Source organism: Salmo salar, chromosome ssa19, assembly GCF_905237065.1.
Source record: "Salmo salar chromosome ssa19, Ssal_v3.1, whole genome shotgun sequence".
Lineage (NCBI taxonomy): Eukaryota > Metazoa > Chordata > Actinopteri > Salmoniformes > Salmonidae > Salmo > Salmo salar.
In genome coordinates this window covers 37698087-37842265 of record NC_059460.1, presented here as the reverse complement: position 1 = coordinate 37842265, position 144179 = coordinate 37698087, and the positions used below count along the sequence as shown (strand labels likewise).

At 42.9% G+C, this 144179-nt stretch overlaps 1 protein-coding gene across 1 annotated transcript; it reads right to left on the bottom strand.

Moving 5' to 3' along the window:
* Positions 1 to 46514: 46514 nt before the first annotated feature.
* LOC106591840 (uncharacterized) lies at positions 46515 to 87621 on the bottom strand. Its single transcript, XM_045702283.1, has 13 exons — positions 87123 to 87621; positions 85142 to 85191; positions 78368 to 78473; positions 75953 to 76111; positions 74417 to 74537; positions 73095 to 73156; positions 72814 to 72939; positions 71575 to 71663; positions 66458 to 66634; positions 66063 to 66259; positions 63311 to 63440; positions 54375 to 54583; positions 46515 to 50343 (listed from the first exon to the last, which is right to left on the bottom strand). The coding sequence occupies exons 1-13, from the start codon at positions 87223 to 87225 to the stop codon at positions 50163 to 50165; spliced, it is 1710 nt and encodes a 569-aa protein (XP_045558239.1). The 5' UTR covers positions 87226 to 87621; the 3' UTR covers positions 46515 to 50162.
* Positions 87622 to 144179: the final 56558 nt, after the last annotated feature.

Sequence of the window (144179 nt, the reverse complement as noted above, 5' to 3'; positions counted from 1 at the left end):
CTCTGTCACATATGCTCAGTGTGAACCTGCTTTCATCTGTGAAGAGCACAGGGCGCCAGTGGCAAATTTGCCAATCTTGGTGTTCTCTGGCAAATGCCAAACGTCCTGCACGGTGTTGGGCTGTAAGCACAACCCCCACCTGTGGACGTCGGGCCCTCATACCACCCTCATGGAGACTGTTTCTGACCATTTGAGCAGACACATACACATTTGTGGCCTGCTGGAAGTCATTTTGCAGGGCTCTGGCAGTGCTCCTCCTGCTACTCCTTGCACAAAGGCGGAGGTAGCGGTCCTCTTGCTCTCACAATCACTCCTGCTTCCCGACTCACTCCCAGCATGCACTCTGACGAGAGAGAGAGAGAGAGAGAGGGAGTGAAAATGAGAGAGAGAGAAGGAATGAAAGAGAGTGAATGAGAGAGAGAGAGCGAGAGAGAAGGAGAGAGAGAAAGAGAAACCTGTCCAACCAAAAACATAGAGACCCTGAATACCTAAAACAATAGAGAAATACACTACGGAAAAAAAGAACGAACAGCATGTCAGAAATCAGCTCAATGTAATTGAAGAATCCATAGACTCTAACCACTTCTGTTAGAGTAGAATTAGAGTAGTAGAGTGTTAGAATTTTCCACTTCTGGGAAAATTGGAAAACACTAAACAAACAACAACACAAAGAATTATCTATCGAAAATGGAGATGTATGGGTAAACCACTTCTTCAACCTTTTTGGCTCTGTAACAAAGAACAAACAACAAAAACGTATACATGATCAAATACAAACCTTGGAATCAACTATTAGAGACTACCAGAACCCATTCAATGATTCAATTGCCTTGAATGAACTACAGGACAAAATACAAACCCTCCAACCCAGAAAGGCCTGTGGTGTTGATGGTATCCTCAAAGAAATGATAAAATATACAGACAACAAAATTCCAATTGACTATACTAAAACTCTTTAACATCATCCTCAGCTCTGGCATCTTCCCCAATATTTGGAACCAAGGACTGATTATCCATATCCACAAAAATGGAGACAAATTTGACCACAATAACTACCGTGGGATATGCGTCAACAGCAACAAATCCTCTGCATTATCATTAACAGCAGACTAGTACATTTGCTCTGTGAAAACAATGTACTGAGCAAATGTCAAATTGGCTTTTTACCAAATTATAGTAAGACAGACCACGTGTTCGTCTTGCACACCCCAATTGACAAACAAACAAAATGAAACAAAGGCAAAGGCAAAGTCTTCTCATGCTTTGTTGATTTAAAAAAAGCCTTCGACTCAATTTGGCATGAGGGTTTGCTATACAAATTGATGGAAAGTGGTGTTGGGGGAAAAACATATGACATTATAAAATCCATGTACACAAACAACAAGTGTACGGTTAAAATAGGCAAAAAACTGGTGAGGGCACTAGAACAGTCTGCAGCACCTGGCGTCACCATACTAGAATCTGAAGTCTAATGTCTACTGTTTGCTGATGATCTGATGCTTCTGTCACCAACCAAGGAGGGCCTACAGCAGCACCTACAGTAGATCTGTACAGATTCTGCCAGACCTGGGCCCTGACAGTAAATCTCAGTAAGACAAAAATAATGGTATTCCAAAATATATCCATTTGCCAGGACCACAAATACAAATTCCATCTAGACACCCTTGCCCTGGAGCACACAAAAAAAACTATACATACCTTGGCCTAAACATCAGTGCCACAGGTAACTTCCACAAAGCTGTGAACGATCTGAGAGACAAGGAAAGAAGGGCATTCTATGCCATCAAAAGGAACATACAATTCGACATACCAATTAGGATCTGGCTAAAAATACTTGAATCAGTTATAGAACCCATTGCCCTTTATGGTTGTGAGGTCTGGGGTCCGTTCACCAACCAAGAATTCACAAAATGGGACAAACACCAAATTGAGACTCTGCATGCAGAATTTTGCAAAAAATATCCTCAGTGTACAACGTAAAAAAACACCAAATAATGCATGCAGAGCAGAATTAGGCCGATACCTGCTAATTATCAAAATCCAGAAAAGAGTCGTTAAATTCAACAAACACCTGAAAGGAAGTGATTCCCAAAACATCCATAACAAAGCCATCACCTACAGAGAGATGAACCTGGAGAAGAGTCCCCTAAGCAAGCTGGTCCTGGGGCTCTGTTCACAAACACCAACAGACCCCACAGAGCCCCAGGACAGCAAAAAGATAATTACTTGACACATTGGAAAGAATTGACAAAAAACAGAGCAAACTAGAATGCTATTTGGCCCTAAACAGAGAGTACACAGTGGCAGAATACCTGACCACTGTGACTGACCCAAACTTAAGGAAAGCTTTGACTATCTACAGACTCAGTGAGCATAGCCTTGCTACCGGGAAAGGCAGGCTATGTGCACACTACCCACAAAATGAGGTGGAAACTGAGCTGCACTTCATAACCTCCTGCCAAATGTATGACCATATTAGAGACACATATTTCCCTCAGATTACAAAGATCCAAGAATTCGAAAACAAACCTGATTTTGATAAACTCCCATGTCCATAGGGTGAAATACCACAGTGTGCCATCACAGCAGCAAGGATTTGTGACCTGTTGCCACAAGAAAAGGGCAACCAGTGAAGAACAAACACCATTGTAAATACAGTCCATATTTATTTTCCCTTTTGTACTTTAACCATTTTCACATTGTTACAACACTGTATATATACATAATACGACATTTGTAATATCTTTATTCTTTTGGATCTTATGTGAGTGTAATGTTTACTGTTTATTTTAATTTTGTATATTATCTACTTCACTAGCTTTGGCAATGTTAACATATGTTTCCCATGCCAATAAAGCCCCTTGAATTGAATTGAGAGACAGAGAGAGAGTGTTGCCTCCTGCCTTTTATCCTTTCATGTTAGATCACTATCCCCCACAGCAAATTTGCGGGTGTTAAAATCTCAATGTTGACATAAAAAATGTATGTTACAGTTCATTCAGATAGTATTCATACCCCTTGACTTATTCCATATTTGGATGTGTTACAGCCTGAATTTAAAACTGATAACATTTATATTTTTTTGTCACTGGCCTACCCAAAATACCCCATAATATCAAAGTTAAATAATTTTTTGCAACATTAGGAGTTAATATTTGCTTAATAAGTTGCGTAATAAGTTGCATGGAAAAACAGTGTGAATGACTAGCTCATCTCTGTACCCCAAACATACAATTATCTGTAAGGTCCCTCAGTCGAGCAGTGAATTTCAAAACACAGATTCAACCACAAAGAACAGGGAGGTTTTCCAATGCCTCGGTTAGACAAAGACCAAGGTTTTCCAATGCCTCGGTTTGACAAAGACCATGGCGGTTTTCCAATGCCTTGGTTAGACAAAGAGAGGGAGATTTTCCAAATCCTCACATAGGCAAAGACCAGGGAGGTTTTCCAATGCCTTGCTTAGAAGGGTGTCTATTGGTAATGGTGTAAAGTACTTTAAGTAAAAATACTTTAAAGTACTACTTAAATAAATGTACTTTAAAATTCTACTTAAGTAATTTTGTAATTTGTTTTTTAGGGTATCTGTACTTTGCTTTTTACTTTTACTTCATTACATTACTAAAGAAAATAATAAACTTTCCACTCCATACATTTTCGCTGACACCCAAAAGTGCTCGTTTCATTTTGAATGCTTAGCAGGACAGGAAAATGGTCCATTTCACACACTGGTCATCCCTACTGCCTCTGGTCTGGCGGACTCCCTACACACAAATGCTTAGGTTGTAAATTATGTATGAGTGTTGGAGAGTGCCCCTGGCTATCCTCAAAGTGTTTTTTGTGCCAGCTGGTTTGTCTAATATAAGAAATGTGAATTGTTTTAATACTTTAACTTTTACTTTTGATACTGAAGTGTATTTTGGAAAACACATTTACTTTTGATACTTAAGTATATTTAAAAACCAAATACTTTTAGACTTTTACTGAAGTAGAATTTTACTGGGTGACTCACTTTTACTTGCGTCATTTTCTATTAAGGTATCTTTACTTTTACTCAAGTATGATAATTGGGACTTTTTTCACCAATGCCAACACGTACAATTCTATGAAGTTCTGGAGTGACCCAAGTCTGAGCCGCTCCCTGAGAGGGAGAGAAGGTTGTTCTCAGCTGTAACTGTAATCTTATTAAGTCTGACTCACACCTTGATCTGTTTCACCTGTCCTCGTTATTGTCTCCACCCCCTCCAGGTGTCGCTTGTTTTTCCCAGTGTATATATCCCTGCGTTTCCTGTCTCTCTGTGCCAGTTTGTCTTGTATGTTCAAGCCTAAAAGTGTTTTTTCCCCATTTTCCTGCTTTGCCTTTTCTCCTTTTTCTAGTCCTCCCGGTTTTGACACCTTGCCTGTTCTGGACTCTGTACCCGCCTACTTGACCATTCTGCCTGCCTTGATCTCGAGCCTGCCTGCCAATCTATACCTCCTGGACTCTGATCTGGTTATGACCTTTTGCCTGTCCACGACCATTCTCTTGCCTGTTCTCTTTGGATTTATTAAACATCTTTAAACTCCAACCATCTGCCTCCTGTGTCTGCAGTTGGGTCTCGTGTAGTGTCATGATTCTGACAACGTGGTGTGGTACAGACAGACTGCTCAGGTGGACAATGTCATTCTAGACAATAAGAAAAACCTATCAATACCCCAAATCTTGTATTGCCAAATTGATGCATCTTTCCCTCACTCCTTTATGGCCCTGTCTAACCTCTAACTGTTGAGCAGTGGGGTGTACTGATGTGCTGTGTTCTGTGACAAAGTGTGTGTTTCAGTAACTAAGAGAGAGAGAAGAGGAAAGGGGGGAATGAAGGGAGGAGAGAGGGAGATGGTGGTTACCAGCATTGTTAGCAATAGCTAACAATATCACATTTTTACAATAATTTTACTGTATATTTTACAGTAACACAATACTGTATTACTCTTTTGCTATATATTTACTGTCAATGGTAATGCACTTGGGTACTTTTTGGTCCGTCCCATGAATTAACTTGGCATGCCTCACTTGCAATTACACTTAAACGTATAGAATACTTTAGATGTGCTTATGACACAAACTGCAAAAAAATAAATACCTGTAGTTTACAGTAAATTACCAGATCCTGAGTTGTAGTGAAAATACAGTAACAGCTTATATTGTATTTTTACAGCTGAACTGTATTTTTTTCAGTAAATATACAACAAACTATATTTTGAGTGTCACAAGTATCTTCGTCTTCTGACGATAATGCGAAATCGTCATCGGAAAAGGTAGACCAATACGCAGCAGGTGTGCAGTTGTTCATTTTGAACATTTAATGAAATCAACACGAATACAAAAACAACAAACAAGAAAACGAACGATAAACTGACAGTCTGCAAAGCATAGGCTCAACACAGAACAATCACCCACAAATCACACACACAAACACACCCTAATATATGGGACTCTCAATCAAAGGCAGATAGACAACACCTGCCTTCAACTGAGAGTCCCAACCCCAATTAACCAAACATAGAAACACACACACTAGACTAACCATAGAATACAAACACATAGACCATCAACCAAAAACCCGGAAATACTAAATCAAACACCCTTTACACAAACACACCACCCCGAACCACATAAAACAAATACCCTCTGCCACGTCCTGACCAAACTACAAAAACAATTAACCTTATACTGGCCAGGACGTGACAGACAGCCAAAATGAAAGCATGCTGCTGTATTCTAATTACTGTCTACACTCTGTTGTCTGCTATTTATTTAAATGTTTTCATTAAATAGTTTTTTAATCATGCACCACTGCCTATTGGTAGATTTTTAAAGCAGACAGAATATCCCTTTGAGCATGGTGAAGTTATTAATTACTCTTTGGATGGTGTATAAATACACTCAGTCACTACAAAGATACACATGTCCTTCCTAACTCAATTGCCGGAGAGGAAGGAAACTGCTCAGGGATTTCACAATGAGGCTAAAGGTGACTTTAAAACAGTTAAAGAGTTCAATGTCTGTGATAGGAAAAAAATGAGGAGGGATCAACAACAGTGTAGTTACTCCACAATACTAATGTAATTGACAGAGTGAAAAGAAAGACGCCAGTATGGAATAAAATATAATTACATTTACATTTACGTCATTTAGCAGACGCTGTTATCCAGAGCGACTTACAAATTATCCAAAACATGCATCCTGTTTGCAACAAGGCACTAAAGTAATACTGCAAAAAATTTGGCAAAGCAATTCCCTTTTTTGTCCTGAATACAAAGTGTTATGTTTGTGGCGAATTCAATAAAACATATTACTGAATACCACTCTCCATATTTTCAATCATAGTGGTGGCTGCATCATGTTATGGGTATGCTTGTAATCATTAAGGACTGAGGAGTTTTTCAGGATAAAAAGTAAATGTAAAGGAGCTAAACACAGGCCAAATCCAAGCGAAAAACCTGGTTCAGTCTGCTTTCCACCAGACACTGGGAGATGAAGGCCAAATATACACAGTTTTGACTTAAATATATTTGAAAATCTATGGAAAGACCAGAAAATGTTTGTCTAGCAATGATCAACAAACAATTTGGATTTTGAAAAAAATTATGGGCAAATGGTGCATAATCCAGGTGTGGAAACCTCAGAGAGACTTACCCAGAAAACCTGTTATCGCTGCCAAAGGTGCTTCTACAAAAGTTTTGACTCAGGGGTGTGAATACTTATGTAAATTAGATATGTCTGTTTTTCATTGTTAATACATTTTCTGATATTTCTAAAAACAAGCTTTCACTTTTTTCATTATGAGGTATTGTGTGTAGATGGGTGACAGAAATATCAATGTAATCCATTTTGAATTCAGGCTGTAACACAACAAAATGTGGAATATTATTCTACACTTTTATAAGCCATAAAATGCCATCTCCTTATCTACTCGCGCTACAAAGTTTATCGATAGACTTGCCTTGTTATTAACGGCTTGTGTCTTTTTTTATATCGAAAAGTATTCTGGTCATACGAATAAGGGTAACAACATGAATTGGTGCATGAATTAGGAATAATGAAGTGCGACTCGAGTTTGGCCATCAGCTGGAAGAATTTGTCATATTTTTGGTCAGTAAGCTGAGAGAAGGTGAGAGGCAACCTCTCTGCTGCTCTCTCTCCACCTTTTGCCCTCCCTCCCTCCCTTTGCTGAGACTGACCATCAGATGCAGGCACCATCATCAGTCCCGTAAAATAAAAATATTTAAATGTATGCCTCACAAGTAATACAACAAATTATCCATTACCAGTATGATCATGTACCTCACATTTTTAAATCAAACTTTTTGAATGGTCTGAGAAGAACAACATTGGACAGGCAATTCAAGAATAGCAGTGATAATGTATTGGGCATATAGCCAACTGCACAAACCCCAGAACCATACACTGAAAACAAATGGTTTTATATAGTGCAAAATAAGGATTATTTCACTTGTAACCATAACATATCCCTTTATGGTGCTATAAAGAACCCTTTCCTAAGGTTCTATAAAGAACAATTTCCTAAGGTTCTAATAAGGACCCTTTCCTAAGATTCTATGAAGAACCACTTCCTATGGTTCTATAAAGAACCATTTCCTAAGGTTCTATAAAGCACCATTTCCTGAGGTTCTATAGAGAACCATGCTCAGAATCACAAGGTTCGAAATATAACATTTATGCTATAAAGAAACCTGTTAAGAAAAGGTTATGTATACATGTGGCAATGACGTCACACACACCATTGGAACAGGAAGGAGATAAGGGCTAATAACAAAAAAGGGTTTAGCTCTCCTATTCTGGCCCTCTTCTCACAGTGTGAATGGTAATGGAAGCTAATCCTATTCTGGTCCTCTTCTCACAGTGTGAACGGTAATGGAAGCTAATCCTATTCTTGTCCCATTCTCACACTGTGAACGGTAATGGAAGCTAATACTATTCTGTTCCTCTTCTCACACTGTCTAATGTCCATTGCTTGTGTTTCTTGGCCCATGCAAGTCTCTTCTTATTATTGGTGTCCTTTAGAAGTGGTTTCTTTGCAGCAATTCAGCCATAAAGGCCTGATTCATGCCGTCTCCTCTGAGCAGTTGATGTTGAGATGTGTCTGTTACTCTAACTCTGTGAAGCATTTATTTGAGCTGCAATCTGAAGTGCAGTTAACTCAAATAAACGTATCCTCTGCAGCAGAGGTAACTCTGGGTCTTCCTTTGCTGTGGCGGTCCTCATGAGAACCAGTTTCATCACAGCATTGATTGTTTTTGCGACTGCACTTCAAGAAACGTTCAACATTCTTGACATTTTCCGTATGGACTGACCTTCATGTCTTAAATAATGATGGACTGTCATTTCTCTTTGCTTATTTGAGCTGTTCTTGCCATAATATGGACTTGGTATTTTACCAAATAGAGATATCTTCTGTATACCACCCCTACCTTGTCACAACACAACTGATTGTGTCACAACACAACAAGACACACCTGTTAATTAAAATGCATTTCATGTGACTACCTCATGATGCTGGTTGAGAGCATGCCAAGAGTGTGCAAAGCTGTCATCGAGGCAAAGGGTGGCTACTTTGAAGAATATCAAATATACAATATATTTTGATTTGTTTAACACTTTTTTGGTTACTACGTGATTCCATGTGTGTTATTTCATAGTTTTGATGTCTTCGCTATTATTCTACAATGTAGAAAATAGTAAAAATGAAGAAAAGCCCTGGAATGAGTAGGTATGTCCAAACTTTTGACTGGTACTGTAAATATACTTGTTGTTTTGTTCGTTTTTTCTGTGTAATACTACTAGCCACTTAGCAATTTTATGAAGTTGTCTTTAGCTAGCCCAGATAGGTTCTAAATCTCCCAACCTCATAACTAGGTACCAAGAAGCTATTTCAGCTTTATCAATCAAGTTAGAGTAGCTATCTTGTCTAAATATCTCAGTTGGCATGCCTTTCTGGCAAGGTTGGTAGACCTTAGAGAAAAGCAAGCAATAATCCAATGTACTGAAAAAGACTCACATTCCTTTTCATTTTTTTTACCCAGATTTTGGCAGAGATGTAGAGAAGCATATTTCGTTTTTTTTTTAAATAAATAGCCACCAGCTAGGAGGATACAGACATCAAGAGTTATGTTTAGATATGCATAAAAAGGGGGGCTGAGTGTGTCTGGGTGAATGTGTCTGGACTGATGACTGTCTGTGTAAAGCAGAAAGGCGAGTGTATCCATGCTGAAACGGCAAATTGTGAAACACTCTACCGTTGCATTAAGTAGAGGTTTCCCTCTGCATAGGTCTACGCTATACACCCTGAAAAGCTATTTGTTCATTGTATTCATTCTGCCAGCTAGGTTGGTTTAAGCTCTTAACACTGACTAGAATCATCTTGGGTACAAATCAAGTGAGTAGCCTCATCTCCTCCTCATCTCATCCCACCCCACACTGATGATGTGAAATATTGATTAACGTGTCGACCCGGATCACGATGCCCGTGCTTCCCTGTCAGGTTCATTTAAACCCCACTGTCTATAATCATCTCCCTGATGCCTGCAGACTGCAGAGAATGAAGGGAAGAGAGGAGAACAGAGGGAGGTGGTGGAGGAGAGGGGTGGAGGGGATGGGGGGCCCCCTTAGGGTTAGGGGAGAATAGGAAGAGAGGACATCATGGTCAAATACCATAAAGGATCCTAACAATTCAGTTCCAATTGGTTGGAGGAATCGCATAGTAATCAGGATGTTATTTCTCAACTTTCCTAATATGTTGTTCTCCTCTGGAGTAAGGCTGTGTTTGTCCACAAGGCTGTGTTAGTCCAATAGGCTGCGTTAGTCCACAAGGCTGCTTTAGTCCACAGGGCTGCGTTAGTCCACAAGGCTGCATTAGTCCACAAGGCTGCATTAGTCCACAAGGCTGCGTTAGTCCACAGGGCTGCGTTAGTCCACAGGGCTGCATTAGTCCACAGTGCTGCGTTAGTCAACAAGGCTGCGTTAGGTCACAAGGCTGCGTTAGGTCACAAGGCTGCGTTAGTCCACAGGGCATGCGATAGTCCACAAGCCTGCGTTAGTCCACAAGCCTGCGTTAGTCCACAAGCCTGCGTTAGTCCACAAGGCTGCGTCAGTCCACAAGGCTGTGTTAGTCCACAGGGCTGCATTAGTCCACATACATAGCTGTACATATCTGTACATAGCCCATCTCTAATTTAGCCCAAACAACTCTCTTCCCCTACTGTATTTATTTATTTTATTTTGCTCCTTTGCACCCCATTAACTCTATATCTACTTTGCACTTTTTTCTACTACAAATCTACCATTCCAGTGTTTTACTTGATATATTGTATTTACTTTGCCACCATGGACTTTGCCACCCAGTAACATTTCCTTGTCCGCGTGATCAAAACAATCTTGAAGCAATAGAATCCAACTAATGTCAGACTAATGTTGAGCAGTTCTTACAACGGGCACTTCCTGTTTAAGTTTCTGCCTATAGGATTGGAGGAGCAGAATGTAGGTGAGATCTGATTTGCCGTTTTCATGCTCCCTGCATTAAAGGGGTCGTTTTCATGCTCCTTACAGTATAGGGGTCGTTTTCATGCTCCTTACAGTATAGGGGTCGTTTTCATGCTCCTTACAGTATTGGGGTCGTTTTCATGCTCCTTACAGTGTAGGGGCCGTTTTCATGCTCCTTACAGTGTAGGGGCTGTTTTCATGCTCCATGAACAATTTGTCATCTGTTTACTGTCCTGTCCTTCTTCATCACAGAGAGAAAGCCTGAGTGACAGCAACATAAAGCCACAGTCTGTCCAGACAAACAGAAAAAAAGCTGTCACCTGAAGGAGGACTCTGGGATGATTACATGAAGGTTTCCTGAACTTTTATAGAAAGACTCACGCCACGTGGAAATGGTACGTTGAATGGAATCTTATAATGATAGAGGTGGTAGAGGATGTGTTAGTGCACAGGCTGGATGATTCGATCCTACCGTTTAAACCTCAGTGAGCTATGGACACAGATATGGGCCATGGTCAAAAGTAATATACCATTGCAGGGAATAGGGTACCATTTGGGAAGCAGACTTATATCTGTCCCATCAGATTACAAAGACACATCACTAGCTAAGATAATACTCTTAAAACTTGATATGGATAGGGGGCAGTATTTTCACGGCCGGATAAAAAACGTACCCGATTTAATCTGATTATTACTCCTGCCCAGAAACTAGAATATGCATATAATTATTAGCTTTGGATAGAAAACACTCCAAAGTTTCTAAAACTGTTTGAATGGTGTCTGTGAGTATAACAGAACTCATTTGGCAGGCCAAAACCTGAGAAGATTCCAAACAGGAAGCGCCCACTCTGACCATTTCTTGGCCTTCTTGATCATCTCTATCCAAAACAGGGGATCTCTGGTGTAACGTGACATTTTCTAACGCTCCCATAGGCTCTCAGAAGGCGCCAGAACGTTGAATGATGACTTTGCAGACCATGGCTGAAAAACAGTAGCGCATTTGGTAAGTGGTCGATCTGAGAACAATGAGACTGGCGCGAGCGTGCACGAGACGACTACATGTTTTCTTTTTCAGTCTTTGAATGAAAACAACGACTCCCGGTCGGAAAATTATTGCTTTTTTACGAGAAACATCGCATAAAAAATGATTTTAAACAGCGTTTGACATGCTTCGAAGTACGGTAATGGAATATTTTGACATTTCTGTCACGAAACGCGCAGGGCGCCTCACCCTTCGTTACCCTTCGGATAGTATCTTGAACGCACAACAAAACGCCGCTATTTGGATATAACTATGGATTATTTGGAACCAAACCAACATTTGTTATTGAAGTAGAAGTCCTGGGACTGCATTCTGACGAAGAACAGCAAAGGTAATCCAATTTTTCTTATTGTAAATCTGAGTTTGGTGAGTACCAAACTTGGTGGGTGTCAAAATAGCTAGCCCGTGATGGCGAGCTATCTACTCAGAATATTGCAAAATGTGCTTTTGCCGAAAAGCTATTTTAAAATCGGACACCGCGATTGCATAAAGGAGTTCTGTATCTATAATTCTTAAAATAATTGTTATGTTTTTTGTGAACGTTTATCGTGAGTAATTTAGTAAATTCACCGGAAGTGTTCGGTGGGAATGCTAGTTCTGAACGTCGCATGCTAATGTAAAAAGCTGTTTTTTGATATAAATATGAACTTGATTGAACAAAACATGCATGTATTGTATAACATAATGTCCTAGGAGTGTCATCTGATGAAGATCATCAAAGGTTAGTGCTGCATTTAGCTGTGGTTTTGTTTTTTGTGACATTATACGCTAGCTTGAAAAATGTGTGTCTGATTATTTCTGGCTGGGTACTCTGCTGACATAATCTAATGTTTTGCTTTAGCTGTAAAGCCTTTTTGAAATTGGACAGTGTGGTTAGATAAAGGAGAGTCTTGTCTTTAAAATGGTGTAAAATAGTCATATGTTTGAAAAATGGAAGTTTTCGGATTTTCGAGGAGTTTGTATTTCGCGCCACGCCTACCATTGGATATTAGAGCAGGTGTTCCGCTAGCGGAACGTCTAGATGTAAGGGGTTAATGCCTTATAGAGAAACTGAAATATCCAATGTAGTCATAAACTGTGCAGTTATTGAACTGTGATGTGTCTGTATGCGTCTGAAGTGGAGATGAGAGCAATTTAGAACAACATGGCACATTTTCAAAGGAAGATAGGACACTACTTGTAATACACGAAGACATCAGTATACTTAAACTGGGACTTAGAGTTCTCTGTTAGAGTACTACGCAGTACTGTGTAATATAATCTAACATACAGTGAGGGAAAAAAGTATTTGATCCTCTGCTGATTTTCTACGTTTTCCCACTGACAAAGAAATTGTGAGTCTATAATTTTAATGGTAGGTTTATTTGAACAGTGAGAAAAACGCATGTCAAAAATGTTATAAAATGATTTGCATTTTAATGAGGGAAATAAGTATTTGACCCCTCTGCAAAACATGACTTAGTACTTGGTGGCAAAACCCTTGTTGGCAATCACAGAGGTCAGACGTTTCTTGTTGTTGGCCACCAGGTTTGCACACATCTCAGGAGGGATTTTGTCCCACTCCTCTTTGCAGATCTTCTCCAAGTCATTAACCTCTCTGGGCTAGGTGGGACGAATTCGTCCCACCTACGTAACAGCCAGTTGAATCCTGTGGCGCGATTTTCAAAACCTTTGAAATGCTATTACTTCAATTTCTCAAACATATGACTATTTTACACCATTTTAAAGACAAGACTCTCGTTAATCTAACCACACTGTCCGATTTCAAAAAGGCTTTACAACGAAAGCAAAACATTAGATTATGTCAGCAGACTACCCAGCCAGAAATAATCAGACACCCATTTTTCAAGCGAGCATATAATGTCACAAAAACCCAGAAGACAGTTAAATGCAGCACTAACCTTTGATGATCTTCATCAGATGACAACCCTAGGACATTATGTTATACAATACATGCATGTTTTGTTCAATCAAGTTCATATTTATATCAAAAACCAGCTTTTTTACATTAGCATGTGACGTTCAGAACTAGCATACCTCCCGCAAACCTCCGGTGAATTTACTAAATTACTCACGATAAACGTTCACAAAAAGCATAACAATTATTTTAAGAATTATAGATACAGAACTCCTCTATGCACTCGATATGTCCGATTTTAAAATAGCTTTTCGGATGAAGCACATTTTGCAATATTCTAAGTACATAGCCCGGCATCACAGGGCTAGCTATTTAGACACCCAGCAAGTTTAGCATTCACCATAATCAGATTTACTATAAGAAAAATGGACTTACCTTTCCTGTTCTTCGTCAGAATGCACTCCCAGGACTTCTACTTCAATAACAAATGTTGGTTTGGTCCCAAATAATCCATCGTTATATCCGAATAGCGTCGTTTTGTCCGTGCGTTCCAGAAACTATCCGAAATGGTAAATAACGGTCGTGCGCATGGCGCATTTCGTGACAAAAAAATTCTAAATATTCCTTTACCGTACTTCGAAGCATGTCAACCGCTGTTTAAAATCAATTTTTATGCAATTTTTCTCATAGAAAAGCGATAATATTCCGACCGGGAATCTCCTTTTCGGCAAACAGAGGAAAACAATCACAAAGACGGGGGCGGCCTGGTCACGCGCCTAAGCCCACAGTCCCTTGATTGGCCACTTGAGAAAGGCGATAATGTGTTTCAGCCTGGGGCTGGGATGACGACATTCAGGTTTTTCCCGGGCTCTGAGCGCCCATGGACGACGTAGGAAGTGTCACGTTAGAGCAGAGACCCTTTGTAAAAGATAGAGATTGCAAAGAAGTTCCAGAAATGGTCAGACAGGCCACTTCCTGTAAAGGAATCTCTCAGGTTTTGACCTGCCATTTGAGTTCTGTTATACTCACAGACACCATTCAAACAGTTTTAGAAAATTTAGGGTGTTTTCTATCCATATATAATAAGTATATGCATATTCTAGTTACTGGCTAGGATTAGTAACCAGATTAAATCGGGTACGTTTTTTATCCAGCTATGAAAATACTGCCCCCTAGCCCCAACAGGTTAAGGTTTCGAACCTGACGTTTGGCAACTCGAACGTTCAGCTCCCTCCACAGATGTTCTATGGGATTAAGGTCTGGAGACTGGCTAGGCCACTCCAGAACCTTAATTTGCTTCTTCTTGAGCCACTCCTTTGTTGCCGTGGCCGTGTGTTTTGGGTCATTGTCATGCTGGAATACCCACCCACGACCCATTTTCAATGCCCTGGCTGAGGGAAGGAGGTTCTCACCCAAGATGGTACATGGCCCCGTCCATCGTCCCTTTGATGCGGTGAAGTTGTCCTGTCCCCTTAGCAGAAAAACACCCCCAAAGCATAATGTTTCCAACTCCATGTTTGACGGTGGGGATGGTGGTTCTTGGGGTCATAGGCAGCATTCCTCCTCCTCCAAACACGGTGAGTTGAGTTGATGCCAAAGAGCTCCATTTTGGTCTCATCTGACCACAACACCTTCACCCAGTTGTCCTCTGAATCATTCAGATGTTCATTGGCAAACTTCAGACGGGCATGTATATGTGCTTTCTTGAGCAGGGGGACCTTGCGGGCGCTGCAGGATTTCAGTCCTTCACGGCGTAGTGTGTTACCAATTGTTTTCTTGGTGACTATGGTCCCAGCTGCCTTGAGATCATTGACAAGATCCTCCCGTGTAGTTCTGGGCTGATTCCTCACCGTTCTCATGATCATTGCAACTCCACGAGGTGAGCTCTTGCATGGAGCCCCAGGCCGAGGGAGATTGACAGTTCTTTTGCGTTTCTTCCATTTGCGAATAATCGCACCAACTGTTGTCACCTTCTCACCAAGCTGCTTGGCGATGGTCTTGTAGCCCATTCCAGCCTTGTGTAGGTCTACAATCTTGTCCCTGACATCCTTGGAGAGCTCTTTGGTCTTGGCCATGGTGGAGAGTTTGGAATCTGATTGATTGATTGCTTCTGTGGACAGGTGTCTTTTATACAGGTAACAAACTGAGATTAGGAGCACTTCCTTTAAGAGTGTGCTCCTAATCTCAGCTCGTTACATGTATAAAAGACAGCTGGGAGCCAGAAATCTTTCTGATTGAGAGGGGGTCAAATACTTATTTCCCTCATTAAAATGCAAATCAATTTATAAAATTTTTGACATGCATTTTTCAGGATTTTTCTGTTGTTATTCTGTCTCTCCCTGTTCCAATAAACCTACCATTAAAATTATAGACTGATAATTTCTTTGTCAGTGGGAAAACATACAAAATCAGCAGGGGATCAAATACTTTTTTCCCTCACTGTATATAAAGGCCCCGTGCACACACACATGCACACACACACACCCTTCCCAGTTCACGTTCACTACGGAGCACTACAGAGCACTACAGAGCACTACAGAGCATGACAGAGCTCTAAATTGCACGGCCGAGCACTACAGAGCACGACAGAGCACGACAGAGCTCTACAGATCACTACAGAGCTCTGCAGATCACTTCCTTCTCCTTCTCCAACTACAGAGCTCCAGTGGTGTTTGTAAAACTAGGGTATCACTCACACCTATACTAGAGATAGAGGAACACACACACACACACACACACACACACACACACACACACACACACACACACACACACACACACACACACACACACACACACACACACACACACTCTCTAAATGCCAGTCACACCTGTAGTAAATAGGAACCGAATGACCTGATTTTTTCAGTCCCAGGAGTGATGTTCCCAGGAGAGGAAGCATGGTGAATCAGACCTTCATTTCCATCCCTCCCTCCCGTCCTTCATTTCCATTCTTTCTTCCCTCCCTAAACCCCTCCCTCCCTCTCTCCATTTCCCTCTCTGCTGTAACCTGTCATGGAATCACTCCTGCCTTCTGATGTTGTTCTCCATAGGGAATAATGCAGTGAAGGTGGTGCATGGTTCAGCCCACACTCTCTCCCTCCATCTTTCTTTCCCTCTCTCTTTCCATCTCTCCTCCCACTCCCTATTTCTGTATTTCCTACTTCTCGTTCGCTTTTCTCTTTCCCCTCTCTGTTGGAACTGGCGGACTATGATTAGGACAGAAGAGAAATGATAGTGAGAAAGAGTGATAGGAAGAGAAATAGAGGGACAGATATAAAGAAAGAGATAAAGAGAGAGAGCAAGGTAAGAGATAGAGAGAGGGGGAGAGAGAAAGAGTGATAGGGAGAGAAGTAGAGGGACAGAGAGAGAGAGAGAGAGAGAGAGAGAGAGAGATGAGGGTGAGAAAGTGACAGAGAAAAAGAGAGATGAGAGTGACAGAGAGAGAGAGAGATGAGAGGATGAGAGAGCGACAGAGAGAGAGCGACAGAGAGAGATGAGAGGATGAGAGAGCGACAGAGAGAGAGAGAGAGAGAGAGAGAGAGAGAGAGAGAGAGAGAGAGAGAGAGAGAGAGAGAGAGAGAGAGAGAGAGAGAGAGAGAGATGAGGGTGAGAAAGTGACAGAGAAAAAGAGAGATGAGAGTGACAGAGAGAGAGATGAGAGGATGAGAGAGCGACAGAGAGAGAGAGAGAGAGAGAGAGAGAGAGAGAGAGAGAGAGAGAGAGAGAGAGAGAGAGAGAGAGAGAGAGAACTAGGTCATGATGCCGTATGAGGAGGTCCCTGGCTGCTTGATGAAAAGAAAGAAGAGAAGAGGCTAAAAAGAGATTGATGCTGGAGTTAGAGAAAAATATTTATGTGCTGCTGGAGAAAATGTAGGAGGAGGTAGCTAGAGAGAGACAGAGAGGGGGAGAGAGAGAGAGACAGAGAGAGAGAGAGAGATGAGAGAGATGAGGGAGAAAAAGTGACAGAGAAAGAGAGAGAGAGAACGACAGAGAGAGCGAGAGAGAGGGTGGTAGAGATATTAAGAGGTAGAGAGAAAGAGAGAGAGAGAGATCGTAACAACAAAGACAAATCAGGATACACAAACTATGAATGTTTTTTGTTAATTCCTTCAAATGTTTCAAGTAATTGTCTTTTTGTTTTCTCATTATTTGGTTGGGTCTAATTGTGTTGCTGTCCTGGGGCTCTGTTTGTATTTGTGAACAGAGCCCCAGGACCAGCTTGCCTAGGGAACTCCTCTCCAGGTTCATCTCTCTGTAGGTTATTGAATCGCTTCCTTCTAGGTGGTTATAGATTTTAACGGCTCTTTTCGGGATTTTGATGAATAGCAAATAGCAGGTATCGGCCTAATTCTGTTTTGCATGCATTATTTTGTGTTTTATGTTGTTCACTGAGGATATTTTTGTAGAATTCTGCATGCAGCATCTCAATTTGGTGTTTGTCCCATTTTGTAAATTCTTGGTTGGTGAGTGGACCCCAGACCTCACAACCAAGAGTGACAATGGTTACCGTAACTGATTCAAGTTTTTTGGGGATGTCAAATTTATTTTGCATTGTCCTTCTTGCCTTGTCTCTCAGATCGTTCACAGCTTTGTGGAAGTTACCTGTGGCACTGATGTTTAGGCTGAGGTATGTAGAGTTTTTTTGTGTGCTCTAGGTCAATGGTGTCTAGATGGAATTTGGATTTGTGGTCCTGGCAACTGGACCTTTTTTGGAACACCATTATTTTTGTCTTACTGAGATGTAGTGTCAGAGCCCAGGTCTGACAAAATCTGTGCAGAAGATCAAGGTGCTGCTGTAGGCCCTCCTTGGTTGGAGACAGAAGCACCAGATCATCAGTAGACAGTAGACATGTGACTTCAGATTCTAATAGGGTGAGGCCTGGTGCTGCAGACTGTTCGAATGCCCTTGCAAAGTCATTGATAAACATGTTGAAGAAGGTGGGGCTTAAGCTGCATCCTTGTCTCACCCCACAGCCCTGTGGGAAGAAATATGTGTTTTTTGCTGCACACTTGTTGTTTGTGTACATGGATTTTGTAATAGTGTATGTTTTTCCCCCAACACCACTTTACATCAATTTGTACAGCTGACCCTCATGCTACATTTTGTCAAAAGATTTTTTGAAATCAACAAAGCATGAGAATACTGCCTTTGTTTTGGTTTGTTTGTCAACAAGGCCGTGCAGGGTGAATATTGGGTCTGTCGTACAGCAATTTGGTAAATAACCAATTTGACATTTGCTCATTACATTGTTTTCACTGAGGAAATCTACGAGTCTGCGTTTAATGATAATGTAGAGGATTTTCCCAAGGTTGCTGTTGACGCATATCCCACGGTAGTTATTGGGGTCAAATTTGTCTCCACCTTTGTGGATTTGGATGATCAATGATGATGATGATGATGATGATCAATCAATCAATCAATGATCAATCAGTTCCAAATATTGGAGAAGACGCAAGAGCTAAGGATGATTTTAAAGAGTTTAAGTTTAGCCAATTAGAATTTGTGTTCTGTATATTTTATAATTTAGTTTAGGATACAGTCAACACAACAGGCCTTTTTGGGTTGGAGGGTTTGTATATTGTCCTGTATTTCATTCAATGTAATTGGAGAATCCAGTGGGTTCTGGGAGTCTTTAATAGTTGATTCTAAGATATGTTTTTGATCATGTTCTTGGTATTTGTTCTTTGTTATAGGGCCAACATTATTGTAGAAGGGGTTTATCTATACATCTCCATTTTGGATAGAAACCTCTTTGTGTTGTGGTTTGTTCAGTGTTTTCCAATTTTCCCAGAAGTGGTTAGATTCTATGGATTCTTCAGTTACATTGAGCTGATTTCTGACGTGCTGTTCCTTTTTTTCTGTAGTGTATTTCTGTATTGTTTTAGTGATTCACCATGGTGAAGCCGTAGACTCAGGTTTTCTGGGTCTCTATGTTTTTGGTTGGATAGGTTTCTCAATTTCTTTCTTAGGTTTTTGCATTTTTCATCAAACCATTTGTCATTGTTATGAATTTTCTTCAGGTTTCTGTTTGAAATGTTTAGATTAGATAGGGAAGCAGAAAAGTGAAATATACTGTTTTCTACTGTCAAGTTTACACCTTCACTATTACAGTGAAATGTTGTCTAAAAGGAATTGAATTTGATGTTTCCTAATTGTTTTTTTGGTAGGTTTCCACACTACTTTCCTTCTGTCTATAGCATTTCTTAATATTATTCAGTTACTTTGGCTTTGACGTCTCATTATTGAGTTTTGCTCTTTTCAAGTAGTCTGTGATTTTGCTGTGATCTGATAGGGGTGTCAGTGGGCTGACTGTGAATGCTCTGAGAGACTCTGGGTTGTGGTCAGTAATAAAGTAATCTACAGTACTACTGCCAAGAGATGAGCTATAGGTGTACCTACCGTAGAAGTCCCTTCAAAGCCTACCATTAACTATGAACATACCCAGCGTGCGACAGAGCCGCAGGAGTTGTGACCCGTTTAGGTTGGTTATGTTGTCATAGTTGTGTCTAGGGGGGCATACGGGAGAGTGAATGCTGTCACCTCCAGGTAGGTGTTTGTCCCCCTGTTTGCCGATGGTGTCAGGTTCTTGTCCAGTTCTGGCATTAAGGTCGCCACAGACTAGTACATGTCCCTGGGCCTGGAAATGATTGATCTCCCCCTCCAGGATGGAGAAGTGAGCAGATAGCACACAGGGCGACTGTGTTTGGACACCAGAGTTTAGACACTCTATGTTTAAGAAAACACTTTTTTTTTCTTGTATATATTTCCCGTTTGAGTCCATAAGGAGTACAATCTGTGTCTTTTGTATGTCCTCAGTGGGTGTGGGGGGGTTGTCAGGAGGGCTATCATGGTGGCAGACAGAGGGGGTGCTCAGAGGGGGTGGGATCCCCTGGGCTTGGGGTTCTTAATTTATCTGTCCCGCTGTGATGTCGACGCTATGGTCAGGGTCTGGGGTGAACTGTTCTGCTGTGGTGTTGAGACTTTTGTCGGGAGCTGAGGTGGGCTGTTCTGCTGGCTTCTCTGCAGGGGTGGCCACCTCTCTAATGCATTGTTCTCTGTCACACGTCATCCCCTCACTGATCCTCTCCTCTAGTGCTCTGTTCTCCGGCTCCTGCTCTTTCTCTTGTAGATGTTGTCTCACTACAGTCCAGAGTGCAGATATGTCTCTCTCCACCTCCAGCTCTCCGGGTCTGGTTAAGGGGGTGTTGTTGTGCTGGACTGTTGTCTGGGTCTGTGCTGACTGGAGTGTAATCTCCTGCTGTTCCAGCTCCACCTGCCTTACCTCCAGCTGGGTAAATGTATCCTTCATTTCAATGAGGGGATAGTACTCTGTGCTGGGAGGTTGACTTTCTGCTTGGGGGTGCTCGTCTGTGAGGTTGTATAATGAAGATGTCTGGTCTGACCCGCTCGGAGTGGCGGTATCTTTCTCAAGGGAAAGCTTCTCCTGCTGAGCTATTTATTTGATTAGGTGAAAGTCCAGCTGAAACTGCTTGGAGTTGCCCTGTACCAATACTGTTCCGGACTTACAGAGATTTATATTAGCTGACTCAGAGTCCTCGTTGTCTAGTATCCTGAGTTTCCACCCATCAGTAACACCCCTCCTGTTAACAAAGGGGTAGTGTTTTAATATAGCACTGCGCCATGCCAGGGGATGGTCTGTGTGGAAGATAAGGTTGCTTATGTTCCCATTTTTATAATAGTCAGCAAAAAGTGTCTCTTGATTTTCCATATGGAGCTTCATTTTGTTCTCTTTTCGTGTCTTATCATTCTTTACATACTGAGGATACTGTATTTGAATTACCTCTGAACAGTGGGAGGCAGCTTCTAAGGCCTCTTCATTTGGTTGGGGCTCTCCTGCCATTGTTGGGCTCAACGGCTTTGACACCTCTCACTTGACACATCAGTGCTAATTGAAGTTGTATCTCTTTGTCCTGTCAAGCTTTGTAGCCTCAGCATTCAGTCCTTATAAAGTAAAATGTATCATTGTAATGTATTTTTCTTCTTGGCTTTTGAAAGTAAAAAATAGTTTCAATAGCTCACTCAGTTCCAGAATGGATGTTGTTTTCAGGTTTCTGTTTGTTTGCCAGAGCATTTGCTGTATAGCTTGGGAATAGTAATCCTTGGGTGTAAGGAAGCATTCCAGGTAATTCCATCAAAAATCAGGTTGTAGGTTTGGAGTTGGAGCGAAGGTTATGCTGTGGAGGGAGGCATCCTCTATATGTCGACCTAGTGGAGTTCTCTCTCTAACAGTCAGTCGACAAAGCAGTCTGTCCCAGTGGCTAGCTGTTCAGCACTTATCATGAGCATCCTTTCACCTGCATGCTCCCTTCCTCCCTCCCTCCCTGCCTGCCTAAATCCATCCACATTTCCCTCCCTCCCTCAATCCATCCACCTTTCCCTCCATCCATCCATCCCTTCATCACTCCTTCAATCCATCCACCTTTCCCTCCCTCCCTCAATCCATCCACCTTTCCCTCCATCCATCCCTCCCTCCCTCCCTCCATCACTCCCTCAATCCATCCACCTTTCCCTCCCTCCCTCCCTCCCTCCCTCCCTCCCTCCCTCCCTCCCTCCCTCCCTCCCTCCCTCCCTCCCTCCCTCCCTCCCTCCCTCCCTCCCTCCCTCCCTCCCTCCCTCCCTCCCTCCCTCAATCATTCACCTTTCCCTCCTTCCATCCCTGTTCATTGCTTATGTCATGTTTATATGCTATCTGGGATGTTAATTGCTAAATTAACTCAGGAACCGCACCTGTGTGGAAGCACCTGCTTTCAATTTACTTTGTATCCCTCACTTACTCAAGTGTTTCCTTTATTCTGGCAGTTACCTGTACATGGGTCGCATCCCAAATGGCATCCTATTCCCTGTGGGCCTGTAGTGCTCCATATAGGGAATAGGGGCCCATAGGACTCTGGTCAAAAGTTGTGCTCCATATAGGGAATAGGGGCCCGTAGGACTCTGGTCAAAAGTAGTGCACTATGTAGGGAATAGGGGTCCGTTTGTGATGCCTCCGATGTATCCATCAGATGTGTGTCGTCCTCGTGGATTTCTACTTGGCCTAATTTAAAACACCGTAGAATAAATAGAAAGGAAACCGTAAATCGCTCTGGATAAACACTTACCTAAGATTAAAACCTGCAGCTTCAGAGCTGCTGAATACATGTTATGACTGTGTTATTTTATTGGTATGCATGTCTGTCAAGATTTTTCATCTCATATCTCGATGTAGCTGCCCGCTTTAGGAAATTCTATTTTCTTCAAGATTAGATTTTGACTATGCCTATGGGCCCTGGTCAAAAGTAGTGCCCCACATAGGGAATAGGATTACATTTGGGATATAGCCTTGATGTCCCAGTGCTTAATAGCACAGGGCTGCTGTCTCACTCATGATCTGTGGAGCTGAATATACTGAGTCCTCTACTGCCCCCTGGTGGATGGTTATAACCACAATCATTAAGCCTTTCTCTTTCTCCACTGCCAGCGTACTGCCAGCGTACTGCCAGCATACTGCCAGCGTACTGCCAGCGTATTCTAACAACTGGTTTAGAGGTTGGGCTTGATAGACTGTCATCCCATCTCCTTTTCCTCAACTTGACTAAACACCATTCTCTCAGCAGGTTTCAGGGTTGGGGTCAGTTTCTCTCTTTCAGGTTTTTACTCTATCTATCTATCATCTCAATTCAATTCAATGGGACTTATTGGCATGGGAAACATATGTTTACATTGCCAAAGCAAGTGAAGTAGATAATAAACAAAAGTATCTCTCTCTCGATCTATCTATCTAGCTTTCGCTCCGTCTCTCTATCTCAATTCAATCTAAGGACTTTATTGGCATGGGAAACATATGTTAACATTGCCAAAGCAAGTGAAGTAGATAATAAACAAAAGTCTCTCTCATACACAAACACATATATATATATATATATATATATACATATACACACACACACACACACACACACACACACACACACACACACACACACATACATACATACATACATACATACATACATACATACATACATACATACATACATACATACATACATACATATAGCGCTCTCCCTCCCTGTCCCTCCCTCTTCTCTTAATTGAATTCAATTTAATATAAAGGGGATTGGAAATAAATATTTACGTTGCCAAATCAAGTAAAAAACACTATAAACAAAAGTGAAATAAACAATAAAAAATTAACAGTAAACATTGCACTCACAATAGTTCTGAAATATTGGAGACATTCCAAATGTTATATTATGGCTATGTACCGTTTTGTAACAATGTGCAAGTAGTTGAAGTATGAAAGGGAAAATAAATAAATGGATAAATATAGGTTGTATTTACATTGGTGTTTGTTCTTTGCCGATTGCCTCAATTTGTGAGCAGTGGGAACATAAGGGTTAGGGTTGAGAGCCAGGTCTTCTTATGGCGGCCTCTCTCAATAGCAAGGCTATGGTCACTGAGTCTGTCACTCTCTCCAGGCCAGGTCCACAGTCAGTGCCAGTAATTGCTTTTCTCTTTATAACTAGGTGCTAATTGTTGAGAGTGTGGAAAGAGAAGGGTTTATTATACAAAGTAAACCCAACACCAAAAGCCAACGATCTTCAAAGTTAAAACTCCTGTTGATGTTTTTTTTCTTATTTTTCTCGTTATTAGTTTAGTTTCTCTTTGTACTTTTTGTTTCATTGCATTTTAATTTGGACATATTACTCATTTAGCAGACGCTCTTATCCAGAGTGACTTAATTTTTTATTTTTGTATTTTTTTAATTGAATATCCGAAACATACAATATACCTGCAGTGAAGCCGCTCAACAACAACACCATACCAGTCATCCAACAGACTCCCATTCAGAGCGACACACAGAAGCATCCAGGGTCAATGCCCGATCTACCACCAGTTGACCGATCTACCACCAGGCCAAAAAACGTGAACCCGAACCCTCCAACATCCCCCCCACAGTTCCCCAATAGCTGTCCCTCAACCATTCGAGACCCCTCCCACAGCCCTCCCCAACAAGAAAAATTAAAATTAAAAATACAATTACTTCCATTTCCCTCCAAGAACCCCCAAATGCACCAACAACCAGGAGAATGAACTAAAGAGAAAAAACAAAAAGACAGAAGAAAACAGCCAACAGCAATGAAAAAAAAAACTAAAAACAAAATGAAATGAAAAAAAACAAAGGACATCAAGGACAACTAAAATCATAATAGCAATGCCAACTGTATATGTTTGTGTGCATGTCTGGCACTATTACATGTATGTGTGTGTTCTTGTATGTGTTTATTTGAGTGAGAGTGTGTGTATAGGCATGTGTACCAACACCTGCACGGCATCAGCCTCAGGCAAACCGGCATTAGCTGTAAAAACACTGCCCCTCAGTGTCATTCAAACATACTTTTTACTATGTTTTATTTTGACTTTACTTTTTACTTTTATCTTTGACCATCATTCTATCTCCTGCACAGCAGACACACTTATCCAGAGAGACTTACAGTAGTGAGTGCATACATTTTCATACTTTCTTTTCATATTGGTCCCCCGTGAGAATCGAACCCACAACCCTGGCTTTGCAAGCGACATGCTGGACCAAGTGAGACACTAATACAGAGTAATAATCTGTTTACTTGGAGGTCTGAGAAATTCAACATTTAAGAGGATTTCCTTCTCCTGATTTTTGCCACCAGCGTCAGTCATAATTAATGAACTCATTCACAGGAAAACAATGAACTGCTTCTACAGAAGAGACAGGTCATTGAGTCCTTCAATAATGAACTACTTCTACATAAGAGACAAGTCATTGAGTTGTTTAATAATGAACTACTTCTACAGAAGATACAGGTCATTGAGTCCTCCTCTTAAGGATTGGACCCTTTTTTTTCCTTTTTTTTTCGCCTAAAATGGCATACCCAAATCTAACGGCCTGTAGCTCAGGACCTGAAGCAAGGATATGCATATTCTTGATACCATTTGAAAGGAAACACTTTGAAGTTCGTGGAAATGTGAAATTAATGTAGGAGAATATAACACATTAGATCTGGTTAAAGATCATACAAAGAAAAAAACACATTGAAATACAAGAGAAATGCCATAATGTATTATTCCAGCCCAGGGGCAATTTAGATTCTGGCCACTAGATGGCAGCAGTGTAATGTGCAAAGTTTTAGACTGATCCAATGAACCATAAAGAAAGAAAGGTAATTTCAATTTTTATTTAAACTTTATTTAACTAGGCAAGTCAGTTACAAACAAATTCTTATTTAAAATGACAGCCTACAACAACCAAACCTGGACGATGCTGGTCCAGTTGTGCACCGCCCTATGGGACTCCCAATCACAGCCGGATGTGATACAGCCTGGAATTAAAACAGGGACTGTAGTGACGCCTCTTGCACTGAGATGCAGTGCCTTAGACTGCTGCGCCACTCGGGAGGCCAAGTCAATGAGTTCTTTATAATTCAAACAGAATGTCTTTAGTCGTGACTCAGACCTTATGATGACCTTCTTATCTCTCCGAGGGAAAGAGTCACGACCATAGCTGCCATGTAAAAATAACGACTCTTTATCTACGGCAGTCCAAAGCACACCATCCCTCAGTTTGATCCTAATGGCATTTTCATTAGGCTTTTAAATGTGACAGTGAGGAGAGTGTTAAAATGTCTCCACTATGCAGTTTGTTATAATGTAGCCCTTTGTGAAGTCTAAATCAGAGCTCATACATATCAATCAATAATTTATTATCTTTCTACTCTGTGGTTTCATTCATGAAATTATTCCTTGTGTAAACAGCCTTAGAAAAGAAAGTTTCCTGCTGAGACTTGCCTCTAATTCAAAATCTCAATCCCAATGTTACCTGTGGTCTGTAGGGGGTTTTCCAATGTGCAGAAGGATGTTATATGAAATAACCAGATGATTAAAAACATATTGATTTTCCTCATCATTATCAGCAGTCGTCCACCATGAACTCATGTATGAAATTCTAATGTATTATGCAAAAGGGTGCACTATGTTATAAATGTATCACGAAAGGGTTATGAATGTGCTATAAAATCCTTATGTAACGTTAGGTATGGCCTACATTCAAATGAAAGTGTCAACAAGTTTTCTCTGGCTGACCACTAGGTAGCAGTAGTGGAGTAGCTTGGTATTTAGACAGTCCTGTCAGAAGGTGAAGAACGTTGACGGGACGGGGGGACGGGGGACGGGGGGGAGAAGAGGAGAAGGAAGAGGTCAGGTTAGTTTGGGGGTCAGGACATCAGGATATCTCCAGGGACTTTCTAAAGTGTCTGCTGCTGTGAGGGACATTCTCTCTCACACACACACACACACACACTGCTTAGAGGGAGGTTTACCCAGGGAAGACTAGCATAAACACAAAGTCTTCCTTAACTAACCTTGTGGACACACAATTGATTCCCATTCAAAATCCTATTTTCCCTAACCATAAAACTAACCTTTAACAACAAACCCTAATCCCAATTCTAAACCTAACACTAATTCTAACACTAATTTTAATTATAATTCTAAACCTAACAGTAATTATACTCCTAATTCTAAACCTAACACTAAATCTAATCATAATTCTAAACCTAACACTAATTCTAATCCTAATTCTAAACCTAATACTAATTCTAATCCTAACACTAATTCTAACACTAAACCCCATAGAAATATCATTACACCTTGTTGGGATTAACAAAACCTGCAAAATGTCCCCAGTTGGTCAAATGTTTGGTTGTTTACTAGTCTTGTTGGGAATTCGGACACACAGACACACAAACACACACACACAGACACACACAGACACAAACACAGACAGACCCATAAACACACAAACACACAAACACAGACACACAGACATACAAACACAGACATACACACACCCACCCACACACACACAGACACACACACACAGACACACACGCAAACACACAGACACACACACAAATATACACACACACACACACACACACACACACACACAAATACACACACACATACAAAAACACACATACACACAAACAGGCACACTTACAGAAACACAGACACACAGAAACACACACACACACACACACACACACAAACACACACCCAGACACAGACACACCCACAGACACACCCACAGACACACCCACACAGACAGACACAGAAACACCCACAGACAGACACAACCACACATAGACACACCCATAAACACACACACAGATGCAGACACACACACATACACAGAGACGCACACACACACACACACACACACAGAGACGCACACACACACACACACACACACACACACACACACACACACACACACACACACACACACACACACACACACACACACACACACACACACACACACACACACGACACCCACAGACACCCACACCCACAGACACCCACACCCACACACAGCCACACACACAGCCACACACACAGCCACACACACAGCCACACACACACCACACACACACACAGAGAGACAAACCCATAAACACACACACACAGACACACACACACACACACAGAGACAAACCCATAAACACACACACACAGACACACACACAGACACACCCATCAACACACACACACACACACACACACACACACTCTCTACCATACTATAACCCTGTATCCCCCTCTACCATACTATAACCCCCTATACCATACTATAATCCCCTCCACCCCCTCTACCATACTTTAACCCCCTCTACCATAATGTAACCCTCTCAACCATACTATAACCCTGTAACCCCCTCTACCATACTGTAACCCCCTCCACCATACTTCTGAATACAGCAGCTGCAGACCTTAGAGTGAAATACTGACTTAAAAGCCCTGAAACAACAAAACAGTTTTCAGAAAAATAAGTGTTAGGTAAAACATTGTACCAAATCTGGAAATCTACCCCTCAACACCCAACATTCCCCTGTAAATCCATCTAATATACTATAACCCATCTACCTTGCTATAACACCGTCTACCACACCATAACCCCGCTGCCATACTGCAACCCCCGCTGCCATACTGCAACCCCCGCTGCCATACTGCAACCCCCGCTGCCATACTGCAACCCCCGCTGCCATACTGCAACCCCCGCTGCCATACTGCAACCCCCTCTGCCATAACATCCTCTACCATACTATAACACCCTCGAGCATACTATAACCCTCTCTACCATACTATATCCCCCCTCTACCATACTATAAGCCTGTAACCCCCTCTACCATACTATAACCCCCTCTACCATACTGTAATCCTCTCTACCATACTATAACCCTGAAACCCCCTCTACCATACTGTAACCCTCTCTACCATACTGTAACCTCCTTCTACCATACTATAACCCCCTCTGCCATACTGTAACCCCATCATCCATACTTTAATCCCCTCTACCCCCTCTACCATACTACAACCCCCTCCACCATACTACAACCCCCTCCACCATACTACAACCCCCTCCACCACACTACAACCCCCTCTACCATATTATAACCACCTCTACCATATTATAACCCCCTCTACCATATTGTAACCCTCTCCACCATACTATAACCCCTTCTACCATATTGTAACCCTCTCCACCATACTATAACCCCTTCTACCATACTGTAACCATCTCTACCATACTGTAACCCCCGTCTACCATACCCTAACCCCCTCTGCCATACTGTAACCCCCTCTGCCATACTGTAACCCCCTCCACCATACTATAATCCCCACTACCCCCTCTACCATACTATAACCCTCTCTTCCATACTATAACCCCCTAGACCATACTATAACCCCCTCTAACATACCTTTACCACATCCACCATACTATAACCCTCTCTACCATACTATAACCACCTCTAACATACTATAACCCTGCAACCCCTTCTACCATACTGTAACCCTCTCTACCATACTGTAACCCCCTTCTACCATACTGTAACACCCTTCTACCATACTATAACTCCCTCTACCATACTATAACTCCCTCTACCATACTATAACTCCCTCTACCACACTATAACTCCCTCTACCATACTATAACTCCCTCTACCATACTATAACTCCCTCTACCACACTATAACTCCCTCTACCATACTATAACTCCCTCTACCCCCTCTTCCATACTATAACCTCCTCTACCGTACTATAACCCCCTCTACCGTACTATAACCCTCTCTACCGTACTATAACCCCCTCTACCGCACTATAACCCCCTCTACCGCACTATAACCTCCTTCACCATACTATAACCCCCTCTACCATACTTTAACCCCCTCCACCATACTGTAATACCCTCTACCACACTATAACTCCCCCTACTTTACTGCAACCCCCTCTACCTTACTATAACATCCTTTACCATACTATAACATCCTTTACCATACTATAACCCCCTCTACCATACTATAACCCTCTCTACCATACTATAACCCTCTCTACCATACTATAACCCCCTCTACCATACTATAGCCCCCTCTACCATACTATAACCCCCTCTACCATACTATAACCCCCTCTACCATACTATAACCTTGTAACCCCATCTACCATACTATAACCCCCTACTACCATACTATAACCCCCTTCTACCATACCATAACTCCCTCTACCTTACTGTAACCCCCTCTACCATACTGTAACCCTCTCTACCATACTGTAACCGCTTTCTACTATACTATAACCCCCTCTACCATACTATAACTCCCTCTACCATACTATAACTCCCTCTACCATACTGTAACCCCCTCCACTATACTTTAATCCCATCTACCCCATCTACCATACTATAACCCCCTCTACCATACTATAACCTCCACCATACTATAACCCCCTCTACCATACTATAACCTCCACCATACTATAACCCCCTCCACCATACTGTAATCCCCTCCACCATACTGTAATCCCCTCTAATCCCTCTACCATACTACAACCCCCTCTACCATACTATAACTCCCTCTACTGCAACCCCCTCTACCTTACTATAACATCCTTTACCATACTATAACCCCCTCTACCATACTATAACCCTGTAACCCCCTCTACCATACTATAACCCCCTCTACCATACTATAACCCTCTCTAACATTCTATAACATCCTTTACCATACTATAACCCCCTCTACCATACTATAACCCTCTACCATACTATAACCCCCTCTACCATACTATAACCCTATAACCCCCTCTACCATACTGTAACCCTCTAACATTCTATAACCCCCAACCCCCTCTACCTTACTGTAACCCTCTCTACCATACTTAAACCCCCTTCTACCATACTGTAACCCCCTCTCCCATACTGTAACCCCCTTCTACCATACTGTAACCCCTTCTACCATACTATAACCCCCTTCTACCATACTATAACCCCCTTCTACCATACTGTAACCCCCTCCACCATACTGTAACCCCCTCCACCATAATGTAACCCCCTCCACCATAATGTAACCCCCTCCACCATAATGTAACCCCCTCCACCTTACTGTTACCCCCTCAAATTCAGATCTAGACTTTGAAGGTTGTTTCATTGATTTGTTTCATTCTTCTCCGCTAAACAGGAACTGATTTAGACTTGGGAGACCAGGTGGTGCATTTAACGATTAGGTAGAACAGAAAACCACCACTAGTCCAGACATCGTAGGGTCAGAGTTGAATATCTCTAGTCTATTACATTCTACTGGGAGGAAGAATCAGGGTTTTTAACAGCACCAGGACATTTAACAGCACGAGGATATTTAACAGCAGCAGGATATTTAACAGCACCATGATGTTTACCAGCACCAGGATATTTACCAGCACCAGGATATTTAACAGCACCAGGATATTTAACAGTACCAGGATATTTAACAGCAGCAGGATATTTAAATTAACAGCATTAGGATAGGTGTAGAAACTCAAAGAAAGCCAAATATCACATGGGACAGGAACAAACATTCAATCCCAGAGCAGATAGGTGAGTATTTAAGAATGGAGATTAGCCAGGGGCTAGAGAGGGTGTTTCAAAATCTGCCAGTTTCCACAGTGTATTCCTTTTTAATATCAGGATAAAGGCCAAGCGTGTTTTTTTTTAGCATGTATTCTGCGGACAGAAAGGAATCCCTTTGGTGGTTAAGAGACCTGTGCTGGATTTTATTGGGCTGTGGTGGATCAGGCCAGGAAACCAGAGTTAATACCTCTCTACCACTTCAAACACATGCCAGGACCTCTTTAATGTCATGGAGTGGAGGGGAGGTGGAGGGGGTGAGGGTGAGACAGAAGAGAGATCAACCTGGAAGGCGGGAGATCTAGGCTTAAACCTTGCTTATGTCAGGGGGAGGGATGGATGGTATGAGGAGGGTGGGAGGTGGGGAGGTGGAAGATGGGAAGAGGGGAGGTGGGGAGGGGCCTCTGTATGCCTATGTAGCTATTCCATAAAAAAATCTGCCGTTTCCAGCTACAATAGTCAATAACAACATTAACAATGTCTACACTGTATTTCTGATCAATTTAATGTCATTTTAAGACTTTTTTTTCTTCATCAAGGACATTTCTAAGTGACCCCAAACTTTTGAACGATAGTGTATATCTTTTTAAGATATATTTTTAGAAATATTACAATGTTTCTTCCACATCACAGATTATTTTGTGTAAATTGCTGACAAAAAAATGACAGTTAAATCAAATGTAATCCCTTTTTGTAACACAACATTTTGAAAAAGTTAACTTCTGCTACTCAGTTTTATACTCTGACCCAATGGTTGACCCTTTCTTATGGTAGCAGGTCACACATCTTGCTGCTGTGATTGCACACTGCGATTTTTCACCTAACAGATATAGGAGTTAGAGCTCTCACTCACTCACACACACACTCACTCACTCCCCTGGTTTCACTGCTACTCTTTCATGTATGACTACAGTCATTGCTGTTCTATGTGGATGAGAATAAAGGCTTGAGGGTTGTGGGGTGGAGTGGGCTTGTTGCAGGGTTGTTATGTGGCAATCCTAGGATGTCTTTCTAGTCCTGCCAGCAGTAGCGGCAGCGTTTATGGGTGAGAGTTAGACTCAGTTTCTCCGACGTTAATGTCTTTCTGTAAAGACAGCTATGACACATTCCCTCCTCAAGGTTATTGTTGGAAAACCTAGATGGTCTAGGGATGTCTCTCTCTGTGTCTCTCTCTGTGTCTGTGTCTCTCTCTGTGTCTGTGTCTCTCTCTGTGTCTGTGTCTGTCTCTGTGTCTGTCTGTCTGTCTGTCTCTGTGTCTGTCTGTCTGTCTCTGTGTCTGTCTGTCTGTCTCTGTGTCTGTCTGTCTGTCTCTGTGTCTGTCTGTCTGTCTCTGTGTCTGTCTGTCTCTGTGTCTGTCTGTCTGTCTGTCTGTCTGTCTGTCTGTCTGTCTGTCTGTCTGTCTGTCTGTCTGTCTGTCTGTCTGTCTGTCTGTCTGTCTGTCTGTCTGTCTGTCTGTCTGTCTGTCTGTCTGTCTGTCTCTGTGTCTGTCTGTCTCTGTGTCTGTCTGTTTCTGTCTCTGTGTCTGTCTCTGTGTCTGTCTCTGTGTCTGTCTGTCTGTCTCTGTCTCTGGAAATTGAGGTCAAAGTGCAGGGGGTAATGAGATGCAGACAGCAGAGGCTGGGCCTAGTCATGCCAGGGATGGTGGGGTAGCTGAGGCTGGGTCTAGTCAGACTAGAGATGGTGGGGTAGCGGAGGCTGGGTCTAGTCAGACTAGAGATGGTGGGGTAGCGGAGGCTGGGTTTAGTCAGACTAGAGATGGTGGTATAGCGGAGGCTGAGTCTAGTCAGGCTAGAGATGGTGGTATAGCGAAGGCTGAGTCTAGTCAGGCTAGAGATGGTGGGGTAGCTGAGGCTGGGCCTAGTTATGCTATGGAGGGTGGTGTAAATGATGCTGGGCCTAGTCATGCTATGGAGGGTGGTGTAGAGGATGCTAGGTCTAGTCAGGTTATGCTAGTGGATGAGGAGAGTATAGTGGGGAAGTGTAAGAGACCAGAGGGGGAGGAGGAGGGTGTCAAGCGGAAAAGGAAAAAGGGTGTGGTTAAAGGCACAATGGAAACTTTGCCTTTTGCTGTGGGGGATGCCCTGACCAGAGAGGAAGAGCAGGTGTTCAGGGTGGGAGATAGAGATGAGGAGGAAAGTGAGTCTGAGGAAGGGGGCTCTGGTGGAAAGGGGCAAGTGTGTTGAGCCATGGGACAAATCTTAGTGCAGGAGTGGCAGTCCTTTTTGCACCAGGTCTGTCTAAAAATTTGCTCCTCAAAGGAGGTGTGTAGGGGTAGGCTCCTTGTTGTTAAAGCAGAAATCAACAACATGGGTTTTGTCTTTATAAATGTGTATGCGCCTAATACAGGGAGAGAAAGAGGGGTTCTATTTGGGATTCTTACACAGGAACTCACAGGTAGCGCCTGAGGAGGCGCTGGTGGTCGGAGGGGACTGGAACTGTACAATGGATTTTTACAAAAGACAGAAATGGGGAAGAGCCTCATTCAGTGGGAGTGTTAAGGGACATCATTAATCAGTTCGACCTAGTGGATGTTTGAAGAACTAAACATCCAAACACAAGACAGTATACATGGGTGAAAAGTTTTTGGGGCTAGGGTGAGTGCAGCCCGACTTGATCGGTTTTACATGTCTAGAAATCGGAGCAATAGGCTGTTGGGCGCTACCATTCTCCCGGTGGGGTTTTCGGATCATCACATAACTTTGGCTCGGCTGTCTATTTCACCAGGGCCTCGGCAGGCATCTTATTGGAAGTTCAATGTAAAGCTCTTACAAGATGCCACTTTTTGCTCAGGTTTCCAGACCTTTTGGGAAAAGTGGGGGCAGCGAAGAGAGGAGTATGAGTCTCTGAGCCAATGGTGGGATGTGGGGAAAGTCCAAATTCGGCTTTTCTGTCAACAGCATACATCTCTCTCATCCTCAGAGGCTAGGAGAATATTGGGGGACTAGAGCGGTGTATTAGCGAGATGGAGGTAGAGATGGTGGGGCAAGGCAATGTAGGCCTTCAGGCTAATTTAGCTGAATTACGTAGGGACCTGGGCAGTTTTTTCCAGGTTAAAGCAAAGGGAGCACTTGTAAGAACTAGGTTCTCCATGCTCAAGGAGATGGATGTTCCCAGCTCCTTCTTCTTTGGTTTGGAAAGACAGAGCAGTGAAGCCAAGGGAATGCATTGTCTACGGCTGTCTGATGGGCCGGTGACCTCTGTGATGGGTGAGATGCGGGAGCGGACTGTGGAGTTTTATACTGAATTGTATAGGGCAGAAGTGTGTGGTCTATTGTGTGCTCAGGTCTTGTTCGCAGGACTACCTATGCTCTCTCTGGCACAGAGGGATGAAATGGACATTCCTCTGTTGTCCCATGAGCTGGCAGAGGCCATAACCCAGATGTTCCCCGGTCGTGCACCGGGGGTCAATGGACTCCCAGTGGAGTTTATAAAAAATTCTGGGGAATAATTGGACAGGACTTCTTTTGCGTGTTGCGTGAAGGCGTCGGGGTAGGAGAGTTGCCGATGAGCTGCCGTCGGACGGCTCTGACTCTCCTGCCCAAAAAAGGGACTTGTGTGAACTTAAGAACTGGAGGCCTGTGGCATTACTCTGTGCGGACTCCAAGATATTTGCCAAGGTCCTCTCTAACAGACTGAAGTCCCATTTGGACTCGATAGTACATAAGGACCAAACATATTGTGTACCGGGACGCTCAATCACAAACAACTTGTTCTTAATTAGGGACATGTTGGACTTGTCGAGAGGTTCTAATGTGAACTTTGGACTGGTCTCTAGATCAAGAGAAGGCTTTTGATAGAGTGGACCATGAGTATCTGTTTAATGTGATGTTTGGGTTTGGGAAGAGTTTTTTGACATGTGTGAAGCTGTTGTATGCTGGGGTGTCATGTATGGTTATGGTGGGAGGGGGGTCAGTAGGCCAGTCTGGGTGAGACGGGGCATTAGGCAAGGATGCCCTCTATCTGGGCAGTTATACACACTAGCCATTGAGCCTTTTTTAGGACTGCTACGCAGGAGACTGCAGGGAGTGTCCTGGACAGGCATGGATGTGGTGACAGGCATAGCATATGCAGTGTCAGCATATGCAGATGACATTTCTGTGATGGTCAGGGATGGTCACTATATGCAGGCACTAGAGACTAGTCTGAAGGTGTATGAGGAAGCTTCATCAGCTAAGGTAAACTGGGGCAAAAGCAAAGCTCTGTTATGTGGGGCATGGGGGGGATAGGGCTCCTCCTCTGCTTCCAGGGGGTTTGCAGTAGGGTTGTGAAGGGCTTAAAGTGTTGGGGGTGTACCTGGGCTCGGAGAAGTGGGTCAGGAAGAACTGGGAGGGGCTGTCACAGGCAGTGGTGTCAAGACTGGCCAGGTGGAGGTGGCTCCTGTCCCAAGTGTCATATAGAGGGAGGGTGCTGATAATTAACAACCTGGTGGCATCTTCCCTGTGGCATAAACTGGCTGTCCTCAAACCCCACCACCACCGGTCTGCTTGCAGACCTGCAACGCAAGCTGGTGGACTTCTTCTGGTCGGGCCATCACTGGCTGAGGGCGGCAGTGTTGTACATGACCATCCACGAAAGAGGACAGGGCCTGGTGGAACTGGAGAGCAGGATGGCTGCTTTCTGGACAAAGGCGGTGCAGAGACTGCTGTACCATACTGATGTTGGCTGGAGGGAACCAGCATGCGAGCTGCTGAGGAGAGCTGGCGGATTAGGTTTGGACCGGCAGCTGTTCCTCATGAAGCTGGAGAGGCTGAGTACAGCAGGTCTCTCAGATTTTTACTCTGCAATGCTGAGGGCCTGGCAGCTGCTAAGGCACACACGAGAAGGGGGTGTGGAGCCTGGTCTGTGGGTGTGGGAGGAGCCTATCTTCCACAATCCAGCCATTCCTTTGAGATCGGTCCAGTCGGCCACCCTGCAGAGGCAACTGATGGCAGGGGGTGTCCAAAGGCTGGGTGACCTGAGACTGCTGGGAGAGGAGGGATGGAAAAGCCCGGAAGTCTTGGCACAACAAACAGGAATAAAGTCTCTTAGGCTGCTGGAGAGATTCCTGGAGGAGTTCCAGGAGGCACTGTCTGAGCCGGTAAGGGGGATGTTTGAGCGGCCAAAGGGAGAGGGGCCACCAAGTTTTCCGCCACTGCAGGTGACGGCAGAGACTGGAGACTTGCAAGGGGGTGTGGAGGACTTGTTAGATTTTAACACTCCGAGCCTGGGGGAGTTTGAAGGGGTGGGAGGTAAAGCCCTCTACAACCTCTGCCATAAGTTCAGGAATATTAAGAGCCTAACAGGAGTGAGGGCACATCAGTGGCAGGGGGTATGTGGGGCAGAGAGTATGGTGGGTTTTAGATGTAGGGGGCTCTACAAACCCCCAGTACAAAGAGGTCAGGGGACCTCCAGTGGAGGGTTCTTCATGGAGCCCTGGCCACTAACAGCTGGTTGGCACGGGTTGAACCAGGAATCGGGCAGGGGTGTCCTTTTTGTAAAATGAAAGAAACTGTGATTCATGTGTTTTCTGTGTGCACCAGGTTAATGCCACAAATGTCTCTGTTGGAATGTCTGTGTGAGAGGTTGGGGGTGGGTTTTACTGTTGGGGTGTTCATAATGGGATACAGGTATTCAAATAAGGAGAAGGCCAAATGTGTTTTGTTGAATTTTCTGTTTGCTCAGGCAAAGTTATCTATTTGGCTAACAAGGAGGAACAGGGTCAAAGGTGGGGCGATAACACACCCTTTATTATTGTTTAATGGGATGGTCTCTGCGCGCCTTAGGGTTGAGTTTGAGTTCTATAAAATGATAAAAAGTGTGGAGATGTTTCAGGAGATACGGTGGGTGGGGGGGCTGTCTGTATAGCTGGGGAAGATGTTTTGGATATAGGGTTGTAGGAGTGGGTATTGTTTTGAGTATTGTGATGTTGGTTTGTATCATGTGGTAGCTGGAAGGGTTAGTATGGTACATGTATGCAGTACAGGATATATTTTTGGTTTTATTTTTAAGGGGGGTGGGTGAGTTTTAAATGAAATGAGAATGTTTCAGTAAAGACAAAAAGTCAAAAAAGGTCTCTCTCTCTACACACCTATTTTTGTCTCTCCCTCCACCTCTCTCTCTCAATTTCAATTTCATTTTAAGGGCTTTATTGGCATGGAAAATATATTTTAATATTGCCAAAGCAAGATAACCTGTTGGGGATAGGGGGCAGTATTTGCACGGCCGGATAAAAAACGTACCCGATTTAATCTGGTTACTACTCCTGCCCAGTAACTAGAATATGCATATAATTGTTTGATTTGGATAGAAAACACCCTAAAGTTTCTAAAACTGTTTGAATGGTGTCTGAGTATAACAGAACTCATATGGCAGGCCAAAACCTGAGAAGATTCCAAACAGGAAGCGCCCTCTCTGACCATTTCTTGGCCTTCTACACCATCTCTATCCAAAACAAAGGATCTCTGCTGTAACGTGACATTTTCTAAGGCTCCCATAGGCTCCCAGAAGGCGCCAGAACATTGAATGATGACTTTGCAGCCCATGGCTGAAAAACAGTAGCGCATTTGGTAAGTGGTCGATCTGAGAACAATGAGACGGGGGCGCGCGCATGCACGAGACGACTCCATGTTTACATTTTTTGTCTTTGAACGAAAACAGGGTTTCCCGGTCGGAATATTATCGCTATTTTACGAGAAAAAAAGCATAAAAATTGATTTTAAACAGCGTTTGACATGCTTCGAAGTACGATAATGGAATATTTTGAATTTTTTGGTCACGAAACGCGCGTCACCCTTCATTACCCTTCGGATAGTGTCTTGAACGCACGAACAAAACGCTGCTATTTGGATATAACTATGGATTATTTGGAACCAAACCAACATTTGTTATTGAAGTAGAAGTCCTAGGAGTGCATTCTGACGAAGAACAGCAAAGGTAATCCAATTTTTCTTATAGTAAATCTGACTTTGGTGAGTACCAAACTTGGTGGGTGTCAAAATAGCTAGCCTGTGATGGCCAGGCTATCTACTGAGAATATTGCAAAATGTGCTTTCACCGAAAAGCTATTTTAAAATCGGACATAGCGATTGCATAAAGGAGTTCTGTATCTATAATTCTTAAAATAATTGTTATGTTTTTTGTGAACGTTTATCGTGAGTAATTTAGTAAATTCACCGGAAGTGTTCGGTGGGAATGCTAGTCACATGCTAGTCACATGCTAATGTAAAAAGCTGTTTTTTGATATAAATATGAACTTGATTGAACAAAACATGCATGTATTGTATAACATAATGTCCTAGGAGTGTCATCTGATGAAGATCAAAGGTTAGTGCTGCATTTAGCTGTGGTTTTGGTTTTTGTGACATTATATGCTAGCTTGAAAAATGGGTGTCTGATTATTTCTGGCTGGGTACTCTCCTGACATAATCTAATGTTTTGCTTTCGTTGTAAAGCCTTTTTGAAATCGGACAATGTGGTTAGATAAAGGAGAGTTGTCTTTAAAATGTTGTAAAATAGTCATATGTTTGAAAAATTGAAGTTTTGGGATTTTTGAGGAGTTTGTAATTCGCTCCACGCCCTATCGTTGGATTTTGGAGCGGCGTTCCGCTAGCGGAACATCTAGATGTAAGAGGTTAAATCCCCTTTGATGAGGAAATGAAACATTTTATGGAAAAGAGGGATGAGGGATGAGGCAAAAGGTATGTCAATTAAGTATGTTAGCCCAACTGATTGGCCAATGTCCTGCAAATTAAGAAATCATGTGACTAAACTAAATATTAATAAAAATAAACTACACTATGAAACAAAGATACATTTTAAAGAGTGATAGTAAAAAGCTTTGAGGCATCTTAAATGACCTTTAATAAAAAAAAAAAAAGCCAACTCGACTTCTTCAGATGGCTCATTCATCACAAAGCCCACTAATATTGCAAACTACTTTAATGACTTTTTCATTGGCAAGATAAGCAAACGTAGGGATAACATGCCAGCAACAAACGCTGACACAACACATCCAAGTATATCGGATCAAGTTATGAAAGACAAGAATTGTTCTTTTGAATTCCGTAAAGTCAGTGTGGAAGAGGCGAAAAAATTATTGTTGTCTATCAACAATGACAAGCCACCAGGGTCTGACAATCTAGATGGAAAATTACTGAGGATAATAGCAGACAATATTACATATGCCACATCTTCAATTTAATCCTACAAGAGAGTGTGTGCCCTCAGGCCTGCAGGGAAGCTAAAGTCATTCCGTTACCCAAGAATAGTAAAGCCCCCTTTACTGGCTCAACCTTGAAGGCAGAACTCAATGTGTCAGAGTGAGCAATGAGCTGTCGCCCACTCTTAGCTATGATGTGGGCGTGCCCCAAGGGTCAATACTGGGGCCCCTCCTGTTCAGCCTGTACATTAATGATCTGCCTTCTGTCTGCACTGGGTCTGAAGTTAAAATGTATGCAGATGATACAGTGATATATGTGCATCCAAAGAGCAAACAACAAGCTGCACAAGAACTCACTACTGTAATGGTCCAGGTTACAAAGTGGCTCAGTGACTCGTGTTTGCATCTCATTGTGAAAAAAACTGTTTGCATGTTCTTCACAAAGAGGGCAACAGATGCTACTGAGCCAGATGTCTATGTGTCAGGGGAGAAGCTCCAGGTGGTATCTGATTTTAAGTACCTTGGCATCATACTTGATTCCAACCTCTCTTTTAAAAAGCATGTGAAAAAGGTAATTCAAATAACCAAATTCAACCTAGCTAATTTCCGATTTATACGAAATTGTTGACCACAGAGGTAGCAAGACAGTACTTCAAATCGATGATACTCCCCCACTTAACATACTGCTTGACTAGTTGGGCCCAAGCTTGCTATACAACATTAAAACCTATTCAGTCTGTCTACAAACAGGCTCTCAAAGTGCTCGATAGGAAGCCCAATAGCCATCATCACTGTTACATCCTCAGAAAGCATGAGCTCCTGAGTTGGGAAAATCTTGTGCAATACACCGACGCATGTCTTGTATTCAAGATCCTAAATGGCCTAGCTCCCCCTCCACTCAGTATTTTTGTTAAACAGAAAACCCAAACATATGGCAGCAGATCCACAAGGTCTGCCATGAGAGGTGACTGTATAGTTCCCTTAAGGAAAAGCACCTTTAGTAAATCCGCTTTCTCTGTGAGAGCGTCCCATGTCTGGAATACACTGCCATCAGACACACATAACTGCACCACATATCACACTTTCACAAAATGCATGAAGACATGGCTAAAGGTCAATCAGATTTGTGAACATAATCCCTAGCTGTGTATTGCCGCTTTCCATGTTGTCTGTTGTCTGTAGCTTGTGAGGTGTGGAAACACTGTTGTTTTTATGGATTTTGTCTTGTTGCTTTTTGTTCTATGTTGCTCTGTCTGTATGCTATATCTTGCTTGTCCTATGTTACTCTGCGTGTGCTCACTGTTCAATGATTGTCTATATTGTAATTGTTTTTAATAACCTGCCCAGGGACTGCGGTTGAAAATTAGCCGGCTGGCTAAAACAGGCACTTTTACTGAAACGTTGATTAATGTGCACTGTCCCTGTAAAAATAAAATAAACTCAAATAGCAAACCAATCAGCCTGTTACCAAGCCTTAGTAAACTTCTGGAAAAAATTGTGTTTGACCAGATACAATGTTATTTTACAGTAAACAAGTAGACAACAGAATTTCAGCATGCTTATAGGGACGGACACTCAACAAGCACAGCACTTACACAAATGACTGATGATTGGCTGAGGAAAATTGCTGATAAAATGCATGTGGGGGCTGTCTTCTTAGACTTTAGTGCAGCTTTTGACATTATTGATCATAGTCTGCTGCTGGAAAAACGTACGTCTTATGGCTTTACACCCCCTGCTATAATGTGGATAAACCGTTACTTGTCTAACAGAACACAGAGGGTGTTCTTTAATTGAAGCCTCTCAAATATAATCCAGTTAGAATCAGGAATTCCCCGAGGTAGCTGTTTAGGCCCCTTGCTTTTTTCAAATTTGACTAACGACATGCCACTGACTTTGAGTGAAACCAGAGTGTCTATGTATGCGAATGACTCAACACTATACCCGTCAGCTACTACAGTGACTGAAATGACTGCAACACTCAACAAAGAGCTGCAGTTAGTTTCAGAGTGGGTGGCAAGGAATAAGTTAGCCCTAAATATTTCCAGTGGGTTTTGGCAGTCCTTAACTTCTTATGGGCAGGTGGGAAGGTAGCGTCCCACCTGGCCAACATCCGTTGAAATTGCAGAGGGCGAAATTCAAACTACAGTATTATAAATATTTAACTTTCATAAAATCACAAGTGTAATACATCAAAATAAAGCTTAACTTCTTGTTAATCCAGCCACTGTCTCAGATTTCAAAAAGGCTTTACGGCGAAAGCAAACCATGCGATTATCTGAGGCCAGCTCCCCGCATAAAAACACATGAAAAACATATTTCAACCAGGCAGGTGCGACACGAAAGTCAGAAATAGCGATATAAATAATGCCTTACCTTTGATGATCTTCTTCTGTTGGCCCCCTTGTTCGATAATGTCCTTCTTTATATCCATAAAAACTCAGTTTAGCTGGTGCGCTTCAGTCAATAATCCACCCAGTTTCCCTCCATCAAAATGCATACAAAATGAATCCCAAACATTACTAATAAACTTTTCCAAACAAGTAAAACAACGTTTATAATCAAACCTTAGGTACCCTAATACGTAAATAAACAATACAATTTAAGACGGAGAATCGTTATTGTCTTTACTGGAGAAAAATACCAAAGAGCACACTCTCTTCACACGCTTGGAAACACTACAGCTAAAATGGGAGCCACCTAGAAAAAGTACAATTTCTGGCTCATTTTTCCAAAAAACAGCCTGAAACTCTTTCTAAAGACTGTTGACATTTAGTGGAATCCCTAGGAACTGCAATCTGGGAGGACTTGGCCTTATAATAAAAGTGATAGCCATTGAAAATAGTGGTAGGCCATATCAGTTCTGTTATACTCACAGACATAATTTTAACAGTTATAGAAACTTTAGAGTGTTTTCTATCCAAATCGACCAATTATATGCATATCCTAGCTTCTGGGCCTGAGTAACAGGCAGTTTACTTTGGGCACGCTTTTCATCCGGATGTCAAAATACTGCCCCCTACCCAAGAGAGGTTAATAGTTGATTCTAAGATTTGTGTTTGATCATGTATATGTTTTTGCTGTTTGTTGTTTGTTATAGAGCCAAAAGGATTATCTATACATCTCCATCTTGGATAGAAACCTCTTTGTGTTGTTGTTTGTTTTCCAATTTTCCCAGAAGTGGTTCGAGTCCATGGATTCTTCAATTTCATTGAGCTGTTTCTGACGCGCTGTTCCTTCTTTTTCCGTTTTTCTGTATTGTTTTATTGATTAACAATAGTGAAGGCGTAGACTCAGGTTTTCTGGATCTCTATGTTTTTGTTTGGACAGGTTTTTCAATTTCTTTCTTAGGTTTTTGCATTCCTCATCAAACCATTTGTCATTGTTGTTCATTTTCTTCGGTTTTCTGTTTGAAATTTTTAGATTTGGAAAGAAGCTGAGAGGTCAAATATACATTTAAGATTTTCTACTGCCAAGTTTATACCTTCAGTATTACAGTGGAACGTTTTGTCCAGGAAGTTGTCTAAAAGGGATTGAATTTGTTGTTGCCTAATTGTTTTTTGATAGGTTTCCACACTACATTCCTTCCATCTGTAGCATTTCTTACTTAGTTCCTTTGGCTTTGATGTCTCATGATTGAGTATTGCTCTGTTCAATAAGACTGTGATTTTGCTGTGATCTGATAGGGGTGTCAGTGGGCTGACTGTGAATGCTCTGAGACTCTGGGTTGAGGTCAGTGATAAAGTAGTCTACATACAACTGCCAAGAGATGAGCTATAGGTGCACCTACCAAAGGAGTCCCCTCAAAGCCTACCATTGGCTATGTACATACCCACCGTGCGACAGAGCTTCTGGGTCTGGAAAGGATTAATTTACACCTGTCTTCATTAACCTCCCTGGGCAAGGTGGGACGTTTGCGTCCCACCTAGTCAACAGCCAGTGGAATCGTGTGGCGCAAAATACAAATACCTCATAAATGCTATAACTTCAATTTCTCAAACATATGACTATTTTACACCATTTTAAAGACAAGACTCTCGTTAATGTAACCACACTGTCCGATTTTAAAAAGGCTTTACAGCGAAAGCAAAACATTAGATTATGTCAGGAGAGTACCCAGCCAAAAATAATCACACAGCCATTTTCAAAGCATGCATATATGTCACAAAAACCAAACCACAGCTAAATGCAGCACTAACCTTTGATGATCTTCATCAGATGACACTCCTAGGACATTGTTATACAATACATGCATGTTTTGTTCAATCAAGTTCATATTTATATCAAAAACCAGCTTTTTACATTAGCATGTGATGTTCAGAACTAGCATACCCACCGCAAACTTCCGGTGAATTTACTTAATTACTCACGATTAACGTTCACAAAATACATAACAATTATTTTATGATTTATAGATACAGAACTCCTTTATGCAATCACGGTGTCAGATTTTAAAATAGCTTTTCGGCAAAAGCACATTTTGCAATATTCTGAGTAGATAGCCCGGCCATCACGGCTAGCTAATTTGACACCCACCATGTTTGGCCCTCACCAAACTCAGATTTACTATTAGAAAAATTGGATTACCTTTGCTGTTCTTCGTCAGAATGCACTCCCAGGACTTCTACTTCAACAACAAATGTTGTTTTGGTTCGAAATAATCCATAGTTATATTGAAATAGCTCTGTTTTGTTCGTGCGTTGAGGTCAGAATCCGAAGGGTGACGCGCGGGCGCATTTCGTGACAAAAAAATTCTAAATATTCCATTACCGTACTTCGAAGCATGTCAAACCCTGTTTAAAATACATTTTTATGCGATTTTTCTCGTAAAATAGCGATAATATTCCAACCGAGCGACGTTGTATTCGTTCAAAGAGAGAAAGAAAAAAATGGAGTCCTCTCGTGCACGCGCGCTCTAGTGTCAGTGTTCCCTGCCTGACCACTCAATAACACTCCTGCTGTTTTTCGCCCAGACTGCAAAGCTCTCATTCCACTTTCCGACGCCTTCTTAGAGCCAATGGAAGCCCTAGAAAAAGTCACGTTACAGCAGAGATGCTGTATTTTTGATAGATATGCCCTAGAAGGACAACAAATTGTCAGACAGGGTACTTCCTGCATGGAATCTTCTCAGGTTTTGGCCTGCCATATGAGTTCTGTTATACTCACAGACACGATTCAAACAGTTTTAGAAACTTTCGAGTGTTTTCTATCCAAATCTACTAATTATATGCATATTCTCGTTTCTGGGCAAGAGTAGTAACCAGAATAATTCGGGTACGTTTTTTATCCGGCCGTGCAAATACTGCCCCCTAGCCCCAACAGGTTAAAGTATGGGGATTCATTTTTCTCTGTTAAGATAATTTCCTTTTGAGTTTCTAGCCAAATGTAAATGTAAAATGTTCCTGTTTTGATTAATTTAATGGGGTGAGTTAGGTCTGCTCTATGTCTCGCTGGTCTGGGCGGGGTGCCTATTGATCTGTTGCTCCTGTGTGAAGTGTTGGGGCTGCGTTTGAGGCTGCATTTGAGGCTGCGTTCTCTCTCTTTCGCTCTCTCTCTCTCCACATCTCTCTATTACCATTCTCTCTCTCTCTCCAGCTCTCCCTGTCTCTCTATCACCTCTCTCTCTCTCTCTCTCCACTTCTCTTTGTCTCTCTATCACCTCTCTCTCGTCACCTCTCTGTCGCTCTATTACCTCTCTCTCTCCACCTCTCTCTGTCTCTATCTCCATCTTTCTCTTTCTCCACCGCACTTTGTCTCTCTATCACCTCTCTCTTTCTCTCTCTCCACCTCTGTCGCTCTATCACCTCTCTCTCTCTCCACCTCTCTCTGTCTCTTTCTCCATCTTTCTCTTTATCTTGATATATTTTTCTCTCCCATAGGAAGCCTCTTTGTTGTGAATGGGGCCCATCCAATAAACAGAGAGACTCTAAAGAGGAAACGTACAACACTGAATGAGGTAATTTTTTTTTTTAAACACTCAAATGACAAGCTTATCTTCAACATAACTCTTTAAGACAAAACAAAATGTAACTGGACGAGGTTCACTCAGTTTCTGACTCCTTTCTTCTGTTTCGTGTCTACTTTGAACACGATCCTGCTGACCCTAATGTTAACTGTTATAAGGAAAATCCATCAATTTACTGTATCTTCATATTAAAAGACACTTGTAAAATATATCATTCTATAAGCCTGTAACAAATATCCACTTCAGAGAAACAAATGTTTTTTTTTAAGGCAAATACACTGCAGATATTGTTTGTGTCCCAAATCCCACTCTATTTCCTATCAAGTGTACCACTTTTGTAAATGTAACCATATTCCAATAGGACTCTGGTCACAAGTAGTGCACTATATAGGGAATAGAGTGGCATTTGGGACAAGGATATGATGTCAAACCAGGACAAACGGCTTATAGTTTAAACTTTGATTTGTGAATGTTAAACTGACAGACATGGTTGAGCAAACTTCTTTCTCTCTCTCGTTTTGTTTTCCCATGAAATGCAATTTTTATAGGTTTGTTTCTACGTGATCCACCCATCTGATGGAACTATATGGATAAGACATTAAAAGGGAAATCTGCAATTTACCTCAAAAGGTGGCAGAGTTACTGCTTTATTGTTCTTTAAACTGCGGATTGCCCCTTTATGCCAATGCTGAGTCATATCCATGTGGTTTTCAATGGGAAAAGATGACATGAAACACAAATGCATAATATATATAAATATTTTGTTTAATATCAAGTTGATCATGTCAATGTACAGTATACGTGTTCACAGTGACAAGACAGAGAGACTGAGAAGCCCTCACGACTAAAACAACAAAAATGAAAATTAATAACTGAAGTATAATGATCATAACAACTTCTACCTAGTGAGTCTTGCAAACGTTCATGTGCACAATAACATCGCACCCCACTCAATGGTCAATGAAAATGTATCAGAAAACAGAAATGGCTTAAATGTTTTATTTATTTAAACTTTATTTAGACAGGGAGTCAATGCTGAGACCAAGGTGTCTTTATTTAGACAGGAAGTCAATGCTGAGACAAGGTTTATTTTACAGATGAGTCTTGTATAGCACCACAATACACATCAAAATACAGTAAACACATTAAACTACACATTCATATACACATTAAAATATGCGTTATTATACACAAAAAAACACGTTATTATACACAACAATACAAGAAAAGCAAAACCCAATCATAAAAAACTGACCGTCTGAAATGCCACAGAGGGTTCCCTAACAACCGTCTGAAATGCCACAGAGGGTTCCCTAACAACCGTCTGAAATGCCATAGAGGGTTCCCTAACAACTGTCTGAAATGCCACAGAGGGTTCCCTAACAACCGTCTGAAATGCCATAGAGGGTTCCCTAACAACCGTCTGAAATGCCATAGAGGGTTCCCTAACAACCGTCTGAAATGCCATAGATGTTCCCCTAACAACCGTCTGAAATGCCATAGATGTTCCCCTAACAACCATCTGAAATGCCATAGAGGGTTCCCTAACAACCGTCTGAAATGCCATAGAGGGTTCCCTAACAACCGTCTGAAATGCCATAGATGTTCCCCTAACAACCATCTGAAATGCCATAGAGGGTTCCCTAACAACCGTCTGAAATGCCATAGAGGGTCCCCTAACAACTGTCTAAAATGCCATAGAGGGTCCCCTAACAACCGTCTGAAATGCCATAGAGGGTCCCCTAACAACCGTCTGAAATGCCATAGAGGGTCCCCTAACAACCGTCTGAAATGCCATAGAGGGTTCCCTAACAACCATCTGAAATGCCATAGAGGGTCCCCTAACAACCGTCTGAAATGCCATAGAGTATTGCACCCCTTAAGCAAATTAGGGTTAAGTGCCTTGCTCATGGGCACATCAACAGATTTTTCAATGTTGCATTAAACGGTAAGGGAATGGTGATATGCTAGCAACTTTTGTAGTATAATATGGATTTTTGAAATATTGTTTGAATGCAAAAGCAAACATTCTCATTGTGGAAACATAGAGCTCTCTACTGGAGTGAGTTAGGAGAGAAGCCCCAGTGGAGAGACGCCCCAGTGGAGAGACGCCCCAGGGGAGAGACGCCCCAGCGGAGAGACGCCCCAGCGGAGAGACGGCCCAGGGGAGAGACGGCCCAGGGGAGAGACGGCCCAGGGGAGAGATGCACAAGTGCAGAAAGACATGCAATACTGTAAATGACATTAACACTGATACAAAACAGAGATGTACATCAAATCACAACATTGACACATATAACGCTGTTGCAATCCACAAAGTTGAACAAAGTTTTTTTTTTCAATGAAATACAAAACCCTTCATGTGCTCACATATCATATAGGTACACACTGCTATGAAGGTTACAGTAAGCACTACCATGAAGATACACAGGGTTACAGGTTACAGTACAAACTACTATAAAGCTATACAGGGTTACAGGTTACAGTACACACTACTATGAAGCTATACAGGGTTACAGGTTACAGTACACAATACAATGAAGCTGTACAGGGTTACAGGTTACAGTACACACTACTATGAAGCTATACAGGGTTACAGGTTACAGTACACACTACTATGAAGCTATACAGGGTTACAGGTTACAGTACACAATACAATGAAGCTGTACAGGGTTACAGGTTACAGTACACACTACTATGAAGCTGTACACGGTTACAGGTTACAGTACACACTACTATGAAGCTGTACAGGGTTACAGGTTACAGTACACAATACTATGAAGCTGTACAGGGTTACAGGTTACAGTACACACTACTATGAAGCTGTGCAAGGTTACAGGTTACAATACACACTATGAAGCTTTACATGGTTACAGGTTACAGGTTACAGTACACAATACTATGAAGCTGTGCAGGGTTACAGGTTACAGTACACAATACTATGAATCTGTACAGGGTTACAGGTTACAGGTTACAGTACACAATACTATGAGGTTACAGTACAGAATACTATGAAGCTGTACAGGGTTACAGGTTACAGTACACACTACTATGAAAACATATACAGGGTTACAGTGTACAGTACTGTACACACGTTGTCACTTCCATCAGTTCCCTGAGTGGGGTGTGGAGGGATGGGTTCAGTCTCCTAGTTAGAGTGGATGGGTTCAGTCTCCTAGGTAGAGTGGACGGGTTCATTCTCCTAGGTAGAGTGGATGATGGGTTCAGTCTCCTAGGTAGAGTGGATGATGGGTTCAGTCTCCTAGGTAGAGTGGATGATGGGTTCAGTCTCCTAGGTAGAGTGGATGATGGGTTCAGTCTCCTAGGTAGAGTGGATGATGGGTTCAGTCTCCTAGTTAGAGGATGGGTTCAGTCTCCTAGTTAGTGGATGGGTTCAGTCTCCTAGTTAGAGTGGATGATGGGTTCAGTCTCCTAGTTAGAGTGGATGATGGGTTCAGTCTCCTAGTTAGTGGATGATGGGTTCAGTCTCCTAGTTAGAGTGGATGATTGGTTCAGTCTCCTAGGTAGAGTGGATGGGTTCAGTTTCCGAGTTAGAGTGGATGGGTTCAGTCTCCTAGTTAGAGTGGATGGGTTCAGTCTCCTAGTTAGAGGATGGGTTCAGTCTCCTAGTTAGTGGATGGGTTCAGTCTCCTAGTTAGTGGATGGGTTCAGTCTCCTAGTTAGAGTGGATGATGGGTTCAGTCTCCTAGTTAGAGTGGATGATGGGTTCAGTCTCCTAGTTAGAGTGGATGATGGGTTCAGTCTCCTAGTTAGAGTGGATGATAGGTTCAGTCTCCTAGTTAGAGTGGATGATAGGTTCAGTCTCCTAGTTAGAGTGGATGGGCTCAGTCTCCTAATGTCCAGCATTATGGTCGTAATGGTGTTGGTGGCTGCATTTTCCTCAGCCAATGTAGAGTGGATGGGCTCAATTTCCTGGTAGATGGGATCCGCCTGTTGTTGTATAGGATTTCCAAGTGTGGGATGTTTCCCTTGCTGCTCCACTGTGGGGGGACTGGGAGGAGGAGAGCTGGGGGGTGGTCGACTGGGATGGGGACCTGGAGGAGGAGAGCCTGGAGGGGTCTCCTGGGATGGGGACTGGGAGGAGGAGAGCTAGGAGGGGGTCTACTGGGACTGGGACTGAGATGAGAGCTAGGAGGGGGTCTACTGGGACTGGGACTGAGATGAGAGCTAGGAGGGGGTCTACTGGTACTGGGACTGAGATGAGAGCTAGAAGGGGGTCTGCTAGGACTGGGAGGAGGAGAGCTAGGAGGGGATCTGCTAGGACTGGGAGGAGGAGAGCTGGGGGGGTCTGCTAGGACTGGTAGGAGGAGAGCTGGGGGGGTCTGCTAGGACTGGTAGGAGGAAAGCTAGGAGGGGGTTCTACTGGGATGGGGACCATCAGAGGTGGTGTGGATGGAGTCAGCCTGGTGGTCAATGGGGTGGTCCAGTGGTGGATGCTGCTCCAGGGAGTAGGAGCTTGGGGTTTGACTAACAGGAGGGTGTCTTTTGGGAGGATGAGGAGCTGGGGGTGGGACTAACAGGAGGGGGTCTTCTGGTTCTGGAAGGAGGACCTGTGGTTGGGACTAACAGGAGGGGGGTCTTCTGGGTCTGAGGCTGGAAGGAGGAGGTCTCCTCAGAACCATTATCTGAGCACTGGGTCCCAGGAGGAGGAGGTCTCCTCAGAACCACTATCTGAGCACTGGGTCCCAGGAGGAGGAGGTCTCCTCAGAACCACTATCTGAGCACTTGGTCCGAGGAGGAGTAGGGTGCTCAACTCATGTTCACTGTGGTCCACCACTGGTACCCCGTTTACCTCCACCAATCTAAAGGAGATGCACACATGCAGGTTAGGCCTTATACACAGATGGTACACAAACACTCCTTCTGCATCCAGTTTATTTCAGTATTGCAATTTACTTTCTGATATGACAACATGTAACCACGAGCACCTGGCTCACCTTCACTGTTGGCAGCAGTGCCTAAACATTGTAATTTTAGTCATGGTCGAGAAAGTTTTTTAGTTATGGTTGGGACATGTTTTTTAGTTATGGTCGAGACATGTTTTTAGTCATGGTTGGGACAGGTTTTTAGTCATGGTTGGGACAGGTTTTTAGTCATGACAGGTTTTTAGTCATGGTTGGGATAGGTTTTTAGTCATGACAGGTTTTTAGTCATGGTCGGGACGGGTTTTTAGTAATGGTATGGACAGGTTTTTAGTCATTGTCTTGACATGTTATTAGTCATGGTCAGGACTGGTTTTTAGTCATGGCAGGGACAGGTTTTTAGTCGGGACATGTTTTTAGTCATAGTCAGGACAGGTTTCTAGTCATGATTAGGACAGGTTTGTAGTCATGACAGGTCTTTAGTCATTGTCAGAACAGGTTTCTAGTCAGAAGATACAGTTGAAGTCGGAAGTTTACATACACTTAGGTTGAAGTCATTAAAACTTGTTTTTCAACCACTCCACCATTTTTTGGTTCACAAACTGTAGTTTTGGCAAGTCGGTTAGGACATCTACTTTGTGCATGACACAAGTAATTTTTCCAACAATTGTTTATACAGATTATTTCACTTATAATTCACTGTAACACAATTCCAGTGGGTCAGAAGTTTACATACACTAAGTTGACTGTGCCATTAAACAGCTTGGAAAATTCCAGAAAATGATGTCATAGCTTTAGAAGCTTCTGATAGGCTATTTGACATCATTTGAGTACCTGTTGATGTATTTCAAGGCCTACTTTCAAACTCAGTGCCTCTTTGCTTGACATCATTGGAAAATCAACAGAAATCAGCCAAAACCTCAGAAGAAAAATTGGAGACCTCCACAAGTCTGGTTCATCCTTGGGAGCAATTTCCAAACGTCTGAAGGTACCACGTTCATCTGTACAAAAAATAGTACACAAGTATAAACACCATGGGACCACCCACCCATCATACCGCTCAGGAAGGACACGCGTTATGTCTCCTAGAGATGAACGTACTTTGTTGCGAAAAGTGCAAATCAATCCCAGAACAACAGCAAAGGACCTTGTGAAGATGCTGGAGGAAACTGGTACAAAAGTACCTATATCCACAATAAAACAAGTCCTATATTGACAGCAAGGAAGAAGCCACTGCTCCAAAACCCCCATAAAAAAGCCAGACCACGGTTTGCAACTGCACATGGGGACAAAGATCGTACTTAATGCCGATCGTCATGTTTGGAGGAAAAAGAGGGAGGCTTGCAAACCAAAGAACACCATCCCAACCGTGAAGCACGGGGGTGGCAGCATCATGTTGTGGGGGTGCTTTGCTGCAGGAGGGACTGGTGCATTTCACAAAATAGATGGAATCATGAGGGAGGGAAATGTGGATATATTGAAGCAAAATCTCAGACAAGTCAGGAGGTTAAAGCTTGATTGCAAATGGGTCTTCCAAATGGGCAATGACCCTAAGTATACTTCCAAAGTTGTGGCAAAATGGCTTAAGGACAACAAAGTCAAGGTATTGGAGTGGCTATCACAAAGCCCTGACCTCAATCCTATAGAAAATGTGTGGGCAGAACTGAAAAAGCGTGTGCGAGCAAGGAGGCCTACAAACCTGACTCAGTTACACCATGTCAGGAGGAATGGGACAAAATTCACCCAACTTATTGTGGGAAGCTTGTGGAAGGCTACCCGAAACGTTTTAGACCCAAATTAAACAAGTTAAAGGCAATGCTACCAAATACTAACTGAGTGTATGTAAACTTCTGACCCACTGGGAATGTGATGAAAGAAATAAAAGCTGAAATAAATAATTCTCTCTACTAAATAAAGTGGTGATCCTAACTGACCTAAGACAGGGAATTTTTACAAGGATTAAATGTCAGGAGTTGTGAAAAACTGAGTTTAAATGTATTTGGCTAAGGTGTATGTAAACTTCCGACTTCATCTGTAAAACAACAGGTAAGAGAGACTGGTTAGATTACTCTCACTTTCTAGCATGAAGTTACGTTGATAGCCAAATCAATCCAAATCCCTCACCTCTGTAACTGGCACTGTTCTCTCATTCTCACTGCAGGTAACTGGCAAAACTCTAAATACAAGTATAGGCAGAACCTGCACCTACCCATCAATAGTAATTAGACATGGCACAAGAAATATCAAAAGACTTTGGTATTAAAACTAATTAAAGAGTCATGAAACATTAAAAACATCAGTTTAAACGCATAAATCCCAGGTCATTAAATATTCCCTTCGTTAACTTATATTTATAGACTGTTTAAAAAAATTTAAAAAAAATGAAAAGGAGGGGGGGGGGAAACAAGTGAGGCTTTATATTTTTACACTGACTGTGAAAAGATAATTGGCAGAAAATGCTGTGCTCAGCGGGCCAAACATGCAGTAATGTTCAAAGACTTCTCTCAGCGTCTCTCTTTGGGCCTCTGTGGTTGTCTCTGTACTGTCTTGCAGGCTCCTGTCTCATAGTTACTCAGGGCAATCAGTTCAAAGTGAGAGAGCCGCTTCTCATGACGTGTGTGTGTGTGTGTGTGTGTGTGTGTGTGTGTGTGTGTGTGTGTGTGTGTGTGTGTGTGTGTGTGTGTGTGTGTGTGTGTGTGTGTGTGTCACCCTAGTAATAAAACAATAGCCTAACTAATTGCATGACCGCGTGTTATTCTTGTTTTATCTTGTCCTTCACTCTGCTTAAACATTCCATAGTTCAGCTCTACGTTACATTGGTTTCCTGTTATGGGCCCTGTCTGTCAGGGGTTTCCATAGTTACAGGAAGGAGGAAGGGGAAAGTAAGGCAGTGGAGGAAGATGAGATGTGAGATGCCAAACACTTCCCAACACTGCTCCCAAACTGGAAACTCTGATGTGGATTGTTAAATACAGAGCAAAACAGTGTGCTTGTCTTTACAATAAGGGCGGTGCTCAGTTGCAACATTAGAAAAGTGTTTCATGATTTGGGATACAGCAGGGTTGGTTGGGGGTCAATTTCATTTGGAATTGAAATTTCACTTCACTTCTTGTATTGACAGAATTGAAATAGAATTGACCCCATTGACTCTAACCCTGGCGTATCGAATACTGTATACCGGTGCTCTTCAGCTCCGGTCCTAGAGACCAAAACACTTCCAGGACCAGAGCTGAAGAGTACTGATCTATACAGTCCATCCCTATATTGGCATCTACAGTGTCCTGCTCTGTACAATCCATCCCTATGTTGGCTTCTACGGTGTCCTGCTCTGTACAATCCATCCCTATGTTGGCATCTATGGTGTCCTGCTCTGTACAATCCATCCCTATGTTGGCATCTACGGTGTCCTGCTCTGTACAATCCATCCCTATGTTGGCATCTACGGTGTCCTGCTCTGTACAATCCATCCCCATGTTGGCATCTACGGTGTCCTGCTCTGTACAATCCCATCCCTATGTTGGCATCTAAGGTGTCCTGCTCTGTACAACCCCATCCCTATGTTGGCATCTAAGGTGTCCTGCTCTGTACAATCCATCCCTATGTTGGCATCTACGGTGTCCTGCTCTGTACAGTCCATCCCTATGTTGGCTTCTACGGTGTCCTGCTCTGTACAATCCATCCCTATGTTGGCATCTACGGTGTCCTGCTCTGTACAATCCATCCCTATGTTGGCATCTAAGGTGTCCTGCTCTGTACAATCCCATCCCTATGTTGGCTTCTACGGTGTCCTGTTTAGTATATTTACCTGTTAGTGTACGGTACAGGATAATACAGGGTATTTACAATTGGCTCATTCATCCCCCCCCCCCCTCCTCTCCCCTGTAACTATTCCCCAGGTCGTTGCTGTAAACGAGAATGTGTTTTCAGTCAACTTACCTGGTAAAATAACGGTAAATTAAATAAAAATGTACCTGTCCTCCAGACAGAGGGGTGAATGTGAGTTGTCCACCTGTATCACCACCAGTCCTCTGTCCTTTGAGAGTTTGAAGGTGAATCCATACCGCCCATCTTCCCCACGGCTCTCCTGGACAACCAGTAGCATGGCTGGACACTGGGGAGTGACCAGTTGGCCCAGGGTAGAACACTTCCTCTGGTGAGACTGGGACTGGAGGGATCTCTCCTGGAAATACAGAACACGGGCGGACAGACAGGCGGAAAGATGGGCGGACAGGCAGATGGATCGGAAAGACAGACAGACGGACAGATGCACTTAAACTCAGGTGTCTGTATTCTGTCTCTAAATGTTGTCTATCACTAGCAGCACCATATCACCAGGTAACATTCTGGGTATGTTGTCCATCACTAGCAGCACCATATCACCAGGTAACATTCTGGGTATGTTGTCTATCAGCACCATATCACCAGGTAACATTCTGGGTGTGTTGTCTATCAGCACCATATCACCAGGTAACATTCTGGGTGTGTTGTCTATCAGCACCATATCACCAGGTAACATTCTGGGTATGTTGTCTATCAGCACCATATCACGAGGTAACATTCTGGGTGTGTTGTCTATCAATAGCAGCACCAATTCACCAGGTAACATTCTGAGTATGTTGTCTATCACTAGCAGCACGATATCACCAGGTAACATTCTAGGTGTGTTGTCCATCACTAGCAGCATCATATCACCAGGTAACATTCTGGGTGTGTTGTCCATCACTAGCAGCACCATATCACCAAGTAACATTCTGGGTATGTTGTCTATCAGCACCATATCACCAGGTAACATTCTGGGTATGTTGTCTATCAGCACCATATCACCAGGTAACACTCTGACTGTGTTGTCTATCAGCACCATATCACCAGGTAACATTCGGAGTATGTTGTCAATCAGCACCATATCACCAGGTAACATTCTGGGTGTGTTGTCTATCAGCACCATATCACCAGGTAACATTCTGAGTATGTTGTTTATCACTAGCAGCACCATATCATCAGGTAACATTCTGAGTATGTTGTCTATCACTATCAGCACCATATCACCAGGTAACATTCTGAGTATGTTGTCTATCACTAGCAGCACCATATCACCAGGTAACATTCTGGGTGTGTTGTCCATCACTAGCAGCACCATATCATCAGGTAACATTCTGGGTATGTTGTCTAGCAGCACCATATCACCAGGTAACATTCTGGGTGTGTTGGCAATCAGCACCATATCACCAGGTAACATTCTGGGTGTGTTGTCTATCAGCACCATATCACCAGGTAACATTCTGGGTATGTTGTCTATCAGCACCATATCACGAGGTAACATTCTGGGTGTGTTGTCTATCACTAGCAGCACCAATTCACCAGGTAACATTCTGAGTATGTTGTCTATCACTAGCAGCACCATATCACCAGGTAACATTCTAGGTGTGTTGTCCATCACTAGCAGCATCATATCACCAGGTAACATTCTGGGTGTGTTGTCCATCACTAGCAGCACCATATCACCAGGTAACATTCTGGGTGTGTTGTCCATCACTAGCAGCACCATATCACCAAGTAACATTCTGGGTATGTTGTCTATCAGCACCATATCACCAGGTAACATTCTGGGTATGTTGTCTATCAGCACCATATCACCAGGTAACACTCTGGCTGTGTTGTCTATCAGCACCATATCACCAGGTAACATTCGGAGTATGTTGTCAATCAGCACCATATCACCAGGTAACATTCTGGGTGTGTTGTCTATCAGCACCATATCACCAGGTAACATTCTGAGTATGTTGTTTATCACTAGCAGCACCATATCATCAGGTAACATTCTGAGTATGTTGTCTATCACTATCAGCACCATATCACCAGGTAACATTCTGAGTATGTTGTCTATCACTAGCAGCACCATATCACCAGGTAACATTCTGGGTGTGTTGTCCATCACTAGCAGCACCATATCATCAGGTAACATTCTGGGTATGTTGTCTAGCAGCACCATATCACCAGGTAACATTCTGGGTGTGTTGGCAATCAGCACCATATCACCAGGTAACATTCTGGGTGTGTTGTCTATCAGCACCATATCACCAGGTAACATTCTGGGTGTGTTGTCTATCAGCACCATATCACCAGGTAACATTCTGGGTATGTTGTCTATCAGCACCATATCACCAGGTAACATTCTGGGTGTGTTGTCTATCAGCACCATATCACCAGGTAACATTCTGAGTATGTTGTTTATCACTAGCAGCACCATATCATCAGGTAACATTCTGAGTATGTTGTCTATCACTATCAGCACCATATCACCAGGTAACATTCTGAGTATGTTGTCTATCACTAGCAGCACCATATCACTAGGTAACATTCTGAGTATATTGTCTATCACTAGCAGCACCATATCACCAGGTAACATTCTGAGTATGTTGTCTAGCAGCACCATATCACCAGGTAACATTCTGGGTGTGTTGGCAATCAGCACCATATCACCAGGTAACATTCTGAGTATATTGTCTATCACTAGCAGCACCATATCACCAGGTAACATTCTGAGTATGTTGTCTAGCAGCACCATATCACCAGGTAACAATCTGAGTATGTAATCTATCACTATCAGTATGTGTAAATGTACTTGGTGAATAAAGGTGATTCTGAATGAAGAGCAGCAGCCCATTTCTGGAAGACTATTTTATTGTCCTGACAGACAACCTCCGATCTTTATCCACAGCTTTTTATCTCTGGTGATACATCAAACGTGTACAACCAGACAATGCTAACAGGTAACACAATCCTCTCATTATCAGTGTAAATAACCTGTGTTGCCAGGGAAATACTCTGAGAGATACTGTATGTCATTCATTCATTCATTCACATCCCTTTGTTTCCACTAAATAAATACTGTAGTTTCACTTTCATCGTGACTAAATACAAGGCTCTTTCATCGTGACTAAATACAAGGCTCTTTCATCGTGACTAAATACAAGGCTCTTTCATCACGACTAAATACAAGGCTCTTTCATCACGACTAAATACAAGGCTCTTTCATCACGACTAAATACAAGGCTCTTTCATCATGACTAAATACAAAGCTCTTTCATCGTGACTAAATACAAGGCTCTTTCATCGTGACTAAATACAAGGCTCTTTCATCATGACTAAATACAAGGCTCGTTCATCACACTAAATACAAGGCTCTTTCATCATGACTAAACACAAGGCTCTTTCATCATGACTAAACAAACATCAGATGTGGGCATCAAAATGTTGAATGAATGAACAACCTCATTTCATGGTCTGCTCTCTTGAATGACAAACACATTCTTCAATCCCTTCTGTCCTCTCTATCTCATTGTCCCTTCAGTCCTCTCTTTTTCATTGTCCCTTCTGTCCTCTCTCACACACACACACCACATTTTCCCCCCTTCCCCAACACACTTGTAGATATTAGACTATAACTGCGCCTTCCTGTTTTATACTGATTCTAAACTGTTTATTCTATTCTACTGAGTCATTTACTTTATGTTTGTATTCTATTCTTATCTTTGATCATTTCTTATTGTTGTTGCATTGTAGAGAAGCTTCAAGTAAGCACACACACACACACCACACACACACACACACACACACACACACACACACACACACACACACACACACACAGATATATGTGTAGAGCTGTGACACCCGAGAGCCTGTGACCGTAGCAACAATGGGATGCTGGTGACAAAAGCCACTGGAGGGACAGGAAGGAGAGAGGGAGAGAGAGAGAGAGGGAGAGAGGAGAAAGAAAAGAGAGGGACACTGGAGGGAGAGATCGAGATGGAGAGGTAGGGAGTGGTAGGGAATTAGAGGGAGAGAGAGGGAGAGAGGGAGAGAGAGGAGGGAGAGAGAGGAGAGAGAAGGAGAGGTGAGAGGAGAGAGGGGAGAGAGAAGAGGGAGAGATGAGGGAGAGAGGAGCGAGAGGAGAGAGAAAGAGAGGGTCAGGAGAGACAGGAGAGAGTGAGAGGGGAGGGGGAGAGAGAGAGAAGGAGCGAGAGAGGAAGAGGAGAGAGGGAGAGAGGAGGGAGAGATAGGAGGGAGAGAGAGGAGGGACAGAGAGATTGGAGGGAGAGAGAGAGGGAGAAGACATAGAGAGTGAGAGAGAGAGACAGGACTAGGTGTGTAAAGCTCTCATCCACAGAGGAGTCAGAGAACCTTCTTCTCTCTTGTCTTTTTCTTTTTAATGTTCTGTTATCCTGGTGGAGGAGCAGCTAACGAGGTGCTATGAAAGGACACACAAGGCTCTCTCTTTGAACAGAGGCCCTGTGTCATGTTACTGTGGCCCCAGGGGTTTTAGGGCCCATACCAAGGCCTAGTCTCTCTCAGAGCAGCAAAGCCTTTTTAGGTGGTGAGTTGGTGGGAAAAGCGGCCAAGCTAATGTTTATCATATGACCTAATCAGAGACAGGGTCAGGTTCACAGACCGGAGGGTGGGGTGGGGGTGGGGGGCAGCCTGGGAACTAATAGATTCAGGTGTGTGTGTGTGTGTGTGTGTTTTATTAGCTCTCTCTTGTCTCTCTGGCTGCGGCTGTGGATAACAGACAATAAGGAACTATTTCATCAACTTGAGAGTACCAGTCTAAGGGGTGCAACCTGGATCAATACAACTGGAGAGTAATGGGGGGGTGGTAAGAAGCAATCTGGATCAATACAACTGGAGAGTACTGGGGGGGTGGAAAGAAGCAATCTGGATAAATACAACTGCAGAGTACCAGGGGGGTGGAAGGAAGCAATCTGGATCAATACAACTGGAGTACCAGGGGGGTGGAAGGAAGCAATCTGGATCAATACAACTGGAGAGTACCAGGGGGGTGGAAGGAAGGCGCAGGAAAGTCAGGCTACAGGGGTAGAGCGGACGGAAAGTAGACGAAATGTAAGGAGAGTCGAGGGAAGGAGGGAAGAAACAACAAATAGCGGAAACTATTTTAAAAGAGCGGTGTGATTTGAGCTTTAGACAGACAATATAAGGGAGGGGGTGAAATAATGACCCTCCCTTCCCCCTCTCTTCCCTCTGTCTCTATTTCCATCTCTCCAATATCTAATTTCTTTGAAGCTGGATTGATTGTGGGACAGCTGTGCTACCTCTCCTTCCTGTGGTTAGTCAGGCTACAGAGCTGAGTAGGGTGTCTGAGATTAGGTTAGTCAGGCTACAGAGCTGAGTAAAGTGTCTGAGATTAGGTTAGTCAGGCTACAGAGCTGAGTAGGGTGTCTGAGGTTAATCAGGCTACAGAGCTGAGTAGGGTGTCTGAGGTTAGTCAGGCTACAGAGCTGAGTAGGGTGTCTGAGATTAGGTTAGTCAGTCTACAGAGCTGAGTAGGGTGTCTGAGATTAGGTTAGTCAGGCTACAGAGCTGAGTAGGGTGTCTGAGGTTAGTCAGGCTACAGAGCTGAGTAGGGTGTCTGAGATTAGGTTAGTCAGTCTACAGAGCTGAGTAGGGTGTCTGAGATTAGGTTAGTCAGGCTACAGAGCTGAGTAGGGTGTCTGAGATTAGGTTAGTCAGGCTACAGAGCTGAGTAGGGTGTCTGAGATTAGGATAGTCAGGCTACACAGAGACAGACAGACAGAGATAATCTTTTTCCACAACTTTTTCCACATTTTGATACGTTACAGCCTTATTCTAAAATTGATTCAATAAAAAATGTTCCTCATCAAACTACACACAATACCCCATAATGACACAGCGAAAACAGGTTCAGATATTTTTTGAACTTTATTTTTTTTAAAGACAGAAATACACTATTTGCATACGAATTCAGACCTTTTGCTTTGAGACTCCAAATTGAGCTCAGGTGCATCCTGTTTCCATCAATCATCCTTGAGATGTTTCTACAACTTGACTGGAGTCCACCTGTTGTCAATTCAGTTGATTGGACATGATGTGGAAAGGAACACACCTGTTTATAAAAGGTACTACAGTAGACAGTGCTTGTCAAAGAAAAAAAACAAGCCATGAGGTCGAAGGAATTGTCCGTAGAGCTCCGAGACAGGATTGTATCGAGGCACAAATCTTTGGATGGGTACCAAAAAAGGTCTGCATCATTGAAGGTCCCCAAGAACATAGTGGCCTCCATAATTCTTAAATGGGAGAAGTTTGGAACCACCCAGACTCTTCCTAGAGCTGGCCGCCCGGCCAAACTGAGCAATCGGGGGAGAAGGGCCTTAGTCAGGGAGGGGACCAAGAACCCGATGGTCAATCTGACAAAGCTCCAGAGTTCCTCTTTTGAGCTGGGAGAACCTTCCAGAAGGACAACCATCTCTGCTGCACTCCACCAATCAGGCCTTTATGGTAGAGTGGCCAGACGGAAGCCACTCCTCAGTAAAAGGCACATGACATCCCGCTTGGAGTTTGCCAAACATCACCTAAAGACTCTCAGACCATGAGAAACAAGATTCTCTGGTGTGATGAAACCAATATTTAACTATTTGGCCTGAATGCCAAGTGTCAAGTAAGGAGGAAACCAGGCACCATCCCTACGGTGAAGAATGGTGGTGGCAGCATCGTGCTGTGGGGATGTTTTTCAGCAGCAGGAAATGGGAGACGAGTCAGGATCGGGGGAAAGATCAACATAGCAAAGAACAAAGAGACCCTTAATAATAACCTGCTCCAGAGCGCTCAGGACCTCAGACTGGGGTGAAGATTTACCTTCCAACAGGACATCAAACCTAAGCACACAGCCAAGACAATGCAGAAGAGGCTTCGGGACAAGTCTCAGAATATCCTTGAGTGGCCCAGTTTAAGGCCGGACTTTAAACATATCTAACATCTCTGGAGAAGCTTCCCTTCTAACCTGACAGAGCTTGAAATAATCGGTAGAGAAGAATGGGAGAAACTCCCCAAATACAGGTGTGCCAAGCTTGTAGCGTCATACCCAACAAAGTACTGAGTAAAGGTCTGAGTACTTATTTTAAAACCTCTTAAATAAGGATCGTACCCATTTTTCAATTTCAGCCTAAAATGACAAATCTAACTGCCTTTAGTTAAGGACCTGAAGCAAGCATATGTATATTCTTGATACTATTTGAAAGGAAACACTTTGACGTTTGTGGAAATGTGAAATGAATGTAGGAGAATATAACACATTAGATCTGTTAAAAGATAATACAAACAAATGCATGCGTTTTATTTTTATTTATTTTTACAATTATTATCTTTGAAATTCAAGGGAAAGGCCTTACTTTCAGATAGGAGTCTAGGTGTAATTTAGATTTTGGCCACCAGGTGGCATCAGTGTGTGTGTGCAAAGTTTCAGACTGATCCAGTGAAGAATTACATCACAGCACAATATTTTGTATCAAGTCTGCCAGGAGTTTGTCCAATGTGCCGAATTGGACATTAGATACATTTAAGTACATAACTATAGAGAACATACAAAAATGATATGGTAATAAAAAATATATGTTTACACACTCCCAGGAGTGTCATACATGATCGATCATTAAATTATACATTAACTTTCAAACATATAGATGAAAGGGCTAGGTGGGTTTGGCGCCAGAAACAGCAGTGGGGTAAAACTGTAGACACCAGTTCCTACATTTGAACATAAAAATGGATTATATCAAACAAAACAATGCTACATTTTATCTCTGGGACCCCCAGGATGACAAATCAGAGCAAGATTACTGAATGTAAGTACGTTATTTACCTTCAGAGGTGAATGTATCAAACCAGTTGCCGTGACAAAAGTTTGTTGTTGTGCACTCTCCTCAAAGAATAGAATGGTATTTTTTCACTGTAAAAGCTACTGTTAATTGGACACCGCAGTTAGATTAACAATAATTTAAGCCTTCTGCCCATATAAGACATGTCTATGTCTAGGAAAGTTGGCTATTGTATACAACGTCACTCTAGTCACATTAGCGTACGTTAGCAACAACCGTCCCGATTTAGGGAAACCCATCCCATAGAGGTTATTAATGTGATGTTTTTTACATATTTATTTATACATTTGCAAAACAGTTACACAAATCTGTTTATGCTTTGTCATTGTGGGGTATTGTGTGTAGATTAATGGGGGGGGAAATGTAATGTCTCCTGTCTAGCTACCAAGGGATTTACCACGGCTCATCTAGACTTCTGGAATGTCTCCTGTCTAGCAACCAAGGGACTTACCCTGGCTCATCTAGACAAACACACTGAAATTGAAAAAAACGAAAATGTCTAGGCCAGCTAAATAAATGGTTAGGGTTAGGCCAGCTAATCAAATGGTTAGGGTTAGGCCAGCTAAAGAAAGGGAAACCAGAGCCAGAGTAAGAGGGTGACGCAGAGCATTATGGGATATATTATGCTCTGTTTTTCAAGGGGCTTGTGCTGTGTTTCTGTGGAGGTATCCTGTCTGGCTCTCATGTCTGTGGAGAGGCCTTAGAGTTTCACCTACGACCCCAACCTGCTAAATGGCAGCCAGCGCTCCGAGGCATTCATACGCCCTGGTCGGGGGGTTGTCGGGGGAAAGGGGGACGTTGGGTGAGGGTTGAGACGGAGGGGAAGGGGGAGGGTGGGGCAGAGAAGGTGGGGTCGAGAGGCAGGGCGTTGAATGGTGGAATTTAGTGGACTTACACTCTTAGAAAATAAAATGCTATCTAGAAACACATTTTTCAAGTGTTCTACGTTTCTTTCGCCTCTACCTTATCTTGGTTGTCCTGCAGTGCAGTCTGGTGGTGTGCTATGTTTAGATGTCAGGGGTTAGGACTAACTTGTCTTGGTTGTCCTGTAGTGCAGACTGGTGGTGTGCTTTGGTTAGATGTCAGGGGTTAGGACTAACTTGACTTGGTTGTCCTGCAGTGCTGCCTGTCGATGAGCTAGCTGTCTCTTGAGGTGAACCAGGGAGGTTTAAGATTGGGTTAACACAGTAACAAACAGGTAAAACAGGTAAATGTACCTTGTCTTGGCTGTCCTGAAGTGCTTGCTGTAGATGGGCTACCTGTCGATTGAGGTGCACAAGAGAGATTTCTTCTTTAAACACTTGACAGTTCAGCTTCATCTTATCCAGAAGACGAACCTCTGATCGCCTGTAAGGTAAAGATAACATAAACTCAGCAAAAAAAGAAACGTCCTCTCACTGTCAACTGCATTTATTTTCAGCAAACTTAACATGTGTAAATATTTGTATGAACATAGCAAGATTCAACAACTGAGACATAAACTGAACAAGTTCCACAGACATGTGACTAACAGAAATTGAATAATGTGTCCCTGAACAAAGTAACACTCAGTATCTGGTGTGGCCACCAGCTGCATTAAGTACTGCAGTGCATCTACTCCTCATGGACTGCGCCAGATTTGCTAGTTCTTGCTGTGAGATGTTACTCCACTCTTCCACCAAGGCACCTGCAAGTTCCCGGACATTTCTGGGGGGGAATGGCCCTAGCCCTCACCCTCCAATCCAACAGGTCCCAGACGTGCTCAATGGGATTGAGATCCGGGCTCTTCGCTGGCCATGGCAGAAGACTGACAATCCTGTCTTGCAGGAAATCATGCACAGAACGAGCAGTATGGCTGTTGGCATTGTCATGCTGGAGGGTCATGTCAGGATGAGTCTGCAGGAAGGGTACCTTCCCTGTAATGCACAGCGTTGAGATTGCCTGCAATGACAACAAGCTCAGTCTGATGATGCTGTGACACTCTGCCCCAGACCATGACGGACCCTCCACCTCCAAATCGATCCCAGAGTACAGGCCTTGGTGTAACGCTCATTCCTTCAACAATAAACACGAATCCGACCATCACCCCTGGTGAGACAATACCATGACTCATCAGTGAAGAGCTCTTTCTGCCAGTCTTGTCTTGTCCAGCGACGGAGGATTTGTGCCCATAGGCGACGTTGTTGCCGTTGATGTCTGATGAGGACCTGCCTTACAACAGGCCTACAAGCCGTCAGTCCAGCCTCTCTCAGCCTATTGCGGACAGTCTGAGCACTGATGGAGGGATTGTGCTTTCTTGTGTACCAGGTAGTTACAGGGAGCAAATAACATTTATGATAGCAAATTTCAATTTACAAAAAACCCCGACGTTTTCGTCTTTTGAGCTCCTAGTCATGAAACCTATGCAGCCTACTCAATCACTTTTTATAGCTACTGTTTACAGGCCTCCTGGGCCGTATACAGCGTTCCTCACTGAGTTCCCTGAATTCCTATCAGACCTTGTAGTCATGGCAGATAATATTCACATTTTTGGTGACTTTAATATTCACATGGAAAGTTCCACTTTCGGAGCCATCATCGACTCAGTGGGTTTTGTCCAACATGTCTCCGGACCTACTCACTGCCACAGTCATACTCTGGACCTAGTTTGGTCCCGTGGAATAAATGTTGTGGATCTTAATGTTTTTCCTCATAATCCTGGACTATCGGACCACCATTTTATTATGTTTGCAATCACAACAAATAATCTGCACAGACCCCAACCAAGGATCATCAAAAGTCATGCTATAAATTCTTGGACAACTCAAATATTCCTAGATGCCCTTCAAGAATCCCTCCGCCTACCCAAGGAAGTCAGAGTACAAAAATCAGTTAACCACCTAACTGAGGAACTCAATTTAACCTTGCGCAATACCTAAGATGCACTCTTAAAAACAAAAAAAAAACATTTGTCACAGGAAACTAGCTCCCTGGTATACAGATAATTCACGAGCTCTGAAGGAAGCTTCCAGGAAATTGGAACGGAAATGGCGCTACACCAAACTGGAAGTCTTCCGACTAGCTTGGAAAGACAGTACCATGCAGTATCGAAGAGCCCTCACTGCTGCTCCATCATCCTATTTTTACAACTTAATTGAGGAAAATAAGAACAATTCAAAATTCACAAGCACTTTCTGTTCTTAATTTTTTTGAAACAAGTAATTTTTTTAATTTCACTTCACCAATTTAGACTTTTGTGTATGTCCATTACATGAAATCCAAATAAAATCCATTTAAATAACAGGTTGTAATTCAACAAAATCAGGAAAACGCCTAGAGGGGTGAATACTTTTGCAAGTCACTGTAGTTACAGTGAGAATTCAAGTAAAGGAATGTTTACCAGGTAGTTACAGGGAGACAATCACATAACATAGACACAGGAGGAAATATGCTTTATGTTAATAACTGTACTTGTAAATTCAGGGGTAGTCCCTAAACGTCAGTAGAGCTCATCTCCCTGCTACTGTCAGTTCAACACCTTAACTGTTGCACAAATAGGTCCACACTCTTTGAGAAGGTTACTAGCTGTTGCATTAACTTGGCTACAATGGGCTTCTAATTCACACTTATTGTGCAAGTGCACAAATTATTTCAAAAGCATTAAGTATGTACGCATGAGCGAGTGAGGAAGTGAGCGAGTTGATTTGAAATATGAGAAAGTGTTAAGATGGGTTGTTTCAACTGCTTTCACACCACGTGTTGTGAATGTCACCATGAATATTTATTTATTTTAACCTTTATTTAACTAGGCAAGTCAGTTATGAACAAATTCTTCTTTACAATGATGGCCTACCCTGGCCAAACCCTAACCTGGACAATGCCGGGCCAATTGTGCCAGAGACCAATATGACACAACTTAATTGTTACTGTGATCCAATGTGATCTCACATAAAAGTTACATTTTCTTTGGCTCATTGCATTATGGGAACAATAGTTTTGTTATGAACATACTTGTTCCTGTGAGAGGCTGTGTCTCTCATGGACTCTCGAAGGCTCTGTAGACCGTGTCTCTTGTCCCTGAGCAGTCCCAGAGCCAGCCCAAGGCGCTGCTCCAGCTCTGGGGATCTCAACCCCGACGCATCCACCTCCCCATCCATTCTCTTCAGCTCTGAACAGAACGCTACCAGGCCGTGGTGTATCTCCTGCACCTAGGGTCAACATTAGGTTCAACAATGAATTAAAGGTCCCTAGATGCTATGCTATTATATGCTAGCAGTAGGTTACCAGGCCGTGGTGGATCTCCAGACCATGGGGTCAACATGAGGAGTCAACAAACAAGACAAAGAAGAAGAAGACAATGACAAGACAATTACCGGGATGATGGAGAATACTCTACTTTATTTCACCTGCAGGATGACGTTCTGTAGAGAGTCCACCTGTTCATTGAGTTCACATATCTTTTCCTCTTTACCTGGCTGGCTGACCACCTGTACCTGGCGGGTTTGATTGACTGGGCCGTTGCCAAGGGACCCGTTGAAAGTAGGTGCTGGGGATTGGGGCTGGACAACACTTTTAGGTTTCTCCTGGTGGGTTTTAAAACAAAAAGACAATTAGTTCACGACACAAAGTCTTTTACACAAGCCACAACAGTCTACCTAGCAGTATCTAGTGCCAGACAGAACAGCAGTAGATCAGTAGTCTCTAGTGTCAGACAGAACAGCAGTAGATCAGTAGTCTCTAGTGTCAGACAGAACAGAACAGCAGTAGATCAGTAGTCAATAGTATCAGACAGAACAGCAGTAGATCAGTAGTCTCTAGTGTCAGACAGAACAGCAGTAGATAAGTAGTCTCTAGTATCAGACAGAACAGTACAGCAGTAGATCAGTAGTCTCTAGTGTCAGACGGGACAGCAGTACATCAGTAGTCTCTAGTGTCAGACAGGACAGCAGTACATCAGTAGTCTCTAGTGTCAGACAGGACAGCAGTACATTAGTAGTCTCTAGTGTCAGACAGGACAGCAGTACATAAACTAAGTTTCAGCCTATTCCTGGAAACATTGAACCACTGTAGTTTACATCAATTATAATTTCTAAAGTGGAAGTTGGAAAAGTTATATTTGAGCGTTTCAGTGAATGGTTAGTGAGGGAGGCCCTGCTCTCTCGCTTCCCCAGTTGTTTAGTTCATTTTCATTCCAATCTCCTTTGCATTAGCGTAGCCTCTCCTGTAGCCTGTCAACTATGTGTCTGTCTATCCCTGTTCTCTCCTCTCTGCACAGGCCACACAAACGCTTCACACCGCATGGCCGCTGCCACTCTAACCTGGTGGTCCCAGCGCGCACGACCCAGGTGGAGTTCCAGGTCTCCGGCAGCCTCTGGAACTGCCGGTCTGCGGCCAACAAGGCAGAGTTCATCTCAGCCTATGCTACCCTCCAGTCCCTCGACTTCTTGGCGCTGACGGAAACATGGATTACCACAGAAAACACTGCTACTCCTACTGCTCTCTCCTCGTCTGACCACATGTTCTCGCATATCCCGAGAGCATCTGGTCAGTGGGGTGGTGGCACTGGAATCCTCATCTCTCCCAAGTGGACATTTTCTCTTTCTCCCCTGACCCATCTGTCTATCTCCTCCTTTGAATTCAATGCTGCCACAGTCACTAGCCCATTCAAGCTTAACACCCTTATCATTTATCGCCCTCCAGGTTCCCTTGGAGAGTTCATCAATGAGCTTGACGCCTTGATAAGTTCCTTTCCTGAGGATGGCTCACCCCTCACAATTCTGGGTGACTTTAACCTCCCTACGTCTACCTTTGACTCATTTCTCTCTGCCTCCTTCTTTCCACTCCTCTCCTCTTTTGACCTCACCCTCTCACCGTCCCCCCCTACTCACAAGGCAGGCAATACGCTTGACCTCATCTTTACTAGATGCTGTTCTTCTACTAATCTCACTGCAACTCCCCTCCAAGTCTCCGACCACTACCTTGTATCCTTTTCCCTCTCGCTCTCCTCCAACACTACTCACTCTGCCCCTACTCAGATGGTATTGCACCGTCACAACCTTCGCTCTCTCTCTCCTGCTACTCTCTCCTCTTCCATCCTATCATCTCTTCCCTCTGCTCATTCCTTCTCCAACCAATCTCCTGATTCTGCCTCCTCAACCCTCCTCTCCTCCCTTTCTGCATTCTTTGACTCTCTATGTCCCCTATCCTCCCGGCCGGCTCGGTCCTCCCCTCCTGCTCTGTGGCTTGACGACTCATTGCGAGCTCACAGAACAGGGCTCCGGGCAGCCAAGTGGAAATGAAGGAAAACTAGCCTCCCTGCGGACCTGGCGTCTTTTCACTCCCTCCTCTCCACATTTTCTTCCTCTGTTTCTGCTGCTAAAGCCACTTTCTACCACTCTAAATTCCAAGCATCTGCCTCTAACCCTAGGAAGCTCTTTGCCACCTTCTCCTCCCTCCTGAATCCTCCTCTCCCCCCGCCCCCTCCTCCCTCTCTGCGGATGACTTTGTCAACCATTTTGAAAAGAAGGTTGACGACATCCGATCCTCGTTTGTTAAGTCAAACGACACCGCTGGTCCTGCTCACATTGCCCTACCCTATGCTTTGACCTCTTTCTCCCCTCTCTCTCCAGATGAAATCTTGCGACTTGTGACGGCCGGCCGCCCAACAACCTGCCCGCTTGACCCTATCCCCTCCTCTCTTCTCCAGACCATTTCCAGAGACCTTCTCCCTTACCTCACCTCGCTCATCAACTCATCCTTGACCGCTGGCTACGTCCCTTCCGTCTTCAAGAGAGCGAGAGATGCACCCCTTCTCAAAAAACCTACACTCGAGCCCTCTGATGTCAACAAATACAGACCAGTATCCCTTCTTTCTTTTCTCTCCAAAACTCTTGAGCGTGCCGTCCTTGGCCAGCTCTCTTGCTATCTCTCTCAGAATGACCTTCTTGATCCAAATCAGTCAGGTTTCAAGACTGGTCATTCAACTGAGACTGCTCTTCTCTGTGTCATGGAGGCTCTCCGCACTGCTAAAGCTAACTCTCTCTCCTCTGCTCTCATCCTTCTAGACCTATCTGCTGCCGTTGATACTGTGAACCATCAGATCCTCCTCTCCACCGTCTCCGAGTTGGGCATCTCCGGCGCGGCTCACTCTTGGATTACGTCCTACCTGACAGGTCGCTCCTACCAGGTGAGGTGGCGAGAATCCATCTCCGCACCACGTGCTCTCACCACTGGTGTCCCCCAGGGCTCAGTTCTAGGCCCTCTCCTATTCTCACTATACACCAAGTCACTTGGCTCTGTCATATCCTCACATGGTCTCTCCTATCATTGCTACGCAGATGACACACAATTAATCTTCTCCTTTCCCCCTTCTGATAACCAGGTGGCGAATCGCAACTCTGCATGTCTGGCAGACGAGTTGTGGATGACGGATCACCACCTCATGCTGAACCTCGGCAAGACGGATCTGCTCTTCCTCCCGGGGAAGGACTGCCCGTTCCATGATCTTGCCATCATGGTTGACAACTCCATTGTGTCCTCCTCCCAGAGTGTTAAGAGCCTTGGCGTGACCCTGGACAACACCCTGTCGTTCTCCGGCAACATCAAGGCGGTGACCCGATCCTGTAGGTTCATGCTCTACAACATTCGCAGAGTACGACCCTGCCTCACACAGGAAGCGGCGCAGGTCCTAATCCAGGCACTTGTCATCTCCCATCTGGATTACTTCATCTCGCTGTTGGCGGGGCTCTCTGCCTGTGCCATTAAACCCCTACAACTCATCCAGAATACCGCAGCCCGTCTGGTGTTCAACCTTCCCAAGTTCTCTCACGTCACCCCGCTCCTCCGCACACTCCACTGGCTTCCAGTTGAAGCTCGCGTCTGCTACAAGACCATGGTGCTTGCCTACGGAGCTGTGAGGGGAACGGCACCTCCGTACCTTCAGTCTCTGATCAGTCCCTACACCCAAAGAAGGGCACTGCGTTCATCCACCTCTGGCCTGCTCGCCTCCCTACCTCTGCGGAAGCACAGTTCCCGCTCAGCCCAGTCAAAACTGTTCGCTGCTCTGGCACCCCAATGTTGGACAAGCTCCCTCACGACGCCAGGACAGCGGAGTCAATCACCACCTTCCGGAGACACCAGAAATCCCACCTCTTTAAGGAATACCTGGGATAGGATTAAGTAATCCTTCTAACTCTCCCCCTACCCTTCCCCCAAAAAAGATATAGATGTACTATTGTAAAGTGGTTGTTCCACTGGATATCATAAGGTGAATGAACCAATTTGTAAGTCACTCTGGATAAGAACGTCTGCTAAATGACGTAAATGTAAAATGTAAATGTACGTCAGTAGTCTCTAGTGTCAGACAGTACAGCAGTATATCAGTAGTCTCTAGTGTCAGACAGAACAGTACAGCAGTATATCAGTAGTCTCTAGTGTCAGACAGTACAGCAGTACATCAGTAGTCTCTAGTGTCAGACAGTACAGCAGTACATCAGTAGTCTCTAGTGTCAGACAGTACAGCAGTACATCAGTAGTCTCTAGTGTGAGACAGGACAGCATTACATCAGTAGTCTCTAGTGTCAGACAGTACAGACAGCAGTAGATCAGTAGTCTCTAGTGTGAGACAGGACAGCAGTAGATCAGTAGTCTCTAGTGTCAGACAGGACAGCAGTACATCATTAGTCTCTAGTGTCAGACAGGACAGCAGTAGATCAGTGGTCTCTAGTGTGAGACAGGACAGCAATAGATCAGTAGTCTCTAGTGTCAGACAGGACAGCAGCACATCAGTAGTCTCTAGTGTCAGACAGGACAGCAGTAGATCAGTATTCTGAATGACACTAGAGACTACTGTTCTAATGCTGTCCTGTCTGACACTAGAGACTACTGTTCTAATGCTGCCCTGTCTGACACTAGAGACTACTGTCTGTGACTTCAACAACACTGTTCTGTTTGGCACTAGATCGTACTGTCTGTGACTTCAACAACACTGTTCTGTCTGACACTAGATCGCACTGTCTGACTTCAACAACACTGTTCTGTTTGGCACTAGATCGTACTGTCTGTGACTTCAACAACACTGTTCTGTTTGGCACTAGATCTTACTGTCTGTGACTTCAACAACACTGTTCTGTTTGGCACTCGATCGTACTGTCTGACTTCAACAACACTGTTCTGTTTGGCACTAGATCGTACTGTCTGTGACTTCAACAACACTGTTCTGTTTGGCACTAGATCGTACTGTCTGTGACTTCAACAACACTGTCCTGTCTGACACTAGATCGTACTGTCTGTGACTTCAACAACACTGTTCTGTTTGGCACTAGATCGTACTGTCTGTGACTTCAACAACACTGTTCTGCTTGATACTAGATCGTTCTGTCTGTGACTTCAACAACACTGTTCTCTTTGGCACTAGATCGTACTGTCTGTGACTTCAACAACACTGTTCTGTTTGATACTAGAACAGGTTGTCTGTGACTAGTACGACTGTACATTGTAAGTGGCAATGGTATGCAAGTCTTACCTTTTTGCACAGGTACAACTCTAGATATTTGTTCTCTGAGCTTGCCAAGTCAACTATCTGTTGGTCTGATGACAGCTCCTCTGAAGAAGCTTCAAAGCACAGACATAAACATAATTTATTGTCTCCTGTCAATGATATGGCCATTAAATGATATAGTATGTCACAACCCTACTAAAAGCAGTAGACTGGTCCCAGATCGGTTTGTGCTGTCTTGTCATCTCCTATATTCGTTGTCAATGTTTGACGTGGCAATGACTAGGAGTTAGCACAAACAGATCTGGACCAGGCTTGCGTAACCCTCTGCCTTTACTACAAGTACAGAACAAACAGATCTGGACCAGGCTTGCGTAACCCTCTGCCTTTACTACAAGTACAGAACAAACAGATCTGGACCAGGCTTGCGTAACCCTCTGCCTTTACTACAAGTACAGAACAAACAGATCTGGGACCAGTCTAGTGTAAACCTATACTACAAGACCTGAAGAGGTCTTTGCCTACAGCCAGTCAGTCAGCCAGTCAGTCAGTCAGTCAGTCAGTCAGTTAGCCAGCCAGTCAGCCAGTCAGTGTTAGCCAGCCAGTCAGTCTCAGCCAGTCAGTCAGCCAGCCAGTCAGTCAGTCTCAGCCAGTCAGTCAGTCTCAGCCTTGTCAGCCAGTCAGTCTCAGCTAGTCAGCCAGCCAATTAGCCAGTCAGTCTCAACCAGTCAGCCAGTCAGCCAGCCAGCCTGTCCATCTCATCCTGTGAGCCAGTCATTCAGCCCGTCAGTCTTAGCCATTCAGCCTGTGAGCCAGTCAGTCAGCCAGTCAGTCAGCCAGTCAGTCAGCCAGTCAGTCAGCCATTCAGTCAGTCAGCCATTCAGCCTCAGCCAGTCAGTCTCAGCCTTGTCAGCCAGTCAGCCAGTCAGTCTCAGCTAGTCAGCCAGCCATTTAGCCAGTCAGTCTCAACCAGTCAGCCAGTCAGCCAGCCAGCCTGTCCATCTCAGCCTGTGAGCCAGTCATTCAGCCCGTCAGTCTTAGCCATTCAGCCTGTGAGCCAGTCAGTCAGCCAGTCAGTCAGCCAGTCAGTCATTCAGCCATTCAGCCAGTCAGTCAGCCAGCCAGTCAGTCAGCCAGTCAGTCAGCCAGCCGTCAGCCATTCAGCCAGTCAGCCAGTCAGTCAGTCAGTCAGCCAGCCAGCCAGCCATTCAGCCAGCCAGCCAGCCAGTCAGTCCATCTTTCATACTATGAGTGGTTAACACAGACCTGGTTTGTCTGTGAGGCTGAAGAGTTCCTTGTCCTCTGTCATTCCTAGCATCCTTAGACAGGACTCCATCACCTTCCCCACCGTGGTCTCTCTGGGGGTCCGCAGGTGGACTATCTGCACTGACGCTGAATCACACACCATGACATTATGATCAGGGGCAGTCCATATGGAATCACTAGCTAGTTGTATGTGCAAGTTATAGTGCCAGTAAAATCACCAGTCCTGAGATACATAGAAGTAATGCACACATTGATTCTTAACAGATTTAATATCAAGAAACCATGTATGGTGATCTCCATCAGCAGAGAGGTCCTCTGGTTCATAGGGTTAGGGCTTTTGCATCTATTACAGGGAGAAAATAAAAATACTCACTCAGGTCATACTGACAGTATAGAACAGAACAGAATATAGAACAGAATAGAATATAGAATAGAATAGAATATAGAACAGAATAGAATAGAATATAGAACAGAACAGAATAGAATATAGAACAGAATAGAATATAGAACAGAAAATAGAATAGAATAGAATATAGAACAGAATAGAATATAGAACAGAATAGAATATAGAACAGAATATAGAACAGAATAGAATATAATACAGAACAGAACTGAATATAGAACAGAATAGAATAGAATAGAATATAGAGCAGAATAGAATATAGAACAGAATATAATATAAATGTAACGCCCTGGCCATAGAGAGGGGTTTTTGTTCTTTATTTTGGTTAGGCCAGGGTTTTACATTGGGTGGGCGTTCTATGTTCTTTTTCTAGGTTTTTGTATTTCTTTGTTTTGGGCTGTGTGTGGCTCCCAATCAGGCACAGCTGAAGTTCGTTGTTGTTGATTGGGAGTCACACATAAGGAGCAGGTGTTTCCTTTGGGTTTTGTGGGGGATTGTTTCTGTTTAGTGTTTTGCACCTGACAGGACTGTTTGGCTGTCGGTTTCCTTGTTTTGGTTTTGTATAGTGTTCTTGCCGTAATTAAATACAAAGATGAACACTAACTCCGCTGCGTATTGGTCCACTTTCTCAGACGATGACTTCTCTGTTTTGTCTGAGGACGAAGACAGCCGTTACAATAAAACAGAACAGAATATAGAACAGAATAGAATAGAATATAGAACAGAATAGAATATAGAACAGAATAGAATATAGAATAGAATATAGACCAGAATAGAGTATAGAACAGAACAGAATAGAATATAGAACAGAATAGAATATAGAACAGAACAGAATATAGAACAGAACATAATAGAATAGAATATAGAACAGAATTGAATTTAGAAAAGAACAGAATATAATATAGAACTGAATAGAATAGAGCAGAATAGAATATAGAACTGAATAGAATAGAATATAGAACAGAATAGAATATAAAACAGAATATAGAATAGAATAGAATATAGAACAGAACAGAATATAGAACAGAACAGAATAGAATATAGAACAGAATACAATATAGAAAAGAATAGAATATAGAACAGAATTGAATATAGAACAGAATTGAATATAGAACAGAACAGAATAGAATAGAATATAGAACAGAATATAGACCGTAATAGAATGATGGGTCAGTACTGAGAATAGCTAAGCATACATACCTGAATTTAAAGGATTTCTTTTGATTCATGTTAAGGCAGCTTACACGCTGGGAGGACTTTGATTGGCTCATGGTCACCAATGCTGCTGTGAATTTCTGTATGTTGTTAGGACCAAAGGTTTCTACGAGGACAGAAAACAGCTAGCTACTTGAAGGAGGATTGGCGGAGTAACATTGAAAAGTGCTTTGATAATCTGGAAAAAGACTATATAAATCCAATCAATTATTATTTTTATTACTTATGAATGCCGTACATGTTGAGATGACACATTCAACAATAAAGGGAAAGATGTGATTGATTGATGGGTTGGTTGACTGATCGGCAGATAGATTGATAGATAGATGGATCGTCTGATTGATTAACCCCCCCAAAAAGTGTCACATACACTGGATAGCTGCAGTGTAATGTGTTGTTTTACAGGGTCAGCAATAGTAGTATGATAAGTGTTGTTTTACAGGGTCAGCCATAGTAGTATGATAGGTGCAGTGTAATGTGTTGTTTTACAGGGTCAGTCATAGTAGTATGATAGGTGTTGTTTTACAGGGTCAGCCATAGTAGTATGATAGGTGTTGTTTTACAGGGTCAGCCATAGTAGTATGATAGGTGTTGTTGTACAGGGTCAGCCATAGTAGTATGATAGGTGCAGTGTAATGTGTTGTTGTACAGGGTCAGCCATAGCAGTATGATAGGTGTTGTTTTACAGGGTCAGCCATAGTAATATGATAGGTGTTGTTTTACAGGGTCAGCCATAGTAGTATGATAGGTGCAGTGTAATGTGTTGTTTTACAGGGTCAGCCATAGTAGTATGATAGGTGTTATTTTACAGGGTCAGTCATAGTAGTTCGATAGGTGCAGTGTAATGTGTTGTTTTACAGGGTCAGCCATAGTAGTATGATAGGTGTTGTTTTACAGGGTCAGCCATAGTAGTACGATAGGTGCAGTGTAATGTGTTGTTTTACAGGGTCAGCCATAGTAGTATGATTGGTGTTGTTGTACAATGTCAGCCATATTAGTATGATAGGTGTTGTTTTACAGGGTCAGCCATAGTAGTATGATAGGTGCAGTGTAATGTGTTGTTTTACAGGGTCAGCCGTAGTAGTATGATAAGTGTTGTTTTACAGGGTCAGCCACAGTAATATGATAGGTGTTGTTGTACAGGGTCAGCCATAGTAGTATGTTAGGTGTTGTTTTACAGGGTCAGCCATAGTAATATGATAGGTGTTGTTTTACAGGGTCAGTCATAGTAGTATGATAGGTGTTGTTTTACAGGGTCAGTCGTAGTAGTATGATAGGTGCAGTGTAATGTGTTGTTTTACAGGGTCAGCCATAGTAGTACAGAACCCATGGAGCAAATTAAGTTTAAGTGCCTTGCTCAAGGGCACATCAGCAGATGTTTCACCTTGTCGGCTCAGGTATTTGAACCAGCCACCTTTCGGTTACTGGCCCATTGATCTAAACGCTTGGCTACCTTCTACCCGGGGTTAGAAGTGATGACAGATTGATTGATCGATTGATCGGCTGATTAATTGATCATACCCAACAAGGAGTCCAGTTTCCGTGAGGTGGTGCTGGGTGGGTGTAGCTCTCTGTATACAGCTGATAGGAGCTGCTCTCTCTCCTCCAGACTGGAGATGTGAAGGACCTCCAGGGTAGTCAGGTCTATTGAGGCTATATCAGTTCCACACAGCTCTGCCTCTGTCAGGGGTCAAGGGTCAGGAACAGACAGAGATCAGAGATCAGCCCCCATGGAACCCCCCAAACAGCCCTCATAGAACCCCAAACCTGTCCCAATGGAAACCCAAAACAGTCCCAAACAAATCTTCAGCTCCCTCAAATATGGAACCCACAACAGACCACATAGAACTGAGAAAACAGTCAGAATGAAACCTTGCATGACCATTTACAAGTTAATACTTTTACAATGACATCTTCCATACATTTTCAAAAAGATCTAGAACCTGTAGAGAAAAATCATTAATTCAACATACATACATTTCCTAAAAAGGATGTAATTATGGTCTGAGAAAAAAGTGAATCTATGTTGTAGAAAAATATGTTTTAAGATAAGCAAATTGGCAAAGTCAGCATGGAATGTTTTGGGAAGATAAAAGAACAAGAGATTATGCAATAGAGATGGGAGAGGAGAGGGATGGGAGGATAGGGGAGAAGAGAGAGGAGGAGGAGGAGGAGGAGAGAGGAGGAAGAGGAGAGAGAGGAGGAGGGAGGAGGAGGAGGAGAGAGGAGGAGAGATGAGGAGGAAGAGGAGAGAGAGGGGGAGGAGGAGGAGAGAGAGGGGAGGAGGAGGAAGAGGAGAGAGAGGAGAGGGATGGGAGGATAGGGGAGAAGACAGAGAAGGAGGAGAGAGAGGAGGAGGGGGAGGAAGAGGAGAGAGAGGAGGGGAGGGGGGATGGGAGGAGAGAGGAGGAGAGAGACGAGGAGGGAGGAGGAGAGAGAGGAGAAGGGGGAGGAAGAGGAGAGAGGAGGAGGAGGGGAGGAGGAGAGAGAGAGAGAGGAGGAGGAGGGGGAGGAAGAGGAGAGAGAGGAGGAGGGGGAGGAGGAGGAGAGAGGAGAGGAGGAGGGGGAGGAGGAGAGAGAGGAGGAGAGTAGGAGGGGGAGGAAGAGGAGAGAGTGGAGGAGGGGGAGGAAGAGGAGAGAGAGGAGGAGGGGGAGGAGGAGAGAGGAGGAGGGGAGGGGAGGAGGAGAGAGAGGAGGAGGGGGAGGAGGAGAGAGAGAGGAGGAGGAGAGAGAGGAGGAGAGGAGAGAGAGGAGGAGGGTGAGGAAGAGGAGAGGGATGGGAGGATAGGGAAGAAGAGAGAGGAGGATGTGGAGGAGGGGGAGAATGAGGCAAATTGGCAAAGTCAGCATGGAATGTTTTGGGAAGATAAAAGAACAAGAGATTATGCAATAGAGATGGGAGAGGAGAGGGATGGGAGGATAGGGGAGAAGAGAGAGGAGGAGGAGGAGGAGGAGAGAGGAGGAAGAGGAGAGAGAGGAGGAGGGGGAGGAGGAGGAGGAGAGAGGAGGAGAGATGAGGAGGAAGAGGAGAGAGAGGGGGAGGAGGAGGAGAGAGAGGAGGGGGAGGAAGAGGAAAGAGAGGAGAGGGATGGGAGGATAGGGGAGAAGACAGAGAAGGAGGAGAGAGAGGAGGAGGGGGAGGAAGAGGAGAGAGAGGAGGGGAGGGGGATGGGAGGAGAGAGGAGGAGAGAGACGAGGAGGGAGGAGGAGAGAGAGGAGAAGGGGGAGGAAGAGGAGAGAGAGGAGGAGGGGAGGAGGAGAGAGAGAGAGAGAGGAGGAGGGGAGGAAGAGGAGAGAGAGGAGGAGGGAGAGGAGGAGGAGAGAGGAGAGGAGGAGGGGGAGGAAGAGAGAGAGGAGAGTAGGAGGGGGAGGAAGAGGAGAGAGTGGAGGAGGGGGAGGAAGAGGAGAGAGAGGAGGAGGGGGAGGAGGAGAGGAGGAGGGGAGGAGGAGAGAGAGGAGAGAGAGGAGGAGGAGAGAGAGGAGGAGGAGAGAGAGGAGGAGGGGAGGAAGAGGAGAGAGAGGAGGAGGGTGAGGAAGAGGAGAGGGATGGGAGGATAGGGAAGAAGAGAGAGGAGGATGTGGAGGAGGGGGAGAATGAGGATGGGGAGGAAGAGGAGAGAGTGGAGGAGTGGGAGGAGGAGAGAGAGGAGGAGGGGGAGGAAGAGGAGAGAGAGGAGGAGGGGGAGGAGGAGAGAGGAGGAGGGGGAGGAAGAGGAGAGAGTGAAGGAGGAGGAGGAGGAGAGAGGAGAGAGGAGGAGGGAGGAGGAGGAGAGAGAGGATTTTTTTTAAGAATAGACAACCTGCACACTGTTGAATATTAATTTAGCTTTAGTCTTAGTCTTAGCCCATGTGAAAAAAGTAGTACAAAAACACAATAATGAATTATATACAGATATAACATAATAATTTGTGTGTGTGTGTGTGTGTGTGTGTTACCTCTGATGTAAGTAAGGCATTTGTGCAGGCCGATGCTGCTGAACCATTGGCAGACTTCTTCAGTGTTGAACTCTCCAAGAGGTTTAGCTCCCTGTCTGTCTGAGTCCTGTGCCACACACACACACACACACGAACATAAAGGTCAATTTTTTAATCAATTTCCTATTTCATAATGATGTGTAGTATGTCTGTGTTCTAATGTACAATCCTATAAATTACGTTGTTACCTTGCAGTTCGTCTACCGATCTACACAACCTTCACTAGGAGGGCGTTATTAATGTTTGTTCAGACGAGGGATCCAAGGTCAATACAGAGCCTCCTTTGATAGAATAGGGAAAATACCAATTTTTTAATGTGTTCTCTGACATTAAAATTGATTGTGATTTGGCCTGCAGTGGAACACCTGTTTCCAGCAGCAGACTTGGCCAGGCATATAATCTTAGTTGAAGTGTGTGTGTGTGTGTGTGTGTGTGTGTGTGTGTGTGTGTGTGTGTGTGTGTGTGTGTGTGTGTGTGTGTGTGTGTGTGTGTGTGTGTGTGTGTGTGTGAGTGTAAGTGTGAGTGTGCGAGCGTGTGCGTGTATGCGTGAGTGTGTGTGTGTGATCATAGGAGTTGAAGTGTGTGGTTTTGGCACCTTGGTGATATAATTTCTCCTACAGTCCAATATAATGGTGCAGCGTTTAGGAAATGGACAACTATTACTTCATCATTTTACACGATCGGCAATTTTTTCTTTATCGTATTTCAGCCACTTTATCCCTAAGCACATACAGAAACAGTACTCCTTGTCCTCCTCTGAGGAGCCTCCACTGATGTACAAATTGATATATAATATTTTACATTATGTGCAGAAGGTGATTGAGAAAAATAATGGGTGAGTTGCTATTATGCTGTAGGTCGTCATGAATGCAAAGACGTGAGCGTAACTGCAATTTATCAATTTTGATTCCTGAAAACGTTTTTGAACACCGACTCATGAAAGGGTTTTTCTTAATTTTTAAAAACATATTTTTTACTGTTTTCTACATTGTAGACTAATAGTGAAGATATCAAAACTATGAAATAACACATATGGAATCATGTAGTAACCAAAAAAAGTGTTAAACAAATCAAAATATATGTTATATTTGAGATTCTTCAAAGTATTTGATATTTTATTAGGATCCCCAGTAGCAACTGCTACTCTTCCACACAAAACATGAAACATGACATGATACAGAACATCAATAGACAAGAATAGCTCAAGTACAGAACTACATAAATAAATGTTAAAGGCACACGTAGCCTACATATCAATGCATACACATCTAGCAAACTATCTAGATCAAATAAGGGAGAGGCGTTGTGCCATGAGATGCTACTTTACCTGTTTTTTGAAACCAGGTTTGCTGTTTATTTGAGCAATAGGAGATGGAAGGAAGTTCCATGCAATAAGGGCTCTATGTAATACTGTACGCTTTCTTGAATTTGTTCTGGATTTGGGGACTATGAAAAGACCCCTGGTGGCATGTCTGGTGGGATAAGTGTGTGTGTCAGAGCTGTGTGTAAATTGACTATGCAAACTATTTGGGATTTTCAACACAATAATGTTTCTTCTAAAAAGAAGAAGTGATACAGTCAGTCTCTCCTCAACTCTTAGCCAAGAGAGACTGGCATGCGTAGTATTTATATCAGCCCTCTGATTACAATGAAGAGCAAAACATGCCGCTCTGTTCTGGACCAGCTGCAGCTTTCCTTGCAGAACTGGACCACACGACTGAACAATAATCAAGACTAGACAAAACTAGAGCCAGCAGAACTTGCTTTTTGGAGTGTGGTGTCAAAAAAGCAGAGTATCTCTTTATTACGGACATACCTCTCCCCATTTTTACAACCATTGAATCTATATGTTTTGACCATGACAGTTTACAATCTAAGGTAATGCCAAGTAATGTAGTCTCCTCAACTTGTTCAACAGCCACACCATTCATTACTAGATTTGGCTGAGGTCTAGAACAAGGAATGATTTGTACCAAATACAGTGCTCTTAGATTTCGAGATGTTCAGGACCAGTTTATTACTGGCCACCCAGTGCAACTCTTTGTTAAGGGTTTCAGTGACTGTGGTTGCTGATGCGTATATGGTTGAATCATCAGCAAACATGGCATTCATGCTTTGCTGAATGCCAGTGACAGGTCATTGGTAAAAATCGAAAAGAGTAGAGGGCCTAGAGAGCTGCCCTGCGGTACACCACACTTTAAATGTTTGACCTTAGAGAAGCTTCCATTAAAGAAAACCCTTTGAGCACTGTTAGATAGATAGCTCTGAATCCACAATATAGCAGAGGTTGAAAAGCCATAACACATTCGTTTTTTTCAAAAACAGGTTATGGTTAATAATATCAAACGCTGCACTGAAATCTAACAATACAGCTCCCACAATCTTATTATTATCAATTTATTTTGACCAATCATCAGTCATTTGTGTCAGTGCAGTACATGTTGAGTGCCCTTCTCTATAAGCATGATGAAAGTCTGTTGTTAATTTGTTTACAGAGAAATAGCATTATATTTGGTCATACACTATTTTTTCCAACAGTTTGCAGCAAGCTTAAAGGTCTGCTCTTAGAACCAGTAAAGGCCAGTTTACCACTCTTTGGTAGTAGAATTACTTTGGCTTCCCTCCAGGCCCGAGGACAAATACTTTCCTCTAGGCTCAGATTAAAGATACGACAGATAGGAGTGGCTATAGAGTCAGCTACCATCCTCAGTAGCTTTCCAACTAACTTGTCAATGCCAGGAGGTTGTGATTATTGATCGATAATTTTTCCACCTCTCCCACAATAACTTCACAAAATTCAAACTTGCCATGCTTTCTTTCATAATTTTTTTTATGCATGAATACGATAGCTCGCTGTTTGTTGTTGTTATTTCCTGCCTAAATTTGCTCACTTTGCCAATGAAGTAATCATTAAAATAATTGGCAACAAAACCATTTGATGTGATGAATAAGCTATCTGATTCGATGAAAGATGGAGATGAATGTCTTTTTGCCTATAATTTAATTTAAAGTACTCTAAAGTTTTTTTTGCATCATTCTTTATATCCTTGATTTTGGCTTCATAATACAGTTTCTTCTTTTTGTCTTTCTGCCTATAATTTCATTTAAAGTACTAATACGTTTATTTCCTTTATTCTATATGTCGTTACATACAGTTTCTTCTTCTTCTTCTTCTTCTTACATTTAGTCACATAATTTCTCAACCTGCAGTAAGTCAGCCAGTCACATGTGCAGCCAGATTTATTAGCCACTCCCTTTGCCTCATCTCTTTCAACAATACAGCTTTCAACAATACAGCTAGTGGCTTAGGTGGTAGAGCATGGTGTTTGCAACACCAGGGTTGTGGGTTTGATTCCCACGGGGGACCAGTACAGAGAAAAAATGTATGAAATGTATGCATTCACTACTGTAAGTCGCTCTGGATAAGAGCATCTGCTAAATGACTAAAATGTCATGTAAATGTAGATTCCTCATCAATCCATGGAGCCTTTACAGTTCTAACAGTCAGTTTCTTAACATGTGCATGTTTATCAATAATTGGTAGAAGAAACTTCATAAATCCATTTTAGTGCAGTGTCTGGATGCTCCTCATTAATCACATCAGACCAACAAATATTTTTAACATCATCCACTTAAGAGTCACATTAAAATATTTTGTATGATCTCTTATATACAATTTTAGGTCCAGCTGTTGGAACTTTGGCTTTCCTGGATATAGCCACTATATCACAGCATCCAATGGGTACAGATACAGCTTTAGAATAAAGTTCTACAGTATTAGTAAAAATGTGATCAATACATGTCGGTGATCTTGTTCCTGTAGTGTTTGTAAACACCCTTGTAGGTTGATTAATAACCTGAACCAGATTACAGGCACTGGTTACAGTAAGAAGCTTCCTCTTGAATGGACAGCTTGATGAAAACCAGTCAATATTCAGGTCCCCAAGAAAGCAGACCTCTCTGTATACATGACATACACCATCAAGTATTTCGCACATATTATTTAGATACTGACTGTTAGCACTTGGTGGCCTATAGCAACACCCCAAAAGAAAATGCTTTAGATGTGCCAAGTGAACCTCTAACCACAACACTTCAATAACACTTGACATAAGATATTCTCTAAGCATTACATGGATATGGCTCTGAATATATACAGCAACACCCCCCTCCCCTTCTATTGATGTTAGAGTGGCTTGCGAAAGTATTCACCCCCTTCGAATCTGTCCTATTTTGTTGCTTTACAACCTGGAATTAAAATAGATTTTTTTGGGGGTTGGTATCATTCGATTTACACAACATGCTTACCACTTTGAAGATGCAATTTTTTTTAATTGTGAAACAAACAAGAAATAAGACAAAAAACGAAAGACTTGAGTGTGCATAACTATTCACCCCCCCAAAGTTAATACTTTGTAGAGCCACCTTTTGCAGAAATTACAACTGCAAGTCTCTTGGGGTATGTCTCTATAAGCTTGGCACATCTAGTCACTGGGATTTTTGCCCATTCTTCAAGGCAAAACTACTCCAGCTCCTTCAAGTTGGATAGGTTCCGCTGGTGTACAGCAATCTTTAAAGTCATACCACAGATTCTCAATTGGACTGAGGTCTGGGCTTTGACTAGGCCATTCCAAGACATTTAAATGTTTCCCCTTAAACCACTCGAGTGTTGCTTTAGCAGTATGCTTAGGGTCATTGTCCTGCTGGAAGGTGAACCTCCATCCCAGTCTCAAATTTCTGGAAGACTGAAACAGGTTTCCCTCAAGAATTTCCCTGTATTTAGCGCCATCCATCATTCCTTCAATTCTGACCAGTTTCCCAGTCCCTGCCGATGAAAAACATCCCCACAGCATGATGCTGCCACCACCACGCTTCACTGTGTGGTGATGAGGGGTGATGAGAGGTGTTGGGTTTGCACCTGACATAGCGTTTTCCTTGATGGCGTTTTCCTTGATGGCCCCCCAAAAAAGCTACATTTTAGTCTCATCTGACTTGAGTACCTTCTTCCATATGTTTGAGGAGTCTCCCACATGCATTTTGGCAAACACCAAACATGTTTGCAAATGTTTGGTAAACGGCAAATGTTTGGCAAACGGCCCCTCTTCCGTAAAGCTTAAATTGTCCTATGAACAGACACTCCAATCTCCACTGTGGAGCTTTGCAGCTCCTTCAGGGTTATATTTGGTGTCTTTGTTTCCTCTCTGATTAATTCCCTCTTTGCCTTCTCCATGAGTTTTAGCGGGCAGCCTTCTCTTGGCAGATTTGTTGTGGTGCCATATTCTTTCAATTTTTTAAGAATGGATTTAATGGTGCTCCATGGGATGTTCAAAGTTTCAGATGTTTTCTTATAACCGAATCCTGATCTGTACTTCTCCACAACGTTGTCCCTGACCTGTTTGGAGGGCTCCTTGGTCTTTATAGTGCCGCTTGCTTGGTGGTGTTGCAGACTCTGGCGCCTTTCAGCACAGGTGTATATATACTGAGATTATGTGACAGATCATGTGACAGTTAGATTGCACACAGGTGGACTTTATTTAAGTAATGTGTGACTTCTGAAGGTAATTGGTTGGACCAGATCTTATTTAGGGGCTTCATAGCAAAGGGGTGAATACATATGCATGCACCACTTTTCGATTTTTTATTTTTAAGAATTATTTTGAAACAAGTTATTTTTTAAATTTCACTCACGCACTACTTTTCCGTTTTTTATTTATTAGAATTTTTTGAAAAAAGTAATTTTTTACATTTTTAATTTCACTTCACCAATTTGGACCTTTTTGTGTATGTCCATTACATGACATTCAAATATAAATACAATTTAAATTACAGTGTTATGCAACAAAATAGGAAAAATGCCAAGGGGGTGAATACTTTTGCAAGGCACTGTATATCCTTGTATTGCTACTGCTGTATCATCAAATGAATTATCTAAGTGAGTCAGAAATGGTTAATAAGTGAATGTTATCTGATGTTAGCAAGTTATTGATTTCATGAACCTTATTTCTAAGGCTACATATATTAATATGGGCTATTTTCAGCCCTTTCCTGGGTAATTTATCAGAAATAGACATAATATGGAAAAGAGCAAACAAAGCAAGAGAAAGAAATATACATTCAGCAGTCCATTAATCAAATGGTGTGTGTGTGTGTGTGTGTGTGTGTGTGTGTGTGTGTGTGTGTGTGTTGCGGGGTTGAAGCCACGAACCCATAGGCTTGGCTCTCTCATCCCTTCCAGGCTTCTGGGAGGGAGGGTGGACAATGAGCCTCTCATAGCAGATGTAAGCAATGTCCCCACTCCCTCTGGCAGCTTTCATGGCTGGGATCAGTTCTTTCCTCTCCTGGGGCACAGCTTCAGGACAGTCCTCATTGAGGAAGATATATGTTCCTCTCAAGTTCTTGGCTCTTTCCAGAACAGCTACCTTGTCCTTGAACCTCAGGAACTTGACCACTATCAGCCTGGGCCTGTCAGTCTCTCCCAATTGCCAACATTAGGCACTACTTTTGACCAGGGCCTTGGGCTCTGAACAGGGAATAGGATGTCCTTTTGGCTAAACCTGGGTGCAGAGACGGAGATTCTGAGTCTATTTGCTGAGTCGTTGCTTTGAGTAGATTAGGTGGTATTTTCTGAAATATAAACACATCGTGTTCTATAATTGTAATTGCGGCAGCTTTCTGTTTCCGTGTCGTTGCCACCCTGAAGGCCCTGATTTTGTCTGATTGGCTGTCTTACTGTACCTTCTCTGGAAAGTTTCCATTCTGGTCTTTGGACTGTGGCGTGTACGACGCTGTGAGAGGAAAGAGAGAGAGAGAGAGAGAGGAGAAAGCTCTGTTCATTTTTAGAATCATGTCACAAGACAGGAATGTTGTGAGGTGCTATACACTCTTTGAAGTTTTTTTAGAGGGTATCAGTTACAGTAACACTTCATGTAGACTGGTGTGTAACACAAATATGTGGGCAGTTATAGGGAGGATATCATGTCAAAAACCTGGGGTTCAATCAGTATTTGTTTTCTTTCAAAAACTTTAGCTGTGCAGGATTGATTTTGCCTGGCACATCAGGAACAATGGAATAGTCCCAAAAGTGCAAAACCCAACCCTAGATCTGGCAATCAATAACACACTGCATAAGTGACGGAAAAAAGTATTTGATCCCCTGCTGATTTTGTACGTTTGCCCACTGACAAACAAATGATCAGACTATAATTTTAATGGTAGGTTTATTTGAACAGTGAGAGAGAGAATAACAACAAAAGATCCAGAAAAACGCATGTCAAAATTGTTATAAATTGATTTGCATTTTAATGAGGGAAATAAGTATTTGACCCCCTCTCAATCAAAAAGATTTCTGGCTCCCAGGTGTCTTTTATACAGGTAACGAGCTGAGATTAGGAGCACACTCTTAAAGGGAGTGCTCCTAATCTCAGTTTGTTACCTGTATAAAAGACACCTGTCCACAGAAGCAATCAATCAGATTCCAAACTCTCCACCATGGCCAAGACCAAAGAGCTCTCCAAGGATGTCAGGGACAAGATTGTAGACCTACACAAGGCTGGAATGGGCTACAAGACAATCGCTAAGCAGCTTGGTGAGAAGGTGACAACAGCTGGTGCGATTATTCGCAAATGGAAGAAACACAAAATAACTATCAATCTCCCTCGGCCTGGGGCTCCATGCAAGATCTCACCTCGTGGAGTTGCAATGATCATGAGAATGGTGAGGAATCAGCCCAGAACTACACGGGAGGATCTTGTCAATGATCCCAAGGCAGCTGGGACCATAGTCACCAAGAAAACAATTGGTAACACACTACACCGTGAAGGACTGACATCCTGCTCAAGAAAGCACATATACATGCCCGTCTGAAGTTTGCCAATGAACATCTGAGTGATTCAGAGGACAACTGGGTGAAAGTGTTGTGGTCAGATGAGACCAAAATGGAGCTCTTTGGCATCAACTCAACTCTCCGTGTTTGGAGGAGGAGGAATGCTACCTATGTCCCCAAGAACACCATTCCCACCGTCAAACATGGAGGTGGAAACATGCTTTTGGGGTGTTTTTCTGCTAAGTGGACAGGACAACTTCACCGCATCAACGGGATGATGGACGGGGCCATGTACCGTCAAATCTTGGGTGAGAACCTCCTTCCCTCAGCCAGGGCATTGAAAATGGGTCGTGGATGGGTATTCCAGCATGACAATGACCCAAAACACACGGCCAAGGCAACAAAGGAGTGGCTCAAGAAAAAGCACATTAAGGTCCTGGAGTGGCCTAGCCAGTCTCCAGAACTTAATCCCATAGAAAATCTGTGGAGGGAGCTGAAGGTTCGAGTTGCCAAACGTCAGCTTCGAAACCTTAATGACTTGGAGAAGATCTGCAAAGAGGAGTGGGACAAAATCCCTCCTGAGATGTGTGCAAACCTGGTGGCCAACTACATAAAACGTCTGACCTCTGTGATTGCCAACAAGGGTTTTGCCACCAAGTACTAAGCCATGTTTTGCAGAGGGGTCAAATACTTATTTACCTCCTTAAAATGCAAATCAATTTATAACATTTTTGACATGCATTTTTCTGATTTGTTTTGTTGTTATTCTGTCTCTCACTGTTCAAATAACACTACCATTAAAATTATAGACTGATCATTTCTTTGTCAGTGGGCAAATGTACAAAATCAGCAGGGGATCAAATACTTTTCCCCCCACTGTACTGTAGACCTCACCAATGGTGATTCGTCGTTGTTCTGGTGATCCGTCCTCCTCCTGGACGTGGTCAGGGCTCTGATTGGATAAAGAATGGAAGGTGTGGCTACGTGGGACGATCATACCAGTGGCCCTGCCCAGACGAGCTGCTCCAGGCTTCTACATGGACAACCAGATACAGACTATTTTATCCAAAAATACAATACATTACACACCCCTTTACTTTTTCCACATTTTGTTATTTTGCAGGCTGAATTTAAAATGTATGACATTGAGATTTGTGTATAATTTCAAAGTGGAACTATGTTTTTAGATTTTTTTACAAGTTACAAAATTAAAAGTAAAAAAAAATATTGAAACCCCTTTGTTACCTCAAGCCTAAATAGGTTCAGGAGTAAAAATGTGCTGAACAAGTCACATAATAAGTCGCATGTTTAACATAATATTTTATTGACTGCCTCGTCTTTGTACCCCCCACACATACAATTATCTGTAAAGTCCCTGAGTCGAGCAGTGAATTTCAAACACAGATTCAACCACGAAGACCAGGGAGGTTTTCCAATGCCTCACAAAGGGCACCTATTGGTAGATGGGTAAAAAAACAAAACAGACATTAAATATTCCTTTGAGCATGGTTTTGTTATTAATTACACTTTGGATGGTATATCAATACGCCCAGTCACTACAAATATACAGGCTTCCTTCCTAACTCTGTTGCCGGATAAGAAGGAAACTGCTCAGGGATTTCACGATAAGGCCAATGATGGCTTTAAAACATTTACAGAGTAAAATGGCTGTGGTAGAAGAAAACTGAGGACGGATCAACAACATTGTAGTTACTCCACAATACTAACCTAATTGACAGAGTGAAAAGAAGGAAGCCTGTACAGAATGAAAATATTCCAAAACATGCATCCTGTTTGCAACAAGGCACTAATGTAATACTGAAAAAAAAATGTGACAAAGCAATTCACTTTTTGTCCTGAATACAAAGTGTCATCCTTGGGGTAAATCCAATACATGTAACGACTGTCGTAGAGAGGGGACCAAAGTGCAGCGTGTTGAGTGCTCATGATGATGATGATGATGATTTATTATAACTCAAAATACTGAAGCAAAATAACAAAGAGGAAAAATGACAGCGCACAGTTCTGTCAGGTACAGAGACTAAACAGAAAGTAACTACCCACAAACACAGGTGGAAAAAAAACCTACTTAAGTAGGTTTTTAATATCCAATTAGAGAAAACGAGGACCAGCTGCCTCTAATTGGAGATCATCCCCAAAAAACAACATAGAAATAGAAACCTAGAACTTAAACGTTGAAATACAAAACATAGAAAAACACAAAACACCCCCTGTCACGCCCTGACCTACTCTACCATAGAAAATCACATCTCACTAAGGTCAGGACGTGACAATACAACACATTACTGAGTAACACTCTCCATATTTTCAAGCATAGTGGTGGCTGCATCATGTTATGGGTATGCTTGAAATAATTAAGGATTGGGGAGTTTTTAAGGATAAACAATAAATGGAATGAAACTAAGCACAGGCAAAATCCTAGAGGAAAACCTGGTTCAGTCTGCTTTCCACCAGACACTGGGAGATTAATTCACCTTTCAGCAGGACAATAACCTAAAACACAAGGCAAAATATACACTGCAGTTGCTTACCAAGACAACATTGAATGTTCATGAGTGGCCTAGTTACAGTTTTGACTTAATTAAATAGGCTTGAAATTCTATGGCAAGACTTCAAAAAGGCTGTCTAGCAATGATCAACAACCAACTTGTCAGAGCTTGAAGAATTAAAAAAATTATAACGTGAAAATATTGCACAATCCAGGTGAGCCAAGCTCTTAGAGACTTACTCAAAAATCCTCACAGCTGTAATGTTAAAGGTGATCCTATTAGTATTGACTCAAGGGTGTGAATACTTACATACATTTGATATTTCTGTATTTCATTTTCAATACATTTGCAAACATTTTGAAAAACGGTTTAAGTTTGTCAGGATGGAGTATTGTGTGTAGATGGTTGAGAAGAAATATCTATGTAATATATATATATATATATATATATATATATATATATATATACTGCTAAAAAAAATAAAGGGAACACTTAAACAACACATCCTAGATCTGAATGAAAGAAATAATCTTATTAAATACTTTTTTCTTTACATAGTTGAATGTGCTGACAACAAAATCACACAAAAATAATCAATGGAAATCCAATTTATCAACCCATGGAGGTCTGGATTTGGAGTCACACTCAAAATTAAAGTGGAAAACCACACTACAGGCTGATCCAACTTTGATGTAATGTCCTTAAAACAAGTCAAAATGAGGCTCAGTAGTGTGTGTGGCCTCCACGTGCCTGTATGACCTCTCTACAACGCCTGGGCATGCTCCTGATTAGGTGGCGGATGGTCTCCTGAGGGATCTCCTCCCAGACCTGGACTAAAGCATCCGCCAACTCCTGGACAGTCTGTGGTGCAACGTGGCGTTGGTTGGATTCAGGTCTGGGGAACGGGCGGGCCAGTCCATAGCATCAATGCCTTCCTCTTGCAGGAACTGCTGACACACTCCAGCCACATGAGGTCTAGCATTGTCTTGCATTAGGAGGAACCCAGGGCCAACCGCACCAGCATATGGTCTCACAAGGGGTCTGAGGATCTAATCTCGGTACCTAATGGCAGTCAGGCTACCTCTAGCGAGCACATGGAGGGCTATGCGGCCCCCCAAAGAAATGCCACCCCACACCATGACTGACCCACCGCCAAACCGGTCATGCTGGAGGATGTTGCAGGCAGCAGAACGTTCTCCACGGCGTCTCCAGACTCTGTCACGTCTGTCACATGTGCTCAGTGTGAACCTGCTTTCATCTGTGAAGAGCACAGGGCGCCAGTGGCGAATTTGCCAATCTTGGTGTTCTCTGGCAAATGCCAAACGTCCTGCACGGTGTTGGGCTGTAAGCACAACCCCCACCTGTGGACGTCGGGCCCTCATACCACCCTCATGGAGTCTGTTTCTGACCGTTTGAGCAGACACATGCACATTTGTGGCCTGCTGGAGGTCATTTTGCAGGGCTCTGGCAGTGCTCCTCCTGCTCCTCCTTGCACAAAGGCGGAGGTAGCGGTCCTGCTGCTGGGTTGTTGCCCTCCTACGGCCTCCTCCACGTCTCCTGATGTACTGGCCTGTCTCCTGGTAGCACCTCCATGCTCTGGACACTACGCTGACAGACACAGCAAACCTTCTTGCCACAGCTCGCATTGATGTGCCATCCTGGATGAGCTGCACTACCTGAGCCACTTGTGTGGGTTGTAGACTCCGTCTCATGCTACCACTAGAGTGAAAGCACCGCCAGCATTCAAAAGTGACCAAATAATCAGCCAGGAAGCATAGGAACTGAGAAGTGGTCTGTGGTTACCACCTGCAGAACCACTTCTTTATTGTGGGTGTCTTGCTAATTGCCTATAATTTCCACCTGTTGTCTATTCCATTTGCACAACAGCATGTGAAATTTATTGTCAATCAGTGTGGCTTCCTAAGTGGACAGTTTGATTTCACAGAAGTGTGATTGACTTGGAGTTATATTGTGTTGTTTAAGTGTTCCCTTTATTTATATATATATATATATATATATATATATCATGTCCTGACCAGTAAAAGGGGTTAGTTGTTATTGTAGTTTGGTCAGGACGTGGCAGGGGGTGATTGTTTTATGTGTTTCAGGGTTTTTTGGTTAATGTTCTATCTTAGTATATTTCTATGTCTGTGTCTAGTTAGTCTATTTCTATGCTTAGTTTATTGGTTTGACCTTCAATTGGAGGCAGCTGTTTCTCGTTGCCTCTAATTGAAGGTCCTATTTAATAGGGGGTGTTTTGCCCATGGGATTTGTGGGTAGTTGTTCCATGTGTAGCTGTGTGCCTTACAGGACTGTTTCTCGGCGTTGGTTTTGTTTAAGTGTTTATTTGGTTTTTCTTCATAATAAAGAAGATGATTATTCATATTCTCGCTGCGCATTGGTCCCATCTTTACGACGAACGTGACATATATATATATATATATATATATATATATATATATATATATATATATACTGTAGAATGTATATATTTATCCTGCTACTGGCCACTATTACTCTTGTTCACATGTACAGTACCAGTCAAAAGTTTGGACACACCTACTCATTCAAGGGTTTTTCTTTATTTTTACTATTTTCTACATTGTATAATACGTGTTTCTAGACCCAAGCAAGTCTCTTCTTATTGGTGTCGTTTATTAGTAGTGCTGTCTTCATAAAAATATGACCATGAAGGCCTGATTCACTCAGTCTCCTCTGAACAGTTGATGTTGAGATATGTCTGTTAGTTGAACTCTGTGAAGCATTTATTTGGGCTGGAAATTCTAAAGCAGGTAACTCTAATGAACTTATCCTCTGCAGCAGAGGTAACTCTGGGTCTTCCTTTCCTGTGGCGGTCCTCATGAGAGCTAGTTTCATCATAGCACTTGACGTTTTTTTCGACTGCACTTGAAGAAACTTTCAAAGTTCTTGAAATGTTCCATATTGACTGACCTTCCTGTCTTAAAGCAATGATGGACTGTTGTTTTCTGTGCTTATTTGAGCTGTTCTTGCCATAATATGGGCCTGGTCTTTTACCAAATAGGGCTATCTTCTGTATACCACCCCTACCTTGTCACAACTGATAGGCTCAAACGCATTAAGAAGGAAAGAAATTCCACAAATTAACTTTTAAAAGGGCACACCAGTTAATTGAAATGCATTCCAGGTGATTACCTCATGAAGTTGGTTGAGAGAATGCCAAGAGGGTACAAAGCTCTCATCAAGGCAAAGGGTGGCTACCTTGAAAAATATAAAATATAAAATATATTTTGATTTGTTTAACACTTTTTTGGTTACTACGTGATACGTTATTTCATAGTTTTGATGTCTTCACTATTATTCTACAATGTAGAAAATAGTAAAAATAAAGCAAAACTCTGAAATTAGTAGGTGTGTCCAAACTTTTGACTTGTACTGTATATATTACCATAGTATTTATATACTCCTGTTACCAGTCCTTTTTCAGCCCTGTTAACATGTACATCCTATTACCAGTCACTTTTTAACATTTTACATTTGAGTCATTTAGCAGATGCTCTTATCCAGAGCGACTTACAGTAGTGAATGCATACATTTCATACATTTTTTCCCCCGTACTGGTCCCCCGTGGGAATCGAACCCACAACCCTGGCGTTGCAAACACCATGCTCTACCAACTGAGCCACACGAGACCTGACTTTTAAGTATTAACCCACCTCAATTCTCCAGTACCCCTGGACATTGAATAAGGTACTGGTACTGACCTGTATATACAACAACTCCAGGACCCCTGAACATTGAATAAGGTACTGACCTGTATATACAACCACTCCAGTACCCCTGGACATTGAATAAGGTACTGACCTGTATATACAACCACTCCAGGACCCCTGGACATTGAATAAGATACTGACCTGTATATACAACCACTCCATTACCCCTGGACATTGAATAAGGTGCTGACCTGTATATACAACCACTCCAGTACCCCTGGACATTGAATAAGGTACTGACCTGTATATACAACCACTCCAGTACCCCTGGACATTGAATAAGCACCTGTATATACAACCACTCCAGGACCCCTGGACATTGAATAAGATACTGACCTGTATATACAACCACTCCAGTACCCCTGGACATTGAATAAAGTACTGACACTTACCTGTATATACTTGCATTCTCATGTTTCATTAAGTCACATAATAGTGTGGTTTTTATTCTTCCTTTAATTTTGTATTATATTTTCTATCATCATGTATAGTATAATAATCACTGCGTTGTTGGGAAAGAGCTCTCAACGTCAAAATATCACTGCACTGTTATTATATATATATATTTATTTATCCTTTATTTAACCAGGTAGGCCAGTTGAGAACAAGTTCTCATTTACAATTGCGACCTGGCCAAGATAAAGCAAAGCAGTGCGACTTAAACAACAACACAGAGTTACACATGGGATAAACAAACGTGCGGTCAATAACACAATAGAAAAGTCTATATACAGTGTGTGCAAATGAAGTAAGGAGGTAAGGCAATAAATAGCCCATAGTGGTGAAATAATTACAATTTAGTAATTAACACTGGAGTGATAGATGTGCAGATGAGGATGTGCAAGTAGAAATACTGGTGTGTAAAAGAGCAGAAAAAATACAAAATCAAATATGGGGAAGAGGTAGGTAGTTGGTTGGATGGGTTAAACAACTGTTGAATACTGTACTGTTATACAACTGTTGTGTCCTGTACTGTTTTACACCTGTTGAATACTGTACTGTTATACACCTGTTGTTTCCTGTACTGTTATACACCTGTTGAATAATGTACTGTTATACACCTGTTGAATACTGTACTGTTATACACCTGTTGTATCCTGTACTGTTAAACATCCCGTGGCGAATAAACTTTGAAACTTGAAACTCCTAACTAGCTAGTACTTTCTCTAAAAACTTTTCCAACTCTAACTTAATACATTTAATTAAATCATTAATAACCTGAAAAGCTAAATCGGATCAGGGTGAAATGTTATTCTGTAGACGTACTACTAAGAGAGATTAGAAAGAAACTCTGAATAATGTTTTTCAGGAATGTTTGTTACAAAGCATGTGATTGATTACGCATGAAGGTCTAAGTCCGTTCGAGGGTGTCTGTTGTCCATACTCGTTGGAAGAACAAAGTGTGATGCTGTACCAGATCTATCAGAAACTCAGAAACTCAGGGCTAAAACTGCCATAAAGCACCTGGACACGTCATAACTCAGAGCTGCCATCTAAAACTATTCTTACTGAGCTTCAATTGATAGCATCGTTGTTCCCTGAGTTTCCCAGAGAGCATCGCTGTTCCCTGAGTTTCCCAGATAGCATCGCTGTTCCCTGAGTTTCCCAGAGAGCATCGTTGTTCCCTGAGTTTCCCAGAGGGTATCGTTGTTCCCTGAGTTTCCCAGAGAGCATTGCTGTTTCCTGACCTTCCCGGATAGCATCGTTGTTCCCTGAGTTTCCCAGAGAGCATTGCTGTTTCCTGACCTTCCCGGATAGCATCGTTGTTCCCTGACTTTCCCAGACAGCATTGCTGTTTCCTGACTTTCCCAGATAGTATTGCTGTTCCCTGATTTTCCTGTATGACTGTCCTCTTACCCACAGGTAGATAAAGTTCATACAGTATGTGACGCTGTATGACTGTCCTCTTACCCGCAGGTGGATAAAGGACTCCAGCTTGGTGCTAAAATGGACCGGTTGTAGCTCTGCTCTCATTAATTCATGGTAAATAGTGTCCTTATTGCTCCAGTAATCTACAGAGGAACAGCATACCATCATACAACATCAACAACAGGACAATATCAGTCATGAACCCTAACCCTGTGTCATTCTTGGATCTAATGAACCCAACCCTGTGTCATTCTTGGATCTAATGAACCCTAACCCTGTGCCATTCTTGGATCTAATGAACCCTAACCCTGTGTTATTCTTGGATCTAATGAACCCTAACCCTGTGTTATTCTTGGATCTCCTGAACCCTAACCCTGTGTCATTCTTGGATCTAATGAACCCAAACCCTGTGTTATTCTTGGATCTACTGAACCCTAACCCTGCGTCATTCTTGAGAGATCTAAAAGATCATGCTTGTTTGCTGTAGAGAGACATGTTCAGACAGAGACATGGGATTAAAGGCTTGTGTGGAAAGAAAGACGCATCTTGAGTAATAATCTCTCTGTGCACTTTGAGTAAAGTGTTTCACTTCTCTCTAGAGTCCTTAGGGTTCACTTTCACCATAAATGTTTTCCCTGGGATGGTTAGTTACCCTCCTGTGTCTGTAGCTCCAGCTCATTAGCCAGGTCTTTACTGTAGCTCCAGCTCTTTAGCCAGTTATTTATCCAGGTCTTTACTGTAGCTCCAGATCTTTAGCCAGTTATTTAGCCAGGTCTTTACTGTAGCTCCAGCTCTTTAGCCAGGTCTTTTCTGTAGTTCCAGCTCTTTAGCCAGGTCTTTACTGTAGCTCCAGGTCTTTATCCAGGTCTTTACTGTAGCTCCAGTTATTTATCCAGGTCTTTACTGTTGGTCCAGCTCTTTAGCCAGTTCTTTAGCCAGGTCTTTACTGCAGCTCCAGCTCTTTAGCCAGTTCTTTAGCCAGGTCTTTACTGTAGCTCCAGCTCTTTATCCAGGTCTTTACTGTAGCCCCAGCTTTTTAGCCAGTTCTTTAGCCAGGTCTTTACTGTAGCTCCAGCTCTTTAGCCAGCTCTTTATCCAGGTCTTTACTGTAGCTCCAGCTCTTTAGCCAGTTATTTAAAAAGGTCTTTACTGTCGCTCCAGCTCTTTAACCAGGTCTTTACTGTAGCTCCAGCTCTTTAGCCAGTTATTTAGCCAGGTCTTTACTGTAGCTCCAGCTCTTTAGCCAGTTATTTACTCAGGTCTTTACTGTAGCTCCAGTTATTTAGCCAGGTTTTTACTGTAGCTCCAGTTCTTTAGACAGTTATTTTTTATTTTATTTAACCTTTATTTAACTAGGCAAGGTAGTTAAGAATAAATTCTTAAATTCTTATTTACAATGACCTCCTAGGAACAGTGGGTTAACTGCCTTGTTCAGGGGCAGAACGACATATTTTTACCTTGTCAGCTAGGGAAATCGATCCAGCAACCTTTCAGATACTGGCCCAACACTCTAACCACTAGGCTATCTGCCTGGTCACCTAGCCAGCTCTTTACTGTAGCTCCAGCTCTTTAGTCAGTTATTTAGCCAGGTCTTTACTGTAGCTCCAGGTCTTTAGTCAGTTATTTAGCCAGGTATTTGCTGTAACTCTAGCTCTTTAGTCAGTCATCCAGGTGTTTATTGTAGCTCCAGGTCTTTACTGTAGCTCCAGTTATTTAGCCAGGTCTTTACTGTAGCTCCAGCTCTTTTGCCAGTTATTTATCCAGGTCCTGTACTGTAGCTCCTGTTATTTATCCAGGTCTTTACTGTAGCTCTAGCTCATAGTTCCAGTTTTATCCCACTTAAGGTTACTTTTCCTCTACTACAGTTGTGGCCAAAAGTTTTGAGAATTACACAAATATTAATTTTCACAAAGTCTGCTGCCTCAGTTTGTATGATGGCAATTTGCATACACTCCAGAATGTTATGAAGAGTGATCAGATGAGTCCCTCTTTGCCATGCAAATTAACTGAATCCCCCAAAAACATTTCCACTGCATTTCAGCCCTGAATAAAAGTACCTGCTGACATCATGTCAGTGATTCTCTACATTAACACAGGAGTGAGTGTTGATGAGGAGAAAGCTGGAGCTCACTCTGTCATGCTGATTGAGTTATAAAAAAAACAGACGCTTCAAAAGGAGGGTGATGTTTGAAATCATTGTTCTTCCTCTTTCAACCGTGGTTACCTGCAAGGAAATATGTGCCGTCATCATTGCTTTGCACAAAAAGGGCTTCACAGGCAAGGATATTGCTGCCAGTAAGATTGCACCTAAATCAACCATTTATCGGATCATCAAGAACTTCAAGGACAGCAGTTCAATTGTTGTGAAGAAGGCTTCAGGGCGCCCAAGAAAGTCCAGCAAGCGCCAGGACCGTCTCCTAAAGTTGATTCAGTTGCGGGATCGGGGCACCACCAGTACAGAGCTTGCTCAGGAATGGCAGCAGGCAGGTGTGAGTGCATCTCCACGCACAGTGAGGTGAAGACTTTTGGAGGATGACCTGGTGTCAAGGGCAGCAAAGAAGCCACTTTTCTCCAGGAAAAAACATCAGGGACAGACTGATATTCTGCAAAAGGTATAAGGATTGGACTGCTGAGGACTGGGGTAAAGTCATTTTCTCTGATGAATCCCCTTTCTGATTGTTTGGGGCATCCGGAAAAAGACTTGTCCAGAGAAGACAAGCCAGGAAACTCCCCAGACCTTAATCCCATTGAGAACTTGTGGTCAATCCTCAAGAGGCGGGTGGAAAAACAAAAATCAACAAATTCTGACAAACTCCAAGCATTGATTATGCAAGAATGGGCTGCCATCAGTCAGGATGTGGCCCAGAAGTTAATTGACAGTATGCCAGGGCGGATTGCAGATGTCTTGAAAAAAGAAGGGTCAAATTGACTATTTGCATCAACTTCATGTAATTGTCAATAAAAGTATTTGACACTTATGAAATGCTTATAATTATACTTCAGTGTTCCATAGTAACATCTGACAAAAATATCTAAAGACACTGAAGCAGCAAACTTTGTGGAAATTAATATTTGTGTCATTCTCAAAACTTTTGGCCACAACTGTACTTATAATACAGTCATTACTTCTACTACTACGCTAACCTAAAATATTCAACACTAGCCTATAGCAATTAAGCTTCTAAACTTTTTACATTTACCATAAAATTACTTTTGAATAGCTGAAGCAAGTCACACAAATTATCTGTTCTAGTTAGTAAAATGCTTTTCTCCTTAAAGGCCCATGTATTTAACCCTTATTTAACCAGGAAAAGCCCATTGAGACACAATCTCTTTTGCAAGGGAAACCTAGCCAAGAAGGCAGCAGCAATCAAAACAAAAGTACAACATTAAAAACAACATACAATACAATCAGTACAACAACAACATGATCCAGCTTACAGGAAACATTTACACTCTTCCTGAACACAGTCTTGCATCAGAGTTTTAAACTCATCTATGGGCACTAATACATCTAGGTGAAGCATGCCTTAGGGGCACTAATACGTCTTGCTGAAGCATGCTTTAGGGGCACTAATACATCTAGGTGAAGCATGCCCTAGGGGCACTAATACATCTAGGTGGAGCATGCCCTAGGGGCACTAATATATCTAGGTGAAGCATGCCTTAGGGGCACTAATATATCTTGCTGAGCATGCCTTAGGGGCACTCATATATCTCGCTGAAGCATGCATTAGGGCACTAATACATCTAGGTGAAGCATGCCTTAGGGGCACTAATATATCTAGGTGAAGCATGCCTTAGGGGCACTAATATATCTAGGTGAAGCATGCCTTAGGGGCACTAATACATATAGGGGAAGCATTGCTTAGGGGCACTAATACATCTAGGTGAAGCATGCCCTAGGGGCACTAATACATATAGGTGAAGCATTGCTTAGGGGCACTAATACATATAGGTGAAGCATTGCTTAGGGGCACTAATACATCTAGGTGAAGCATGCCTTAGGGGCACTAATACATCTTGCTGAAGCATGCCTTAGGGGCACTAATACATCGAGGTGAAGCATGCCTCATGTGCACAATAGGAGAAGGCAGTCTTGCCTAACTCAATAAAGTTCCTGGGGACTTAAAGTCCGCGTCTGGCAACTGCTAGTTGTAAAAGAAGGGCTTTGTAAATCAATAAGTATGAATGTGTACTGAACAAACATATAAATGCAACATCCAACAATTTCAACCGTTTTACAGAGTTCCAGCTCAGTCAATTGAAATAAATGAATTTGGCCCTAATCTATGGATTTCACATTACTGGGCAGGGGCACAGCCATGAGTGGGCCTGGGAGGGCATAGGCCCACCCACTTGGGAGCCAGGGAGCTAATCAGAATAAGTTTAAAAATACTTTAAAGTACTCCTTAAGTAGTTTATTGGGGTATCTGTACTTTACTTTACTATTTCTATTTTTGACAACCTTTACTTTTACTTCACTGCATTCCTAAAGAAAATAATGTACGTTTTACTCCATACATTTTCACTGACACCCAAAAGTACTTGTTACATATTGAATGCTTAGCAGGACAGGAAAATGGTCCAATCAACGCACATATCAAGAGAACATCCCTGGTCATCCCTACTGCCACTGATCTGGTGGACTCTCCAAACACAATTGCTCAGTTTCTAAATGATGTGTGAGGGTTGGAGTTTGCCCCTAACTATCCGTAAATTAAAAAAAACAAGAATATCGTGCCGTCTGATTTGTTTAATATAAGGAATTTTAAATTATTTAGACTTTTAGCAATTACATTTACTTTTGATACTTAAGTAGATTTAAAACCAAATACTTTTTGACTTTTACTCAAGTAGTATTTTACTGGGTGACTTTCACTTTAACTTGAGTCATTTTTTATGAAGGTATCTTTACTTTTAATCAAGTATGACAATTGGGTAGTTTTTACACCACTGCAGACGATCCCACAGGTGAATAAGTCAGATGTGGAAATCCTGGGCTGGCGTGGTTATGTGGTTGGGAGGCCAGTTGGACATACTGCCAAATTCTCTAAAATGACATTGGAGGCGGCTTATTGTAGAGAAATTAACATTCCATTATCTGGCAACAGTTCTGGTGGACATTCCTGCATTCAGCACGCCAATTGTATGCTCCCTCTAAACTTCAGACATCTGTGACATTATGTTGTCTGACAAAACTGCACATTTTATAGTGGCCTTTTATTGTCCCCAGCAGAAGGTGCTCTGTGTAATGATCATGCTGTTTAATCAGCTTGTTGATATGCCACATCTGTCAGGTGGATGGATTATCTTGGCAAAGGAGAAATGCTCACTAACAGGGATGTAAATAAATGTGTGCACAACATTTGAGAGAAAAAAGCTTTTTGTGTCAATGGAAACATATCTGTAATCTTTTATTTCAGCTCATGAAACATGGGACCAACACTTTACATGTTGCGTTTATATTTTTTGTTCAGTACAGCTGCCTGTGAGTATAAAGTGAGGTCCAACCCACCATTTGGTACAAGGTGCAATGGTGGGTGAATGACTTAGCATTAGTAACAAAGCGTAAGGATGCATGATAAACAGAGGCCAAGTCTCTGTAGCACAGAAGAGGCTGCATGCATGTACAATGAATCACCATAATCAATTCCAGAAAGAAAAGTGTCTTGAACAAGATTCTTTCTTGCCTTGAATGGTAAGCTAGCCTTATCACAAAAATAAAAACACATTTTCAGTTTTAGCTTCCCCACAAGATTATCCATATGAACTTTGAAGGACAGCTTGTCATCCAACTGTATACTTAGGTATTTGTGGGGTGACACTTTTTTTAATGGATGTGCCTCCATATGTGAAAATGCTAACCTCTGGCTGAGAGCGAGCTCTGGTAAAGATCATGAATGTATTTTTTTTATGCATTCATGACTAGTTTAAGACCATATAGGGAGGCCTGCAGTTACTAAAGGGCAGCCTGGAGCTCTTCAACAGCCTGAACCAGAGCAGGAACATTTGAATAGATGATCGTATCATCTACATGCAGATGCAACTTGGCTGGTAGCATCCCATTTCCCAGGTTGTTAATAAAAATGGAGAATGACACAGGAGCTAAAATGAGCACAAAGATCTCAAGGAAGCTTAACTTGTGATTCTCAGCGTAGACAAACTGTGTTCTGTCAGCAATATAGTTTCTAAACCAATTGACAGCCCCTTCAACAACCATGTTTCCATCCATAGTTGTTATGTGAGTAAAGTCACACCATATATAAAAATAAAAACACACTGTGATGGTGTCACGTCCTGACCAGTAAAAGGGGTTATTTGTTATTGTAGTTTGGTCAGGGCGTGGCAGGGGGTGTTTGTTTAGTGTGTTTCGGGGTTTTTGGTTTATGTTCTATGTTTTCAATTTCTATGTGGGTTTTCTAGTTTTTCTATATCTATGTTAGTTTTGGGAATGACCTCCAATTAGAGGCAGCTGGTTGTCGTTGCTTCTAATTGGAGTCCATATTTAAGTGGGTTTATTTTCTCTTGTGTTTGTGGGTGGTTATTTCCCTTGTATAGTCTGAGCACCTTACGGGACTGTTTTTCGTTGTTTGTGTTGTATAAGTGTATTTAGTTTTTTTCTTCAATAAAAGGAAGATGAGCATTCATGTACCCGCTGCGTTTTGGTCTACCTTTAACAACATTTATGACAGATGGAAACAGGAAGTTTTGGTACAATTTTATAAATGCGGACAGAACGTGTTCGTTCAAAATCTTTTAGTGTCTGTGAAAGTAATAATGTGAGAAATGGCGGTGGAAACGTCTTTATGAGCAAACATTGGTATAATATATCATATCAAAGTAAACCTGGAGTCACATGATAATATGGTGTGTGGTCCACCCCCTCCAATTACAACTCTGGAAAACATGCAGTTTATTAGGCTACAGATTAAATATATTATGATAAACTTCACAGGGTGGTGAAAGTGCATGGTGATGAGCTTGATGCTCCTTTCCAATAAATATTGAGGGTCTTATTCTGGTGACATGATGAGAAATGCTTGACTGCCATTTGACAAATAAAAATATTCTCGCTCTTATCCATAATAATCCTGTCATGTAGTCTAGTCTACCCGCGCATTTGACCCACACAGCCTACCCGCACTGTATCTGCGAGCTGTTGGCTAGAGGGCATGTGCCATGACCAGAGTAGATAGATTTGCTATTTGTGACAAAACTATCGTTAGAGCTGAAAATGCAATGGAAACAAATTGAACTTTAGATTTTATTCGGTGCATGAAAACTTAAGCGAAAAAGTAAATTGTGTTCACTACATCGTCACACACTTAGTTTTATCCACAACAAGTCAGCTTGGTGGAAACACACCACTCGTGGAGAATGTAGTATATTTTCTTTATGAGGATATTAGAATATTCCAAGTGGATAGAAACCTATCTACTGAGACCAATGTTATGGAGTGTGGCTAGGAACAAATGTTGGTCAATTGAATCAAATCAAATTTTATTATTTGTCACATGCACCGAATACAACAGGTGTTGACCTTCCCGGAAAAGGTTACTTACATCGAATAGCCCCCGCGTTATGCAACTTTTCAGGGAAGTTAGGAACCAATATACACAGGCAGTTAAGAAAGCAAAGGCTAACTATTTCAAACAGAAATGTGCATCCTGTAGCACAAACTCCCAAAAGTTCTGGGACACTGTAAAGTCCATGGAGAATAAGAGCACCTCCTCCCAGCTGCGCACTGCACTGAGGCTAGGAAACACTGTCACCCCCGATAAATCTAAGATAATCGAGAATTTCAATAAGCATTTTTATACTGCTGGCCATGCTTTCCACCTCGCTACCCCTAGCCTGGTCAACAGCTCTGCACCCCCAACAGCAACTTGCCAAATCCTCCCCATTTCACCTTCACCCAAATCCAGATATAGTAGCTGATGTAATGAAAGAGCTGCTAAAATCTGGACCATAGACAATCTGGAACCTTTCTTTCTAAATGTATCCGCTGCAATTGCTGCAACCCCTATTACTAGCCTGTTCAACCTCTTTCGTATCGTCTGAGATCCCCAAAGATTGGAAAGTGTCTCCCCCTCTTCAAAGGGGGAGACACTCTAGACCCAAACTGTTACTGATCTATATCTATTCTACCCTGCCTTTCTAAGGTCTTCAAAAACCAAGTTAACAAACAGATCACCGACCATTTAGAATCCCACCGTACCTTCTCCGCTATGCAATCTGGTTTCAGAGCTGGTCATGGGTGCACCTCAGCCATGCTCAAGGTCATAAACAATATCATTACCACCATCGACAAAAGACAATACTGTGCAGCTGTATTCATCGACCTGGCTAAGGCTTTCGACTCTGTCAATCACTGCATTCTTATCGGCTGACTCAACAGCCTTGGTTTCTCAAATGACTGCCTCGCCTGGGTCACCAACTACTTCTCAGAGAGAGTTCAGTGTGTCAAATCGGAGGGCCTGTTGTCTGGACCTCTAGCAGTCGCTATGGGGGTGCCACAGGGTTCAATTCTCGGGCCAACTCTCTTCTCTGTATACATCAATGATGTCGCTCTTGCTGCTGGTGATTCTCTGATCCACCTTTTCGCAGACAACACCATTCTGTATACTTCTGGCCCTTCTTTGGACATTGTGTTAACTAACCTCCAGACGAGCTTCAATGCCATACAACTCTCCTTCCATGGCCTCCAACTGCTCTTAAATGCAAGTAAAACTAAATGCATGCTCTTCAACCAATCGCTGCATGCACTTGCCCGCCCGCCTAGCATCACTACTCTGGACGATTCTGACTTAGAATATGTGGACAACTACAAATACCTAGGTGTCTGGTTAGACTGTAAACTCTCCTTCCACAATCATATTAAGCATCTCCAATCCAAAATTAAATCTAGAATCGGCTTCCTATTTCGCAACAAAGCATCCTTCACTCACGCTGGCAAACATACCCTCGTATAACTGACTATCCTACCGATCCTTGACTTTTGCGATGTCATTTAGAAAATAGCCTCCAACACTCTACTCAGCAAATTGGATGCAGTCTACCACAGTGCCATCCGTTTCATCATCAAAGCCCCATATACTACCCACCACTGCTACCTGTATGCTCTTGATGGCTGGCCCTCGCTTCATATTCGTCGCCAAACCCACTGGCTCCAGGTCATCTATAAGTCTTTGCTAGGTAAAGCTCAGCTCACTGGTCACCATAGAAACACCCACCCATAGCACGCGCTCCAGCAGGTATATTTCACTGGTCACCGCCAAAGCCAATTCCTCCTTTGGCCGCCTTTCCTTCCAGTTCTCTGCTGCCAATGACTGGAATGAATTGCAAAAATCACTGAAGCTGGAGACTCATATCTCCCTCACTAACTTTAAACATCAGCTATCAGAGCAGCTTACAGATCATTGCACCTGTACATAGCTCATCTGTAAATAGCACACCCAACTACCTCCTCCACATATTGTTATTAGTTTTGCTTCTTTGCACCCCAGTATTTCTACTTGTACATTCATCTTCTGCACATCTATCACTCCAGTGTTTAATTGCTAAATTGTAGTTATTTCGCCACAAAGGCCTATTTATTGCCTTATCGATTTTTCTATTGTGTTATTGACTGTACGTTTGTTTATTCCAAAACTCCGTATTGTTGTGTGTGTCACTGCGCTTTGCTTTATCTTAAAATGCAAATCAATTTATAACATTTTAGACATGCGTTTTTCTGGATTTTTTTGTTGTTATTCTGTCTCTCACTGTTCAATAAACCTACCATTAAAATTATAGACTGATCATTTCTTTGTCAGTGGGCAAACGTACAAAATCAGCAGGGGATCAAATACTTTTTTCCCTCCATGTAAATACTTCTTTAGCTGAGAGTTCACAAGGGAATCAAAGACTTTGGCATGGATAGGGAGCTTAGAGATAGGGTGATTGAAGTCCTTCTCCCTGGGGTTATCTAACCCAGTCATGTAAAACCCTCTGTTTCCATTTCACAGTGTTTATACATAGCATATTTCGCCGGTTTGTGACAGACAGTGACACAGAAAGTGTGGTTGCTTGGCAACCTGTACTGTAACTGAAGGACTCTGTCTGGCTGAGGACAATAAAGTGCATCCCAAAAGCCCACCATATTCCCTTGTATAATCCACTATTTTGACCAGGGCCCTATGGGCTGGGCTATGGTCCATAGTCAAAAGTAGTGCACTACATAGGGAATAGGGTGCCATTTGGGACGCAGAATAGTTTTGTGACACAATCCCAGCTCTTTTCCCACAGAACGCTGACGTTCTAACATTCCCACAACAGAACCAATCACTTTGATCTGTGGAGCTTCAAAAATGTTTTATTTACATAACAAGCATGAAGAATGAACGAAGCTAGGAAATCAGTCTGGTATGAGATACGGTCCTGTAATGTTTAGGCACCTGCAGCAACGTTGATTACATTGTTTAGAACAGCACTAGTGTACTACGACACACTCATAGTGGATCGTTGCTATTAAAGTTTATGCTAGGCGGTCAACCACTAACCGTGCATGTGTGAATCATGCAACGCTTCTAGATAAACAACCATCAACTCAACTTGTCTGAACATGACGTTATTACTCATATTCATTCATATGAAACTTAAGACTTTATACAAACGCAGTAACAATAAACTGTTCACAGTTCAGATCCCGAATGATGTACCATGTACAGTTGGAAGTCTGAAGTTTACATACACTTAGGTTGGAGTCATTAAAACTTGTTTTTCAACCACTAAACAAATGTCTTGCTAAGAAATTATAGTTTTGGCAAGTTGGTTTGGACATCTACTTTATGCATGACAAAAGTAATTTTTCACAAAAATAGTTTACAGACAGATTATTTCACTTATAATTCACTGTATCACAATTCCAGTGGGTCAGAAGTTTACATTCACTAAGTTGACTGTGCATTTAAACAGCTTGGAAAATTCCCGAAAATGATGTCATGGCTTTAGAAGCTTCTGATAGGCTAATTGACATCATTTGAGTCAATTGGATGTGTACCTGTGGATGTATTTCAAGGCCTACCTTCAAACTCGGTGGCTCTTTGCTTGACATCATGGGAAAATCAAAAGAAATCAGCCAAGACCTCAGAAAAGAATTGTAGACCTCCACAAGTCTGGTTCATCCTTGGGAGCAATTTCCAAATGCCTGAAGGTACCACGTTCATCTGTAAAAACAATAGTACGCAAGTATAAACACCATGGGACCACGCAGCCGTCATACCGCTCAGGAAGGAGACGTGTTCTGTCTCCTAGAGATGAGCGTACTTTGGTGCGAAAAGTACAACTCAATCCCAGAACAACTGCAAAGGACCTTGTGAAGATGCTGGAGGAAACAGGTACAAAAGTATCTATATCCACAGTCAAACGAGTCCAAAATCAACATAACCTGAAAGGCAGCTCAGCAAGGAAGGAGCCACTCTTCCAAAACTGCCATAAAAAGCCAGACTAATGTTTGCAACTGCACATGGGGACAAAGATCGTACTTTTTGGAGAAATGTCCTCTGGTCTGATGAAACAAAAATAGAACTGTTTGGCCATAATGACCATCGTTACGTTAGGAGGAAAAAGGGGGAAGCTTGCAAGCCGAAGAACACCATCCCAACCGTGAAGCACGGGGGTGGCAGCATCATGTTGTGGGGGTGCTTTGCTGTAGGAGGGACTGGTGCACTTCACAAAATAGAGGGCATCATGACAATGGACAATTATGTGGATATATTGAAGCAACATCTCAAGACATCAGTCAGGAAGTTAAAGCTTGGTCGCAAATGGGTCTTCCAAATGAACAATGACCCCAAGCATAGTTCCAAAGTTGTGTAAAAATGGCTTAAGGACAAAAAAGTCAAGGAATTGGAGTGGCCATCACAAAGCCCTGACCTCAATCCCATAGAAAATTAGTGGGCAGAACTGAGAAAGCGTGTGCGAGCAAGGAGGCTTACAAACCTGACTCAGTTCCACCAGCTCTGTCAGGAGGAATGGGCCAAAATTCACCCAACTTATTGTGGGAAGCTTGTGGAAGGCTACCCAAAATGTTTGACCCAAGTTAAACAATTTAAAGGCAATGCTACCAAATATTAATTGAGTGTATGTAAACTTCTGACCCACTGGGAATGTGGTGAAAGAAATAAAAAAATAAATCATTCTCTCTACTATTATTTTGACATTTCTTTAAAAAAAGTGGTGATCCTAACTGACTTAAAACCTGTTAGGGCTAGGGGGCAGTATTGACACGGCTGGATAAAAAACATACCCGATTTAATCTGGTTACCACTCCTACCCAGTAACTAGAATATGCATATACTTATTACATATGGATAGAAAACACCCTAAAGTTTCTAAAACTGTTTGAATGGTGTCTGTGAGTATAACAGAACTCAAATGGCAGGTCAAAACCTGAGAGATTCCTTTACAGGAAGTGGCCTGTCTGACCATTTCTTGAACTTCTTTTCCATCTCTATCTTTTACTAAGGATCTGTGCTCTAACGTGACACTTCCCACGTCTTCCATAGGCTCTCAGAGCCCGGGAAAAAACAGAATGTCGTCATTCCATCCCCAGGCTGAAACACATTATCGCCTTTCTCAAGTGGCCGATCAAGGGACTCTGGGCTTATGCGCATGACCCGACCGCCCCCGCCTTTTTTCCTCTGTTTGCCGAAAAGGAGATTCCCTGTCGGAATATTATCGCTTTTCTACGAGAAAAATGGCGTAAAAATTGATTTTAAACAGCGGTTGACATGCTTCGAAGTACGGTAATGGAATATTTAGAATTTTATTGTCACGAATTGCGCCATGCGCGCGACACTTCTTTACCATTTCGGATAGTGTCTGGAACGCACGAACAAAACGCCGCTATTCGGATATAATGATGGATTATTTTGGACCAAACCAACATTTGTTATTGAAGTAGCAGTCCTGGGTGTGCATTCTGACGAAGACAACAAAAGGTAATCAAACTTTTATAATAGTAAATATGATTATGGTGAGTGCTAAACTTGCCGGGTGTCTAAATAGCGAGCCCGTGATGCCTGGGCTATGTACTTAGAATATTGCAAAATGTGCTTTCACCAAAAGCTATTTTAAAATCGGACATATCGAGTGCATAGAGGAGGTCTGTATCTATAATTCTTAAAATAATTGTTATGCTTTTTGTGAACGTTTATCGTGAGTAATTTAGTAAAATGTTAGCGAATTCCCCGGAAGTTTGCGGGGGTATGCTAGTTCTGAACGTCACATGCTAATGTAAAAAGCTGGTTTTTGATATAAATATGAACTTGATTGAACAAAACATGCATGTATTGTATAACATAATGTCCTAGGGTTGTCATCTGATGAAGATCATCAAAGGTGAGTGCTGCATTTAGCTGTCTTCTGGGTTTTGGTGACATTATATGCTGGCTTGAAAAATGGGTGTCTGATTATTTCTGGCTTGGTACTCTGCTGACATAATCTAATGTTTTGCTTTCGTTGTAAAGCCTTTTTGAAATCGGACAGTGTGGTTAGATTAACGAGAGTCTTGTCTTTAAATAGCTGTAAAATAGTCATATGTTTGAGAAATTGAAGTAATAGGATTTTTAAGGTTTTGAAAATCGCGCCACAGGCTGCAAGTGGCTGTTACGTAGGTGGGACGAATTCGTCCCGCCTAGCCCAGAGAGGCTAAGACAGGAACTTTTTACTATGATTAATTGTCAGGAATTGTGAGAAAAAAACTGAGGAAATAACATTTGCAACCAGGAAGACTTATATTCAGAAAAACCGTCAAGGTTTTCTTCATCACTACTCAAGAAAAGTTTTCGTTTTTGTTGTTGCATTTTTTTCAAATAAGGTTGCTCTCAAATCATCATCTGAAGTACAGTAAAATAAACAGTGCAGTTCATTCTCCACCTCCCTTAAATCACACACTGTACATAGCCACTCTTCTTCATCTATGCCATTGAACATACCTACTTCTATTTCCAGAGACCGTATCCCGGTTCTTAGCTGGGCACACAAGGATCTTTGGCTTCTTGTCAGGTGACTTGGGGGTTTTGGATCATAGCTATTTTTGATCTGATTAGACGTTTGTGGTTTATTATTGTTATTATGACAATTTTTCTTGTGTTTTACTACTTTTTATGACTTATTGTCTATTTTGTATACATACGTAATGCAGAGTTTAGGAGAGCTTGCAAGTAAGCATTTCACTGTACTGTTTACACATGTATCCTGTGCACACCAATAAACTTGGATTAGGGTTTTAATGCTCCTGGGAGGGCTACTGTACAGTAGGCTACAGCTGTCCTGTAACAAGCACTGTCCCCATCTCAGCACAGCACAGCCTTGTCTCAGTCCAACCCCTATCTCAGCCCTCAGACATGCTTCCAGGAAAGCCCCAAGCAGAAGACAGAAAGACAGCAAAGTCTGGGCTGAGGCAGGCTGAGGGTGTACACAATGCTTGCCGCGAGTGTCGAGCTGGGCGGGCCTGGTTTCCAGCAGCCAGCAGGGAAACCACCGGTAATGGAGAGATGAACATCATCCTCAAGAAACCTACTCAGTCAAGACGAACAGGGTGAGAGAGTTCTTACTGTGCTCCTTCCAAGAGACACACACACACACACACACACACACACACAAATAAATGCTGTAAGGAAAGTGATTTAGAAAGGGAATCAGACCCAACATTTTTCAACACATACTCGACTTCTTCTCTTCCCACCTCATGGACTATGCAGTTCTCACAGCCACTTGTTGTTTTTCCCTGTACTTGATAGCAGTAATTGTACAGTATGTATTGAGGTTGATCTCATCTTTGTCCTCCCTTAGTTTGAAGTTGAAATGAGAGAAAGGCAACTAGCTCTGTGGGGAGAGGAGACCTTTGAGAGAGGAAGATGAGGAAGAGGAAGGAATAGAGGGATGAAGGGTGCAGAGTTACAGCAAACCAAGGCCTGGGAACAGGCTGTGAAGCCACACCAAGCCTGGCAACATTAGAGACCTTTGAGTTAACTTAGAGGCATTTGAGACAACATTAGAGGCCTTTGAGACAACATTAGAGGCCTTTGAGGCAATATTAGAAAACTTTAAGGCTACAGAGGCATTTGACGTACTATACTGTCACATCATCATTGCAATTGACTCTGAATGGAGAACCAAGTTCAAAACAAAAAGGCAAACAGCTCAAAGGCCATATTGGAAAACCCAAATGTGTTTCCATCTACCACACATACATCAGTCTGATCACCTGATGAATGCCCTAGCCTCAACCCCAATGACTATCTGAGTCGTTACAACGTCATTGTCCACCACAAACAGAACAGCAGAGTATTGAGTGTCACTCACCCAGGTTGTGCTCAGTGAACAACAGCAGGTTAAAGGTCGTGTTGCAGCTCCCTAGAAAATAAATGATGAGAAAAAAACATCCATTTGGATCAAATACTTTTTCAGAGATGAGCATTATGCACTAAAACAAAATAGCAATAGTTGAATTCCTTTGAAAAGGTGTGCGAAGAGACAGAAAGGGTGTGAAGTTGCTGGTACTGTAGTAAAGATATATTTTCTTCTTTGTTTTTATATTATCCCAATGCCATACTGTTATTATCTCAGCCTCTCAGACATACTGTTATTATCTCAATGCCATACTGTTATTATCCCAAACTGTTATTATCCCAATGCCATTCTGTTATTATCCCAATGCCATTCTGTTATTATCCCAATGCCATACTGTTATTATCCCAATGCCATACTGTTATTATCCCAATGCCATACTGTTATTATCCCAATGCCATACTGTTATTATCTCAATGCCATACTGTTATTATCTCAATGCCATACTGTTATTATCTCAATGCCATACTGTTATTATCTCAGCCATACTGTTATTATCCCAATCCATACTGTCATTATCCCAATGCCATACTGTCATTATCTCAGCCATACTTTATTATCTCAATGCCATACTGTTATTATCCCAATGCCATACTGTTATTATCCCAATGCCATACTGTTACTATCCCAATGCCATACTGTTATTATCTCAGCCATACTGTTATTATCCCAATGCCACACTGTTATTATCCCAATGCCATACTGTTATTATCTCAGCCTCTCAGACATACTGTTATTATCCCAATGCCATACTGTTAATATCATAAGGTGAATGCACCAACTTGTAAGTCGCTCTGGATAAGAGCGTCTGCTAAATGACGTAATTGTAAATGTAAATCTCATCCATACTGTTATTATCTCAGCCATACTGTTATTATCTCAATGCCATACTGTTATTATCTCAATGCCATACTGTAGTTATCTCAGCCATACTGTTATTATCGCAATGCCATACTGTTATTATCCCAATCCATACTGTTATTATCCCAATGCCATTCTGTCGTTATCCCAATGCCATACTGTTATTATCCCAATGCCATTCTGTCGTTATCCCAATGCCATACTGTTGTTATCCCAATGCCATACTGTTGTTATCCCAATGCCATACTGTTATTATCTCAATGCCATACTGTTATTATCTCAATGCCATACTGTTATTATCCCAGGCATACTGTTATTATCCCAATGCCATACTGTTATTATCCCAATGCCATACTGTTATTATCCCAATGCCATACTGTTATTATCTCAATGCCATACTGTTATTATCTCAATGCCATACTGTTATTATCCCAATGCCATACTGTTATTATCCCAATGCCATACTGTTATTATCCCAGGCATACTGTTATTATCCCAATGCCATACTGTTATTATCCCAATGCCATACTGTTATTATCCCAATGCCATACTGTTATTATCCCAATGCCATACTGTTATTATCTCAATGCCATACTGTTATTATCACAATGCCATACCGTTATTATCACAATGCCATACTGTTATTATCACAATGCCATACTGTTATTATCACAATGCCATACTGTTATTATCTCAATGCCATACTGTTATTATCTCAATGATACTGTTATTATCTCAGCCATACTGTTATTATCCCAATGCCATACTGTTATTATCCCAATGCCATACTGTTATTATCTCAATGCCATACTGTTATTATCCCAATGCCATACTGTTATCCCAGCCATAATGTTATTATCTCAGACATACTGTTATTATCGCAATGCCATACTGTCATTATCCCAATCCATAATGTCATTATCCCAATCCATAGTGTCATTATCCCAATGCCATACTGTTATTATCACAATGCAATACTGTTATTATCTCAATGCCATACTGTTATTATCCCAATGCCATACTGCTATTATCTCAGCCATACTGTTATTATGCCAATGCCATACTGTTATTATCTCAGCTATGCCGTTATTATCTCAGCCATACTGTTATTATCGCAATGCCATGCTGTTATTATCTCAGCCATACTGTTATTATCGCAATGCCATGCTGTTATTATCTCAGCCATACTGTTATTATCGCAAAGCCATACTGTTATTATCCCAATGCCATACTGTTATTATCCCAATGCCATACTGTTATTATCCCAATGCCATACTGTTATTATCTCAATGCCATACTGTTATTATCTCAATGCCATACTGTTATTATCTCAATGCCATACTGTTATTATCTCAATGCCATACTGTTATTATCTCAATGCCATACTGTTATTATCTCAATGCCATACTGTTATTATGTCAATGCCATACTGTTATTATCTCAATGCCATACTGTCATTATCTCAATGCCATACTGTCATTATCTCAATGCCATACTGTTATTATCCCAGTGCCATACTGTTATTATCCCAGTGCCATACTGTTTTTATCTCAGCCATACTGTTATCTCAGCCATACTGTTATTATCCTAATGCCATACTGTTATTATCTCAATGCCATACTGTTATTATCCCAGTGCCATACTGTTATTATCCCAATGCCATACTGTTATTATCTCAATGCCATACTGTCATTATCCCAATCCATTCTGTCATTATCCCAATCCATACTGTCATTATCCCAATGCCATACTGTTATTATCTCAGCTATACTGTTATTATCTCAGCCATACTGTTATTATCTCAGCTATACTGTTATTATCTAAGCTATACTGTTATTATCTAAGCTATACTGTTATTATCTCAGCCATACTGTTATTATCGCAATGCCATACTGTTATTATCTCAGCCATACTTTTATTATCTCAATGCCATACTGTTATTATCTCAGTCATACTGTTATTATCCCAATGCCATACTGTTATTATCTCAGCCATACTGTTATTATCCCAATGCCATACTGTTATTATATCAATGTCATACTGTTATTATGTCAATGCCATACTGTTATTATCTCAATGCCATACTGTTATTATCTCAATGCCATACTGTTATTATCTCAATGCCATACTGTTATTATCTCAATGCCATACTGTTATTATCTCAATGCCATACTGTGTTTAACTTCGTTGGATCTTGTCCAGCCATCTTGTTTCAAGAGGACAACAATGGAAATAAGTCCCAGAATTGATTGTGTGTTATCCTTCATGATTTAACAATGGAAATAAGTCCCAGGGTCAGGAGGTCTATGTGTAGCTGGTGTATAGGAGTCAGGCGCAGGACAGCAGATAAGAGTAATTAAACATATTTTACTCAACATATAATAAATGCAATACAAAAACAGAGCCCACAATAACAGACCTACCTACATAGAAACAATCACTCACAAACAAACATGGTGGAACAGAGGGTTAAATAATGAACAGGTAATTGGGGGATTGAAACCAGGTGTGTAAGACAAAGACAAAACAAATGAAAAATGAAAAGTGGATCGGCGATGGCTAGAAGGCCGGTGACGTCGACCGCCGAACGCCGCCCGAACAAGGAGAGGGACCAACTTTGGCGGAAGTCGTGACACCCAGACTTTGTGTGTCATCCTCCATGATTTAACAGAGGAAATAAGTCCCAGACTTCATTGTGTGTTATCCTCCATGATTTAACAAAGGAAATAAGTCCCAAACTTTATTATGTGTTATCCTCCATAATTTTATAATGGAAATAAGTCCCAGACTTTATTGTGTGTTATCCATTATTTTACTCATGTGCATGTATGGCTTTTTCAAGTTTTATCTGTGCTTGTTTTTTTTATTTTTTATGATCTAAATAATGAACTAAACTAAAGTGGTAGGTCCAATTATAACAGACCAGAGCTGGTACTGTGGTAGAGTGACAGGTCCTATTACAACAGACCAGAGCTGGTACTGTGGTAGAGTGGTAGGTCCTATTATAACAGACCAGAGCTGGTACTGTGTTAGAGTGGTAGGTCCTATTATAACAGACCAGAGCTGGTACTGTGGTAGAGTGGTAGGTCCTATTATAACAGACCAGAGCTGGTACTGTGGTAGAGTGACGGGTCCTATTATAACAGACCAGAGCTGGTACTCTGGTAGAGTGACAGGTCCTATTAAAACAGACCAGAGCTGGTACTGTGGTAAAGTGGTTGGTCCTATTATAACAAACCAGAGCTGGTACTGCGGTAGAGTGACGGGTCCTATTACAACAGACCAGAGCTGGTACTGTGGTAGAGTGGTTGGTCCTATTATAACAGACCAGAGCTGGTACTGTGGTAGAGTGGTAGGTCCTATTATAACAGACCAGAGCTGGTACTGTGGTAGAGTGGTAGGTCCTATTATAACAGACTAGAGCTGGTACTGTGGTAGAGTGGTAGGTCCTATTATAACAGACCAGAGGTGGTACTGTGGTAGAGTGACGGGTCCTATTACAACAGACCAGAGCTGGTAATGTGGTAGAGCGGTTCGTCCTATTATAACAGACCAGAGCTGGTGCTGTGGTAGAGTGGTAGGTCCTATTATAACAGACCAGAGCTGGTACTGTGGTAGAGTGGTAGGTCCTATTATAACAGACCAGAGCTGGTACTGTGGTAGAGTGGTAGGTCCTATTATAACAGACCAGAGCTGGTACTGTGGTAGAGTGGTAGGTCCTATTATAACAGACCAGAGCTGGTACTGTGGTAGAGTGACGGGTCCTATTATAACAGACCAGAGCTGGTACTGTGGTAGAGTGACGGGTCCTATTATAACAGACCAGAGCTGGTACTGTGGTAGAGTGGTAGGTCCTATTATAACCTGTTAGGGCTAGGGGGCAGTATTGACACGGCTGGATAAAAAACGTACCCGATTTAATCTGGTTACTACTCCTGCCCAGTAACTAGAATATGCATATAATTATTGGCTTTGGATAGAAAACACCCTAAAGTTTCTAAAACTGTTTGAATGGTGTCTGTGAGTATAACAGAACTCCTATGGCAGGCCAAAACCTGAGAAGATTTCAAGCAGGAAGTGGCCTATCTGAGAAGTAGTGTTTCATCTGGGCTCTTTTTATTGAAGACTCAGGATCTGTGCAATAACGTGACACTTCCTACGTCTTCCATAGGGTCTCAGAGCCCGGGAAAAAGTTGAACGATATCGAGGCAGGCTCTGGCTGAAACACTTTATCGCTTTTGGCAAGTGGCCACTCAGAGTACTATGGGCTTAGGCGCATGCCCGCTTCGACCGAATGCTTTCTTTTCCTTTGTCTGTTTACCTAAACGCAGATTCCCGGTCGGAATATTATTGCTTTTTTATGAGAAAAATGTCATAAAAATTTATTTTAAACAGCGGTTGACATGCTTCGAAGTACGGTAATGGAATACTTAGAATTCTTTTGTCACGAATTGCGCCATGCTCGTCACCCTTATTTAGCCTTTAGGATAGTGTCTAGAACGCACGAACAAAACGCCGCTGTTTGGATATAACGATGGATTATTTTGGGCCAAACCAACATTTGTTATTGAAGTAGAAGTCCTGGGAGTGCATTCTGACGAAGACAACAAAGGTAATAACATTTTTCTTATAGTAAATCTGACTTTGATGAGTGCTAAACCTGCTGGGTGTCTAAATAGCTAGCCCTGTGATGCTGGGCTATCTACTGTGAATATTGCAAAATGTGCTTTCACCGAAAATCTATTTTAAAATCGGACATATCGAGTGCATAGAGGAGTTCTGTATCTATAAATCTTAAAGTAATTGTTATGCTTTTTGTGAACGTTTATCGTGAGTAATTTAGTAAATTCACCGGCAGTGTTCGGTGGGAATGCTAGTCACATGCTAGTCACATTCTAATGTAAAAAGCTGTTTTTTATATAAATATGAACTTTATTGAACAAAACATGCATGTATTGTATAACATAATGTCCTAGGGTTGTCATCTGATGAAGATCATCAAAGGTTAGTGCTACATTTAGCTGTGGTTTGGGTTTATGTGACATTATATGCTAGCTTGAAAAATGGGTGTCTGATTATTTCTGGCTGGGTACTCTGCTGACATAATCTAATGTTTTGCTTTCGTTGTAAAGCCTTTTTGAAATCGGACAGTGTGGTTAGATTAACGAGAGTCTTATCTTTAAAATGGTGTAAAATAGTCATATTTCAAAAAAATTGAAGTAATAGCATATCTAAGGATTTGAATAACGCGCCACAGGATTCAACTGGCTGTTGAGTAGGTGGGACGCAAGCGTCCCACCTAGCCCATAGAGGATAACAGACCAGAGCTGGTTCTCTGGTAGAGTGACGGGTCCTATTATAACAGACCAGAGCTGGTACTGTGGTAGAGTGGTAGGTCCTATTATAACAGACCAGAGCTGGTACTGTGGTAGAGTGACGGGTCCTATTATAACAGACCAGAGCTGGTTCTGTGGTAGAGTGGTAGGTCCTATTATAACAGAAATATGCACGTCCTAATGGTGAGAGGAACTCACTCTTTTATTGGTACTCAGGTAGAGGAGTCACCTGGTAGGCACTACGGAGGAAGCTAGGCTTGGGCCTCCTTCTCCCCCTCAACAGCCCTGACCATGACCTCTCCCTTCCTCTCAGGGACTGGAGCTTGGAGGAACACCTTCAGGTCTTGGTCTCCTAGATCCCCTTTACTCCCATCCACTGCCTGCCTCTCCTGGGTTTCCATGTCTGTGTTGGTCCCCTCCTCCTCCTCCGGCTCCTTCTCCAAGCCATCCTGTTCCATCCTCTCCACTTCATCGTTCCATTCTTGCTTCTCCTCAGTTGCGTACCTTCTACCATCACTATAAGTCCCAGACGTTTGAACCACTCTTTACTCCTCGTAGATTATGTCATCAAATAATTGGTTGTCATTTATGATGTCAGAGGGAACAGGCGGGATCAGGTTGATGAGAGGTGGAGTCAGGAGGCTATTTGTACCAACAGGGGTTTTGAACATTATCGGGTCCTCCTCTATCTCCATCTTCTTCCCTTGTTCCTCATTGCCAGTAGTGTGGCTCCCCCTCCCTTTCCAGGCAGAAAAGGCGAGATGCTTTTTCAGAGCTCTGCAGATGGCTGACACATAGCTGGCAGATTGACTAACAGTGCAGACCATCTGGTCACACTGATCCTCAACACAGGGGCCCCTCAGGGGTGCGTGCTCAGTCCCCTCCTCAGTCCCCTGTTCACCCATGACTGCATGTCCAAGCACGACTCCAACACCATCATTAAGTTTGCAGACGACACAACAGTTGGGAAGCCTGATCACTGACAACGATGAGACAGCCTGTTGGGAGGAGGTCAGAGACCTGGCAGTGTGGTGCCAGGATAACTACCTCTCCCTCAACTTGATCATGACAAAGGAGATGATTGTGGACTACAGAAAAAGGAGGACCTAGCACGCCCCCATTCTCATCGACGGGGCAGTAGTGGAGCAGGTTCAGAGTTTCAAGTTCCTTGGTATCCACATCACCAACAAACTATCATAGTCCAAACACACCATGACAGTCATGAAGACGGCACGACAACGCCTATTAGGAGACTGAAAAGATTTGGCATGGGTCCTCAGATCCTCAAAAACGTATACAGCTGCACCATCGAGAGCATCCTGACAGGTTGCATCACTGCCTGGTATGGCAACAGCCCAGCCTTCAACTGCAAGGCACTACAGAGGGTAATGCGTACGGCCCAGTACATCACTGAGACCAAGCTTCCTGCCATCCAGGACCTCTATACCAGGCAGTGTCAGAGGAAGACCCAAAAAATTGCCCAGGACTCCAGCCAGCCTAGTCATAGACTGTTCTCTTTGCTACCGCACGGCAAGCGGTACCAGAGCGCCAAGTCTAGGTCAAAAAAAGGCTTCTTAACAGCTTCTACCCCCAAGCAATAAGACTCCTGAACAGTTCATCAAATGGCTACCCGGACTATTTGCATTGTCCCCACCCCCCATTTTTACGCTGCTGCTACTCTGTTTATTACCTATGCATAGACACTTTACCTCTACCTACATGTACATATTACCTCAATTGCCTCGACTAACCGGTGCCCCAGCACATTGACTCTGTACCGCAACCCCTTGTATATAGCCTCCTCAAATTGACTCTGTACCAGAACCCCCTGCATATAGCCTCCTTACATTGACTCTGTACCGTAACTCCCTGTATATAGCCTCTAGCCTCGCTACTGTTATTTTATTCTTAAAACAGCATTGTTGGTTAAGGGCTTGTAAGTAAGCATTTCACTGTTGTATTCGGCGCATGAGACCAATACAATTTGATTTGATTTGATTTGATTTTGACTATTGCTTCCTCCTCCTCTCCAGTCAGGGTGAAGCTGGGCTTGACCAGCCCCAGAGCATGACCTACCCTCAGATCCTCTACAGTGATGTTGATAGCACTGGCCTCCCTGTCCTCTGACACCCCCTGGTCCTCATGTAGCTCCCCCAGACTGGTGCACTCAGGATGGTTATCCCCTCTCCCCGCTCTGCCCTGTCTGGCTCTGGCCTGGTAGTATGCTGTATGTTCTTTCTCCATGGATGAGACCGATGGAGACGTGGCCCATGCAACCTCTCTTGCTCTATATCTAAAGCCATGTCTTCCCAATCCCAGAAAATAATGGATGAATACAGCAGACTTGTGATCTGATGCTTCCAAAATGGATGGATCTTATTTCACCAACGTTTCCCATCCAAGTCTGCTATGCCTTCCCTGCCAGTCAAATCCCAATCAATCGGCTTTCTTAAAACCCTCAGTCTCAGACCATAAGGCTAGTCATATTGGCAAATATCATGTCAATTCTTCATTCTTTCCATCCGATAAGCCAATCACTCTGAAACTGCAGTGATGTCTGCCATGCCAATCCCCAGAAACTGTGCAGTTATTCGATCTAAAGTCGAAAAGCCTCAAACAGGTTGAACACCAACCACTATACATATTGGCAAACGTTCTTCATTCTTCACTTTGGTAAAATCTCTTCCCACATCTGCTGGCGCCATGTCATGAGTCTGCCAAAGTGAGACTATTGGTAAACATCTCCTTCAGTGTTCAGTTTCATCCTGCGTGTCTCAGGAAAGGAGAAAACAACCACCCACTCCTCTGGAGAAACTGCAGTGTGCTCCTGCTCTAAGCCTACGATGGGTTCTGGAGGCTTGGCACGCCATGCTACTGGAGTCTGTGTTACTTAGCATGCAGAGAGAACTAACCACGTCGCTGCTCTGGGTCGGGTGGAACACTTCAAAATGAATAACATGGGTCTCAAAAGGCACCCTATTCTTAATATAGTACACTACAGACCTATTGGGCCCTGGTGAAATGTAGTGCACTGGTACACTACAGACCTATTGGGTCCTGGTGAAATGTAGTGCACTAGTACACTACAGACCTATTGGGCCCTGGTCAAATGTAGTGCACTTGTACACTACAGACCTATTGGGCCCTGGTCAAATGTAGTGAACTAGTACACTACAGACCTATTGGGCCCTGGTCAAATGTAGTGCACTATAAAGGGAATAGGGTGCCAGATTGGAAGCAACCTTTTAAGGCCTTTCATTTGAAAAGCAGGGCTCTTGTTCAGATGTGCGTCTCTGCTTTGAAAAGGGCCGTACAGTGACAACGACGACCAGAGGAAAGAAATATAGTCATAACTAAGTTTTGACAATGTCGAAACAGGACAGGTGTTTTGGTCAACAAAGACAATGTCAGAATCACTACACTTACATGGAGGAGTGGAATTACAATTTGGTGTGTGTGTGTGTGCGTGTTTATGTGTGTGTGTGTTTGTGTGTGTGTGTGTGTGTTAGCGTGACTGTGTATAATCCCTATATACTACGTCAGTGTCCTCCCACCTTTGGAGGGCCTGTTGAGGCCCAGTGTTTTAAAGCAAGTGTGTACCCAGGCCAGAGGATGCGCGAGCGCACGCACACACACACACACACACACACACACACACACACACACACACACACACACACACACACACACACACACACACACACACACACACACACACACACACACACACACACACACACACACACACACAGTGCCAGCGAGTGGATGCATGGCTCACACCACCCCTATGGCATCAGATGGCACTCCTTTCATGCCACAGGCCCAGTCCTGTTCTCAGAACGGTGGGAAGTCAGACAGAGTGAAGGAGAGAATGTCATGCTCATCACCACCACCTAAATTATTGGATTACCAGAAGAAGAAAAAAATCCCACCTTTTCTTTACTCTGTGAGTTTTATTGAAGATGTTTCTCAAGAATGACTCAGATCGTCAGTTATTCATGATTAACAGTTGCGGGAGAGTGGGGTAAATTGAGCCAAAGAGGTATCCTTGTTTCTAGGAAAACCATAATAATTTGACCAAATAGTTAGGAATAGGTCATCATTTCATGGAGTCTGTAAAGTGGTAAGCAAGTTCGGTCAACAAAAAAAAACGGATTTGCACCATAAAGTCGATCATTTAAAACTGGTTCTATGCGTCAGTTGGGGTCTCTATAAGCTTTATTATGAGGTCCTAAACCTGGCATGGAAGTACTCTCTTGTAGCTGTGTAGGCTAATTTAGTCAACATGTTTGCCTTGGGGTAAGTTGAGCCAACGGCCCTGGGGTAAATTGACACAATGGTTGAGCCAATGGCCATGGGGTAAGTTGACCCAATGGTTGAGCCAATGGCCATGGGGTAAATTGACCCAATGGTTGAGCCAATGGCCATGGGGTAGATTGACCCAAAGGTTGAGCCAATGGCCATGGGGTAAGTTGGGACAGTAATTGAGCCAATGGCAAGTTAAGCCAATTAAAGTGTTTTCTTCCCAGGCATAATGCAAGGCTTTGTCTCTGGTCCTTTGTAGCTTAGTTGGTAGAGTATATATATATATATATATATATATATATATATATATATATATATATATTTGTCCAAGTATGTTTGGAAGCATAAACCCTTAAAATGTACAACCAAATGTGTCTTAAGCTTATTGAATAGCTTATTGAATAGCTCAATGGGAAACTGACTATTCTTACCCACATAAAAGCTGACCCACCATAACAATGTTCTTTAAAATATGAAATACATTGGGCTAAACGTTTAGTTAGTGATTCTAGTTACTTCTGTAGATGTGTTTCTGCTGACATCAGCAGTAGCAGTAAATTCCTACTTTAAACATAAGGTTGGCCCCACACTATTTAGGTGGGAGAGGAGACTCCTTCTGTAGGGGTGGTGGTGATGGTGATAATGGTGGTAGTGGTAGTGGTAGTGGTAGTGGTGGTGGTGGTGGTGATGATGGTGGTGGTGGTAGAGGTGGTGGTGGTGGTGATGGTTCTAGAGATGATGGTGGTGGTGGTGGTGGTGGTGATTGTGATGGTGGTGATGATGGTGGTGGTGGTGGAGATGGTGATGATGATGGTGGTGGTGGTGGAGGTGAAGGTGGTGGTGGTGAAGGTGGTGGAGGTGGAGGTGAAGGTGAAGGTGATGGTGAAGGTGAAGGTGGAGGTGAAGGTGGTGCAGGTGGTGGAGGTGGTGGTGGAGGTGGTGGTGGAGGTGGTGGTGATGGTGGAGATGGTGGTGATGGTAGTGGTGGTAGTGGTGGGCATGAGGAAGGAAGACTTACTTGGAACAAAGCTAGAAAATACTACAGTACATACTTATTTACTAAATACAAAGTCACTAAATGTAATTCTGTAGGTACAGTTGAAGTCGGAGGTTTACATACACCTTAGCCAAATACATTTAAACTCAGTTTTTCACAATTCCTGACATTTAATCCTAGTAAAAATTCCCTGTCTTAGGTCAGTTAGGATCACCACTTTATTTTAAGAATGTGAAATGTCAGAATAATAGTAGAGATAATGATTTATTTCAGCTTTTATTTCTTTCATCACATTCCCAGTGGGTCAGAAGTTTACATACACTCAGTTAGTATTTGGTAGCATTGCCTTTAACTTGTTTAATTTGGGTCTAAGCTTCCCACAATAAGTTGGGTGAATTTTGGCCCCTTCCTCCTTACAGAGCTGGTGTAACTGAGTCAGGTTTGTAGGCCTCCTTGCTCGCACACGCTTTTTCAGTTCTGCCCACAAATGTTCTATAGGATTGAGGTCAGGGCTTTGTGATGGCCACCCCAATTCCTTGACTTTGCTGTCCTTAAGCCATTTTGCCACAACTTTGGAAGTATGCTTGTGGTCATTGTCCATTTGGAAGACCCATTTGCAACCAAGCTTTAACTTCCTGACTGATGTCTTGAGATGTTGCTTCAATATATCCACATAATTGTCCATTCTCATGATGCCATCTATTTTGTGAAGTGCACCAGTCCCTCCTAAGAAATTAGTAGAGTGGTTGAAAAACAAGTTTTAATGACTCCAACCTAAGTCTATGTAAACTTCCGACTTCAACTGTATGTAAATAGGCCGACCCATTGGGGAGCCAGGCCCAGACAATAAGAATACGTTTTTCCAAACAAAAGGCGTAATACAGACAGAAATTTGATATTAAAAATGTTAATAGTGTAAAATTAACAAATGTACGGAAAGATTCCAAATTACAGAGGAGGAACTTCTTGATGCTATTAAAACTTTTCAGTCTAGAAAAACTCCCGAGCTTGATGGCATAGAGGTTTTATTTGCAGTGGCGATGTTAGCATGTTTATCTTGGTGGGGCAAACCCCCCACCCCAAACAATGTGGGGATGCATGCCAGCAAAGCCACTACAGAACACAACAGAACACTAAACAATACATTAATTGCACTATAACAGTAACAAACACCTTACCACTGCTACAACTGGCTGTCAGCGGAGCCTTGTCTGGCAGCGAAACAATTTATTCAGCCTCATCTACCGCCTTTCAAAAAAACTGCTGATATGGCTGACTTGTTAAACAAATGTGGTTTCTACTGACAATACAGATGTACAAATTATGGCATAAGGGGGCGACAAGCAGATAACAGGCAATATGTAATTTCAATTAAGACATTAATGAGCAAGCTTGGACGAACGAGGTCAATATAATTATTTGAACATGGGCCGTTCTCAGTGTTCTCCCTGTACACGAAGTAAGAACCGTAGGATAAATAAATAGGGCATATAAGCAGACAGTGAAAGCTCTTACAATATTGTCACGACTCCTACCGTAGGTAGCTCTCCCTCCTGTTTGGGTGGCGCTCGGCGGTCGTCGTCGCCGGCCTACTAGCTGCCACTGATTCCCTTTTCCCCCTTTTTCGTTTATTGTGTGCACCTGTTTTTGGTTTGGGCTGATTAGCTGGGCTATTTTAGCCAGGAGGCCTGCCTGCTCTGTGTGCGGGATTATTTGTTTGCTGTATTGCTTGTGTATGCAAGCTCATTTGTATTTTGAGGTGCGAGTGCGTATGTTGCGCCGACCTGTTTTGTCCCATGTGTTTGGGCACTTTGTTTTTTTGTGTGCGCTTTAGTTCGCTGTTGGGGCGGCTTGTGTTTTGCCGTTGTGTGTTGAATAAATAACACTACCCTGCATTCTCTGCCTCTTGCTCCTGACTCTGCACCCACTACGCCCTAGCGATACAAATATTCAATGATTACATTTCTCTAAAACAGGTTATAGGCTACATGTGCACCACAAAGTCAGAACAGTAGGTGAAATTAAAAGGTGAAAATAGACCAAATTATTAGGGTGAGGCAAATGGGCTACTAACAGCTTACTAAACAAACACTTAGTATTACTTTCTTAGCCACAGTATACATACCGTTCAAAAGTTTGGGGTCATTTAGAAATGTTCTTGTTTTTTTAAATAAAAACTTTTTTGTCAATTAAAATAACTTTAAATTGATCAGAAATACAGTGTAGACATTGTTGATGTTGTAAATGACTATTGTAGCTGGAAACGGCAGATTTTTTTATGGAATATCTACATAGGCGTATCAGCAACCATCACTCCTGTGTTCCAATGGCACGTTGTGTTAGCTTATCCAAGTTTATCATTTTAAAAGGCTAATTGATCATTATAAAACCCTTTTGCAATTATGTTACCACAGTTGAAAACGGTTGCTCTGATTAAAGAAGCAATAAAACAGGCCTTCTTTAGACTAGTTGAGTATCTGGAGCATCAGCGTTTGTGGGTTCGATTACAGGCTCAAAATGGCTAGAAACAAATAACTTTCTTCTGAAAGTTGTCAGTCTATTCTTGTTCTGAGAAATGAAGGCAATTCCATGTGGGAAATTGCCAAGAAACTGAAGATCTCGTACAATGCTGTTTACTACTCCCTTCACAGAACAGAGCAAAATATTAAGAGGAGTGGGAGGCCCCGGTGCACAACTGAGCAAGAGGACAAGTACATTAGAGTGTCTTGTTTGAGAAACAGACGCCTCACAGGTCTTCAACTGGCAGCTTCATTAAATAGTACCCGCAAAACAATAGTCTCAACGTCAACAGTGAAGAGGTGACTCCGGGATGCTGGCCTTCTAGGCAGAGTTGCAAAGAAAAAAAACATATCTCAGACTGGCCAATAAAAAGAAAATATGATGATGGGGAAAAAGAACACAGACACTGAACAGAGTAAGATTGGAAAGAAAGTGTTATGGACAGACAAATCTAAGTTAGAGATGTTCGGATCACAAAGAAGAACATTCGTGAGAGGCAGAAAAAATGAAAATATGCTGGAGGAGTGTTTGACGCCATCTGTCAAGCATGGTGGAGGCAATGTGATGGTCTGGGGGTGCTTTGGTGGTGGTAAAGTGGGAGATTTGTACAGGGTAAAAGGGATCTTGAAGAAGGAAGGCTATTACTCAATTTTGCAATGCCATGCCAAACCCTGTGGATAGTGCTTAATTGGAGCCAATTTCCTCTTACAACAGGACAATGACCCAAAGCACAGCTCCAAACTATGCAAGAACTATTTAGGGAAGAAGCAGTCAGCTGGTATTCTGTCTATAATGGAGTGGCCAGCACAGTCACCGGATCTCAACCCTATTGAGCTGTTGTGGGAGCAGCTTGACGGTATGGTACGTAAAAAGCGCCCATCAAGCCAATCCAATTTGTGGGAGGTGCTTCCGGAAGCATGGGATGAAATCTCTTCAGATTTCCTCAACAAATTGACAACTAGAATGCCAAAGGTCTGCAAGGCTGTAATTGCTGCATATGGAGGATTCTTTGACGAAAGCTAAGTTTGAAGCACACAATTATTATTTCAATTAAAAATCATTGTTTATAACCTTGTCAATGTCTTGACTATACTTCCTATTCATCTTGCAACACATTTCATGTATGTTTTCATGGAAAACAAGGACATTTCTAAGTGACCCCAAACTTTTGAATGGTATTGTATCTCCCTGGCATACTACACCATTTATGCAGCTGCATACAATACATTTTTTGGACTCAACATGAAATCTAACTGCTGTAGCTCAGGACCTGAAGCAATGATATGCATATTCTTGCTACATTTGAAAGGAAACACTTTGAAGCTTGTGGAAATGTGACATTCATGCAGGAGAATATAACAAATTAGAGCTGGTAAAAGATAATACAAACAAAAAAACATGGGTTTTGTATTTCCTTTTATGTTCCATCATATTTGAAATGCAAGAGAAAGTACCATACATTGAGATAGGATTCTAGGTGTAATGTAGATGTTGTCCACAAGATGGCAGCAGTTTGTTTGCAAAGTTTCAGACTGATGCGGTGAATAATTACATCAATACACAATATTTTGTGCCAAGTCTGCCAGGTGTTTACCCAAATGTGCAATTTATACATTTTTCAAGTACATAACTATAGAGAACATACAAAAATGCTATGGTCATAAAACATTTACGTTACACACTCCCAGGAATACCATACATGATGGATCAATATCTTCCCAACAGAAAATACACTAACCACACATCTAGATGGCCAGGCGGGGTGTGTGTGGCGCCAGAGACAGCAGTGGGGTCAAACTGTGGAACCCAGTTCCTACAATTGAATATAAAAATGGATTTGATCAAAGATAACTATGCTACATTTTATCTCTGGGACCCCTAGGATGAGAACAGAACGTATTCTGTTTTATGTCTTCTTGTTATGGCTGTTTAGAGGTGAATGAGGTGAATTCAGAGGTGAATGTATCAAACCAGTTGCCTTGATAAAAGTGTTATGTTGTTGTGCACTCTCCTCAAACAATAGCATGGTCTTTTTTGCTTTAATAGCTACTGTAAATTGGACACTGCAGTTAGATTAACAAGAATTTAAGCTTTCTACCTATATAAGACATGTCTATGTCCCGGATAATTTGCTGTTGTTTACCACGTCATTCTAGTCACATTATCGCATATTGAGCAACAACTGTCCCTGGTTTAGGGACACCAATCCCATAGAGGTTAAACCCAGAATTGAGACCACACACCCACTCCATTAAATAGCAGGCTAGTGATTGCTTTGCAATGTTTGCAGTTAGCCACTGATTCCTTCCAAACCATTCATTGTTGAATTTGCGATTTCCAACTTGATGTGTAATGTTTATGACCAATGATCGATAAGCACCGATAAGTTTTATCTAAACATTTTGTTCAATATTTCTCTCCATATGACAAGGATTAAAAAAGGATTTGCCAGTAGATTGTCAACATAATTCATGATGATGACAGATAGCTAAGATTTTGAAAGTATGTTAATGAGTCCAATCAAAAGCTACTGTAGATATAACTTGATTTGACATCATTTTATCTGTGGCCAAAGACCTTGAGCCTTTTTGGATAGGCACTTCTAAGGTAACTCTATGGCAGCACACAAGGGGCTTGAATGTCTGAGCTCTACCCTTAGATTTGGCAGTGACGTAGTGTCCCCATTAGTGACGGTACACTAAGCCAGGCTAGGCTGAAACACCTGCATTTTGGAGCTGCCTTACTCAAGAAAGCAAAAAAAAGAGACCATGTTTGTATGGAGGCTTTATTAACAATGAGTTTATATATAAAATATATATATATTTTGGGGGGGGGTGTTGGGCTCAAAACAGGTTGGGCTCGGTTTCTGTTAACCCCACTACAATCAACATTCAGATAAAACACTGGTGCTAACCCCACTAGAATCAACACTCAGATATAATACTGGTGTTAACCCTACTAGAATCAACACTCAGATATAATACTGGTGTTAACCCCACTACAATCAACACTCAGATATAATACTGGTGTTAACCCCACTACAATCAACACTCAGATATAATACTGGTGTTAACCCCACTAGAATCAACAGTCAGATATAATACTGGTGTTAACCCTACTAGAATCAACACTCAGATATAATACTGGTGTTAACCCCACTAGAACCAACACTCAGATATAACACATACTTTTTTTTTTAAACACACGCAAATTTGTTGTGTAGACTGTGAGTCTGTAGCAGAGTAGGGAAAAGGTCTAAGCTGGTATCATTTTACCTCAGAGCTGAGCAGAACAAGAAGCCCAAAGGCCCTCAGCCTCTGTTACCCTTCCAAGATCTACACTGTAACAGAGGTGAAGTGAGAGAGAGAGCAGGGCACAGAAACAAGGGGAAACAGTGCCTCAGCTAAAAGCAGCCACAAATGCTGAAAGTAACCACAGCACGTTTTGTAGCCTATGTTCACAGTGAACAAGAACGTATTCTGTTTTAATCCTGTGCTTTTTTCTGTGAGTCTGTGGTATCGTAGAAAGTTAAAATGTCCATTTGTCACCACAGTGTGGCAGTGGAGAGTAGAACTACATGTGGAGAGAGGAGAAAACAGTGGTCTCTACTCTAACGACGGATTCGTCTGCTGTGAATCAAATCAAATGTATTTATATAGCCCTTCTTACATCAGCTGATATCTCAAAGTGCTGTACAGAAACCCAGCCTAAAACCCCAAACAGCAAGCAATGTAGATGTAGAAGCACGGTGGCTAGGAAAAACTCCCTAGAAAGGCCAAATCCTAGGAAGAAACCTAGAGAGGAACCAGGCTATGAGGGGTGGCCAGTCCTCTTCTGGCTGTGCCGGGTGGAGATTATAACAGAACATGGCCAAGATGTTCAAATGTTCATAAATGACCAGCATGGTCAAATAATAATAATCACAGTAGTTGTTGAGGGTGCAACAAGTCAGCACCTCAAGAGTAAATGTCAGTTGGCTTTTTCATAGCCAATCATTGAGAGTGAAGAGTCTGGATGAGACAGAAACCACACTAGTGCTTTTCATTTTACACCAAGGAGACAGACTCTGCATGATATCTTTATCTGGTATTTGCAAGAATATCAATTTTCAACTATAGTCCTTTTTTTTTACATGATCTTTAAAGACACACAGGATATGATGTTTAAACACACAGGATATGATGTTTAAACACACACAGGATATGATGTTTAAACACACACAGGATATGATGTTTAAACACACACAGGATATGATGTTTAAACACACACAGGCTATGATGTTTAAACACACAGGCTATGATGTTTAAACACACAGGATATGATGTTTAAACACACACAGGATATGATGTTTAAACACACACAGGCTATGATGTTTAAACACACACAGGCTATGATGTTTAAACACACAGGCTATGATGTTTAAACACACACAGGATATGATGTTTAAACACACACAGGCTATGATGTTTAAACACACAGGCTGTGATGTTTAAACACACACAGGATATGATGTTTAAACACACACAGGCTATGATGTTTAAAGACACACAGGATATGATGTTTAAACACACACAGGATATGATGTTTAAACACACACAGGATATGATGTTTAAACACACACAGGATATGATGTTTAAACACACAGGATATGATGTTTAAACACACACAGGCTATGATGTTTAAACACACACAGGCTATGATGTTTAAACACACACAGGCTATGATGTTTAAACACACACAGGCTATCTGAGCAGCAAACCGATCGCTGCAGCTGTACATAGTCCCATCTGTAAATAGCCCACCCAATCTACCTACCTCATCCCCATATTGTTTTTATTCACTTTTCTGCACTTTTGCACACCAGTATCTCTACTTACACATCATCATCTGCTCATTTATCACTCCAGTGTTAATCTGTTAAATTGTAATTACTTCGCTACTATGGCCTATTTATTGCCTTACCTCCTCACGCCATTTACACACACTGTATATATACTTTCTTTTTTTCTATTTTGTTATTGACTGTATGCTTGTTTATTCCATGTGTAACTCTGTGTTGTTGTTTGTGTCACACTGCTTTGCTTTATCATGGTGTCACGCCGTGACCATAGAGAGCCTTTTATTCTCTATGTTGGTTAGGTCAGGGTGTGACTAGGGTGGGTTATCTAGGTTGTTCTATTTCTATGTTGGCCTGGTATGGTTCCCAATCAGAGGCAGCTATTTATCGTTGTCTCTGATTGGGGATCATATTTAGGCAGCCATGTCCCTACTGTGTTTTGTTGGGATCTTGTTTTGATTTAGTGCATGTAGCACCGCTTTCGTTACGGTTAGTTGTTTGTTTCCCTTTTTGTATTGTGAGTTTTCATTACAGTTTTTCTCCATTGGTTTGGCTCATTTCTTGAAACAGAATTACATTCTCAAAACTCTAAGATCATTTGGCAAAACAGTCTTACAGTTCAGCACAACACTATAGCTCACTTGCAAAAGCTCATATCTCTCCTAAAACTGTTCACTCATGCTTCAAAACTAAATTCCTTTCCCATATAAAGAGTCAGTGCCACGAAAATGGCAAAGATCCTTCTCAATTGCTTTGGCTCATTTCTTGAAACAGACCGGACGTTCTCAACACTCTTGGTGCTTTAACCAAACCTACATTTCCTTCTCATTTAAACAGTCAGTGCCCCCAAAATGCTTCGTCCCTTTGGCATTGTGTAAGCACTGCAAGTCAAAATGTTTATATGTTTTGTCACTTTGGCAGAGGACCATTTAAATATCCCTCATGTCCACCTTTCAGTCTTAGCCCAGTCCTTCATTGACAATGGTTACTGTACTGTTTTTTGTCCAGCTAACAGAATACAATTGTGTATAAAACTGAAAAAAATAAATCGGATTTAAGGGCAAGAGTAGCCTCCAAGGTTTGACATCACACATTGCACTCATACTGCCAAGGAAATTGTAACCATTATCATTCACACACATAAAGTAACTTCCATACATCAGAGTAAAAAGAAAATGTATGCAGCATAATATACTGTAATATAAACACACAAACAAAAAACAATGAAAATTATATGCAGCCTACAGTGCTGTAAATAAAGCTGGAGTTTCACAACTAACAGTTCTTCACTGGTCGCTGTCCTCACCCTCCCTCTCCTGGCCACCATCCTCACCCTCCTGGCCATCCACACGCTGCTGTCTGTCTGGCCACAGATTCTCGTCCACATCACAGCGTATATTCTCCCTTGCGATGCAACAAGGGAAGAAACGGCGTGCATGTCGCAACCATCCCCTACACTGATCTCCTGTAATATCCTCACACGCAGCGTCCATTGCATTTAGCAGGGACCTCTGATCTTGAGCCCGATGCTCATACACTCTCCACCTCCAAGCGGAGAAATACTCCTCAATAGGATTGAGGAAAGGAGAGTAAGGTGGTAGGAACACCATGACCATCCTTGGATGAGTAGTGAACCAGGCCCTGATGAGCGGGCCACGGTGGAAATGCACATTGTCCCATACAGTGACATATTGTGGTAGGTGAGGCCCTACGAGACCTCTCTCATTTTCAGGGATCAAATCAAAATGAAGGAGGTCCAAGAAGATGAGGAGCTTCTGTGTATTGTATGGGCCAAGACTGGGGATGTGAGTGGCCACACCATTCTCAGATATGGCAGCACACATAGTTATATTGCCCCCTCGCTGGCCTGGGACATCCGCCGTGGCCCGGTGGCCAATAATATTACGGCCACGTCTTTGGCCCTTGGCCAGGTTGAAGCCAGCTTCATCCACAAACACGAGGATGTGATGGGTCTCGTTTCCTTCCAATGCCATTATTCTCTACAATAGCGTAAAAAAAGAAAACATCAAATCAGTCATACAGAAGAGTCATACACTACAGTTACAGACAATTACATAGGAATGTTCTATGTTCTCCACAAGTTCAATATACTACTGGCCACTACTCCAGTGTTTCCAAACCTGGGGTACATGTACCCCTATGCAGAGGTACTACAGGGGGTATTTGACAGAAAGGGGAGGGGGGAAATCATCAATGACTAGACTTACTGAAATGTTACAGTAAAACCCACAGTATTAGATAGATTTACATTGGAGGAACTAATTGCAGCTCTTTGACCCCTTTTCTTATTGTATGTTATATTCTTCAAAATAAGGATTATAATGATAATTGCATCATACAGGAAGCTGCAGTTTTTAGGCGAAATGTTGAAGTCAGATAAAGCAAATACTTCCATACCTGGATTACCTGGATACACAAATCAGGTAAAGTGGGTACTGAAGCCAAAAAAGTTTGGGAACCACTGCTTAATTGTAAAAAGGTTATAATGATGGACAACATACTGGTACCGCAGCTCTTTCACTCTATCAGAGTTCCTCTCAAATGGTACCCTGTAAATTTGCTTCATTGTCATCTGATGCTTCTTCAATATCCGGTCTATTGTGGAGTTGCTTATAGAGTTGACATTTTGGAATATGGCATTGTCTTGTAGGATTGCAGCGCGGATCTGTCTCAATGTGATGGCATTATTTGCATTATTTGCAATACTGTAGAAAATAAACTATTCCATAGTTTATTTTCTCCAATGTTTTTCAAGTCATTTTTAGTATCATAACTGTCACGTCCTGACCAGCAGATGGAGCTGGTGTAGTAGTTTGGGGTCAGGACGTGGCAGTCTTGTGTGTGTCTTGTGACTCCTGATCAGGAACAGCTGGGAATCGTTGTTCCTGATTGGGAGTCATATATGTAGGAGTTGTTTGTCACTGGGGGTTGTGGGGAATTGTTTGTGTGCACTGTGTTGGTTTGAGCCTGCCACACTGTTACCATTGTAAGTACTGTTTATTGTTTTGGTTTATTGTTTTTTCGGTGGATACTTTGCTTGTTTTTTTTGTAAATTAAAGAAACATGAGTGTCCACACTTCCGCTGCGCCTTGGTCGTCCTTTCATATCCACGATGGAAGCTGTGACAGAATTCCCCACCAACACAGGACCAAGCAGCGGAAGAAGGCTGGTGAGGATTAGGAGACACGACGGGTAAGGGAGACCGAGAGGCACCCCCAATAATTTTTTAGGGGGGGGGCAAGGGCTGTTTGACAGCGTCAGAGCTGCCCGCCAGTCAACAGTCGTCGGAGCTGCCCGCCAGTCAACAGTCGTCGGAGCTGCCCGCCAGTCAACAGTCGTCGGACTCTGCCCGCCAGTCAACAGTCGTCAGAGTGGCCAGACTGCGCTGAACTGCCGGAGTGGCCAGACTGCGCTGAACTGCCGGAGTGGCCAGACTGCGCTGAACTGCCGGAGTGGCCAGACTGCGCTGAACTGCCGGAGTGGCCAGACTGCGCTGAACTGCCGGAGTGGCCAGACTGCGCTGAACTGCCGGAGTGGCCAGACTGCGCTGAACTGCCGGAGTGGCCAGACTGCGCTGAACTGCCGGAGTGGCCAGACTGCGCCGAACTGCCGGAGTGGCCAGACCGCGCCGAACTGCCGGAGTGGCCAGACCGCGCCGAACTGCCGGAGTGGCCAGACCGCGCCGGACTGCCGGAGTGGCCAGACCGCGCCGGACTGCCGGAGTGGCCAGACCGCGCCGGACTGCCGGAGTGGCCAGACCGCGCCGGACTGCCGGAGTGGCCAGACCGCGCCGGACTGCCGGAGTGGCCAGACCGCGCCGGACTGCCGGAGTGGCCAGACCGCGCCGGACTGCCGGAGTGGCCAGACCGCGCCGGACTGCCGGAGTGGCCAGACCCGCCGGAGTGCCGGACTGCCCCGAGCCGCCAGACTGGCCGGACTGCCCCGACTGCCTGGAACGGCCAGAACCTGAGCCGCCTCCAGGATAGGTGGGTTGGGGAGGGAGGGTGTAGCACAGTGCCATCGTTGATGGCAGCCACCCTCCCTTCCCTCCCTTATTGTTTAGGGTTAGTGTTTATGGGTTTTGTTGGGGATTTTGTTTGTTGGTGTTAGGTACATTCCGGGGTCTGCACCTTGAGGGGGGGTACTGTCACGTCCTGACCAGCAGATGGAGCTGGTGTAGTAGTTTGGGGGTCAGGACGTGGCAATCTTGTGTGAGTCTTGTGACTCCTGATCAGGAACAGCTGGGAATCGTTGTTCCTGATTGGGAGTCATATATGTAGGAGTTGTTTGTCACTGGGGGTTGTGGGGAATTGTTTGTGTGCGGTGGATACTTTGCTTGTTTTTTTTGTAAATTAAAGAAACATGAGTGTCCACACTTCCGCTGCGCCTTGGTCTACTCCTTTAGACAATCGTGACAATAACATCCCATTGAGGTAAGATATTACTGTAGGCCTATCACACACACACACACACACACACTAAATGAATAGGTAAATGTGTAAATAAATATATTTCTTGCTCTATGCACAGTGTCCTGTCCTATACAACATATAATTCCATCATTGACTGACTACATACCCGTTTTCCCTGCGAAAGGTTTGGATGATGGAGGAGACTGTTGAGCGAGGCACATTAGGCTGCACTCGGCGACCTGGCTCCGCCATTGTGAGGCCATGGTTGATGACATGGTCTATAATTGTGGCCCGAATTTCATCCGGGACAGCATGGTGTCTTCGTGCTCCTCGGCCTCTTCCCCCTATTCCACCACCACGCACCCTTACTCCTCCTCCTCCTCTTCTTTTTCCTCTTCCTCGAGCAGGCAGTTGCCCTTGTTCATTTACTTGGCCAGGTGCCTGCATGTTCAGAAATAGTACTGGTCCTGCATGGTCAAGCTCTTTACATACATGTTTGGCAGCATTCACAGTCAGGGACGGCACCTGTCAGGTAACTAAACATACTGTTTGATTGGTCATCTGAGATGTGTGAAACTCCTCCTTTGTTAGTCAAGTTCTAGTTTCACCTGACTGTCAATTGCTGTAATAAATGTATCAAATGTTCCAGGGGATTCATATATGGTATTCATGGTATTATGTTCTTGACTAATTTTGACAATTGAACAGACTATTGTGCATGTGATGACTTATACAATGAAATGACGCTGACACGTTTTGGAGCGAACAACCATTAGACTGAGAATCAACAATCAGTTTAGATCGATAAGATCTATTCACTTGGAAATTGTGCTAAATGTAGGCTACATGTACTTAATCATTTGCAAAGATATACTGAGACATTGAGACATGTACTTAGACATTTGCAATTTGATGAAATGAATGAGAAATTCAATTCTGTTGCGAACAATTGCCAAGTGGTTTGGAGGTTTGTCCATGTAGTTTTGAGAACGTAATTTCTGTTTCAAGAAATGAGCCAAACCAATGGAGAAAAACTGTAAATAAAAGATGTGGAACTCAGAGCACGCTGCGCCTTGGTCCGTCTCTCCACACAACTGTAACACTTGGCCATGTCGCATTTGTAAATGAGAACTTGTTCTCAACTAGCCTACCTGGTTAAATAAAGGTGAAATAAATAAATAAAAAACACAGGCTACGAAGTTTAAACTCTCAATAAGAGGAAGCCACTGAGCTCAATACTGGGAGAAACAGGATATTCACTGTATCTCTATGGTCTTCCCCCCACCACATCTTTCTCTGACAGGTACTCCCCGCAGGCTGGGATCCTATGAGCATGTTCTCTGTCTGTTCCCAGTGCTCTCACCACGAGAGAGAGAGATAGAGAGAGACTGAGAGAGAGAGACTGAGAGACTGAGAGACTATCTACACATCGTTACAACACCGTATGGAGACATACTGTAACCTGACATTTGAAATGTCTTTATTCTTTTGGAACTTGTGTGAGTGTAATATTTACTTTTTTTCACTTCTGTTTATTATCTATTTCTCTTGATTTTGCAAAGTAAATATATATGTTGCCCCATGCCAATAAATCCCCAGACAGACAGACAGACAGACAGACAGATAGATAGATAGATAGATAGATAGATAGATAGATAGATAGAAAGAAAACATTGGTCCTATTCTCTAACACATCAAGCTCAAAGGTCTGTTCTATGGAAGATAAATGCTTACGTTTCCACAGCTAGCTAGGCAGACTCTGAAGTCACTCTGTCGGCTCTACCAGGGTGTCTCCTTGGGTTAACAACATGCCCAGTGTTTGACCAACGTTTCCCCTATATGAAAAATATAGAAGAAGCCACAACACACACACACACACACACACACACACACACACACACACACACACACACACACACACACACACACACACACACACACACACACACACACACACACACACACACACACACACTCAAACAGCTCTCAAACAAGGCGTGGCTCGCAGCTCAGTTCAAACACTCTGAAACATATTGAACATTTCCTGTCCCTGTGACACAACCACAACTAGCGAGACAGCCCTCCCTGGTTATTCACTGTCCCCTGGCTGTGGTTACCAGGGCGGTTAGCAACATGCCCCTAGGGTTACCAGCGCTTGACCAATGTTCTTCTCTCACCATGAAAGGCCTGGAGGAGCCATAACACTCAAAAACGCATTGCCCAACACAAACACAGTCAGTCCCCAACACAAACACAGTCAGTCCCAAACAAAAACACAGTCAGTCTCCAACACAAACACAGTGAGTCCCCAACACAAACACAGTCAGTCCCCAACACAAACACTGTCAGTCCCCAACACAAACACTGTCAGTCCCCAACACAAACACAGTCAGTCCCCAACACAAACACAGTCAGTCCCCAACACAAACACTGTCAGTCCCCAACACAAACACAGTCAGTCCCCAACACAAACACAGTCAGTCCCCAACACAAACACTGTCAATCCCCAACACAAACACAGTCAGTCTCCAACACAAACACAGTCAGTCCCCAACACACACACAGTCAGTCCCCAACACACACACAGTCAGTCCCAAACACAAACACAGTCAGTCCCAAACACAAACACAGTCAGTCCCCAACACAAACACTGTCAGTCTCCAACACAAACACAGTCAGTCCCCAACACAAACACAGTCAGTCCCCAACACAAACACTGTCAGTCCCCAACACAAACACAGTCAGTCCCCAACACAAACACAGTCAGTCCCCAACACAAACAGTCAGTCCCCAACACAAACACAGTCAGTCCCCAACACAAACACAGTCAGTCTCCAACACAAACACTGTCAGTCCCCAACACAAACACTGTCAGTCCCCAACACAAACACAGTCAGTCTCCAACACAAACACAGTGAGTCACCAACACAAACACAGTCAGTCCCCAACACAAACACAGTCAGTCCCCAACACAAACACAGTCAGTCTCCAACACAAACACAGTCAGTCTCCAACACAAACACAGTGAGTCCCCAACACAAACACAGTCAGTCCCCAACACAAACACAGTGAGTCCCCAACACAAACACAGTCAGTCTCCAACACAAATACAGTCAGTCTCCAACACAAACACAGTCAGTCCCCAACACACACACAGTCAGTCCCCAACACAAACACAGTCAGTCCCCAACACAAACACAGTCAGTCGCCAACACAAACACAGTCAGTCCCCAACACAAACACAGTCAGTCCCCAACACACAGAATTCTCATACCGTTACACGTCTCACTAACAAAAAGTGCTAGCTTCCCAACATGATCTCAATAATTAAGTCACTGAATTGCTTGTTATGTCACATGGCATTCAATTATATATTCAATCTTTACTTAAACAAGCTTGAGTCACTTTCTATTGGAATGATGTCAACGCTTAATAATGTTGAGGATGGACTTCAGAGTAACATCCAGAACCTCTTAATAATGTTGAGGATGGACTTCAGAGTGACATCCAGAACCTCTTAATAATGTTGAGGATGGACTTCAGAGTGACATCCAGAACCTCGTAATAATGTTGAGGGTGGACTTCAGAGTGACATCCAGAACCTCTTAATAATGTTGAGGATGGACTTCAGAGTAACATTCAGAACCACTTAATAATGTGGAGGATGTTGAGAAAATAGAGGGAAAGACGTCACCATGTTGTTTTTGAGGAGTCTGGGAAGGCCGTAAAAATAAGCATATTTATACCTTGGACAAGATCTCCTAATAATTTCCTGAATTAAAGGAGAATCTAGCTAGTACACACACTCTCAGACACGCAAGCACACACACACACACACAAACATACACACACACTCATACAAACATACACACACACACACACACTCTCAGACACGCAAGCACAAACACTCACACACTCACACACACACATAAACAAACATACACAGACACACAAACATACACACACACACACCCTCATACAAACATACACGCACACGCACACACACACACACACACACACACACACACACACACACACACACACACACACACACACACACACACACACACACACACACACACACACACACACACTCCAGTTATATGGACTCAAACAACCACTTCACCGTTGCTTACAGAACCAGGTCCATCCTGTTAGTGTTAAGCTATCAAAAGTCTTGAGACTTGGACCGAATTGACCAAATATTTGCAGATTCTCACTGTGGTACGATCCCTAATATCTTTAGAAAAAGGAGAAGGGAGGAGAAGAGCAGGACGGAGAGAGGAGAGAGGGTGTTAGGGAGGTGGAGGACAGGGAAAGGGTGGGGCGGGGGGGTAGAGGGGAAAAGAGAGGACGTTGACCTCGGTGCGTTCTGTCCCAGCAGCCTCTGGTCTCTAATCAATTACTGTTGGTAGTTAGGAGACCACCAAGAATTAGCAGCAGGAAGGCTAAGGGTGGGGAATGGGGTGGCGGGGGGGCAAAAAAACGCCTAACCAACTTCTTTGACCAAAATGCTGTTAGTTTCAAGAATGGGACCAGCAGCTTCTAGAATAAACGGATACTGTCACTCACTATTCTTTCACACAACGATGAGAATGCACTGTTCTGTCATCAGCAGATGGACATTACTGCTGCTGATACTACTGCTACTGATACTACTGATACTACTGCTACTGATACTACTGATACTACTGCTGCTGCTACTGATACTACTGATACTACTGCTGCTGCTACTGATACTACTGATACTACTGCTTTCACACAACGATGAGAATGCACTGTTCTGTCATCAGCAGATGGACGTTACTGCTGCTGCTACTACTGCTACTGATAGTACTGATACTACTGCTACTGATACTACTGATACTACTGCTGCTGCTACTGATACTACTGATAGTACTGCTGCTGCTACTGATACTACTGAAACTACTGCTTTCACACAACGATGAGAATGCACTGTTCTGTCATCAGCAGATGGACATTACTGCTGATACTACTACTGATTCTGCTACTGCTACTACTACTGCTACTACAAATACTACTGATACTGCTGCTAATACTGCTGCTGCTGCTGCTGCTACTACTGCTGCAACTGCTACTACTGATACTGCTACTACTACCACTGATACTTCTACTGCTACTACTGATACTGCTACTGCTACTACTGATACTGCTACTGCTGCTACTACTGCTACTGCTGCTACTACTGATACTGCTACTACTGCTACTACTGCTGCTTCTACTACTGCTACTACTGCTGCTGCTGCTGCTGCTGCTGCTGCTACTGCTGCTGCTACTGCTGCTGCTACTACTGCTACTACTGCTGCTACTGCTGCTGCTGCTACTACAGCTGCTGCTACCACCGCTGCCACCACCGCTGCTACCGCTACCACCGCTGCTACCACCGCCGCCGCCGCTGCTGCCACCACCGCTACCACCGCTGCTACCGCTGCCACCGCTGCCACTACCACCGCTACCACTGCTGCTGCTGCTGCTGCTACTACTGCTACTGCTGCTACTACTGCTACTGCTGCTACTACTGCAACTACTGCTACTACTGCTTCTACTGCTGCTACTGCTTCTGCTGCTACTACTGCTACTACTGCTGCTGCTGCTGCTGCTACTACCGCCGCAACTGCTACTACCGATACTGCTACTACTACCACCGATACTTCTACCGCTACTACTGATACTGCTACCGCTGCTGCTGCTGCTGCTACCACTGCTACTGCTGCTACTACCGCAACCACTGCTACCACCGCTTCTACTGCTGCTACTACCGCCGCTGCTGCCGACCACCGCTGCTACCACCGCTACCACCGCTACCACCGCTGCTACCACTGCTGCTTCTGCTGCTACCACTGCTACCACAGCCACCACCGCTGCTACTGCTGCTACCACCGCTGCCGCTACCACCGCTACCGCTGCTACCACTCCTACCGCTGCTACCACCGATACCGCTACTACTGCTATTACCGCTGCTGCTGCTACCACCGATACCGCTGATACTGCTACCACTGCTGCTACTACTGCTGCTGCTACTACTGCTGCTACTACTGTTGCTGCTGCTGCTGCTTCACCGCTACTACTGCTACTACTGCTGCTGCTGCTGCTACTACTGCTGCTACTGCTACCACTGCTGCTGTTGCTGCTGCAGCTACTACTGCTGCCACGACCGCTGCTGCTGCTACTACCGCTACCGCTGCTACCACCGATACCGCTACCACCGATACCACTGCCGCCGCTGCTGCTACCGCTGCTGCTACCGCTTCTACCGCTACCACTGCTGCTGCTGTTGCTACCACCGCTACTACCACAGCCACCGCTACCACTACCACCACCACTACTCCACCGCTGCTACTGCTGCCACCGCCACCACCACCACCACCACCACCACCGCTGCCGCTGCCGCTACCACCGCCGCCGCCGCTGCCGCTACCACCGCCACCACCGCCGCTGCTGCTGCTACCACCACCAGCACCGCCACCGCCGCCGCTGCTGCTACCACCGCCACCACCGCTGCTACTACCACCGCTACCACCGCTGCCACCACCACCACCGCTGCTGCTGCTGCTGCTACTACTGCTACTACTGCTGCTACTGCTACTGCTAAAACTACTACTACTACTGCTACTACTGCTGCTACTACTACTACTGCTACTACTGCTGCTGCTGCTGCAGCTGCTGCTGATACTGCTACTACTGATACTTCCACTAATACTGATACTACTACTGCTACTACTGATACTACTGCTACTACTGCTACTACTACTAATACTGATACACCTGCTACTACTGATACTACTGCTACTACTACTGCTACTACTACTGCTACTACTGATACTACTGCTACTACTGATACTACTGCTACTACTACTGATACTACTGCTACTACTGCTACTACTACTACAACTGATACTACTGCTACTACTTATACTACTGCTACTACTACTGATACTACTGATATTACTACTAATACTGATACTACTGATACTACTGCTGCAACTACTACTGATACTACTGATACTACTGCTACTACTGATACTAGTACTAATACTGATACTACTGCTACTACTGATACTACTACTGATACTACTGCTACTACTACTAATACTGATACTACTGCTACTACTGCTACTACTACTAATACTGATACTGCTGCTACTAATACTGCTACCAACACTACTACTAATACTGCTGCTACTACTACTGCTACCACTACTACTACTGCTACCACTACTACTACTACTAATACTGCTACGACTACTACTGCTACCACTATTACTACTACTAATAATACTGCTACTACTATTGACACTGCTACTACTAACACTACTACTACTACTACTACTACTACTACTACTACTACTATTGCTTTTACTATTACTGATACTACTACTACTACGACTACTACTACTAATAATAATAATACTAATACTGCTGCTACTACTACTACTACTACTACTACTACTACTAATACTAATACTGCTGCTACTACTACTACTACTACTACTACTACTAGCACTACCACTACTACTACTACTGATACTGCTACTACTACTACTACTACTACTACTACTATTGCTGTTACTACTACTGACACTGCTACTACTTCTACTACTACTACTAATACTGCTGCTACTACTACTGATACTGTTAATAATACTGCTTCTACTACTACTACTGATACTACTGCTACTAATATCTGGGGCGGTAGGTAGCCTAGTGGTTGGAGTGTTGGGCTACTAAAAGGTTGCTGATTCAAATCCCCGCGCTGACAATAAAAAAATATGTCCTTCTGCCCCTGAACTAGGCAGTTAACCCACTGTTCCCCGGTAGGCCGTCATTGTAAATAAGAATTTGTTCTTAACTGACTTGCCCTAGTTAAATAAAGGTTCAATAAATATAATACAAATTACTAGTACTACTACTGCCTATACAATAATGCACACACACACACACACACAAACACACTCTCAGACACGCAAGCACAAAAACACACATGCACACAAACATACACAGACACTACTGAGCAATCATTACATCTTAGAGACAGGGAACTTATAAAGGACTTATAAGGCAGTATATGTGTATGAATCATAGAAAGTGGTACTTGAACTTTCAATAGTTTTTGAATAACGATATCACAAGCTTTGACTGCTGCTCGGTCATGTAGGGAACAAACAGTAGATGACTAACTAGCTGCTAAGTAAGAGAAACTTTAGGTCAACGAGGCAGCAACGTATAAACACAAACCTTTTCTAGCTGTTGGTCCTGGTTTATGTTTTTGTAACAGTGGGGGAATACTTCACTGGACTCTGTTTAATGAGAGACCGTTACCACGCCTAGTGTGGTAGAGAAACCCAACCACGTCATTTGTCTCAAATTGGCTGATTGGCCCGCCGGTATCCTTGGTCTGTATCTCAAATGGCATCCTATTCCCTATATAGTGCACTACTTTAGACCAGGGCTGGTACCCTATTCCCTATATAGTGCACTACTTTAGACCAGGGCTCGCACCCTATTCCCTATATAGTGCACTACTTTAGACCAGGGCTGGCACCCTATTCCCTATATAGTGCACTACTTTAGACCAGGGCTGGTACCCTATTCCCTATATAGTGCACTACTTTAGACCAGGGCTGGCACCCTATTCCCTTTATAGTGCACTACTTTAGACCAGGGCTGGCACCCTATTCCCTTTATAGTGCACTACTTTAGACCAGGGCTGGCACCCTATTCCCTATCTAGTTCACTACTTTGGTCTAAGGTCCATAGGTTGCAACACATAGGGAACAAGGTGCCATTTAGGACACAGGCAACATTGATCTCTCTCTCTCTCTCTCTCTCTCTCTCTATTTATATTTCTCTCCCTTCTCTGTCTCTACGTATATTTCTCTTTATCTGTTTCACTTTCTTTAGTAAGAGGGATAGAGATGAAGAGAGAGAGAGAGGGATAGAGATGAAGAGAGAGAGAGAGAGAGAGAGAGAAAGGGGGAGAGAGAGAGAAGGGGGGAGAGAGAGAGAGAGAGAGAGACCCTGCTTGACCTGTGGGTTCGTTGACAAGGCTGAGGTTGGCTCTCTAAACCACAAGACTATATCTAGTTAATCTTACTCTCCTTACACTAAATATTAAAGGCATCGTTATAGACATTGGAACACCCCAACAATTTGACTAAATTCCATGTGAACCTTATGTAGTGTAGATGTTAACCAGTCTGGAATGACACACAATGGATGTTTATCACTGACTCCCCTTGTCATGTTTGAAGACTGACTGTCTTCGTATCTTTGCTGTAATGCTGATATTGATAAACACTTTACATGTTGTATCGCTTGGAAGCACAGAGAGAGGAGCTCTTTATAGTTGTTTTCTAAGCTGCTGCTAATGGCTAGTCCTCCATTTTGCAGCAGTGCTCTTTGAGACTCCCCGAGGTCGCCTGTGCCTCATAGCAATCACTGCAAATTAACTATAGCACTCAGTGAAAAGACAGATTAAGGCACAAAGGGCATTGAGTATGGCTAGCAGCATGCTGGACCACAGGGCCCGGCCAACAGGCTGAGACAGGATTACACTCAGCTGCTGCATGCTGCCAACAACACAACACACTGACCTATTTGACCTAGTTTCCACTACGACAACCAACCAGTATTCAGGAATTCCCAACAACTTGGTTCTGTTGCATGGTCTTAACCACCCCTACCCTCCTCCCAACCCCTTCAAAAAAGGAAAACCACTGAAGGCTCATCTGAACCACTTTTGGGGGTTTAGTTGTTCATTGAAAGTGGCAGTTGATTGGTTGTTGGCCCATTTGAATCAATAGAAAGCCAGTCAAGGCAGATGAAAAGCGTTGTTGTGGAAATGTCTCAAACAAGGACTGAAACTCCCTCTCTCTCTCGTCCTCTAAGAACAGGCAAACACATATCCCTCTCTCTAAAGACAAGAGGGATAAGTGATTTGGGACTCTATTATCCACTGTCGTCAGTTGTTATCAGGTGGCTACAATACTTTAAAAGGACTTCGTCTCTACGATCAGCACTTTCTTTAAGGAATATTTTCATTGTGTCGTCACGAGTGTTTCATGGAGATGAGGTAAGGCTGTTGGACAGGTCAATGGTACTTTGGAAACAGAGGGAAACAGAAGAAGAATAGCTAGGGACCTCATGAATGAGGACAAGAGGAAGGCCTGAGGGCCTGAGGTAAGTGTGGTTATGTTCCACTAGTAGGTCGGACCCCCCTCTCTGAGAGGTGCATGTCTTTGGTTTCAGAGAGGATTATGAGGCTCACAAAGGACAACGGCAAGGTGGAAAAATATGCCGTTCTGCCCTTGAGCAAGACAGTTAACTCCCAACAACAACCGCCCTCTGATGATGTGGACACGCAGCACCCTGCAGCTCTCTGATTCAGAGGGGTTGGGTTAAATGCAGAAGACACATTTCAGTTGAATGCAGTCAGATTTACAACTGACTAGGTATCCCCCCCTTCCCTTTCTTATACACAGTCCCACAACTCTACACAGTCCCACAACACTACACAGTCCCACAACTCTACACAGTCCCACAACTCTACACAGTCCCACAACACTACACAGTCCCACAACTCTACACAGTCCCACAACTCTACACAGTCCCACAACACTACACAGTCCCACAACACTACACAGTCTCACAACTCTACACAGTCCCACAACTCTACACAGTCCCACAACTCTACACAGTCTCACAACACTACACAGTCCCACAACTCTACACAGTCCCACAACTCTACACAGTCTCACAACACTACACAGTCCCACAACTCTACACAGTCCCACAACTCTATACAGTCTCACAACACTACACAGTCCCACAACTCTACACAGTCCCACAACTCTACACAGTCCCACAATACTACACAGTCCCACAACACTACACAGTCCCACAACTCTACACAGTCCCACAACTCTACACAGTCCCACAACTCTACACAGTCCTACAACTCTACACAGTCCCACAACACTCCACAGTCCCACAACACCAACTATCCAAGCCCTTGGAAATGCATTGGTGCTGTGTTAAAAGATCTTGTTCAAGTTTAACTTAGTTAAACAAAAGGAATCTTTGATTGTGGATGAGAATGTGGTAGACAGTGG

Excerpts from the sequence above, each read along its gene's own strand:
- LOC106591840 (XM_045702283.1), bottom strand. The coding sequence starts at position 87,225 with ATGATCGTCCCACGTAGCCACACCTTCCATTCTTTATCCAATCAGAGC. Across the intron at positions 72,940-73,094 it reads GATGGAGATCACCATACATG|CGTCAGTGCAGATAGTCCAC; the intron begins GTTTCTTGATAT and ends TGTGTGATTCAG. Across the intron at positions 66,635-71,574 it reads AGTTGTACCTGTGCAAAAAG|GAGAAACCTAAAAGTGTTGT; the intron begins GTAAGACTTGCA and ends AAAACCCACCAG.